The following is a 144,179-nucleotide window of genomic DNA, read 5'->3' on the forward strand; positions in this document are numbered from 1 at the left end:
TATATTGTGAAAAGACGCTTGAGGATGGCATTAACATTTAAGCTCTTGGAGGCACAGGGACCATAAATTTCTTTTAAGAGCAATTAGGTGTGGTTTTCCCCCTGGATAAATACATTAAGCCAAGCAGTTTTGCATATGATTTTACTGGTCTCACAGAGCCTTAGGAGTCATTCCATAAATGTCACATTAATTAGGATTCATATAATTTAAGCATTTCACAATGTACATCTATATCAGAACATGACATTTTACAATGCTTGTAAACTGTATCTTAATTAATTAATTTAATTTAATTTAATTTTTTTTTGAGACAGAGTCTCACTCTGTCTCCATGGCTGGAGTGCAGTGGCATGATCTCAGGTCACTGCAACCTTTACCTACTGGGTTTAAGCAATTCTCCTGCCTCAGCCTCCTGAGTAGTTGGGATTACAGGTGCACACCACCACGCCCAGCTAATTTTTGTGTTTTTAGTGGAGAGGAGGTTTTACCATGTTGGCCAGGCTGATCTCGAATCCTGGACCTCAGGTGATCTGCCCACCTCGGCCTCCTAAAGTGCTGGGATTACAGGAGTGAGCCACCGTGCCCAGCCTCTTGTATCTTAATTTTTTAAAAATGAATTCCTATAATGCAACCTGACCCTGAAAATACGACTACTAAAGCATTTATGGAACACTTACTTTATGCTTGCCACAAGGTACAGCTACTCATTCTATGAATTCTCGTTTGAGAATGGAGTGAGATGAGAGGTGATGATTTCAAAGTACATGCAAATCATTTTTTCTTTAATATATTTTCTTGTTTGAAAAGATGCAAATGGTGAAAATAGTGCTTTGGAAGATATTTTCTTTATTTGTCATTGGTAGTTCATTCTGGTACAGGTACAACCAACCTTTGGGCTCTTACTGGTGACATGTAGAAGTGAGCCAAAGGGCCCAAACCAAAACTGTTACTACAGTTTAAATAAGAAGGCCAGGGGTGGTGGCTCAAGCCTGTAATACCAGCAGTTTGAGAGGCTGAGGTAGGAGGGCTGCCTGAGGCTGGGAGTTTAAGACTGCCATAGCCAACATATTGAGACTGCATTTCAATTAAAAAAAAAAAAGCAGCTTTGTTTTTTTGTTTTTGTTTTGAAATTAGTCTCACTTTGACACCCAGGCTGGAGTGCAATGTCACCATCTCAGCTCTCTGCATCCTTGACCTCTTGGGCATGTAGTTGGGATTATAGGCACCATACTCATTTCTGTATTTTTTGTAGAGAGGGGTTTTTCCATGTTGCCCTGGGTGGTCTTGAAATCCTGAACTTGTGGATTTCAGGATCGTGGTGGACAGGAGGCAGGACTAGATTGCAGATCCGGATAGAGCAGCATGCGGGGGCTTGCATTGTAAATTTTAGCTCCAGATTGACTGCAAGAACAAACCAGCAATCCCGAGAGGAACCACAGACCCTCTGAAGGAAGAAGACTGCCCCTGTAGGACCCAGGAGACACCCCAAATACTGTGAGTGTCCTAACAGTGGAAGTGGGAAAGAGATACCCTCCTCTCCTGAACACACGCCCCCACTGGAGAAGCTGAAAGTCTGTTTGTGGGAGAGCAGTTTCTGACTTTACCTAGAGCTAAATCAAGTTAGAGAGCCAAGCCAAGCAAAATACAGGGATAGAGGAAGCAGCAGAAAGTCCATGGGAGCTCACTGGGTCCCCAAGCAACAAGTAGAAGAAAGAAATTCAGAGCTTGAAGACAAGGACTTCAAATTAACCCAATCCAACAAAGACAAAGAAAAAAGGAGAAGAAAATATGAGCAAAGCCTCCAAGAAGTCTGGGATTATGTTAAACGGCCTAAGAACAATCAGTGTTCTTGAGGAAGAAGACAATTCTTTTTTTTTTTTTTTTTTTTTTGAGACGGAGTCTCGCTGTCGCCCAGGTTGGAGTGCAGTGGCGCGATCTCGGCTCACTGCAGGCTCCGCCCCCCGGGGTTCACGCCATTCTCCTGCCTCAGCCTCCCGAGTAGCTGGGACTACAGGCGCCCGCCACCTCGCCCGGCTAATTTTTTGTATTTTTAGTAGAGACGGGGTTTCACCGTGTTAGCCAGGATGGTCTCGATCTCCTGACCTCGTGATCCACCCGCCTCGGCCTCCCAAAGTGCTGGGATTACAGGCGTGAGCCACCGCGCCCGGCCGGAAGAAGACAATTCTAAAAGCTTGGAAAACACATTTCGGGGAATAATCGAGGAAAACTTCCCCAGCCTTGCTAGAGACCTACACATGCAAATAAAAGAAGCACAAGGAACACTTGGAAAATTCATCACAAAAAAAGTCTTCACCTAATCACATTGCATCAGGTTATCCAAAGTTAAAATGAATGAAAGAATCTTAAAAGCTGTGAGACAGAAGCACCAGCTAACCTACAAGGGAAAAACTGTCAGATTAACAGCAGAATTCTCCACAGAAACCCTACAAGTTAGAAGGGCTTATAGGGTTTCTGCCTCCAATCTTCAGCCTCTTCAAACAAAACAATTATCAGCCAAGAACTTTGTATCCAGTGAAACTAAGCAACATATATGAAGGAAAGGTACAATCTTTTTCAGACAAACAAATATGGAGCTAATTAGCCATTACCAAGCCATTTCAATAATAACATTGAATGTAAATGGCCTAAATGCACCACTTAAAAGATACAGAACTGCAGAATGGATATGAGCTCACCAATCATCTGCTGCCTTCAGGAGGATCATCTAACACATAAGGACTCACATAAACTTAAAGGGGTGGAAAAAGTAATTTCATGCAAATGGACAACAAAAGTGACCAGGGGTAGCTATTCTTATATTAGACAAAACAAACTTCAAAGCAACAGTGGTTAAAAGAGACAAAGAAGGGCCGGGCATGGTGGCTCATGCCTGTACTCCCAGCACTTCGGGAGGCCGAGGCAGGCTGATCACGAGGTCAGGAGTTTGAGACCGGCCTGGCCAACATAGTGAAACCCCATCTCTACTAAAAATACAAAAAAAAAAAAAATCAGCTGGGCGTAGTGGTGGGTGCCTGTAATTCCAGCTGCTAGAGGCTGAGGCAGGAGAATCTCTTGAACCCGGGAGGCAGAGGCTGCAGTGAGCGGAGATCACGCCACTGCACTCCAGCCCGGGCAACAGTGCGAGACTCTGTCTCAAAGAAAAAAAAAGAGAAAGAAACAAAGAGAGACATTATGTAATGGTAAAAAGCCTTGTCCAACAAGAAAATGTCGCAATCCTAAACATATATGCACTGAACACTGGAGCTCTCAAATTTATAAAACAATTACTAATAGATCTAAGAAATGAGATAGCAACACAATAGTAGTGGGGAACTTCAATACTCCACTGACAGCACCAGACAGGTCATCAAGACAGAAAATCAACACAGAAACAATGGATTTAACTATGCCTTGGAATAAATGGACTTAATATATTTCATCCAACAGCTACTGAATACACATTCTATTCAAAAGTACATGGAACTTTCTCCAAGATTAGACCATATGATAGACCATAAAAAGAGCCTTAATAAATTTAAGAAAATTGAAATTATATCAAGCACTCTTTCAAACTATGGTGGAATAAAACTGGAAATCAGCTCCAAAAGGAAGCTTCAAACAATGCAAATACATGGACACTAAATAACCTGTTCCTGAATGAACATTGGGTCAAAAAAAATGAAGGTGGAAATTAAAAAATTCTTCGAACTGAATGACAGTAATGACAAAATCTATCAAAACCTCTGAGATATAGCTAAGGTGGTGTTAAGAGGAAAGTTGATAGCTCTAAATGCTGACATCAAAAAGTCTGAAAGAGCACAAATTGACATTCTAAGGTCACATCCAAAGGAACTAGAGAAACAAGAACCAACCAAACAGAAACCCAGCAGAAGAAAGGAAATAACCAAGATAAGAGCAGAAATAAACTGAAACAAAGAAAAAAAGATACAAAAGATAAATAAAACAAAAAGCGGGATCTTTGAAAAGATAAGTAAAATTGATAGACCATAAGCAAGATTAATCAAGAAAAGAATAGACAAAATCCAAATAACCTCACTGTGAAACAAAACATGAGATATTACAACTGACACCACTGAAATACAAAAGATCATTCAAGGCTATTATGAACACCCTTACACATATAAACTAGAAAACCTAAAAGAGACACATAAATTCCTGGAAAAATATAACCCTCCTAGCTTAAATCAGGATGCTTAAATTTGATACCCTGAACAGACCAACAACCAGCAAGGTTGAAACAGTAATTTAAAAATTACCAACCAAAAAAAGTCCAAGACCAGACAAATTCATAGCAGAATTCTACCAGACATTCAAAGAAGAATCTGTACCATTCCTTTTGACACTATTCCACAAGATAGAGAAAGAAGAAACCCTCCCCAATTCATTATTTGAAGCCAGCATCATCCTAATACCAAAATCAGAAAAGGATACAACCAAAAAAAAAAAAACTACAGACTGATATCCTCGATGAACACAGATGCCAAAATCCTTAACAAAATACTAGCTAACTGAAACCAACAACATAGCAAAAAATAATCCACCATGATCAAGTGGGTTTCATACCAGGGATGCAGAGATGGTTTTAACATACACAAGTGAGTAAGTGTGATACTGAGGCAAGATATTAAAGAAAAATAAAATTAAAAAGAAAGGGAAGTAAGTTTTCCTGCATTAGGCTGATTTGTCCCAGAGGCAGCAACAGGCACAGCCCAGACCCAGGAAAAGTCTTGATAATATTACCTAATGTGCTCTGGAGACTCTCCAACACTTCCTCAACATAGGGAGAAGAAAAACAAATTTTCCTTTGTTTTATGGAATGAGTTTATAGATCCTTGTTCTCTGTAACTAGTGACTTCAGGTATTCTGTTTATCTAAAAAGTACAACAAAGGTCATGAGAAGCCTGAGTAGGCCTGAACTACAGCTGCCTGGGCACCACAGTGAAGGTTATAGGATAAGCCCATGCCCAGACAAACCTAGATAATGGACATCTGGGTTGCTTGGCAATGGTCATGTGCAGTCCTGTCTTTGTCCTGCCTCTGAACCCCTGCTTTTATGCCACTGTAAGCTTGCTTCAAGCTAGCCCGCCCCCTTTTCTGAAGTGTATATAAAAGTCAGATGCTGTCTTTGTGCTGGGCCCAGTCTTGGGACGTGAGTCAGCTGGACCTGAGTGCACTCAATAAAGATCCTGCTGTTTCAACCCGAGGTCTCTCTCATTCTCCTGAATCCTGCAACAATACACCACATAAACAGAATTAAAAACAAAAATCACATGATCATCTCAATGGGTGCAGAAAAAAGATTTGACAAAATCCAGCATCCCTCTATGATTAAAACCCTCTGCAACATTGACAAACAAGGGACATAGCTTAATGTAATAAAAGCTACCTATGACAAACCCACAACCAATATAATACCTAATGGGGAAAAGTTGAAAGTATTCCCTCTGAGAACAGGAACCCAAGACAAGGATGCCCACTCTCACCACTTCTCTTCAACATAGTACTGGAAGTCCTAGCCAGAGCAATCAGACAAGAGAAAGAAATAAAGGGCATCCAAATTGGTAAAGAGGAAGTCAAACTGTCCCTGTTTGCTGATGATATGATCATTTACCTTGAAAACCTTAAGGACTCCTCCAGAAAGCTCCTACAACTGATAAAATAATTCCACAAAGTTTCTGGATACAAGAGTAATGTACATAAATCAGTAGCTCTTCTATACACCAACAGCGAAGAAGCAGAGAATGAAATCAAGAACTCAACTCCTTTTACAATAGCTGCAAAAAAATTAAGATACTTAGGCTATACCTAACCAAGGATTCAAACCTAACCAAGGAAAACTACAAAACACTGCTAAAAGAAATCATAGACAACATAAATAAATGGAAATATATCCCATGCTTATGGATGGATAGAATTAATATTGTGAAAATGACCATACTGCCAAAAGCAATCTACAAATTCAACAAAATCCCCATCAAAATATGACCACCATTCTTCACAGAGTTAGAAAAAACAATTCTAAAACTCTTATGGAATTGAAAAAGAACCTGCATAGCCAAAGCAAGACTAAGCAAAAACAAAAAATCTAGAGGCATCACACTACCTGATTTCAAACTATACTATAAGGTCATAGTTGCCGGGCGTGGTAGCTCATGCCTGTAATCCCAGCACTTTGGGAGGCCAAGGCGGGTGGATCATGAGGTCAGGAGATTGAGATCATCCTGACTAACATGGTGAAACCCCATCTGTACTAAAAATACAATAAATTAGCCAAGCGTTGTGGCGGGCGCCTGTAGTCCCAGCTACCCGGGAGGCTGAGGCAGGAGAATGGCATGAACCCAGGAGGCGGAGCTTGCAGTGAGCTAAGATCACACCACTGCACTCCAGCCTGGGCAACAGAGTAAGACTCCATCTCAAAAAAAAAAAAAAAAAAAAAATGGGTCATAGTCACCAAAGCAGTGTGACATTGGTATAAAAATAGGCACATAGATGAATAGAATAGAGAACTCAGAAATAAACTCAAATACTTACAGCCAACTGATTTTCAACAAAGCAAACAAAACACAAAGTGGGGAATGGATACTCTTTTCAACAAATGGTTCTGGGATAATTGGCTAGCCACATGTAGGAGAATGAAACTGGATCCTCATCTCTCACCTTATACAAAAATCAACTGAAGATGGATTAAGAACTTAATTCTAAGACCTAAAACTATAAAATTTCTACAAGATAACATTGGAAAAACCTTCTAGACATTGGCTTAGGCAAGGATTTCATGGCCAAGAACCCAAAAGGAAATGCAATAAAAACACAGATAAATAGCTAAGACCTAATTAAACTAAACAGCTTTTGCACAGCAAAAGGAATAGTCAGAAAAGTAAACAGATAACTGACAGAGTGGGAGAAAATCATCACAATCTATACATCTGACAAAATACTAATATCCAAAATCTACCACAAACTTAAACAAATTAGTAAGAAAAAAACAATCCCATCAAAAAGTGGGTTAAGGACATGGATAGACAATTCTCAAAAGAAGATATACAAATGGCCAAAAAACATATGAAAAAATTCTCACCATCACTAATGATCAGGGAAATGCAAATCAAAACCACAATGCAATATCACCTTACTCCTGCAAGAATGGCTATAATCAAAAATGAAAAAAACTGTACTTGTCGTGGATGCAGTAATCAGGGAACACTTCTACCATGCTGGTGGGAATGTAAACTAGTACAGCAGCTATGGAAAACAGTGTGGACATTCATTAAAGAACTAAAAGGAGAACTACCATTTGATCCAGCAATCCCACTACTGAGAATCCACCCAGAGAAAAAGAAGTCATTATTTGTTTATTCAGAAAAGACAGTTACACATGCATGTTTGTAACAGCACAATTCACAACTGCAAAATCATGGTACCAATCCAAATATGCCCATTAATCAATGAGTGTATAAAGAAACTGTGGTATAGGCTGGGTGCAGTGGCTCACACCTGTAATCCTAGCACTTTGGGAGGGCTGAGGCAGGCAGTTTGCCTGAGCTCAGTAGTTTGAGACCAGCGTGCATAACATGGTCAAACCCCATCTCTACTAAAAAAACAAACAAAAAACTGTGGGACATGATGATGGGCACCTGCTACTCAGGAGGCTGAGGCAGAAGAATTGCTTGAACCTGGGAGATGGAAGTTACAGTGAGCAGAGATCGAGCCACTGCACTTCAGCCTGGGTGACACAGCGAGACTCCATCTCCAAAAAAAAAAAAAAGAAAAGGAAACTGTGGTAGATATGTATACACACAAAAAGGAATGAATTAACAGCATTTGCAGTGACCTGGATGAGATTCGAGACTATTACTCTAAGTGAAGTAACTCAGCAATGGAAAACCAAATACTGTATGTTCTCACTGATATGTGGAAGCTAAGCTATGAGGACACGAAGGCATAAGAATGATACAATGGACTTCGTAGGCTTGCGGGGAAGAGTGGGAGGGGAGTGAGGGATAAACACTACAAATAGGGTGGAGTCTGTACTGCTTGGGTGATGGGTGCACAAAATCTCATAAATCACCACTAAAGAACTCACTTATGTAACCAAATACCACCTATACCCCAATAACTTATGGAAAAATAAAACATTAAAACACAATCATCATAGCTCCTCATAGCTCCTTTGTGCCAATGTGAATCAATGCAATCAATTATTACATTGATTCTAACTTGTCCTGAAAAGCCAGAGCAACATGAGGATGTTAGTTGGGTCCCTTATGGCTTATGGAGGGGGAAATTTCTAAGCCATTTTACATACTCACAGATGGATTTCCAGGTACTTCCTAGATGACCAAAATAGTGCACAGGAATCTAGGCCAGCATTATGTGAGTTGGTGGAGTCATTGCTTGTTCTAAGCACTATGACAAATATTCATAGATGAACAAAGTTACAATTTGTAATAGGGATCTGATCCAGAAACTTACCTTTTCTGGTAACTAAGAAAGTAAACCCTTTTCCCTTTTTTCTCCTCCCCTCTCCTCCTTCTTATTTATTTATTTATTTTTTTAGACAGAGTCTCACTCTGTTGTCCAGGCTAAAGTGCAGTGGCGTGATCTTGGCTCACTGCCAGCTCTGCCTCCTGGGTTCACACCATTCTCCTGCCTCAGCCTCCCAAGTAGTTTGGACTACAGGTGCCTGCCACCACACTCAGCTAATTTTTTGTATTTTTAGTAGAGACGGGGTTTCACCGTGTTAGCCAGGATGGTCTTGATCTCCTGACCTCGTGATCCACCTGCCTTGGCCTCCCAAAGTACTGGGATTACAGGCGTGAGCCACCACACCCAGCCTCCTTCTCCTTATTTTTTCTTGACATGGTCTCACTCTGTTGCCCATCACTCTGTTGCAGTGGTGCCATCATGGCTCACTGCAGCCTCAACCTCCTGGGCTCAAGCCATCTTCCCACCTCAGCCTCCTGACTGACTGGGCCTGCAGGCAGGTGTGCCTAGGTGATTTTTTTTTTTTCTTCAAGATGGAGTTTCACTCTTGTTGCCCAGGTTGGAGTACAATGGTGTGATCTCGGCTCACTGCAACCTCTGCTTCCCAGGGTCAAGCAATTCTCCTGCCTCAGCTTCCCAAGTAGTTGGGATTATAGGCACACACCACCATGCTTAGCTAATTTTGTATTTTTAGTAGAGAGGGGTTTCACCATGCTGGTCAGGCTGGTCTTGAACTCCTGACCTGAGGTGAGCCGCCCACCTTGGCCTCCCAAAGTGCTAGAATTATAGGCATGAGCAACAGGCATGGAAGTTAAACAAAATTCCAGAATTTTCTTTAAATATTACCCAAATCTGTTATTATCATGAACTTGTTTACTTTCTTTTGGAATGCAAGTCTGAAATTTATTTCATTCTTGCTTTGGGAAGCTAAAGGAATAGCTCTTCTTAGCCAACTCTGTAGCTTTTTTTTCCATATGGTGCAGCAGATTCCAGCTTAAATCATCAGAAGAATTTTTCTGTCTTGCCATTTTTGCCCAATAATTTGCTCATCCTGACCCAAAAGCAGACGTATTAGCTGATATAAGTCAATATCCAGCAATATAACATGGGCCAACTGCTGTACATTCCTGGGCAAATTTATGGAGTCCTCATCAGTCACCCTGGCAAACTTTTTGGCTATTGCATGCAACTCAGTGGGACCAGAGAGTGTAAGAAGCCACTAATAGATTCTGTTTGTTATTGAGTGGTGTTGAAATGCATACGCAGGAATTGGAGGAAGGATGGGAAAGCCTTCTGCTCCCTTGTTTGGGGGCTTGTAGGCAAGTTTAGGTTCAGCTGTTTTAGGTGACTGTAAAGGGGAAAGAATTGTAATTTTAGAATTTACAGATGTTGGAGATGGACATTCCTGTTAAGATTTTTACTTTATTTTTCCATTTTTTTAAGAGATAAGGTCTTACTCTGTCACCCAGGCTGGAGTGCAGTGGTGCAGTCATAGCTCACTGCAGCCTCCAACTCCTGGGCTCAAGAGATTCTCTTGCTTTAGCCTCCTAAATAGTCAGGACTATAGGTACATGCCACCATGCCTAGCTAATGTTTTTATTCTTTTGTGGGGGTAAAGTCTCAGTATTTTATCCATGCTGGTCTTGATCTCTTGGCCTCAGACAATTCTTCCAACTCTGCCTCCCAAAGCACTGGGATTACATGCGTGAACCACCCATGGTGTAAATTTTTATTCTAATTTTATTTTTATTTTTTTTTTTTACTCTAGAAGGGTAGAGACATACTGTCTTGCAGAGAAGGTGTATTTGATTTAGTGGACTTTTTAAGGCTTCTGAGTGCTAATTAAATTACACTTCCATACCCCTTACTCATTCTGAGAAGTGCAACCCTTTTTATTTTCAAGGTGTTGTCTTCAAAAAATAGTTTGAAAAGGCCAAATGAGCCCCAAAGGGACTACTGCAACTCCAAACTATTGTTAGTCAAACAGAGCCTTTTAGATAAAGACACATAATTTAGATTAAAAACCCATAACACCTAAACCTATAACAATCTAGATTCCCTCTGGAGAGAGAGTAACTTTCAGTTTGCTTAAAACAAAGGCTTTTATCCTTTCCTTGTCTGAACTTAAAATGGAAACAAGCAAAAAAGACTGACAAGGAGCGATGCCAACAAATCCTGAACAAAAGAGATCTCAATCAATATGAAAGTTGTTTGGCATGCAAGAGAGCTTATCACTCCTGGTACCAAAGGACACTAAGATCCCAAAGTGCAACAAGGTTTCAGTAGGTACCTCATGGATGACCAAGACCCCTGGAACCATGAATGATAAAGTCACTTTGCAACCATGCTCCTGACACCAACTGTGAACCCTAAAAAGAAAGACAGAATCAACCAATCAAACACAAATAAGCATTTACTCTGAAATGGATGTTGCAACCTGGGTAGCAGTTAGAGACTGTACCACCTGAGAGGGTGTGGGGGCTTACATTTAAAGGAACTTATTTAGACTATGTAAATTGTGTCATTATTTTATTGGTGGATTCAACAATTAAGTCTGTAATCATTAGTAGAGTAAGTGCAGTTGTGTTAATCCAAAGAAAAGCACATATAGAATGTTTGTCAGTATTAGGACCAGTTTCTTTATATTGCATATGGTTGAAAATATGGTTGTTGTGAAAGAAGTGTGTTTCAGCGTTCCTTTCTGTTTTTCAGTATTCAAGTGTAGTTCAATATGGCATTGGTAGCCTAAGATGGAGTCACTGACGGAAAGTTGGAAGCACTTCTAAGCTCACAGTAGCATGCCAAGACTGGGCATGGAAGTCGAGTTGTAATAAGGCAGCAAACATGGGTATTTTTCTGGCTGCTCTTTTAGCCATTCCAGGGAATTATTGGACTTGAGGAGAGAATTATGGGAAACTAATATGTAGCCAGTCTGTCAGAAGTACAGATTTCTTGGGACTAAGAACTCATATATTAAATAGGCATAACTCTATTTAAATCTGTGGAGTGTTCTGAAACTCCAGTTATTTAGTGTTGGAAATAATTGATAGTTCACAATGGGTAGCTCCAGGAGTTAAAAAAAAAAAAAAAGGAGAGAGATAGAGACAGATACGAATTCAATGGTTGGACAATAGTTGGTGTTCAGAAAATTGAATAATTGGTAATTGATGTATTCAGATTTGTTTCTCTTAATTTTATTCTAATCATTTGTGTCTTTCAAGGTATTTGTTTCATTTAATTTTTCTCCTGGGTTGATAGTAATGTCCCTTCTGATATCTCTGATTCTAATGTTACAGGTGGTTCTTTGTTCTTAGAGCTACCAAGATGGTGGCTGGCTGCTCCCAAGATGGCAGCAAGCCTTTTGTTTTCTGACCTGGGGTTCTTGGCCTCATGGATTCCAAGGAATGGAACCTTGGGGCAGGTGGTGAGTTATAGCTCTACTAGAAGTCGTGGCTCACAGAAGAGAACTGTGGAACCCAGCAACGAGTGTTCAGCTCAATTAGGACGAACCTGGGCACTTAGCCGCACAGGAACAATGACAAGCCTCTAGGGAGATTGGGAGTGGCAATGGGTGCCTTGCTGGATCAGAAGCACAGTGGACACCCTGCTGGATCTGGAGGGGTGGAAGTCATTGGGTCTATAATGGCGGCGATCAGCAGTGGTGAACGGTGAGTGAAAGCTCAGCTTGTGCTGGACAAACACAGACCAGAAGAGTGTGGTGTTGCAAGATTTAATAGAGTGAAAACAGATCTCCCATATAATTGGAAGGGACCCAAAGGGGGTTGCCTGATCTGGCTTGAATGCCTGGATTTATATCCCGATCATTTTCCCTCCCCCTGTGCTCTTAGGCTATAGATGATTTGACTATTTCTTTACCTCCTGCTTTTAGCCTAATTAGTGTTTTAGTGAGCTCTCTTTATTACCTGATTGGTTGGATGTGAGCTGAGTTACAAGCCCCATGTTTATTGATGGATGCAGTCACCTTCCCCATAGAGGCTTAGGAATTCTTAGTCGGCCTAGGAAATCCAGCTAGTCCTGTTTCTCACTAGTTATATGAAACTTTTCATGTAAAATTTGTCAATTTTGTTATTTTTTATACAGCCAGCATTTTGTTTTATTGATTGTCTCTACTATTCTCAGTTTCACTGAATCCACCCTAATCGTTATTATTTTCTATCTTATGCTTGTTTGTGGTTTGGTTTTGCTTTTCTTTTGCAGTGTCACTAGATAGAAGGTTAGGTTATTGATCTGAGGTCTTCTCATTTAATGTAGGCATTTACTGCCATACTTTTTCTCTAAGTCATGCTTTAGATGCATTTTGTAAGTTTTGGTGTGTCAATTTTTTTCATTTATTTTTAAAGTATTTTCTGATTTCCCTTTTGATTTTCTTCTCATAATGTCAAGTAAAAATCATAGGATGTTATTGAACTATGCTTCTGCAGTAGGTCCCAAAAGACCAGACCAAAAATTAAACTGGGGTCACACGTGCTAATGTTCCGCATCCCCAAATGTGAATTAAGTTATCTGACCTTCCAACAAATAAAAAGAGAAATGACAGTCAATTTCCCAAACAAGCCAGTTTTAAATTTTCAGGGTCTAGCTCGAAAACGATGGTGTAAAATCAAGCTGACTTACAGACATACAGCACCAAGTTGATCATCAGCAACATCCCAGAACTCAAACGTGAGGACAAGACAGATGCAAGGATCACAGAAAAGTGAAAGACAAGGGAGACATATCCATGAGGATAGGCAGAAACAAAGAGGAGCAGTGAGATTACCATCCCTATCCCTGGAAAATGTGCTCTGTAACTTGGCCAAAGAGATGCCAAATCAGAGTGGCTTGTCAGGAGCACTGTGATGCAGGAAGTGCATTTCATAGGTACCCTGGCCAAAAATGCCTAGGTAGCATTCCCACTCTGCTGGGATATCCCCTTTGGAACCTCCCTCATTCAAACTCGGCAGTACTCGAATTATTTAATACACCCAAGCAAACTTGGGCTTAAGATACAAACTAGAGTTAAAAAGAGGCAGCAACTTAGCAGTAAAGAATTTAAGCAAATATATCCAATAAAAAGCAAAAGAAGCCAGACAGGTAAAACTGCAATACGTAACCTATCCTTCAATGCAAAGACATGCATAAGAAACAACAGCAAAGAGGAAACTATGACCTTTCCAAACAGAGAAAACAAGAAAAAAGTGACTGACTCTAACAAGACGCCAATATGTGAGCTCTCTAACCAATAATTCAAAGTAGAAATTTTAAGGAAACTCAATAATCTTCAACACAATACAGAAAAGCCATCAAAAACTTATCAGAGAAATTTAATGGACATTCAAATATATAACTTTAAAAGCATGCAAATCTTGAAACTAATAAATACTTTTGATAAGCTGAAAAATTTGTTAGAGGTTCTTAACAGCAGGATGGATTCAGCAGAATAAGGAATTAGCTCGTAAACAGGCTATTTGAAAACACACAGAGGGAAATTTAAAAAAAAAAAGGATAAAAAGGAATAGAAAATTACCTCAGAAAAAACAAACTTCAGAATTATTGGTGTTCAAGACAAAGTTGAGCAACAGCAAGGGGTGGGGGACTTATTCAAATAAATAGTAATAAAAAAGTTTCCAAAATTTAACAAGATGTATTCATGTACGAGAAGTTCAGAGAACAACAAACAGATTCAATTCAAAGAAGTCTACCCCAAGGCATATAACAATAAAACTCTAAAAGATCAAAGACAAAGAGGGGACCCTAAAAGCAGCAAGAGAAAAGCAAATAACATCAAGGAGCTCAGAATTTTCTGGGAACAGACTTCTCAGCAGAGACCATACAGACCAGGAGAGAGCAGACAATATTTTCAAAGGGCTAAAAACAGGGGAAACACACACACACACACACACACACACACACACACACACACCCCTACCATCCAAGAATACTGTGTTCAAAAAGCTAGTCTTTACATATGAAGGAGAGATAAATTCTTATTCAGAGTGACAAATCAGAGAAGTCAACACCATCAGAACTACTTTACAAGACATGCTAAAAATAACTCTTCTTCTTTGGCGAGGGTACCTGTGAAATAATAAAGCACCATGCAAAAAGAAAGAATTTGACTGTATAAAAGCCACTGGTTAAATTTAGTACACAGACAAACTGAGAAATGTAATTGTAATATGCAATTCACTTCTAATTGTAGTAGGAAGTCCAAATGTTGATAGCTACAATAACATGTTGAGGTGAGTAATATAAAAATATATAAATTGATACAAATAAAAGTCAAAATGTAGAGGTGATTGAATTAATGTCCAGAATTTTTCTTTCTTTATGCCTTTGTTTCTGTATAATCTAAAATTAGTCATCTTCACTTAAAATAACTTACTGTAAGATTTTTTTTTTGTAAGCCTCATGGTAACCACAATGCAAACATCTTTAAGAGACAATCTGAAAAGCAATGAATTAAGCCACAGTACCAGAGACAATCACTTAACCACAAAGAAAGACAGTGAGAAAGGGAAAACAGTTTAAAAAGAATGTGAAAACTTGCCACAAAATGGCAGTAGTAAGTGCTTTTTTTAAAAAAAATATTTTTTTGAGACAGGATCTTCTTCTGTCACCCAGCAGAGGGCAGTGGCAAAATCATGACTCATTGCAGCTTCACCAAACCCAGTGTAAGTCCTTCATAACAGTGGATGTAATTGGAATCAATTGATCAGTTAAAAGGCATAGAGTGGCTGAATGGATTCAGAAATGAGACCCAATTTTATGCTACCTACAAGAAACCCACTTTACCTATAGAGACACAGAGACTGAAAACAAACAAGTGGGAGAAAATATCCCATGCAATTGGAAAGCAAAAATGAGTAGAAGTAGTTATGATTATGTCAGATTAAATAAATGACTAATCAAACACAAAAAGAAACAAAAAAGGTCACTATATAATGATTCAGCAAGAGGATATAACAGTTACAAATACATTTGCACACAACACCAGAGCTTCCAAGTATATACAGCAAATAATGGATCTCAAGGGAGAGACAGAATGCAAATAATAATAGTAGGTGACTATGAATCCATTCTCAGTAATGATGGATTCACACAGAAAATCAACAAAGAAATATCAGAGTTAAACAGTGTACTAGACATAATAGGCTTAAATGACATTTACAGAACATTTTATCCAACTGCTGCACAGAATTTTATCAGCACGTGAAATATTCTGCAGAAGAGATTATATCTTAGGCCACTTAACAAGTCTGAAAAAACTAAAAAAAATAAAAATAATATCAGGTATCTTGTCTGACCACAGTGGAATATCACTAGAAATCTGTAACAAGAAGAATCTTGGGAAATACACAAATACGTGGAAGCTAAACTCTATGTTCCTGAATGACCAGTTGGTCAGCGTAGAAATTAAGGAAACATTTATTTATTTTTTTCTTTTATTGAAGTCAAAAGACAGTGAAGAAATTTAATTTTTTTGAAGCAAAGGAATATGGAACTACAACACACCAAATTCTGTGTTTAGCAAAAACAGTACTAAGCTGTACTAAATGGGAAGTTTTTAGCAATGAACAACTATATTGAAAAAGTAAGAAGACATCAAAATAACAACCTAATGGTTCACCTCAAGGAACTAGGAAAGTAAGAACAAACCAAACCCAAGTAGAAAGAAGAAATAATAAAGATCACAGCATATATAAATAAAATTGAGAAAATACAAAATATTAATGAAATAATTGTTTTTAAAGATAAATTGACAAAACCATATCAGACTAAGAAAAGAGGAGATTGAATAAAATCAGAAATAAAAAAGATGTAACAACTGAGACCACCGAATACAGACCCTGGATACGTACAAGTTCCAAGGTGAACCATGATGATATGGAAAACCTCAACACACCAGTAATGAGTAATGTTATTAAAGCCATAAGAAAAAGTCATCCGTGAAAGAAAAGCACAAAATTGATGGCTTCACTGCTAAATTCTATGAAACATCTAAGGAAGAACAAACATCAGTTCTAGTCAAACTCTTTAAAAGTAAATGGAAGAGGAGGGAATACTTCCAAACTCATTCTGTAGGGTTAGCATTACCCTGATACTGAAACCAGACGGGAACACAACAAAAAGAGAAAAACTACATGCCAGTAGCACTGATAAACTTAGATGCAAAACATCCTCAATAAATTACTAAGAAGCCAAATTTGACATTAAGAATATTATTTACCATGATCAAATGTCCTATATCCCAGGGATGAAATAATGGTTCAACATACACAAATCGGTAAATGTGATATATTAACAAAAGAAAGAACAAAAACCACATGATTATTTCAACGGATGCAAAATAAAAGCTCTTAAATAAAATTTAACAACACTTTATGACAAAAGACTTAAACTGGCCTTAGAAGTAATGATATACCTCAAAATAATACAGAACATGTTTACATCTAAACAGTAACTTTATGGACAAATTTACAGCTAAAATCATATTTTACAGAAAAAAAATTGGAGGTCTTTTTTGTAAAATCTGTAACAAGAGAAGATGCTCACTTTTACCACTTTACTATAATAGTAGAAGTCCTGGCCAGAGGAGTCAGGCTTGAAAAAGAAATAAAGGGGTTGGGCGCGGTGGCTCACGCCTGTAATCCCAGCACTTTGGGAGGCCGAGAGGGGCGCATCGCGAGATCAGGAGATCGAGACCATCCTGGCTAACACAGTGAAACCCCATCTCTACTAAATATAAAAAAAATTAGCCGGGCTTGGCAGCGTGGGCTTGTAGTCCCAGCTACTTGGGAGGCTCAGGCAGGAGAATGGCGTGAACCCAGGAGGTGGAGCTTGCAGTGAGCTGAAATCAGTGCCACTGCACTCCAGCCTGGGCAACTAAGCGAGACTCTGTCTCAGAAAAAAAAAAAAAAAAAAAAAAAGATTGATATTCATAATGTGTAAAATGTGTCTACAAAAAAAGGGGAAGGAAGAGCAACTCAAAAAAAAAAACAGCAACAAGAACAACAACAACAAAGCAACAGGTTGTTCCAAGGAAATTTTAGGAAAAGAAAAATTGTATAGCTAATATACCACAAAGAAATTATAAAATTAAAACAATGTTAGCATTTCACAGTTCCTGGGTTGACAGACATAAACAGTATCAAGAGTTGGTTGGCTAAGGAGCAGGGAATGGAGAACACTCTTCTTGCTTGAGAGAATGACTCCTGGTATACTGGGCATATTATGGTAAAATAATGTAAAAACCATTAGTAAATGGTTTTTACTAACGTAAACCCATTAGTTTTATGGCTTAATGAAACAGGACAAATTATTTTATAAAACTGATATATATAATCATATTTTAATAAATATAGACATAGACCCTACAAGCTTTGAAATTTGAGAAAGTTTAATTTGTCTTATCTGAATTCCTTTCTCAGAAAACTAACCATCTGGCCTCCCAGGTTTCAGACACATAGTTTGTGAAGATTTTTCTCCCACTCTGTGTGTTGTCTGTTTTCTCTGTTGATTATTTCTTTTGCATTGCAGAGGAGCTTTTTAGTTTAATTAGGTTCCATCTATTTATTTTTGTTTTTTTAAATTATTTGTATTGAGTTTGCTTTTGTGTTCTTGGTCATGAACTCTTTGCCTAAGCCAATGTCTAGAAGGGTTTTTCCAATGTTATCTTCTAGAATTTTTATGGTTTTGTGTTTTAGATTTAAGGCTTTGACTCATCTTCAGTTGACTTTTGTGTAAGGGGAGAGTTGAGGATCCAGTTTCTTTCTTCCACATGTGGCTTACCAGTTATCCCAGCACCATTTATTTAATATGGTGTCTTTTTCCCTCCTATGTTTTTGTTTCCTTTGTGGAAGATCGGTTGGCTGAAAATATTTGGCTTTATTTCTGGGTTCTCTATTTTTTCCATTGGTCTTTGTGCCTGTATTTATACCAATACCAGACAGCCAGGGGGTAGGGAGTCCCTGGAGAAACTCCAACCAGTCTGCCCACTGAAGTGGGGGGAGGCTCTGGGAGCTCACCACGTTTACAGCTGGGAGGAACCTGGCTCCTCGTCTTCTAGCAGGGGAATCTGGCCTTGTGAAAGATCACTGTTTCCCTTTATTTTCCCCTTTCACCCAATAAAACCCTCCATTACTCACCCTTTAAACCACCTGTCAACCTAAATTTCTGTGGCTGTGGGATGGACAGGAACCCAGTCTTTAGCTGAACTAATGAAAAGTCCTGCAACAATACCATAGCTGTTTTGGTAATTATAGCCTTGTAGTATAGTTCGAAGTGGGGTACTGTGACACCTGCAGATTTGTTCTTTTTGCTTAGTGTTGCTTTAGCTATGAGGGCTCTTTTTTTGTTTCCATATGAATTTTAGGATTGTTTTTTCTAGTTCTGTGAGGAAACATAGTGGTATTTTGATGGGAATTGCATCAAAAATTTGTACATTGCTTTGATACTATACTCATTTTCACAATATTGATTCTACCCATCCATGAGCATGGCATGTGTTTCCATTTGTTTGTGTTATCATGTGTGATTTCTATCAGCAGTGTATTGTAGTTTTCCTTGTAGAGATCTTTCACATCCTTGGTTAGGTATATTTCTAAGTATTTTAACTTATTTTTTGGCAGCTGTCATAAAAGTGATTGAGTTCTTCATTTGAATCTTAGCTTGGTCATTGTTGGTATGTGCACTGTGTGCATTGATTTTGTATCATGAAACTTTACTGAATTCATTTATTGGATCTAGGAGCCTTTTGGATGAGTCTTTAGGGTTTTCTAGGTATACAATCATATCATCACTGAACAGTGACAGTTTGACTTTCTATGTATTGATTTGGATGCCCTTTTTTTCTGTTGTTTGGTTGGCTAGTACCTATTCACTTTCCCTCAGTAGTTTGAAATGCTGGAGGCAGCAACTACTAAACATCAAATTACAGTGTTTTAACTTGTTAAATGCTAGAGAGAACTGCAGTAGACATTCTGCATTGTAAATATTCTATTCACTAATATTCGTGCTGTTAAGTTACAGAGTTTTGACTTCTGGGTCTGAAAAAGGCAGCTACTTCCTTTTATTATTATTATTATTATTATTATTATACTTTAAGTTTTAGGGTACATGTGCACAATGTGCAGGTTAGTTACATATGTATACATGTGCCATGCTGGTGTGCTGCACCCATTAACTCGTCATCTAGCATTAGGTATATCTCCTAATGCTATCCCTCCCCCCTCCCCCCACCCCACAACAGTCCCCAGAGTGTGATGTTCCCCTTCCTGTGTCCATGTGTTCTCATTGTTCAGTTCCCATCTGTGAGTGAGAACATGTGGTGTTTGGTTTTTTGTCCTTGCGATAGTTTACTGAGAATGATGATTTCCAGTTTCATCCATGTCCCTACAAAGGACATGAACTCATCATTTTTTATGGCTGCATAATATTCCATGGTGTATATGTGCCACATTTTCTTAATCCAGTCTATCATTGTTGGACATTTCGGTTGGTTCCAAGTCTTTGCTATTGTGAATAGTGCCACAATAAACATACGTGTGCATGTGTCTTTATAGCAGCATGATTTATAGTCGTTTGGGTATATACCCAGTAATGGGATGGCTGGGTCAAATGGTATTTCTAGTTCTAGATCCCTGAGGAATCACCACACTGACTTCCACAATCGTTGAACTGGTTTACAGTCCCACCAACAGTGTAAAATTGTTCCTATTTCTCCACATCCTCTCCAGCACCTGTTGTTTCCTGACGTTTTGATGATTGCCATTCTAACTGGTGTGAGATGGTATCTCATTGTGGTTTTGATTTGCATTTCTCTGATGGCCCATGAAGATGAGCATTTTTTCATGTGTCTTGTGGCTGCATAAATGTCTTCTTTTGAGAAGTGTCTGTTCATATCCTTTGCCTACTTTTTGATGGGGTTGTTTGTTTTTTTCTTGTAAATTTGTTTGAGTTCATTGTAGATTCTGGATATTAGCCCTTTGTCAGATGAGTAGGTTGCAAAAATTTTCTCTCATTTTGTAGGTTGCCTGTTCACTCTGACGGTAGTTTCTTTTGCTGTGCAGAAGCTCTTTAGTTTAATTAGATCCCATTTGTCAATTTTGACGTTTGTTGCCATTGCTTTTTGTGTTTTAGACATGAAGTCCTTGCCCATGCCTATGTCCTGAGTGGTAATGCTTAGGTTTTCTTCTAGGGTTTTTATGGTTGTAGGTCTAACATTTAAGTCTTTAATCCATCTTGGATTAATTTTTGTATAAGGTGTAAGGAAGGGATCCAGTTTCAGCTTTCTACATATGGCTAGCCAGTTTTCCTAGCACCATTTATTAAATAGGGAATCCTTTCCCCATTGCTTGTTTTTCTCAGGTTTGTCAAAGATCAGGTAGTTGTAGATATGCGGCGTTATTTCTGAGGGCTCTGTTCTGTTCCATTGATCTATATCTCTGTTTTGGTACCAGTACCATGCTGTTTTGGTTACTGTAGCCTTGTAGTATCCTTTGAAGTCAGGTAGCGTGATGCCTCCAGCTTTGTTCTTTTTGCTTAGGATTGACTTGGCAATGCGGGCTCTTTTTTGGTTCCATATGAACTTTAAAGTAGTTTTTTCCAATTCTGTGAAGAAAGTCATTGGTAGCTTGATGGGGATGGCATTGAATCTATAAGTTACCTTGGGCAGTATGGCCATTTTCACAATATTGATTCTTCCTACCCATGAGCACGGAAGGTTCTTCCATTTGTTTGTGTCCTCTACTTCTCTTAAATCTTGAATGTTGAAACCAATTAAAGCCTCATCTTCAGACCCATCTTCATTTGATGGGTCTTGATCTGGCCTTGTGAAAGATCCCTGTTTCCCTTTATTTTCCCCTTTCACCCAGTAAAACCCTGCATTACTCACCTTTTAAGCCATCTGTGAACCTAAATTTCTGTGGCTGTGGAATGGACAGGAGCCCAGTCTTTAGCTGAACTAATGAAAAGTCCTGCAACAATACCATAGCTGTTTTGGTAATTAAAGCCTTGTAGTATAGTTTGAAGTTGGGTACTGTGACACCTCCAGATTTGTTCTTTTTGCTTAGTGTTGCTTTAGCTATGAGGTCTCTTTTTTGTTTCCATACTAATCAATCAAAATGCACAGTTCTTGTGAAACAGAGGTCCAGAAATTAAAACTATTCAATCCATATAGGCCCAGGGACTATTGTGGAAGATGGATGATTCTGATTCTTTGAATTATCTGAAAATTAGTTGAGAGATTTTCTATATATTAAACATTAATGTCAAAAGCACACTGATGTAAGGCCAGGACCTGGTCCTCTGTGTCAGAATAACAGGGTTTTCTTGGAGCATTGATCTGCTCTTTAATAAAAAATTGTAAATGGTTCTGGTACGTTGTGTCTTTGTTCTATTGGTGTCAAAGAACATCTTTATTTCTGCTTTTATTTTGTTATTTACCTAGTAGTCATTCAGGGTTCAGTTTCCACGTAGTTGTGTGGTTTGAGTGAGTTTCTAAATCCTGAGTTCTAATTTCATTGCACTGTGATCTGACAGACTGTTATGATTTCCATTCTTTTGCATTTCCTGAGGAGTGTTTTACTTCCAATTATGTGATCAATTTTAGAATAAGTGTGATGTGGTGCTGAGAAAAATTTATATTTTGCTGATTTGGGGTGGAGAGTTCTGTAGATGTTTATTAGGCCTGCTTGGTCCAGAGTGAGTTCAAGTCCTCGATATCCTTGTTAATTTTCTGCCTCATTGATCTGTCTAATATTGACAGTGGGATGTTCAAGTCTACCACTATTATTGTGTGGGAGCCTAAGTCTCTTTGTAGGTCTTAAGAACTTGCTTTATGAATCTGGGTGTTCCTATATTGGGTGCATAAATGTTTAGAATACTTAGCTCTTCTTGTAGCATGGATTCCTTTACCATGATGCAATGCCCTTCTTTGTCTTTTTTGATCTTTGTTGGCTTAAAGTCTGTTTTATCAGAGACTAGGATTGGAACCCCTGCTTTTTTTTGCTGTCCATTTGTTTGGTAAATATTCCTCCATCCCTTTATTTTGAGCCTATGTGTGTCTTTGCATGTGAGATGGGTCTCCTGAATACAGCACACTGATGGGTCTTGACTCTTTATTCAATTTGCCAGTCTGTGTCTTTTAATTGGGGCCTTTGCCAATTTACATTTAAGGTTAATATTGTCATGTGTGAATTTGATCCTGTCATTATGATGCCAGCTGGCTATTTTGCCTGTTAGTTGATGCAGCTTCTTCATAGTGTTGATGGTCTTTACAATTTGGCATGTTTTTGCAGTGGCTGGTACCGATTGTTCCTTTCCATGTTTAGCGTTTCCTTCAGGAGCTTGTTTAAGGCAGGCCTGGTGGTGACAAAATCTCTCAGCATTTGCTTGTCTGTAAAGGATTTTATTTCTCCTTCATGTATGAAGCTTAGTTTGGCTGGATATGAAATTCTGGGTTGAAAATTATTTTCTTCAAGAATGTTCAATATTGGCCTCCCCTGTCTTTTGGCTTGTAGGGTTTCTGCCAAGAGATCCACTGTTAGCCTGATGGGCTTCCCTTTGTGGGTAACCCAACCTTTCTCTCTGACTGCCCTTAACATTTTTTCCTTCATTTCAACCTTGGTGAATCTGACAATTGTGTGTCTTGGGGTTGCTCTTCTCGAGGAATATCTTTATGATGTTCTCTGTGTTTCCTGAATTTGAATGTTGGCCTGTCTTGCTCGGTGGGGGGAGTTTTCCTGGATCATATCCTGAAGAGTGTTTTCCAGCTTGGTTCCATTCTCCCTGTCACTTTTAGGTACATCAATCAAATGTAGGTTTGGTTTTTTAACATAGTCCCATATTTCTTGGAGGCTTTGTGTGTTTCATTTCACTCTTTTTTCTCTAATCTTGTCCTTTCGCTTTATTTCATTAAATTGATCTACAATTTCTGATATCTATTCTTCTGCTTGTTTGATTTGGCTCTTGGTACTTGCGTATGCTTCACGAAATTCTTGTGCTGTGTTTTTCAGCTTCATCAGGTCATTTATGTTCTTCTCTAAACTGGCTATTCTAAAGCTAGCAGAAGACAAGAAATAACTAAGATCCGAGCAGAACTGAAGGAGATAGAGACATGAAAAACCCTTCAAAAAATCAATGAATCCAGGAGCTGTTTTTTTTTTTTTAAAGATCAACAAATTAGATAGACTGCTAGCCAGTCTAAAGAAGAAAAGGGAGAAGAATCAAATAGATGCAATAAAAAATGATACAGGGGATACCACCTCAATCCCACAGAAATACAATCTACCATCAGATAATAATACTATAAACATCTCTATGCAAATAAACTAGCAAATCTAGAAGAAAGGGATAAATTCCTAGACACATATGCCCTCCCAAGATTATATCAGGAAGAAGTTGAACCTCTGAATAGACCAATAACACGTTTTGAAATTGAGGCAGTAATTAATAGCCTACCAACTAAAGAAACTCCAGGTCCAGACAGATCCACAGGCGAATTCTGCCAGAGGTATAAAGAGGAGCTGGTACCGTTCCTTTTTTTTTTTTTGAGACAGAGTCTCACTCTGTCACCAGGCTAGAGTACAATGGCATGATCTTGGCTCACTGCAGCCTCCACTCAAGTGATTCTCCTGCCTCAGCCTCCCAAGTAGCTGGGACTACAGTCACGTGCCACCATGCCCAGCTAATTTTTTAAATTTTTTTAGTAGAGGTGGGGTTTCACCATGTTGACCAGGATGGTCTCGATCTCCTGACCTGGTGATCCACCCACCTCAGCCTTCCATAGTGCTGGGATTACAAGCATGAGCCACCATGCGTGGCCAGTACCATTCTTTTACAAATTATTTCAAACGGTAGAAAAAGAGGGAATTTTCCCTATCTCATTTTATGAGGCCAGCATCATCCTGATACCAAAACCTGGCAGAGACACAACAAAAAAAGAAAATTTCAGGCCAATATTGCTGATGAACATTGACGTGAAAATCCTCAATAAAATACTGACAAACCCAATCCAGCAGCACATTAGAAAGCTTATCCACAACAATTAAGTCAGCTTCATCCCTGAGATGCAAGGCTGATCCAACATATGCTAATCAATAAATATAATTCATCACATAAACATAACCAATGACAAAATCCACATGATTATCTCAGTAGATGTAGAAAAGGCCTTTGACAAAATTCAACAGCCTTTCATGCTAAAAACTCTCAATAAACTAGGGACTGATGGAATGTATCTCAAAACACTTAGAGTTATTATGACAGACCCATAGCCAATATCATACTGAATGGGCAAAAACTGGAAGCATTCCCTTTGAAAACCAGCACAAGACAAGGATGCCCTCTCTCACCACTCCTATTCAACATAGTATTGGAATTCCTGGCCAGGGCAATCAGGCAGGAGAAACAAATAAAGTGTATTCAATTAGGAAAAGAGGAACTCAGATTGTCTCTGTCTGCAGATGACTTACTATATATTTAGAAAACTCCATCATCTCAGCCCAAAATCTCCTTAAGCTGATAAGCAACTTCAGCAAAGTCTCAGGATACAATGTCAAAGGGCAAAAATCACAAGTATTCCTATACATCAATAACAGACAAAAAGAGAGCCAAATCATGAGTGAACTCCCAATCACAATTGCTACAAAGAGAATAAAATACCTAGGAATCCAACTCACAAGGGATGTGAAGGACCTCTTCAAGGAGAACTACAAACCACTGCTCAAGGAAATAAGAGAGGACACAAACACACGTCAAAACATTCCATACTCATGGATAGAAAGAATCAATATCGTGAAAATGGCCATACTGTCCAAAGTAATTTACAGATTTAATGCTATTTCCATCAAGCTACCATTGACTTTCTTCACAGAATTGGAAAAAAGCTACCTTAAATTTTATATGGAACCAAAAAAGAGCCTGCATAGCCAAGACAATCCTAAGCAAAAAGAACAAAGCTGGAGGCATCACACTAGCTGACTTCAAACTATACTACAAGGCTATAGTAACCCAAACAGCATGATACTGGTACCAAAACAGATATATAGCCAATGGAACAGAACAGAGGCCTCAGAAATAATACCACACATCTACAACCATCTGATCTTTGACAAACCTGACAAAAAGAAGAAATGGGGAAAGGATTCTCTATTTAATAAATGGTGCTGGGAAAACTGGCTAGCCATATGCAGAAAGCTAAAACTGGATTCCCTCCTTACACCTTATACAAAAATTAACTCAAGATGGATTAAAGACTTAAACATAAGACCTAAAACCATAAAAGCCCTAGAAGAAAATCTAGGCAATACCATTCAGGACATAGGCATGGGCAAAGACTTCATGACTAAAACACCAAAAGCAATGGCAAGAAAAGCCAAAATTGACAAATGGGATCTAATTAAACTAAAGAGCTTCTGCACAGCAAAAGAAACTATCATCAGAATGAACAGGCAGCCTACAGAATGGGAGAAAACTTTTGCAATCTATCCATCTAACAAAGGGCTAATATCCAGAAACTACAAAGAAAAACAAATCTACAAGAAAAAAACAAACAACCCCATCAAAAAGTGGGCGAAGGATATGAATAGACACTTCTGAAAAGAATGCATTTATGCAGCCAACAAACATATGAAAAAAGGCTCATAACACTGGTCATTAGAGGAATGCAAATCAAAACCACAATGAGATACCATCTCACACCAGTTTGTACGGTGATCATTAAAAAGTCAGGAAACAACAGATGCTGGAGAGGATGTGGAGGAGTAGGAATGCTTTTACACTGTTGGTGGGAGTGTAAATTAGTTCAACCATTGTGGAAGATGGTGTGGCGATTCCTCAAGGATCTAGATCTAGAAATACCATTTGACCCAGAAATCCCATTACTGGGTATATACCCAAAGGATTATAATTATTCTATTATAAGTCACATGAACATGTATGTTTATTGTGGCACTGTTCCCAAGAGCAAAGACTTGGAAACACCCCAAATATACATCAGTGATAGACTGGATAAAGAAAATATGGCACATATATAGCATGGAGTACTCTGCAGCCATAGAAAAGGATGTGTTCATGTCCTTTGCAGGGACATGGATGAAGCTGGAAATCATTCTCAGCAAACTAACACAAGAACAGAAAACAAAGACCACATGTTCTCACTCATAAGTGGGAGTTGAACAATGAGAACACATGGACACAGGGAGGGGAACATCACACACTGGGGCCTGTTGGTGGGTTGGAGGCTAGGGGAGGGATTGCGTTAGGAGAAATACCTAATGTAGATGACGGGTTGATGGGTGCAGCAAACCACCATGGCATGTGTATACCTATGTAACAAACCTGCATGTTGTGCACATGTACCCCAGAACTTAAAGTATAATAATAAAAAAATTGTAAATGATTATTAAAGGCTTATGAAATATTTACCTTATAATAATCTAGTTTAAAAAAATACCATATCAGTCAATTCTAACTATTCACTATTTCCTTATAGCAATGGACTTGAGAGTTCCATTAAACCTCTTTTTCTTTATAAATTGCCCAGTCTCAGGTATGTCTTTATCAGCAGCAAGAAAATGGACTAATACAAAAACCATCAGATCTTGTGATACTCATTCATTTTCATGAAAACAGTATGGGGAACATCTCATGATCCAATCACTTTTCAGTGTGTCGCTCCCACAGCAGGTGGGGATTATAGGGATTACAATTTGAGGTTACAACGTGACACAGGGGACACAGCAAAATCATATCAAATAGATTTGTTTATAAGGGTTTATTAAAATAGTTTAATAATACAACAGAAAAAGGTAAAATTTGGTTTTCTCTTTTGAAATTATTTTTTCTTTTCCTTTTTTTTAGGATCTCAGTTTGGCTTTCAGGCTGTAGAGCATTGGTGTGATTGCAGGTTACTGCAGCCTCAACCTTCCAGGTTCAGATGATACCTCCATGTCAGCCCCCTGAGTAGCTGCGACTACAGGCATGAACCACCACACCCGGCTATTTTTTCTGTTTTTTGGTAGAGATAGGGTTTTCCTATGTTGCCCAGACTGGTCTCAAACTCCTGGGCTCAAGTGATCTGCCTGTTTCAATCTCCCAAAATGCTGAGATTATAAGCATGAGCCACTGTGCCTGGCCTGAACAGAATTTGTGTGTAATATTAATTACAAATGGTCCTGCTATTATGTATCTTTGGTGGAAGTAAGGGGCTGGAGAGAGAAAGATTGTGTTTCAGAAGAAAACTATAGTATTAATTTCACCTTTGATTCCCAGTTGGCCAAGAGGCCACCATCATATGGAGCTACCGAAAATGCCCCTTCTCAGCATTGTGAAAGGAAAATATCTTGGGTCCCTTCAAGGTAGTAACTACTCAGGGCAAATCTGCTTCCCATTATATTCAAAGTCATCCTTCTGATCACTGAGTTAGATGCATATCTGATTGCCTCCTTTGGATAGGCTTCTCAGAAACTCAAAAGAATACAACCATTTGTCTCTCACCTACCTGTAACATGGAAGCCCCCTCCCTGCTTTGAGTTGTCCCTGCCCTTCTGGATGGAACCAATGTACTTCTTACATATATTGACTGATGTCTTATTTCTCCCTGAAATGTATAAAACCAGGCTGTGCCCCAAACACCTTGGCCACATGTCATGAGGACATCCTGAGGCTATGTCATGGGTGTGTATCCTCAACTTTGGCAAATATACCTCCTTGAACTTGAAAAGTTTTAAAGTGTGTCTTATCAGAGTTCCTTTCTCAGGCAGCCCACCATTAGGCCTCCCATGTAGTATCAAAGAACTAAAACATAACTAGATTACTCCATTCGGATAATGAGATGCCAGACCCCCCACCCATTGCGATTGCATAACTGACCACTTGCTTCCTGTTGACCAAATCATCTTCTTTACATCTCCATAATTTCTGTTTTTCTGCATGTGTTTATATTTTTTCCCTGCTATATAAACCTTTGACTTTAGTTGGTTGGCACGATGGATTTGAGACTGAGCTCCTATCTTGTTGCCTGCAGCACCTGATTAAGCTTCTTCCCTGTAAATATTTGTTGTTTTAGTAAATGGTTTCCTTTTCAGTGAGCAGCAGGACCTAGACTGAACCCCTGGCATTTTGGTAACATTAATCATTGATATGGTTTAGCTATGTCCCCATCCAAATCTCATCTTGAATTATATAGTTCCCATAATCCCCACATGTTGTGGGAGTGACCTGGTGGGAGGTAACTGAATCATGGGAGCAGTTACCTGCTTGCTGCTTTTCTCATGATAGTGCATGAGTTCTCATGATAGTGCATGAGTTCTTATGAGATCTGATGGTTTTATATGGGGCTTTTCCCCCTTTTGCTTGGAACTTCTCACTGCTGCCATGTAAAGAATGATGTGTTTGCTTTCCCTTCCACCATGATTGTAAATTTCCTGAGGCCTCCCTAGCCATTTTGAAATGTGAGTCAGGAAAGCCTCTTTTCTTTATAAATTACCCAGTCTCAGGTGTGTCTTTATTAGCAACATGAGAATGGACTAATAACAATCCTCAGTGGAAAAGCTATTTTAGATCTGGTCAAAGAGGATTTTACAAGAGTGTGCTAATGTTTTTCAAAATGTGCTTGGTGTTGGGGAAAACTATTGATATGTGAGCCCTAAAATCAGTTCCTAGGAGTAGGGCCCAGAAATCTCCATTTTTTAAAAAAGATGTTTCTCTGGAAATTTAAGAACTATAGCTGTTTTCTGAAATATAAGTGGTCTGATTTTTATTTAGCTGTTCCTTGGTTATGCTAATTGGTTTCTTGTTTTGTTTTATTTCCGGTTTTTTTTTTTTTGAGATGGAGTCTTGCTCTGTTGCCCAGGTTGGAGTACAGTGGCATGATCTCAACTCACTGCAGCCTCCGCCTCCCAGGTTCAAGTGATTCTCCTGCCTCAGGCTCCTGAGTAACTTAAACTACAGGCACATACCACTATGCCTGGCTAATTTTTATATTTTTAGTAGAGTCAGGGTTTCTCCATGTTGGCCAAGGTGGTCTCAAACTCCTGACCTCAGGTGATCCACCTGCCTTGGCCTCCCAGCTAATTGTTTTTAAAATAAGTGGTATTGCATTGGTCCACATAAACATGAAGGAAGCAAGTAGTGTCTATAGAGCTTGTTCCTCAACAAAGATACTTGGGAATGTGAAGGTAAACTTTTCTTTTTGTATTTGTCTTTGTTTGTCTTTTAAACCTGTGAAGTATTTTGAATATACACACATGGAGAATTACTCCACATATCCATCAGTCAGCTTCTATAACTGTTACAACATAGACAAATCTTATTTCATGTATACCTTCCACCTATTTCATGATCCACTCATGATCCTTCCTTACCTTCACAGTTTTTTGAAGCAAATTTCTGAAATATCATTTCCTGTAAAAATACTTTGATGGCGTATCTTTAAAAGATAGGAATTCTTTTTTAAGGGTATAATTACATAATCATGTCAAAATAAACATTAACAAAAGCATTCAAATTCAACATATTAACAAGAATATGTATGTATATCATAATATATATATTTGTATTGTATCTGTATATCATAATAGATGTATATTCATGTATATCTGTATATATAGGCATATTAAGAGTTTATATATTTCAAAGTCATACTTTTTATAGTTATTTTTCTGGATCAGGATTAAAATAAATCTTATATAATTGTTTAATATGCCTTTTAAGCCTTTTCTAATTTATCAATTTTCCCCTCCATTTTTATCTCATATTTTTTATTTAATAAAGAAAAGTCATTTGTCCAGTAGAGTTTCTCGCCCTCTGAATTGTGTTAATCTATTCCTGTAAAACACTCCCCACCATCATGGCTTTACATGTTTCTCTAAGCCCCTAAATTTATTGTAAATTAGTGGTTAAATCTAGAGGATTGATTGTGTACAAGACTGCTTTGGGGGAGTTAGGAAACAAATTACTTTATAGATCTTATTGTGCATATTCTTCATAGGGCACATATCTAATTGTCTTCTAGTAGTCATTGATAATCATTGCTTTAGATTAATTTATGTACTAGGGCTTGCAAAATTGTGGTATTCTCCTATTGTCTATCCTTAATGAATTACTTGGTGTACACTTGTTTTTTGTATTTGACATTTTTATTTTAGGCTGTAAAAACAAAAACAAGCCAGCAAGCTAACAACAAGAAGAAAACAACAACAACACAAACCTTGAAATAGACTTGTCAGATGTAAATATTTCTTTTCTAGGGAAGTAGAAGGTAGGCCATCTTACTTTACTGATGCTTGCTGTCTGTGAGGTTTTGATCCTGCTTTGGATTTTTGTTTTGTTTTGTTTTGTTTTGTTTTGAGACAGGATCTTACTCTGTCAGACAAGGCTGAGTGCAGTGGCGTAATCATGGCTCACTGCAGCCTTAACCTCTTAGGCTCAGGTGATTGACCTTCCTTAGCCTCCCAAGTAGCTGAGACTTCAGGTGTGCACCACTATACCTGGCTAATTTTTGTATTTTTTGGTAGAGATGGGATTTCACCAGCGTGATCTTTGGTCAGGGTGGTCTCTAACTCCTGGCCTCAAGTGATATGCCTGTTTCAGCCTCCTAAAGTGTTGGATTACAGGTGTGAGCCACCATACCCAGCCTGGATAATTTTTCTCATCTGTTTTTGTTTCCTCCTTATCATCCATTTCTTCACTTTCTTCATCATAATCATCATCATCTTCAACAGTTGCTCCAGTAAAGTGTAACACTGATTTTGGGATTATACACCATTTTCACAGTCTGCAGCAAATACAGCTTCAGCAGCATCATCCAGAACTGCATTCTCAGAACTTCAGGCAGGCAGAAAAAAATTAAAGAAAGAGTCATCAGAAACTGTTTTATTCCCATTAGAAACTGTCCCACATTCCTTGTGTTTCTGCTTCTTAAAGGTTTTTATTCCTTTTTTCCCAGTCCATCTGGCACCCTGTAGAACCCATAATTTCTGGCCTATCAAAAGAAAAATGATGAGAGTCTTCTGATTTTGACTTCATACTATATGTCTTTGTCAACACTTCATTTGTGAAATATTCAGGGTTCAAAGTGAAATTCTAAGACAAAACTCACAGGTTGGCCAGCATCTGAGAACTTCACCTTAACATCTTTGAAGTGCTTCAGAATAGGTTCTTCATGTTCCTGAACTATATAATTGAGCAAGTCCAGAATTTAGGAATTCCTTTGGGGTCTTTGTTTTCTTCATCCATTTTTTCATTATCAACCTTGGCCTTTCTTTCAGCTTCGAATTTCAGCTGAAAGTTTGACTTCTTTATCTGCTTTCAATTCACATTTTTCTTCCATAGTTCATAAATTGCATTAATAACATCAAATCACGTATCAAATAGAGGCTGAGAGGGAGTAGCATACTTCCTTTCAGGATCATAAACTTCCTCATGGAATTTGGCCTCTGTCTGTGCACATTTAAGTTGCAGGTTTTTGAGAGCATTGACTTATCTTTAACTACCTTAGGCAATCATTCAATATATCTTGTTGATATTTCTACCAAACCATCAAGTCTTTCTCTAAAGCCTATAAGAATCTGAGGATTTTCCATCATCTGAACAAATCTGCTTTGATTTTTTTCTCTTCACCAGTTTCTTTTCTTTTCTTTCTTTTTTTGAAACGGAATCTCACTCTGTTGCCCAGGCTGGAATGCAGTGGCGCAATCTCAGCTCACTGCAACCTCCGCCTCCCAGGTTCAAGCAATTCTCTGCCTCAGCCCCCCAACTAGCTGGGACTACAGGCATGCACCACCACACCTCATTTTTATATTTTTAGTAGAGACAGGGTTTCACCATGTTGGCCAGGCTGGTCTTGAACTCATGATCCACCTGCCTTGGCCTCCCAAAGAGTTGGGATTACAGGCGTGAGCCACCATGCCTGCTCTTTTTCTACTTCTTAAATGCCAGTCAATTTTTTTTTTTTTTTGGCCAGGTCTCATTCTGCTGCCTAAGCTGCAATGCAGTGGCATCATCTTGGCAATTCTGCCTCAGCCTCCCAAGAGGCTGGGATTACAGGCACACATCATTGCACCCAGCTAATTTTTGTATTTTTAGTAGAAGTTGGGGTTTCACCATGTTGGCCAGGCTGGTCTTGAACTTCTGACCTCCGGTGATCCACCCACCTTGGCCTCCCAAAGTGCTGGGATTATAGGCATAAGCCACCATGCGCAACTAATTTTAGTATTTTTAGTAGATATGTAGTTTAGCCATGTTGGCCAGGCTGATCTCAAACTCTAGACCTTAGGTGATCCACCGTCTCAGCTTCTCAAAGTGCTGGGATTACAGGTGTGAGCAAACACACCCAGCCCCAAATCTTGTCCAAGATCAGATTCTTCCTTGTTGTCAATGTCTGCCATGTAAGAACTCTGAATATCTGAAATGCAATCCCTCATTTCTGTTATAGTTCTTTCGGTGGATGAAAATGGCATATTTGTGCATTCTCTGGACATGCTATAACAAGGACACTCCTTGTAACTATTGTTACATATTAACTCAAAAATTCTTTCTCAAAGTGTGGTCTGAGGATCCTCAGACCCTTTCAGGGGAATTTCGAAACTATTTCCAGGCCGGGCGCAGTGGCTCATGCCTGTAATCCCCGCACTTTGGGAGGCTGAGGCGGGTGGATCACGAGGTCAGGAAATCAAGACTATCCTGGCTAACACGGTGAAACCCCATCTCTACTAAAAATACACACACACAAAATTAGCACGGCGTGGTGGCAGGCACCTGTAGTTCCAGCTACTCGAGAGGCTGAGGCAGGAGAATGGCATGAACCCGGGAGGCGGAGCTTGCAGTGAGCCAAGATCGCGCCACGGCACTCCAGCCTGGGTGACAGAGTGAGACCCCGTCTAAAAACAAAAGCTAAAAAAAAGCAAAAACAACAACAACAAAAAACTATTTCCATATAACCATAAATACTGCCTCTTGCATTCTTATTTTTCCACAGGTATACCGTGGAGTTTTCTGGAGGCTACATGACATGTGATAAGAAAACAGACTGAAAAAGGGAATACATCTATAAAGAGAAAACTGCTATCACTGTTTTTGGTTGGGAAAAACATTTGTATGAGATAAACATGTTATTCTTTTCATAATCAGACATTCTTCTCACAAGTGTTGGTTCTCTACCATTCCTCAAAGGTGATAATTTTTTGAAATATCTTATTGTGGATTCATGATTTTGGATATATCCAATGGGTTTAAGTGCATTGCAATAAAATGGTATTTTGATACTCATAATTAGCCAGTACAAGCCTCTTCAAACTGGATCACAACGTTTTTTGACACACCTTAGTAATGATGTATTTTGCATGTGAGAAGTAAGATGCATTTTGAGCGACCAGAGGATAGAGTATTTTGGGCTGAAATGTGTCCTTCCCCAGATTATAACTCCAAGTACCTCCAACTGTGCCTGCATTGCAGAGAGGTAATTAAGGTAAAATGAGTCATATGGGTGAACTCTAATCCAATATGACTAGTGTCCTTACAAGAGAGTCAGACATAGACACAGAGCGAAGATCAGGTGAAGATAGTGATAAGGCTGCCATCACTAAAAGCCAAGTAGAAAGGCCTTGGAATAAATCAAACCTGTCAATACTTTGATCTTGGACTTGGGGCTCTGAAATTGTGAGAAAATGAATTTCTTTTGGTTAAACCACTCAGTGTGGTATTTTCTTATGGCCTCCATAGCAGCCTAATACACTTAGTTCTATAAAACTTTTTGAGATGTTTTAGATACGATGTCTTTAAATTTTGGTTCCATAAAGCTTTTTGAGACATTTTAGGTAACATGCTTTTACATTTTGGTGTATGAATTAATTCTATACTATTGAAGTGTCTCTGTTTTCTCAAAAACTAGTATAATCTTTTTTTTTGTAAATTCCTTCTTAGTGATGGGAAGTAAAATTCTTTTTTTTTTCTGCTTCATCTTCTTTTGGAAAAAGATATAAAGACCTTGTACTGTGTCTTGCTTATGCAATTGTAGCTACTTTACACAATTGTAGCTACTTTATTAAAACCTCGATCTTTGTGAGCTGGTTAGTTACTTTCAAAGCTGAGACACATTAGCAACTGTGAACAACAGGTACATTTTATCAGTAACAAAAGTTTTATTTGCTTTGCAGCCAGTTATTTTGCACTCACAATATACTTTTGAAATATTATCTCATCATTGTCCCTATATAAATTTTCTCTCTGTTGTGTTTCTTTGAGAAGGTAAAGAGATGTAAATATAGTTGACTTCATCTGTAGTCATTTATAATCTTTCTTGGACTGTAATAAAGACTTTTCTTATATGACAACTAAAATTAGACCATCATTTCCTTGTCTCTTACCAAAAGTTAACATTATGAATGAAAAGTAATGTCAAAAGCTGTTTAGTTTATCTGAACTACCTCTGATCTTTTAGATTAGGAAACATCTTTTTTCCTTTATATTCCTTAGCTGTTCTTTCTGAAGTGCTTTATATATTGGTAATTTTTTATAATAATACTAGGATTTTTGATAAGCATGTAAGTATTAATAATGTTTAGTTTTTTGTGTTCTGACCATGTTGCTTACAGTTGACATGAGACCTCATTCTTGACATACCATAACATTAAATGAAGGCCTTTGGAAAATATTTGATTTACAGCTGTAATCCCAGTGCTTTGGGAGGCAATGGCTGTTACACTGAACTGGAGAGTTCAAGGCTGAGTGAGCTACGAAGGTGCCACTGCACTCCAGCCTGCGTGGCAGAGCCAGGTACCATCTCTAAAAACTTGAACGTTATCAGTATTTTGAAATTATGTTAATTACGTATGAAATTAGGCTAGTTTTTTTACTGAAAAACATAATGTAAAAATACTTTTCTTTCCACAAAATACATTGTCTTAACTTGATGAAAATTTCTCAAACAAGAGTTATTTTATTTATTGAAATACAGGATCTTGCTCTGTCATAAAGGCTGGAGTGTGGTATCACAATCATAGCCCAAAACAAATGGGCTTAAGCCTCCCCATAGCTGGGACTACAGGCGTGTTCCACCACACCCAGCACTTTTCAATTTTTTTGTACAGATGGATCGCCCTGTTTTCCAGGCTTGTCTCCAACTGTCAGTTGAGCACAAGCTGATTTTATCTCAGCCTTCCAAAGTGTTTTGGAATTACAGGGATAAGCCGCCTCTCATTTATCATTTTTGAAACAAAAGGTAACGACTTGAGAAAACAAGGTCAAACCAATGGTTTGAAAAGAGAATTGCTATCCAGCACTTATCTCATTATATCAACTATGTACCATTGGTTTTCCTTTCGTAAAGCATTTTATGATTTTTAGGTGTCTCAGTTAAGGACAAGATGATTTCTGAGTTTTAAAAATAGGTATGCTAGAAAACTGAAATACCTGGCCTCTATATTTAGAGATTACCGGCTCCGGCCCGCAGGCTGCAGTGCAGTGGCTTGATCACAGCTGTCCGCCTGTATCTGCTGGCCTCAAGCGATACTCCAGCCTTGGCCTCCCAAAGCGCTCAGAGGTGAGCGACCGCGATAGGCATGTTTAACTTTTTAGTAGCAACTTTTAAACACAGTTTGGGTACCTAGTTTAATGGGAAATTAGAGTGCATAAAAACGTAAAGTAATGAAAACTCACAATACACGTTTTTGGAGTTCATCAGTACTATCTGTTTAATCAAATGCATTTTCCTCTCAGTCTCTAAAGCCTTTTTAAACTTTAAGAGGATAAATAATTTTGTAAGAAGACAATCCCAAAACCAATTGTTAGTTTACATTTATTAAAGGATGTGCATAATTCATTGTTCATGAGACAATTACACAAAACTGACATTTCAAGGATGCCAAAAGATGAAACACTGCCATAAAGAACATATACTAGACATTACAAATCTTGGTCAAAATACCTACGTTAACGCAAAAAAAAAATCAATTGGCTCAGTAACTGATCTAGGATAATCCTCCCCTCCTCTTGCCTGTACACTGTGGCAAGTCCATTTATTTTTTTTTTTAAAGCCACCAAAGGAGACAGTGGGGAATGCTATCTCTCTGTATCTGCTTTCCTCCTCAACCCTAGGAATAAAGTAAACACGTTTACTGCGGGCGGGGGTCTAAGGGCCTGCAACAATGAGATCTGTCGCCTTGGCTAGGACTGGCGCCAAGAGGCGATAGGTCTCGGGAGAGCCTGGCGCAGGGTGTGGGAGATTAGGAATCGGAGGTCCACCGGAGATGGCACGGGGTGGCCTGGCCCGGTGCAGGGCCGCTTGCCTGCACGCAACCAACTAAGGCGGTGGTGCGCGAGTAGTGGTGACGGCGGGCGCGCGGGAAAAGGAACATTGTGACGGAAACTCCAGCTGCCGGAGACCCCACCGCAGTGAGGTCACTGGACTCCCCGGACTCGGGACGTGACCGGCGCCGACCCGGGGCGCCGAGAGGCCCACCGGGCGGAGGGGGCCCAACTACCATTCCGCATTTTCCTGGGTCTCTCTCCCGGGCGGTGACGTGACGTGCTGACGGCGGGCCCGTGCCGGGGAGCTGGGCCGCTTTTTGTCAGCTCCGAACTCGGCCCCTCCTCCCTCCCTCCGCCCGCCCTACCAGCCGGAGCCCGGCCCAGTGCTCCAGAGAAAGGCCGGCCTGCAGCACCCGCCGCTGTTGCCGACCGCCCGCACATCCGTCGGGTGAGTCGCGCGTGCCCCCGCTGCCGCGGGGCCTAGTGCGCGCGCAGTAACCTGCTTGCGGCCTGGTTGGCGTCCCGTAGGGCGCCCTCACGCGCTAGGCCGGCCGGCGTGGCGCTCGGCGCCGAACAGGCCCCGAGGAGGCCGCAGTTAGGCCTAGGGATTATCCAGTTGCCCTGAGCGGCTGCGGAGGTGCGCTCCGTAAGCGGGCAGGGTGGGAAAAGTTCGCCTGCTTGTCCGGAAGGCAGTTGATGGACCTGGGGTCGACACCACTGCGGACGCAGGGCACGGCACGGGGGCGAGAAGGCGAAGGCTGCAGGCGTGAGGTGAAGGCCGGAGGCCTGCTGGGCCTATTTTCGCTATGTAAATGTCCGCGAAGGGGAGGAGGGACGGGGGGGCAAGATGGCGGCTGCTAGGCGCCTGCTGCTGGGGAGTATTGAGAGTGTTGTCGGGAGGCGGAGCCGCCATCTTGAAGGCGGTATCTGGAAAAAAATTCCGTTATGATCCTTGAGCCGGGGATGGGGAAAAAGACGGCGGCGGCGGCGGCAGCCCAGCCTCCGGCGCGACGGCGTGTCTGCGCAACGGGGCGTGCTCGTTCCCTGGCGGCCCTTGCCTTTGTCGCCATATGCGCGCGTACGTTCCAGACGCCTGCGGCAGCGCCACCTTTCGGCCTTCCCCTCACAGCCCATCCTTGGCTGGGTGCAGTGTTGGCTACGCTTTAGGTGACATGCCGCAGGCGTCCGTTCGGGCGCCGGGGTCATTTCGCCGCTCAGCGCTCTCGGCTCGGTGCCCTTCCGAGAGTCTACAGCCACCCGTTTCGGCAGGTGGCAATTCGGGCATCTGGGCTCACGAGAGCACATAAATTCCAGAAAACTTTATTTTCCCCTAATTAAAGTCATTATGTGGCTGTTCGGGGACCTTCGATGCGCTTATTTTTCAACCATCATTGCCTCTTCGAGGATCTGCAAAATAGAAGTGGAATTTATTATGAAAAAATTATTAGGCACTCGTCCAATAGACAGTACAGTACAAGTTATACAGCACGAGGGCAGAGGAATAAAATTTCCCCAAGGCGACTTTTCCCATTTATGTGGAAACACTTTTTTGATGAGCTGTATTTAAACGAGCTTTTTAGTCTGTGTACTTTTTTTGAGTAAGAGATGGAAAATAGGCAGAAGAGGTATTTTTCTTTTTGAAAGACAATTCATGCATTACTTGTAGGTTCATATGATGACATTGAGATTTTATTTGAAATTTCTTATACAGTTTAATCTTCTAAATACTTTTGTTAGCATTTTGTACAACTTTGCTGGCAAATTGGAGCACAGTAGTGTGAGCGTTGGACAGTGCTAGGTGCTAGGAAAGATTTAAAAGGCTCTTAATGCAGAACGTGACTGCAAAAAGTTTGCTGCGGGTATTTCACAGGAAGGCGAGGTTTCAGTTTGCAAAATTGGGAATCCTGAAGTAGATGGGGTTTAGCTAGGGTGAGGAATGGGAGTAGGAGAGGTCATTACAAGAATGAAATGTCTGTAGAAAATGCAAATATTTACGGTTTGGCTGGAGTGGATAATATAGATAGGAAAGGGATTCAAATTTAGGCTGTAAAAAGTACATTTTGAAATACATTGGTGGCACACCTCAGTTTATGCTGAGCTCTGGCTGCAGCTGTTACAAAAGTTTAAAGGTTGAGAAGCATTGAGAGCTAGTAGTAAATTGATAAGTGTTTTCGTTACTGGATAGATGATCAAGAATGTAGCTGTTTTTTGGCCAGGTGCGGTGACTCACGCCTGTAATCCCACCACTTTGGGAGGCCGAAGTGCGCGGATCACCCGAGGTCAGGAGTTCGAATCCAGCTCGAGACCAGCTGGAGACCGACATGGCGAAACCCCGTCTCTACTAAAAATACAAAAAAACTAGCAAGGCATGATGGCGCGCGCCTGTAATCCCAGATACTTGGAAGGCGGAGGTTGCAGTGAGTCGATGTTGCGCCACTGCACTCCAGCCTGGGGAACAAGAGCGAGAGTCTGTCTCAAAAAAAAAAAAAAAAAAAAGAATGTGGCTATTTTTTGAATTAGTCTCTACTAGACTGCTGCTTCATTTTTGCATCGAAAGTTTACCAAATAATCTTTTGCTCCTATTTAAAATTGTAAGCAAAATTGTATTTACTGTGGTTGAAAATTACAAAAATACAGGAAATCAGTTTGAGAGGTATGTTTAGAAAAGCAGTTTTCAGAAATGCAGTAGCTTTCAGGTGGCTTTATGAAACTTTGCCCTTCTTCTTGGTGAAGGTAAGCAAGCTTTAAAATTCGGTGTTCACTTTATATGTGAGGGTCCTAGATGCAGTAGTTTCAGAGAACATGTATAGCAGCACTTGCTTCCTAGACTTTTACTAAATAAAACGCAGGTTTTGAGTCTTCCCAGACTGCAGCAGATCACAACGCTGATGATTCAAAGAAGTCTGAAGGGAACTAGAGATTGCTGTTTTACAAAAGTGTGTGGCAGTATATTGCAGGAGGTAGTCAAAGCAACATTTTTTTTTTTTTTTTGAGGCAGAGTCTCGCTCTGTCGCCCAGGCTGGAGTGCAGTGGTGCGATCTCGGCTCACTGCAAGCTCCGCCTCCCGGCTTCACGCCTTGCTCCTGCCTCAGCCTTCCAAGTAGCTGGGACTACAGGCGCCCGCCACCACGCCGGGCTTATTTTTTTTATTTTTTTTTTTTAAGTAGAAACGGGGTTTCACGGTGTTAGCCAGGATGGTCTCCATCTCCTGACCTTGTGATGTACCCGCCTCGGCCTACCAAAGTGCTGGGATTACAGGCGTGAGCCACCGCGCCCGGCCGTCAAAACAAATTTTTAATGCAATCTAGTTGTCGACTTGCTAAGGGTCAGCATAAACTGTAGAAGTAGTTGCCTTATATCTTGACAGCTGAAGAGCTGTAAAGAAGATAGAACTGTGTCTTGTACAGTACAGCAGCTGTAGATGTTCCAGTACATCAGCAGTGGATGTGCAAAAAGAACATAGGCAAGTGTATAGTTTTAAAGGATTTATAAGGAAATTGTTAAGTATAAAATATTTTTTTGCCTGATGGGATAGACCTTGATGATCTGCTAGCCAATTTCTTTTTTTTGAGACGGAGTCTTGTTCTGTCACCCGACTGGTGTGCGTTGTTGCTGTCAGCTCGCTGCCACCTCCGCCTCCTGGGTTCAAGCGATTCTCCTGCCTCAGCCTTCCAAGTAGCTGGGACTACAGGTGTGTGCCACCATACCCAGGTAATTTTTGTAGTTTTCGTAGAAATGGGGTTTCACCATGTTGGTCAGGCTGGTCTCGACCTCCTGATCTCAGATGATCCACCCGCCTTGGCCTCCTAAAGTGCTGGGATTACAGGCGTGAACCACCGTGCCCGACCTCTGGTAGCCAATTATCTTGGATGAATGAGTTGTTAGTTTTTAATTTATGTGTATTTTTCAAATAGATGCCCCTTAACTTTCTTTTAAAAAGCATACAGTGCTTATATATATATATATATATATATATATATATATAAATAACTGTTTACATTTGTATTGTCACTAATTGATATCCTTTGAATTGTTGCATTTATGCATTCTGGCAATTGCAAACCTTTTTAGAGTCTTCAATTCTTCAACCCCTGAATATTACTTTGTTACTTAATTGAGAAAGATAGATGACTATATGATACATATGTTTGATCTCATTCATTTCATGCCTTTTATTTCTTCCTACACTTTCTTTTGCCGATGGAAGAAGTGCTGCTTTCAACGTCCATTTTCTCTGCTTACCCTTTTCCCTGCTCTCTGCCTGCCCCTTTCTATAAATATTCATAGGTATGCTCGTTTTACAAAAACCTTATCTGTCTTCTCTGTAGTTTCACTAGGACTTCTATTTCTGTTCTTCCCGCTTCTAAATCTGGTATTTCTCAACGTGTGAAACGGTTCCACAGCAGGTAATTGGTGTGTCACATGAAAGTGTACTGCATTTCAGAAACTCTCTGTGCTTTCTTTGTCTGCTCTGGTCGTTTTCCTAACCTAAATGTGGAATTTAACTTGAGATTAATTACTTGTTTTCTCCAAACTTCTTCCCTGCATCACTGTCTCTTATTCTCACTCATCAAATTTGTCATCTAGCATTTACAGTTACCTACTGAACATCTCCATCCTGACCTCTTATTAACAGTCCATATTCAATATTGCTGAAACCAAATTTATCTGGCACATAGTAGGTGCCCAGTAATGTGCAGTGAACCTCTTTTACTCTAGAGTCCCTAAAATAATTCTGATTTTGCTTTCTTTCTTTTCCAAACACTACTGTTTTACCAGGCTTTCTTTCACCCCGGTCACTTAGAGCAGTGTAGATATCTTTAATTAACATTTAATCTGTTGTATTCTAAATGTAGGTTTATACTTTTTGTTTTCATCCGTAACTTTTGAAGCCCTTAATTATAGTAGATAGTTTTTTATCTTGATTTGCTCCCCTAACAGAATGATTTGGCAGGTAAACATTATTCCAAAAAAAATTATTTGAATAATTTAATGCAGAGATTTATATGGTGTTGAATGGCCCTCCAATTGAAATTAAGGAGCCAAATAGTGTTCTTGAATTGTGTAAGTGTTAAGGCATACAGTGTTCATTTTTTGAAGGCAGCAGATGAAAACAGGATTCTCAGGAACATGTTTCCACCATTGCTTTCACAATCTACCTTGACTGAGAGCCCATTCTTTTTCTTACTAAATTGTTTCAAACGTATTTTCATAAATACGGCTTTCTTATTTAGCTATAAAATGAAATAAAGGAGAGTTACTAGATTATGACCAAATCCTGCTTTATTGAAAGAGGAATTTGAATCTAGGCGAGGCACAAAGGAATCTACGTCAATGGCTTTAAAAAATTAACATAGTTAATATATTAAACATGTAAATTATAAAATCTTCTGTCCTTAGTAAGCAAGTACAAATCTGTTGTAACAGATTCTAACCTGTTGTAACAGATTGTAAGAAATGTTACAGTCTTTCATACTTGTTTCATGTCTTTTTCTGTTTAAAGAAATGGAATTCTGCAGGTCATTTTTAAGAGTTGCCTTCAGTGCTCCCCAATCCTGCTTCTTTTTCCCCAGACTGGTTTCCTTGTATATGTTTTAAATTTAGAAAGGTATCTTATAGTATGTGTCATTTTGTGTATTTTTTATCACTCAACAGTGAGTTTTTGAGTTTCTTTCATATTACCTGTGGATCTGATATTTTAGTTAGCAAAAGTTGGTCTAGGAACCCATGGGGATCTTTGACACCTTTTCAGATGTCTGTGAGGGGAAAACAATTTTAAAAAAAACACCGAGAAGTTATTTACCTTTTTTTACTCTTATTATCCCATGAATGTAGTGTATGGTAGAGTTTTCACGAGTTTCAGATGTTTCAGAAAGTTGAATGCAGAAGCAGAGGAATCCACCTGTTTTATTTAAGCCAGGTATTAAAAAGATTAACATAAAAAATTTGTATTGTGGAAAGTGCTTTTAATACAGTGTTATTTATCTTAATATTAATGGTTTATTAGTTGTAAGTGAATAAGCATAAACTTTTCATAAAATTACTAGGCATTAACTTTTAAAATGGCATATATTGATAATAAAACCTGCTTAAACAAAAGCTCATTGAGGACTCTCAAATTTTTTAATTGTAAAGGAGTCCTAAGGTGAAAACGTTTGGGAAATCATTAATCTGAATTTATTTATATTCTATTATAGTTTATAAATATACTGTGGCCTGTTTATTCATTACTAGGAACCAATTAGATTTTCAGTCTTTTGCAATTTTGAAACAATGTGGCTGTGAACATCTTTGTACATGATTAACTTCTCTTGGGTTTAAGTGGAATTGGTAATCTGAAGTGTATGTGCATTGTCAACTTTACTGGAATTACCAAATTCTTTCCACATTGGTTGTATCTAGTTGATACTAAGTTTTCTATTAGACTGTTTCTCCATATCATTACCAAATTTTTTTTTTTTTTTTTTAGACAAGAGTCTCATTCTGTTGCCCAGACTGGAGTGCAGTGGTGCAGTCTTGGCTCGCTGCAGCCTTTGCCTCCTGGGTTCAAGCAGTTCTTGTGCATCAGCCTCTGGAATAGCTGGGACTACAGGCACATGCCACCACACCTGGCTTATTTATTTATTTATTTATTTATTTAGCAAAGGCAGGGTTTTGTCATGCTGGCCAGGCTGGTCTCGAACTCTTGACTTCGGGTGAGCTGTCCATCTTGGCCTCACAAAGTGCTGGCATTTCAGGCGTGAGCCACCATACCTGGCCCCAAAGATTTGACAATTTAATTTCTGTCAGGGTTTTGGAGATGGAATAATACCCAGTTGTTTTAATTTTGCGTTTATCATATTTTTAGTGAGGTTGAGCTTCCCTGCTTGCCCACCCTCCGCCAATATAAACTATGTGTGTGTGTGTGTGTGTCTGTATATCTCTGTTTCCTGTGCTGGAGTGTGGTGGAGTGGTCACAATTCATTGCAGCCTTGACCTCTTGAGTTCAAGCAAACCCTTTGCCTCAGCCTCCTGAATAGCTGGGCCCAGGTGTGCACCCCACCACACTGGTAAATTTTTTGTTTGTTATTTTTCATAGACACAGGGTCTTGCCATGTTGTCCAGCCTGGTCTTGAACTCCTGGGCTGAAGCAGTCTTCCTGCCTTAGCTTCTCAGTGTTGGAACTACAGGTGTGAGCCATCGTGCCTGGCCTGGGGCTTCTTTTAACGTTGTTTTGGGTATATTTTGTTGAGTAGGATGCAGTTTGAGGTAATCCTTTTAGTGTTTTCATATACAGGTTGGAATTTTTGTGTCTGCAATACATTTTCCTATTAAAAAGGGCATAAAGATGCTGTCTTCTATTTGTTTTTAAAACTGATTTGAAGTTTTGTGTTTTACAAAAATATATAGGGCATGAATCCTTCTGGATATCTTTTGTATTTTTTACAGGATTGCAGTTTATCTATTTTCATATGGCTTTATTTCATTTAGCTTTTCTCTCCATTGATATGTAATGCAATTTATGTGGTATGTCAGATTCCTTTATGTATTTATGCGTTTTTAGTTTCTCTATTTTGTTTTGAGTGTTTTGTTTGCTGTCTTTTAAAACTGACTTTATAATCAAATGTTAATATGTATATTTTCTTTAGAATTGTTTTAGCTTTCTTTTCTTTTTTTTAAAATTGAGACGGAGTCTTGCTCTGTCACTAGGCTGCAGTGTAGTGGCACTATCTAAACTCACTTCAGTCTCCACTTCGCAGGCTCAAGTGATCCTCCCATGTCAGCCTCCTGATTGTTTTAGTTGTTTTTCTTCTACTCATTTTAGGGTTTTTCAGTTTTCATAGGCAGGGCACAGTGGCTCATGCTTGTAATCCCAGCAGTTTGGGAGGCTGAGGTTGGCAGGTCACCTGAGGTCTGGAGTTTGAGACCCTGGCCAACATAGTAAAACACAATCTCTACTTAACCAGATGTGGTGGAAGGTGCCTGTAATCTCAGCTATGGGAGAGGCTGAGGCAGGAGAATTGCTTGAACCTAGTATGCAGAGAGGTTGCAGTGAGCTGAGATCGTGTCACTGCACTCCAGTCTGGGTGACAGGGAGACTCCATCTCAAAAAAAAAAAAAAAAATTCATGGTAAAACTTTTAGGTTTTATATATGTATCACATTTATAGAATACATACATACACAGAGACACACACGGTTTTGGTGAATTTAGTACATAATCATAAATACTTCTTGTGTGCTAGCACTATTTTTTTTTTTTTTTTTTGAGATGGAATCTCACTCTATCACCCAGGCTGGAGTGCCATGGCCCAATTTCAGGTCATTGCAACCTCCCGGGTTCAAACGATTCTTCTGCCCCACCCTCCAAAGTAGCTGGGATTACAGGCACCTGCCATCATGCCTGGCTAATTTTTGTATTTTTATAGAGATGGGGTTTTACCATGTTGGCTAGGCTGGTCTTTGAACTCTTGACCTCAGGTGATCCGCCTGCCTTGGTCTCCCAAAGTGCTGGGGTTACGGGTGTGAGGCACTGCACCCGGCCACTAGCACTGTTCTTGAGGTTTATTAATATATTAGCCCATTTAATCTATCACTCCCTAAGGTAAAATATTTTATACCTTTTTTTTTTTAATATGAGATGGGGGGTCTTGCTCTGTTACCAAGCTGGAGTGCACTGATGCATAATTATGGCTCACTTCACTCTTGGACTTCTGGGCTCAAGTGATCCTCTTACTTCAGCCTCCCAAGTGGTTGGAACTACAGGCACAAACCACCGTGCACACCCAGCTAGTTTTTTATTTTTTATGGAAATGGGGACTCACTGTGTTGCCCAGGCAGGCTTTGAACTCCTGGGTTCCAGTGATCCTCCCATCTCTGCCTTCTAAAGTGCTAGGATTACAAGTGTGAGTGATCCACCTTCCCTAGCTTTATACTGCATTTCTGATAAGAAAGTCTATAGGCCATGATATTATATATACATGTAATTAAGTGCTGGAGTAGGTTTTGAATTTGACCATCTAGGTCCACTGTCCATATATACACAATATGTGTGTGTGTGGAAATGTATGGGGTACAAGTACATACACAGATTGCATGGCATATACATAGATGCATTTGTTACATACATAGAAATGTATGCATAGAGATGGTAGAGTAGCTGTCTTCTAAGTAACATACATTATACCCATTAAGTAATCTCTCATTATCCAACTCCCTTCCACCCCTTTACCCTTCTGAGTCTCTAGTGTCAAGTCCATGTGTACACATTAGTTAGCTCCCACTTATGAGATAACATGGCATTTGTCTTTCTGTACCTGGTGTATTTCACTTAAGATAATAGCCTTCAGTTCCACCCATGTTGCTGCAAAAGACATGATTTCATTTTTATTTTAATAGCTGAATAGTATTCTGTTGAGTATATATACCACTGTTTTTTTTTTTCTTTTGAAACAGAGTCCCACTGTGTTGCACAGGCTGGAGTCCTGTGGCATGATCATAGCTCACTACAGCCTTGAATTCCTGGGCTCAAGTGATCCTTCCACCTCAGCCTTCTGTGTAGCTTAGAGAATAGGTGCACACTACCATGTCCAGATAATTTTTATGTATTTTTGTAGAGATGGGGTCTCACTATGTTGCTCATACTGGTCTTGAATTCCTGAACTTAAGTGATCCTCCCACCTCAGCCTCCTTTGTAGCAGGGAGTATAGGACACTCACCGTGACTGGCTAATTTTTTTTTTCTTTTTTGAGACAGGGTCTCACTCTCACCCCGGCTGGAATGCAGTGTTGCTCATTGCAACCTCCACCTCTCAGGTTCAAGCGATTCTCATGCCTCAGCCTCCCAGGTGTAGTCCCAGCACCTGTAGCTGGGACTACAGGTGCATCTCACCATGCCTAGTTAATTTTTGTATTTTTGGTAGAGACGAGTTTTCATCATGTTGGCAAGGCTGGTCCTGAACTCTTGGCCTCAAATGACCAGGGTATGTCAGCCTCCCAAAGTGCTAGGATTACAGGTATAAGCCACCGTGCCTGAGCCTAATTTTTGTATTTTTTGTAGAGATAGGGGTGTCACTATGTTGCTCAGGCTGGTCTTGAAATCCTGAGCTCAAGCGATCCTCCCACCTTGGCCTCCAAAATTTTTGGGATTACTGGTGTGAGCCAATGTGCCTGGCTAATTTTTCTTTCCTTTTTTTTTGGTTATTTTTATTCTTTAAATATGGAACGTTTCACAAATTTGCAATTTGCATTTTTTTTTTTTTTTTTTTTTTGAGACAGGGCCTCTCTCCTGTTATCTAGGCTGTAGTGCCAGGGCTATTTTTTTTTTTTTAATTTTTTTTTGAGACAGGGTCTCGCTTCTGTTACCCAGGCTGGAGTGCAGTGCCTGATCATGGCTCCATGCAGCCTTGACTTCCTGGGCTCACATGATCCTTCCACCTCGGCCTCCCCAGTAGCTGGGGCTACAGGTGCACACCACCATTCCTGCGTAAATTTTTTTTTTTTGTTTACTTTTTGGTAGAGGCAGTTTTTCACTATGTTACCCAAGCTGGCCTTGAACTCTTGGGTCCAGGTGATCCTCCTGTCTCAGCCTCCAAAAGTCTTGGGATTACAGACATGAGCCATGGCCCCCAGCTGTGCCACATTTTCTTTCTCCATTCATTTATTGATGGACACATAGGTTGTCTCCATATCTTTGCGACAGTGAATAGCTCTATGATAATTATAGTTCTTTGAGAAATCTCTTTACAGTTTTCCACTGGGGTTGTATTAACATACTATACCTACAATATATTATATTGCTTTTTATAGAGATCTTGGAAAATTTTGGATAACTATACCAAGATGTTGTGTGACTTTTGTTGCCATTATGAATAACAATTTCAAAAAGTTATACTTACCAGTTGTTGTAATTTATAATAGAAATCCTATTGACTTTGAGCAACCTTGCTGAAAATTCCGTGATCATATTTCATAGATTCTGAGATGTATAAATCTTCATATTTTAGCACTTCTAAAATCTGAATGTATTTTACCATGGATAGAGTCGTACAATCAGTTTTCCAATTTATAAATTGTTCATTTTTTTAATCACTTCAAATGAATTGCATCCATTTTTGGCACTAATCAGGTTGCTGATACATGCCAAACAATGTAACTGTAAATAAAATAAATTTCCTTTGGATAAATTGAAGCAATTTTTATTTATTTATTTATTTATCTATCTATTTATTTATTTATTTATTTATTTATTTATTTATTTAAAGAAGCAGTCTCGCTCTGTTGCCCAGGCTGGAGTACAGTGGCGTGATCTCAGCTCACTGCAATGTCTGCTTCCTGGATTCAAGCAATTCTCCTGCCTCAGCTTCCTGAGTGGTTGAGATTACAGGCGTGTACTACCATGCTTGGCTAATTATATATATTTTATATATTTTTAGTAGAGATGGCGTTTCACCAGGCTGGTTTCGAACTCCTGACCTCATGATCTGCCTGCCTCAGCCTCTCAAAGGCTCAGCCGGGATTACAGGCATGAGCCACTGTGCCTGGCTGAAGGAAATGGCCAGAGGCAGGTTTGATTGGCCCTTGGTTCAGTCAGAGGTTAATTGGTCATACGTTGAGTACAAATGTGTTGTAATGTGTTTATTATATATTTTCTAATTTTGGAGAGCAGTTCCTTACCATAAATTAGCGTGGTTCAATTGAGGGGAAAAGATGAAACAGACTTGTCAAATGGTAAAGTACTAGCATCAGAACTTGGAAAGTAGATGTCTTTGACTTGAAAGAATATTCTAGAGATGATAATTTAGTATGCTTCATCATTGGCACTGTTGTTATCAAGATGACTCTATTGTTAGAAAGATAAGGACATTGAACAACAGTGAATAGAAAAGTGAGTAAAAGTAGCACTCTGAATTCAAATAAATTTTATCAATACCCTGAGCCAATTTCCTTTGGATGTTATTTTTCTTTCTATGTATGCATAAGAGTGATGTATGATTTTTAAAACTGTGTGAATAAATCTAAAAGAACTCCAGTATATCAATTTACTTGGCAATGTTTTTTCTTAGTGGTATATAAAGGCTCATGCTACAATTGTGAGCATGTAGACATAGTGAGATTTAGCAGTAATAACGATGATTTTTTTTGCATTTTTTGTACAATTATATTATCTGTGAAGAGTGATGTTAGATTTCTTTTCCGGTGGTCTAGATTTTTTAAAAGAAGTGCTTCCAGTGTTTTATCCTTAAATACTGATGTTAAAATGTTCTCTTGGGAAGATATTCTTTAAGCTTCCTTCCATTCACAATTTTAGAGTTTTTTTTTTAATATAAAGGAGGAGTTGAATTTTTAAGATAACTTTGGTTACGTCTGTTGATTTTTCTCCTTTAAGTTATTAATGTGCTTAATTGTGTTAACAGAGTTTCTAACTTTAAACGTTCTTTGAATCACCTGGATGTTTAATATTTACATTGCCTTATTGTAGTCCTATCTGCACAGTCTCATAGATGCTAATAAAATAGAAACAAAATTACAGTCCTGTAATTTTTTTTTTCCACAGTTTGATAAGGTTATGTTAAACTCATGTAATGAGGGTTTCTCTCTTTCTGGACACAGGTTGCCTATTAAAAAGGGATTCATTGTTTCTTTGAACTTAGAATTTCTTTGTATATTTACTTGGAGTCTTTTTTTTTTTTTTTTTTTTTTTGAGACGGAGTCTCGTTCTGTTGCCCAGGTTGCAGTCAGTAGTGCAATCTTGGCTCACTGCAACCTTCGCCTCCCGGGTTCAAGTGATTCTCCTGCCTCAGCCTCCTGAGTTGCCGGGATTACAGTCATGGGCCACAATGCCCAGCTAATTTTGTCTACTAGACATGGGGTTTCTCCACGTTGGTCATGCTGGTCTCGAACTCCTGACGTCAGGTGATCTGTCCGCCTTGGTCTCCCAAAGTGCTGGATTACAGATGTGAGCCACCATGCCTGGCCATGAATATTTTTTTGACATTTGATCTATTGAAAGTTTCTTTCATGGTGATATGTCTTTGGCTTTTCTTGAGTATGTTCTTGTTGCTTATACAGAATTTTTAATGTCCTAGAAATATGTTTATAAATAGGATATAAATATTTATAGTTTTATCTTATGACTTATAAAACATGTATAATTCTGTCAGTTTGCTTTTTTCTGATAACCTTTTTACATTTTGCCATTTTTCCTTGCCAAATAGGAATTTGATTATATTTTTTAAGCGATTTTTTTGTTGATGCTTTTTGTCCATATCTTTTGTTCCCTTTTGCTTGAGTTCATTATGCCTTTCTTTTTTCAGTTTTCTGTGTGTGCATATGTAGGAGGCTTACCACATTTGTATTTAATTTCACTTTTTACAGTATGTTCAATTAAAGCCGCTCCCCTCCCCTCCCCTCTTTTGACTCAGCATTTCACTGTGTTGCCCAGGCTGGAGTGGAGTAGTACGATGTAGGCTTACTGCAACCTGTGCCTCCAGGTCCAAGCAATTCTTGTGCCTGAGCTTCCCAAGTAGTTGCATGCCATCACACCTGGCTAATTTTTTGTGTGTTTTTAGTAGAGATGAGGCTTAACCATATTGGCCAGGACCATGTTGGCCAGGCTGGTCTCAAACGCCTGACCTCAAGTGATCCTCCCACCTTAGCTTCCCAAAGAGCTGGGATTAGAGGCATGAGCCACTGCACCCAGCCTCTGTAGATATTTTACTTGTTACCCCTGAATTATTTAAGTTTTTCCCTGTGTTTTCAAATGTATGTATTTATTTATTGGGCTGTATTGTTAGGTGCCTGTGTTTAGGACTATTGCATATTATGTCACTATTTTCTTTTTAACATTAAGACATGATGTATTTCAACACTGACGATGATTCTTGTCTTAAAATCTGTTTTGGCTAATTTCTGGCTTTTTTGTTTGTTAAAATGCCTTTTTAAAAAATCTTTTTCTACCTCTTATAAAAATTGTATACTTTTTTAAAAAACTGGAATATGTAATGGTTTTAATTTTAATCTCCTATTAACAAAGGCATGCAAGAAGGATTTTTTTTTTTTAAGAGATGGGATCTCACTATGTTGCCCAGGCTGGTCTTGAACTCCTGGGCTCAAGCAGTCCAATCACCTTGGCCTCCCAAAGTTCTGGGATTATAGACATGAGCCACCCTGGCTGGCCACAAGGAGGATTTTAAACATAACCCATTGAGTGAGTATCATTTCCAGGTGTGTTTAATCTCTTATTTACGAAATATTTTTAAATCTCTTTCCATTGTATTTTATGTTGTCTGTTTGCCAATATTTCATATGAGTTCCCATCTCTTTTCTGATTTTTTATTGAACTGAATGATTTTATCTCACCATCTTTTTAAACAACAGCTTATAAATAGATTGCTTCTACTTATGTCTTTTCAGTTATTTTGTTTTAATGTTAAACCCAGTTACTTGATTTCAGGCAGTAGAAAATCAGTGTGTTTATTTTCTATTTAAACTTCTACTTGAAGATAGGGTTTGGTGGCCAGGAAAAAAGGGAAGTTTAAGATTTGCTTTATCTTGAAAAGATTGTCGAGTGGAGCAGCAGATAAGAAAAAAAAGATGAAGTTTTAAGATAAATAGGATATATTAAATTAAAAATATTTGGGCCAGGCGCAGTGGCTTTCCGCCTGTAATGCCAGCACTTTGGGAGGCTGAAACGGGTGGATCACCTGAGGTCAGGAGTTTGAAACCACCCTGGCCAAACATGCTGAAACCCCATCTCTACTAAAAAAAAAAAAAAAATACAAAAAAAATTAGCTGGGCTTGGTGACGGGCAGCTGTAATCCCAGCTACTCAGGAGGCTGAGGCAAGAGAATTGCTTGGAACCTGGAAAGTGGAGGTTGCAGTGAGCCAAGATTGCGCCTGTGCCAGTGCACTCCAGCCTGGGCAAAAAGAGTGAGAGACTCCGTCTCAAAAAAAAAAAAAAATTTGAGGAAAGCTAAATAGAAGTTAAAAGCATTACAGTGATGTCAAAGAAATGTGTATAACACGCCATATTAATGTTTTCTGCGTATTTTGATATGGAAGAAAGTTGGACTATGGAAAATCAGGATAAAAGTTTTATAATATGGTGCAAAGTAGCTTGAGATTTTATTTCTATAGATGAAATAAAAATTATGAATTTGTTTCATCTTTCAAAAATCAGATGTAATTGTAATCCTGTGTACTAATTATTTGAATGAACAGAATGAATTAAATGGTGGATTCTGTTTTGGCTGACAGAATTGTGTGATAGTATAGTAATGGTATTTTCATTGAAATGCACTGCATGATAATAAAGAAAATATATTCAAGGGCTTTGTCAGTTTTCTAAGAGGTGTTGCAGGTCTTAATATTCACATAATTCTCCTTTGGAAAAAAATAGCTTCTGAGCTTACGGTTGTGTTTTTCTTTCTACAGTTATAAAGGGAGATCTGTGTTTAAGCCAATGGCCGTGACTGTGATTGAACATTTTTTTTTCACATTCACCAGTTTTTTATACGTATATTGTAGGATTTGCATTTTTCATCTTACAACATAATTGCTTTGTAATTACTTTGTATTGTCATCATGTTGCTGTATTTGCCATTCAGACTGATTAACAAAGACAGTGTGTTGAGTGGGAAGCAGTTACAGTTTATAAAGGGAGGAGTATTTGCATTTTTTAGTTGAGTAATCTCCAGTTTTTCTTATTCACGTATCTTGTTAAACTATTACTTATTTTTAAACATGCAAGGTAGACATTTAAAGGATGAGATTTTACAATATATAAAAACAAAAGTTTTGATTTTTGTCTTTTTACATCCATTCCCTAAATGTGTGCAAGTACTACTTTAGAGACTAGTAAGTAACATGCTAAATATGTTCATTCTTAGGACTTTTGTTTTCCTCTGCAACCATAAAACTCTTGAGACTAAGATAATGAACATTCAGATAACTTAAAGTAGACTAAATGAAGATATTGTGAAACAACTGAAACTAGAGAATAAGGAATTAAAAGATTAAAAAATAAGTAGTTGAAATTTATATGAGAAATAAAACAGAATGAAGTCACAGATTATGATACAGAGTACTGAGACAAACAATAGACTTGGTGGTTTGACATCATAAATGAAAGATCTTCTTTTGCCATAGTGTGTCATTGAGCAGCCTTCTTAGCATTTTAAGCTTCAGTTTCCTTAATTGGAAAATAGGGTTGGTCATATCTACTACTTACGGTGAATTAAATAGATGGTTTATACCAAGGGCTTAACAGATTTTTGCATCTAACAAATTATGCCACCTTTTAAAAATGGGTGAAGTTAGAATAAATTAAAACAAACATGGATACAAGTTAAAAAGACTAACATTTGACTTTTATTTCTGACTTTATTAAAGAAGCCTATAGCAGGCTAACATCCAGTGCTTTGAAGTAAATGTAATGAAACAATCTTTCTCATATATTCATATATTAAATCTAAGAGGACCTAAATTAAAGAATAGATATGGAGTAGAAAAGTTAATATTTTAAAGATGCTATTTCTTTTCAGATTGATCAGTGTAGATTGATGCAGTTCCAATCAAAATCTGATGGGGTTGCTTAAAAAATTTAAATATATGATGGATAAATAGAAGTATAACAATAGATCACATAACATTATAAACATGCATAACATCACATCAGTGAGATGAAACTTGATAGAGAGATGTATGAAATGCACAAGCAGACTTTCCAGAAAAAACACATTGGATATAAATGTTTGTTTTCAGTAAGGGGGTTAGAAGTTATTATTATTTTCTTTTTTTGAGACAGGGTATTAAAAAGCTTCATAGCTTACTGCAAGCTCAAACTCCTAGGCTCAAGCCATCCTCTCTCCTCATCCTTCTTGATGGCTGGGACTACAGGGGCGTGCCACCACACCCAACTAATTTTTTTTTTTTTTAGTAGAGAAAGAGTTTCACTCTGTTGCCCGAGCTGGTATTGAACTCCTGGCCTCAAACGATCCTCTTGCCTTTGCTATTTCAAGTGTGAGCCACCATGCACAGTCACATTTTTTTTTTTCGTTTTTTTGAGACAGTTTAGTTCTGTTGCCCAGGCTGGAGTACAGTGACAAGATTATGGCTCACTGCAGCCTCAACCTCCTGGGCTCAAGCAGTTCTCCCTCCTCAAACCCCAGATAACTGACTACAGGTACCCACTATCATGATTGGCTAATTTTTGTATTGTTTGTAAAGATGGGGTTTCTCCATGTTGGCCAGGCTGGGTTTAAATTCCTGGGTTCAAGCATTCTACCTGCCTTAGCCTCCCAGAGTGCTAGCATTACTGGGGTGAGCCACGGCACCCAACCTGGCCAAAAAATTAAAGTCTGTGATGCTTATTAGTTTTTGGGAAATAGGCACTCTCACATTACTTGTGAAAGCTAATAAATTTTTGGGAAATAGGCACTCTCACATTACTTGTGAAAGCTAATAAATTTTCAAGAGCCTTTATCGAGATTATTTTAGCAATATTGCTGGCTGTGATGGCTTACATTTATAATCCCAGCACTTTGGAGGCAGAGGCAGGCAGTTACCTTGAGGCCAGGAGTGAAAGACCAGATTGGTCAATCTACTGAGACCCTCGTGTCTACAAAAAAAAAAAAAAAAAATTAGCCAGGCACGTTGGTAAGTGCCTGTAGTCTCAGCTACTCTGGAGACTGAGATGAGAGGATCGCTTGAGCGTGGGAGGTCGAGGCGGTAGTGAGTCATGGTCACACCACTGCACTCCATCCTGGGTGACAGAGGAAGACCCTGTCTCAAAAAAAAAAAAAAAACCCATATATATACACATACACACACAAACACACACATATATATGTTTGTAGAATGGTTTTCTACTTTACATTGCTTTATTTCTCCTTTTTTGGTTTACTAGCTATTAGTTGTTTTCTCATCTTCATACCACTGTAGCTAGGACTGAAGGCATGCACCACCACATCTGGCTAATTTTGCAGTTTTTTATAGAGACATTGTCTTGCTCTGTCACCCAGGCTGGAGTGCAGTGGTGTAATCATAGCTCACTACATGACCTCTCAGGCTCAAATGATCCTTCCTGCCTCAGCTTCCCAAGTAGCTGGGACCACAGGTGTACCACGACGTCCAGCTAATTTTTAAATTTTTTTGTAGAGAAGGGATCCAACTATTTGCCTAGACTTGTCTAGAACTCCTGGACTCCAGTGATCCCCCTCCCGTGGTCTCTCAAAATGCTGGGATTACAGGATTAAGCCACCACACCTGGCCTAAATTATTTTTCAGAGTGGATCCTCTGGATCATTCTGCTTATTTCTTCCAGATGAGCTGATGTCTAAGCTTGGTTCTTACTACAAAGGCATGGGAAATTACTGTTAAATCATGGGAACTTATTTTTCACCTTATCAAAATTGTGATAATATTATTACCATTAAGAGCATAGTTTTGTTCTGGTTGTAGGAGGAAATTGGCAGTTGTAACCCAAGAAAGCTTACTAATGTAAAGGTGTGGTCATCTTCACAGTGAAGTGCAAAAGAACCTCTTGTACCTCTGTCAGTTTTCGCCATGATAAAATAGGACAATGATCAGTCAAATGTGTTGTTGAAGAATGATTGCTCACTATAGTGAAGATTGGATTGGTGGGCAGCCCTTATCATAGGCTCAAGTACATAGTAGGGATATCTATATGACGTAAAATTATACTTAACCCTCTCATTCAAGATTTTGAGTTTGTAGGTGTTGTGCTGAATAGAGTCCTAGAATGTAGCAGTTCGTGGTTGGTTTCTCACTTGTTTGAGCTCTTTTCTCTTTATTGCCTGTTTCAGAATGATTAAACCAGAATTTAGCTATCTGTGGCACAGATGTCTGGTTACATACATGAGACACTAGCAGTACGTCCTTAGGTCACTGATAGCGACATTTTCCTGCATTTATAAATATTTGTAAATATTAGCAGTTATTGACCCTGCTAATGACAGTTGACTAGGTATAGCTCCACTTTTTCAAGACCTCACCTCCTAAAAAATTCTAGGATGTTGAGTGCAAGGGTAAAAACATAAAGATTGTTTGAAGAATGACATGCTGTCCAGCTAGGTTGCAAAGTTGAGTAATAACAGTAAATAAGTCATGTGGTAGCTTGGGTTAATAATGTGGAGGTCACTGAATATTGGAGACTGCATCTTGGTAAGGGAGTGATCAAAGCAGTGCTTCAAGAAGATTCATCTGGCTACAGATTGTAGGAATGCCTTGTTAGTTGGCATTACAAGACCCCCTTCTTATAACAGGTTTCCTAGTCATTTGTTTTGGAAGTGTTACAAAGGCCATTTCAGAAGCTATTTTCATTTCTAGGGATCAGAAAATAGGAAGCTTAGAGTGGTTGGTGATAATGGGAATACAAGCAGGGCAAACATGACAGAGAAATTGTGGAGAAGAAATTGACAAGATCTGAGAAACCAACTGTCAGGGAAGGAGGAAAAGGCCATAGTGATTGTGCCAGGAGAAATATGGGTTTTAATTTTTGAAGATGTTCAGCAAACGGTCTGATGGAAATTTTAGGTCCTTCTCAGTGTGTGGATTTTGGGGATCATCTTCATGTAAGTCGTCATTAAAAACTGTGGAAATAAATGAGAAAGTAGTAGAGAGGAAAGCTGAATGCGAAACCTTGGACAAGACTATAGTAGCCATCAGTTAAGAAGGTGAGAAGAGAACTAAGATATATAAACAAAGAGGTAGGAGGGAGTTTCAAAATTAAAGAAACTGATCATCTATCAGACTCTAACAGACAGGCTAAGGAAGATGAATACCTGAAACAGGAAAATTACGCTACAAGTTGATCTTTTTTTTTATTTTTTTGGAGATGGAGTCTCGCTCTGTCGCCCAGGCTGGAGTGCAGTGGCACGATCTTGGCCCACTGCAAGCTCTGTCTCCCGGGTTCACGCCATTCTCCTGCCTCAGCCTTCCAAGTAGCTGGGACTACAGATGCTCATCACAATACCTGGCTAATTTTTTGTATTTTTAGTAGAGACAGGGTTTCATTGTCTCTACTGTCAAGACACCAGATGGTCTTGATCTCCTGACCTTGTGATCCACCCGCCTCAGCCTCCTAAAGTCGTGGGATTACAGGTGTTAGCCACCATGCCCGGCCCACAAGTTGATCTTTTATTAGAACTAATGAAATTGCTGTTTTTAGGAAAATTGGAAGGTCACTTCAATAATCCAACAAATCACATTTATTACATCATTCATTGCCTTAATTTCATGTGGTTTTCTTTAATTATGCAGAGAAGATTAGTTTGCATTTATAGTTTTATAATTAGATTTTTTTAAGAGGGGAAAAATTAATGAAGCCAGAGATTGTTTGGGTAGAGGGAGCAGTGACAGCTTATTTAGAGCAGGTGCCCTTTTTCTTTTTCTGTGGTTGACAAAATATTAGTGTAGTCATCATGGCCTTTTTATTTGAAGCAGTTTGAATGTCATAAAACACACTTTCTTTAAATTGAGTAGATCTGTTTCAGAGAAACACTTTGGAAATCCATTTGTTTCTCACTTGCATATTGCCTTATCATATAGTTTAATATTTGAAAATTGACACACATAAGTGACCATAACATGCTAAAAATACAGGGAGCTGGACATAGTGGCATGTGCCATTAGTCCTAGCTGATTGGGAGGCTGAAGTAAGAGGATTACTTGAGCCTAGGAGTTGGAGGCTGCAGTGAGCTATGATCATGCCACTGCACTCCAGTCTGGGTGACAGGGTGAGACCCTGTCTCTAAGGGGAGAGAATGGGGAGGGCTTTTGATCTACACAGAAATCTGAGGAGTGCTTATAATTATTAGGAATTTTGAGTTTTTTACCATTTTGTTAATTTACTGTAGAAAGACTGGAGACTATGTTAAATATAGAGATGTAATACAGTCTTGCAGCAAAAACCTACAGAATGTGTTAAAGTTGAGAGTTAATCATGGGTGCCAGACACAATAAGATTCCTGTAATCCCAGTACTTTGTGAGGCTGAGGTGGGAGGATTGCTCAAGCTCAGGACTTTGACACCAGCCTGGGCAACATAGTTAGACCTTGTCTATACAAAAAGATATTTTAAAAATTAGCCAGGTTTGGTGGCACACACTTGTAGTCCCAAGTAGTTGGGCTGAGGGGTGAGCATTGCTTGAGCCTGGGAAGTTGAGGCTGCAGTGAACTGTGCCACTTACAGTTTAGCCTGTGTGACAGAGCCAGAGGCCCTGTTTACAAAAAAAAAAAAAAAAAAATAATCATGGGGGTTACTGATAGAAGGCAAGAGGGAGTCATCTGGTGTGTAAGAAATGTTCTGTATCTTAATATAAATAATGCAAGTACCAGTTAACACTTATGTACTTAACATAAATAATGCAAGTTCCAGTCAACACTTTTGTAAAAATTTGTTATGCTAAATACTTAAGCATTGTGAATTTTATATAAGATGATAATTGAACTTTTTAAAAAATCTAAAAAAGCCAGATATGGCGGCCTGTAGTCCCACCCACTCAGTAGGCTGAGGGAGGAAGAATTACTTGAGCCCTGGAATACTAAGCTAGTGTGAGGAACATAGCAAGACCCAGAATCTTTAAAAAACAAAAAAACAGAAACACTGTCAATCTGATTTGATCTACCTGCCCTTTTCTGTCTTGTTGCAGCCCATATATCACTGGAAATCAATTTGTTCCCTTTAATTTTACATTGATAGCTTAGTAAAAAATAATTTGAGCATTTCAGAAATGTGAATATCATGACATTTTAATATGTGATATAAAAATTAATGTTTGGTATACTTTATTCCCTGGTTTAGGAGCTGTGACTAATGAGAATTAAAGGCCATGGATGAAGATGAATTTGAATTGCAGCCACAAGAGCCAAACTCATTTTTTGATGGAATAGGTATTACTGTTTATTGGGTTGTTTCACTTCCCATCTGCCGGATTTTGAATTACTTACCAAAATTGCAGAATCTGATGTTAATTCATATTTAAGTACTTAGGTCCATACTTAGGTCCTGTCAGAATCTCATAGCCAACTCATAATCTTGTTAGTTAAGCCATCAATATCAAAATCTTACTGTTACCCTTCAGTTATTCCAGTTTTTCCAGTTATGCAACTAAATCCTGCTAGTTCTCCCTTTGAAATGTTTTCTGTTTGTGCTAGTTTTCTATTTTTCTGTTGGTACATTTCAGCAAATTTACTAATCTAAAACAGGACAAATTTATCTCAGAGTTCTATAGGTCAGAAATGTGGCTCAACTGAGTTCTGCGTGTAGAATTATACAAGGTTAAAATTAAGATGTTGGCCAGGTGTGGTGGCTCACATCTGTAATCTCATTGCTTTGGAAGGCTCAATTGTGAGGATTGCTTGAGATCAGGAATTGGAGACCATCCTGGGTGGTGGACAACCCAATGGAAACCTGTGTCTATAGAAAAAAAAAATTTTTTTTTTAATTAGCTGAGCATGGTGGTGCATATCTCTAGTTCTAGCTGCTCTGGAGGCTGAGGTAGGAGGATTGTTTTACCAGAAGTTAAAGGCTGTGGTGAGCTATAATGGTACAGCTGTACCCCAGCCTGGGTAACAGAACAAGACAGTGTCTCAAAAAAATAAATAAATAAATAAATAAAATAAGCTATCTGCAGGGCTGGAGGCTCTTGACTTCGAAGAATATCCATACTTTTAGCCAAATTTAGTTTCTTTTTGTTGCACAATGGAGGTACTGTTGTTCCCTACAGTTCATCATCCAGGGCCATTTTTTGCTTCCAGAGCCTGCCCACATTTCTTCTCATGCTTTGCATGGTGGTTTCCTGAAGCAACAGTGAGTGGAGTCCATCTTATGTTTTTAGTCTCTCTGATCTTCCCTTCCATCACATCCATCTTCTTGAATCTAGCCAGAAAACTATTCAGTTTAAGAGCTCACATGATTAGATTTGATGCACCAGGGTTATCCAAGATAATTGCCCAATTTTAAGTTCATAATCTTAATTATACCTGAAAAATTTCTTTTGCCATATCATGTAACAGATTTTCAAGATTTATAAGGATTAGGTTATGGACATCTTTGTGAAAGGACCATTCTCCCTGCCACCATCTTCACCCCGGTTCTCAAATATGTCTCTGGCAAATGTAAAATAACATCCACCCTCTCTTAAAGTTCCCAGTCCAAAAAAAAAAAAAAAATCTTATCTGAAATTAATCAGCTCAGAAGTCCTAAGTATCATTTAAATCAGATGCTTATTCTCTGGGTATCAGTCATTGAGTGCAACTCCTGGGACATAATTCCTCTTTATCTGCTTCCCAAAGTATAGTGGTAGGACAGTTTGGGATATTCTGGTTCAAACAGGGTGACATGAAAGGTAAGAGAAATTTGTCTAAAGAAATTTTGAGATGCAGCTGGACAAACTCCCATTAGGTTTCAAGACCTGGGAATAATCCTCTTTGGCCTGTGGCTCCGCCCTTTGAGTCTTCCTTGCCATTTTTTTCAAAGATAGCAGGTATTTGCAGCTGAATAGTTTTATTTCCTGCTTCCTGCCTCTGGAATTCTGTCAGTCCAACTGTCTTCATTATATTAATTTTGTGTCCCTTTCCGTTTCAGCTAGCAGTGCTTCTTTTGAAAAAAAATGTGTGTGTGTCATGGGGATTTATTGTATTAGGCAAGAGGCTAATATATTTTTTTTTCTGAGATTATCCCATGTCCGTTTTTGACTTCTGCTAAAATGCTTGAAGTCCAATATCCTTAGATTTCTTAGAAGTGCTGGGTATGTGTAAGTCACACTTTTACTTGCTTGAAAAAGACTTAATTCTCTGGCCTTTTGATCTTTCCCTTTCCTTTCCCTCCACTTCCTTTCCTTTTTCTTTTTACCTTACCTTACCTTACTTTACTTTACCTTACCTTACCTTTCCTTACCCCTTGCCTTTTCTTTTCCTTTCCTCTTTCTTTTTCTTTCACCTTGGCTTTTCCCTTTCTTTCCTTTTTCCTTAACTTTTACTTTTCTTGTTTAATGATCGGGTGCCTGAAGGAATCTTTTGTTTTTTTCTGAGGTTTCATGGAATAGTTGAGAATCACATACTGTTTTTTTCTCTCTCTCTAAATCAGCGTTCCCCACCCTTTGGAGTACCAGGGACTGGTTTCATGGAAGACAGTTTTTCCAGAGACCTGGGAGTAGTGGGGTTTGGGGAATAGGTACTAGATGAATCAAGTGCATTACATTTATTGTGCACTTCATTTGTATTATTATTATGTGTAATATATAATGAAACAATTATACAGTTCACCATAATTTAGAATCAGTGGGAGCCCTGAGCTTGTTTTCCTGAAACTATGCCATCCCATTTGGGGGTGATAGGAGACAGTGACAGATCATCAGGCATTAGATTCTTATAAGGAACATGCAACCTAGATCCCTCACGTGTGCAGTTTACAGTATGGTTTGCATTCCTATGAGAATGTAATGTTGCGTCTGACCTGACAGGAGGCAAGAGCTCAGGCAGTGATGCTGGTGATGGGAAGTGGCTGTAAATACAGATGAGGCTTTGCTCTGACAAGGAATCTCCTTAATTTAACCTCCCCTTTCACCGCCCCTCCCCGCCCCGATGGACAGAAAACTTCTGATTTTATCATGTTTTGCTATCTTTTTGTTTAATAAATCTTCCAACTATTCATTTTTCTCACCGAATTTTACTCTAAGCAGTAAGTAGAAACAAGACCACTTGTCCAACAGTTTGCTGAAATCTTCTGAGCTAAAGAGTTGATTTTTACAAGTTGTTTTTTCCACATAACCAAGGGAGACAATTTTGCTAAGTCGTCTGTCTTCAAGTTGTGCTTTCCACATAACCCAGGGAGACAATTTTGCTGAGTGGTCTGTCTTTTTATGTAACAAAGCTCTTCCTTCCTTCAGTTAGAAACTCACTTTTAAGCCCTTACAAGCAGTGTTACAAAACTCTAGATTTCTACTAGCAGTCATACATGACTTAGGTATTCTCTGAGTCCATGTAGGATTTCTCTACCTTGATCCCTTCTCCCTCTGGATTCTCACTGGCAGAGTTGTTACTGGTTTTCTGTTGTTGTTTTTGAGATAGGGTCTCACTGCGTCACCAGGGCTGAAGGGCAGTGGCATGATTATGGCTCCTCACTGCAGCCTCAACCTTCTGGGCTCAAGTGATCCACCCGCCTCAGCCTCCTGAGTAGCTGGAACTACAGGCACACACCACCATGCCTGGGGAATTTTTTTTAATAGAGATGAGGTTTTGCTGTGCTGCTCAGGCTGAGCTTGAATTCCTGAGCTCAGGCCATCCTCCCACCTCAGCCTCCCAAAGTGTTGTGATTACAGGCATGAGCCACTGTGCCCGGCCTGTTATTTTTAACATTCATGTTTTTACCTATTGGTTTATTTAAGGAAATCTAGGCTTTTTTCCACTGAACAGAATCTAAGCTTTTCATTCTGTAAAAAAAATTTTTTTTTTTCATTTTCCTAAGAGCTGGAATTTCTCTTTATTCTTGTAAGAAATTTTACAGCCTGCACCTATCCAACTGCAAAGCCACTTTACATTTTTAGGTATTTGTATAAGCAGCTCTCCACTTCTCGACACCAAAATCTGAAATTATTTCTGTTACTGCAATGAAAATTACCACAAACTCAGCAGTTCAAAACAAATTTTATTGTTTCACAGTTTCTGTAGGTCAGAATTCTATCATGGTGCGGCTAGTTTCATAAGGTATTGCCAGAGTTTTGTTCCTTTCTGGTGAATCCAGTTTCATTGTTCTCTGGATGCATCCAATTTGAGGTTATTCAGGTCATTGATTGAATGCAGTTCGTTGTAGCTATAGGACTGAAGTCCCCATTTCTGTGCTGGTTGTGAGCTAACAGGCTAGTCTTTGCTCCTTTTGACAAAATCTATGTTGTTTCTTATGCTTTCCATGTGGCCACTGTAGGCAAGGCTAATTTGATCTCTCTCATACATAAAATCTTTCCAATTTATTATTCTGCTTCAACTTTCCAACTCCAGACATAAAAAGCCCTCTGCTTTAAGTTTTATCTGAGCAGATTGGGCTTAACAAATTATTCTTAAAGTTCATGACCTTAATTTTACCTGCACTGCCCATGTGGTATATAAGTCATAACATAATATATTCATAAGTTCTAGTGATTAGAGAATAAACATCTTGAGGATTTGGTTGGTGGGGCATATGGTAGGGTGTAGATTGTCTGGGGTGCTGAGAGAAGTCTGCTTATGACACAGCTTTTTCTTCATGCTAGTTCCTAGGGCCATATAGGCCCTATTATCTCATTCTTAACTGATAATATTAAGACTCTTTTTTCACTCTTGGTTTCTTTCTTTCACCTACCCCAGTGGTAGAATATTCAATCCCGAAAAACATGTGGATCATACCTTTCCACTGCCAGGAAATAAAGTATAAATCCCAGGTCCTCTGGAATTGATTCTGTTCTAACTTTTGTAACCCTTTCACATATTCACAAAAGGAGCCTCTATATCACGCAGATGCATCCTTACCTCATTTCCAAAACTGCAAAAAGAAAATTATACCTAAACAAGAGGGGGGAAAAAGTATTCTCAACTTCAGATTGGTCATGGTTCTAAATACATAATGCTATAATTAAACTAGATTTTATTTTTCTGTTTCATACTCTTTAAGTTAAAATTTTAATGATTGTATTAAGTGAATTTTAAATGAACATTGCCATATATTAGCAATAGTAATTAACTTTACCAAGAAATGTAAGGAATTTTAAATATACCTTCTAAATTTTGTGTGTGTGCGTATATTTGCTAAGCAATTTAGGATATTCTTTTGACTCACCGTTAGGTACTTTCAGGTTGTTAATGGTAAATGCAGACCTATAATTCTTTCTTTCTCTGGAACATAGTGAAATATAATTATTTTGGGAGGCCACAGCAAGAGGGTTGCTTGTGGCCAGTTTTTTAACAACAGTCTGCACCACCCTTTCAGATTTTTTGTTTGAAAGAGAGAGACTAAGTTCTTAGGGAAAACTCAGTATTTTTTAGTGTAATCTTGCCACAATCAAGCCTGAGTCACGGCTAAATGGTAGGTTGAAGGGCTATTGCATTTTAGCCTTGATTGTTAACACTTGAAATGTTATTTTTTTTTAATTTGAGGAAGTTGTGTAATCTGCCCAAGCTCCCATTTTCATATGCATAATAATAATGAAACATCTGATTACATTTTTTTCAGGACACATACCATGCATTCGCATTTGGTCACTATAGTCCTGTGAGGTGAGCATGACGGATACTACTGACCCCATTTTACTGTTGAGGAAACTGAACTCAGAGGTTAGATGACTTGGTCCAAGGTCACAAAACTATTAAGTATCTACACTTTGCCCTCTGATTTAGACCATTATAACCAGTGCTGTTGCCACTAAATGCTATCAAATTTATATCTGTGCAATGGGGATTACATTGTTCTATTGCTGTCTATTATTGTGAACACAGAAGACAAATGAGTAGAAAACATTTTGTAGAAGATGTATAAAAATAAAAGCAAACATTCTTTCAACATATAAGTTAAGTAGGTTTTAACTACTTTAAAGACTTCCTACAACATCTGTTGTTGGTTTACCCTTGGTGATCATTTTTGTTGAAGAAGCTGTGTGTTTATGTGGCTTTGCCACAGGTACACAATCACTGAGTTGTGCACCCACTTGGACTCAGCTTACTCTGAGTTACAATCAGAAACACTAATCAGATAAATAGCCTTTTTTTCCTTTCCTTTTCTTTTTTTTTTTTTTAAGAAAAATCCGGTGAGGTAGTGAGAGTGCAGAAGGAAAAAGAGAAATCTTAACTGCTTGTGATACGTGAATAGCTTTTAATTAGTCATCCATGTTTGCTTTTCTCTATGCACTAGTAGCCATAATGCCTGATTTGTTTCATATTAGGTTATATTTTTGTTAAAGTTGTATGAATTCTTTTCCTATTTGTGGTGTTCATTTAGAATAATATTTACTGAGCATGATGTGCTGTGCAAGTTGTGTGATCGTGGTTAAGTCATTTGATCTCAGTGGGCTTTAACTGGCTCTCACCCTTCTACCTTCATTGCTTAACTGCACCCAGCACTAGAAAATGCTTTTATATATTCTGAGGAACTACCTTGGGATTTGGGGTTAGTGGGAACAGGAGGAGGATAGATGGAGGTGGGATACCCTGGCAAAATTAGGGCAGGCCCCACTCCGACCACCCCCACCCTTCACCACCCAGCCCAGCCCTTTTTTTTTTTTTTTTTTTTTTTTTTTTTGAGACGGAGTCTGGCTCTGTCGCCCAGGCTGGAGTGCAGTGGTGCAATCTCAGCTCACTGCAAGCTCCGCCTGCCCGGTTCACGCCGTTCTCCTGCCTCAGCCTCCCGAGTAGCTGGGACTACACAGCCCAGCCCATTTTATCTATCTATAGAAACCTCTAAACCTAATGTCTTTCCTCTTTTTATTCCTCTTTTAATTTCTACCCTGATTCTTTTGTCTTAGATTCAAAGAATGACTTTCTAATTACCAAAGTTATAGTGGATATTGATGGGATATTGCACCAGGACAAAGTGGGAAGATTATAAGGGCTGAAAGAGAAAAAAGAAAGGGTAAAAACGAAATATGTAGGTATGATGAAAAAAAAAAGTAATGTGTTAAGAAAGGAGATGATGAAAGAAGGAAGAGGAATGAAACATGTAATGAAGAAATAGTATATTTGTTTTCTGAATTTGTTGCTTAACTTATATAAAAATCTCTTAAGATTTTATTTTAGTGGGGTGAGAAATTTTTTATCTTGATGTTTTAAAAGTATTTCATGAATAGTTTTTTTCTGTCATTGCCCCAAGGTTTTTTTTTATTTTTCTTTTCTTGTTAGTTGATTTTATATTTCTTTTTTACTTTTGTATTTCTTTTCTTGTTAGTTGATTAGGGTTGAGTAAAATAAATTTTTATGTTAAAAATTTCTGTTTGTTAAGTGAATCAAAAGTGGATTCATTCTCTTGTTTATTGTCTCAATGTTTGAGGAACACCAAGGACATAGTCTGTTTTCCCAGAAGAAATTAAATAAAAACTATATTTAGTCATGTATACTTACCTGAGATTTGTCATTTTAATTTTTATTTTTTAAGGAGCTGATGCTACACACATGGATGGTGATCAGATTGTTGTGGAAATACAAGAAGCAGTTTTTGTTTCTAATATTGTGGATTCAGACATAACTGTGCATAACTTTGTTCCTGATGACCCAGACTCAGTTGTAATCCAAGATGTTATTGAAGATGTTGTCATAGAGGAGGATGTTCAGTGCTCAGATATCTTAGAAGAGGCAGATGTATCTGAAAATGTCATCATTCCTGAGCAAGTGCTGGAGTCAGATGTAACTGAAGAAGTTTCTTTACCACACTGCACAGTCCCAGATGATGTTTTAGCTTCTGACATCACTTCAACCTCAACGTCAATGCCAGAACATGTTTTAACGAGTGAATCCATGCATGTGTGTGACATTGGACATGTTGAACATATGGTGCATGATAGTGTAGTGGAAGCAGAAATCATTACTGATCCTCTGACGAGTGACATAGTTTCAGAAGAAGTATTGGTAGCAGACTGTGCCCCTGAAGCAATCATAGATGCCAGCGGGATCTCAGTGGACCAGCAAGATAATGACAAAGCCAGCTGTGAGGACTACCTAATGATTTCGTGTAAGTCATGGGCTACAGTGATTTTAAGCAATGTTTTTGAAACCTGTGTTTTCTAACATAAATAATGGTGAAATTTTATTGAGTTTAACTTCCGTAAAGTTAAAGTAGAAATGATAAACCTACATGCATTGTTGCTTAGTTTGCATCCCAGAAGATAAACTATAATTAAGTGACATGGTGCAGAAGAGAGTTATTTCTGTATTAGGATAGAACATAAGGATGAAAGAATAAGAAATGAAAATAACAGAATTGAGTCTTATGAAATCATACAAAGTATGATTGGTCTGTTACTCACCTTCAGATTTATCCCTGAGACTTGTAATCAGTTTTTTTTAAAGTCTTTTTATTAGGTAGTCATTTCACTTTCCCCTTTTTTTCTACCTTATTGTCCGTTTTCTCTTTAAAGTAATGATTTTTTGTTGTTGTTTAATTCAGTACTGGCTTTGGAGTTAAATCTAGTGAATTCCCTGAAATACAGTGGTCTCACCAAGACCATCAACCACTAATTTATTTAGGTTTGAAATTGATTTCAAATTTTACATCGTACTAGTTTTATGTTTTGCTCACTAATCCTCATGGGATGCTGGCTTTGTTGATTGTGTTTATAACTTTGTCAACCAGAACATGACTGGACATACTTTTGCTTATGCAGCAGCTGCTATAGTCATTCGGTTACTAGAATCCCTGACTCTGTGTCTCTAATATTTTTAACTTCAATATCTAGGTATATTTTCTACGTTAATATGGTTACAACCTACGGAATCATTGTGTCATTTACCTGCTGATTTAAATAATTTAGTTATCCTAATTGACCAGTTCATTACTACGGTCTTTGGAATGAAGTTTTATAGTGTAGATTTAGTTTAGAGCATTCCCATTAATATTAAATACTGCCTACACTCCTCTTCCTGTGTCTTTGAGCATAGCACAGCAAAAGAGTTGTGCAGGCATTTTCGTGGGCACAGGGAGAGTAGGCATTTACCTCTTATATGATCAAGTGTACCATTATGGCCTAGTTTTCTGATAATGATGATTTTCTACCTCCCTCTGAAGCTGCTTAATGATTTTAAACAGCCTCATTCAACTGATTTAATAAACATCTATTTCTGTGTGTAAAAACTTATTCTATGAAGTGTTTAAATATTTAAGATTAATAATTTACACTTTTTGACCTTCGGTTTATAACCTGGTGTGCCAAAAAAAGGGGGAGTAAGGTGGTGTTTAGCTCTTTGAACATGTAATAATAAATATTTTTATATGCTGAATTTATCTAGCTATTTCAATTTTTTTTTGCTAGCTCTTGTTTCTTCCAGAAAAAATATCTACTCTCATGCTGCATTTGTAATTAAAAATCCTGTAGGGCTGGGGGTAAGGGGACATATTTAGGGTTGACAGGTTTTTCTTAAAGTGTAGAAAGGAAGTATGGTCTGATTTTATATTAATATAGAGAATACTGAGATGCTGTCATTGACAGTAAGCTTTAATGCGTTCCATAATGTTATGAGAGATGGTAATATCTTTTAAATTCTTTAATATAGTTATTTAATACATAGATTAAATGTTTTAAAACATTGTTTAAGTACACTTTACAATTAAAAATATGTTACTGAATTTAAGAGCTTATTAATTTTTCTGTCTTTAGTGGCAGGTTTTTTCTCCTCTGAATATCTCATTTAAAATGATGAGAGAGTCCTCTATGGTATCACAGTAGTATATCTGCACAAAAGTGCTCACTGTTACACCCTAAGTGCTATTGAGATCAACATGACCTCTTTATATACTCTTTACAGTATAGATGCTACCACTGGCTTTTAAGTTGATTATATCATCTTTAAGGACAGGTCCCCCTCAAACCTGTGCATATTTGGTATAAAATATTTGTTGAGTGAACACTTAGGTGAACTTTATAGCTGAACATTTGTGCATATCATGTCTCATCCAAAGGGCATCTAGTTAGTTGTTTTAGCAATCTACCTGGTGTTTCTAATAAATTATGACTTTGGTCATAGTGAACATTCAGTAAAAATGTTCAGTGATTAAATGAATAAATGAAGCCCAATCCTCATATCTAAAGCAGAAAGCCTATGGATCAATACAGTTTGATGATTTGTTTAATGATTCTAGTGGCTATTAGAGCAGAATAGGGCAGGTAAAATAGTTGTTTATTGTAATTATTTTATGTTTTTTGTATATACACATCGCATATATTAATTTTGCATATCCTTCTGTTCTATAACTCATTATTAGATGTATATATCTAAATATATATATATATATATATATATATATATATTAAGCTACCTACTAGTTTTGCTTTGTTTTGTAAAACCGTTTGGCAAAATGGTACCAAATGCAAGAATTTTAAAAATGTATATCTACAAGGGATGATTTCTGAAAAGTGAATAAAGATATTTTAGGGGGAGATAGGTTGTTTTAAGTTTTGATAAATTTCTGAAACAGGTGTTTTTTCATAAGACTTTCAAAAACTAATGATTTTTATGTAGGAACTCTAAAATGTATTTAGAAAATCTTAAAGCACATGTGCAGTGTTTCAAAGGAGATAAGCTAATCAAAGGAGATAGAAATCAAACTGTTGGAATTTAGGAAAGAAGCTGAACAGAGAAATAACATTATCAAGGTAAAAGAGACTATAAAAGCAGCAATTAAAATAAATGTGGATTAGTATTAATATGACTGGAGACCTTCTGATTGGGCTTTAGAAAATTGCCAAAGTGAAATGGTGAAAAAACAGACGTAAAAGTGATTATGGACAAGATTAGCAGACATGAGAAACAGAAGGCAAAACTTAGATACAGAAAAGAAGAAAACAATTAATATGACAGAAATTTATGGAAGAAAGCTTTCCTGAAATTAGGAATGATTAGAGTACAGCAATGAAAATGGCAGAGTAAAGAACACTGAAAAGCTTCTCTTTTATAAAAATAATGAGAACAATGGTTAAAAAATTATCAGAGTAACATTTTTCAGCACTCTGAAAACTAAATGATTGTAGCAATAGAGGGCGTACTGGATATTGGTGAGATTGTGCCCTTTTAATTTGCTGTTTACATGCACTCCTCCCAAGCTGTACGTTAGCCTTAAAAACTGACATCTGACAAATATAAAAAAAGGAGCAGTCACGGAAGATACAGCGGCTGATGCCTGTAATCCTAGTGGTTTGGGAGGCTTGGCCAGGAGGATCACTTGGGGCCAGGAGTTTGAGACCATCCTGGTCAACATAGTGAGACCCTATCTCTAAAAAAGTAAAAAATTATGTGAGCATGGTGGTATGCACCTGTAGTCCCAACTACTTGAGGCTGAGGTGGGAGGATCCTTTGAACTCAGGAGATCACGATTGCAGTGAGTTATGATTATGCTACTGCACTTCAACCAAGAGCAACACTCTGACTCAAAATTTTTTTTTTCTTTTAAACAGTAGTCTGGCAGTTACTGGAGGAGGAAGAAAGGCCCATTTTTAGAGAACTGATATTATTTGACCTGTTGGTGGTGACCTGCAAGACCCACCCTTTTTTTTTTTTTTTTTTGAGACAGAGTCTAGCCCTTTTACCCAGGCTGGACCCCAGTGCTGTGATCTCAGCTCACCGCAGCTGCCAACTCCTGGGTTCAAGCGATTCTTGTGCCTCAGCCTCCTGAATAGCTGGGACTACAGGTGCTGCGCCACCACACCTTTTTTAATTTTTTTTAATTTTTGGTAGAGATGGGGTTTCTCCATGTTGGCCTGTCTGGTCTGTAACTCCTAGCCTCAAGTGATATACCCACCTTGGCCTCCCAAAGTGTTGGAATTACAGGTGTAAGCCACTGCACCCAAGACCTCACTTAGACTATCTTTATTGACTTAGACTCTGAACTTCTGTAGTATGATCAGCTTTCTCCTTTGGGTTGTTGGTTGAAAATTGTACGGACAGCTGTTGAACATACTGGTTTTTAAGGCAGTTGTTACAGTTGGGGCAAACAATAGATACACTAAAGCTTAAAAGGAAAGAAAAGTCCAGTAGTGGAATGAAAAGTCCAGAGGGCTTTGAAAAGCGGGGACATATTCCTGATAATCTTGAATGTGATAATGCCAGGTCTGTGGCCCTGCTAAGGAAAGGCTTGGCAAGGCCTTAGGCTCACACTTCGGGTAATCTTCAAGGGCTGCCCAAATAAATAAAAGCCAATGTAGAACTATAAACAGCCTGAATGAATATTTCAACATGCATGTGGAGCCAAAAACTGCTGGTTCTACACATCTCTGTCAAGTCATAAGCTGAATATGTATTTTATGTAATTAGATAGACTTTTAAATTGCTACATATGACAAAACACACACACACTTTATAGGATTAGTTTAGGAAAGTCACAGTACTGTTGTTTACTAAGCAACAGTAACCAATCATAACACACATTAGGAAAATGAAGAATCTGATTTTCACAGTTGCCAAATTGTATTATTTTAAGTGTTCAGTTTTCAACAACAACAAAAAATGAGACAGGCACAAAACCAAAAAAAAAGTACAGCCTATACGCAAGAAAAAGCACAGCCAACAGAAATTCATTCTAAGGAAGTCCAGACACAGTAACTAGAGTGGCTTATAAATCAGTTATATTACATTGTTCAAAGGCCTAATTAGGAAGTCATGTGTAAAGAAATAAAGGAAAGTAGGAGAATGATGTCGCATTAAGTGGAGAATATCAATAATCAGAAATTAAAAAGAACTAAATAGAATCTGGGGTGGAAAATTATGACAACTGAAATGAAGATTTCACCAGATGAACTCAAAAGTAGATTTAAACAGGCAGAAGAAAGAATCAGCAAACTTGTAGGAACTTCAATTAAGATTATCTCGTCTGAGGAGAAAGAAAAATAAGACAAATTAATATAGTCTTATATAATCTATGGAATGCCATGAAGTAAGCATACCAACATATACTGTACCAGGAGTGAGAGGGAAGAAAGAAATTGGCTTAAAGAATAGTTTAATAATAGCTGAAAACTTCACAAGTTTGATGAAAAACTGTAATCTTCACTTGTAAGAAGTTGCGTGAATTACAAGGGATCCATGTTTAGACACAAGACATTTTATGTTGTCAAAAGACAGATACATTTTTTAAAGCAGTAAGGTAGAAGTCACTTCTCACATACAAGTCCTCCCTCCTTCCCTCCCTTTTCTCCTTTCTTCCTTTCCTTCTCTTCCATCCATCCTTTTTTTTTTTTTTTTGAGATGGAGTCTTTCTCTGTCGTCCGGGCTGTAATGCAGTGGTATGACTTCGGCTCACTGATGTTGTACAGCCACTGTGACAAAGTTTGGCAATTCCTGGAAAAGTTAAATTTACATAGGATTACCATATGACCTAGCAGCTCTCTTCTGGATATACCCAAGAGAACTGAAAACATATGTCCACAAAACAGTTTATATATTATACAAATGTTCATAGCATCATTATTCATAGTAGCCAAACAGTAGCAACAACTTTAATATCTATCAGTTGAACTGATAAAATGTAGTATATCTGTCTAATGAAATATTATTTGATCATAAAAAGTAATGAAGAACTGATGAATGCCATAGCATGGATGAACTTTGAAAACATTGTGTTAAAGTGCAAGAAGTGGGTGCAGTATCTAGAATAGGTATATATATAAAGTCAAAAAGTATATCGTTGCCTAGTGTTCGTGGATAGTGTTGTGTGGAATAGGGAGTAGTAGCTAAATGGTACAGCGATTTCTTGTGAGGGTGATAGAAATTTTCTGCAATTAGTGGTGTTGCTTGCACAGCTCTGTGAATTTGCACAGCTCTCTGAAAACCCACTGGTTTGTATGCTTTACATACTATGCAACAGTAACTCATATTATGTGAATTTCCTCTCAGTGCCAAAAAAAAAAAAAATTGGGATCTTTTAAGGCAATTCATTTTCTGCTAAGAAATTGAGAGACGAATAAAACTTTTTTTTTTTTTTTTGAGATGGAGTCTTGCTTCATCACCCAGGCTGGAGTGCAGTGGCTCAATCTCGGCTCGCTGTAACCTCCGCCTCCTGGGTTCAAGAAATTATCCTGTCTCAGCCTCGCAAGTAGCTGGGACTACAGGTGCCTGCCACCATACTTGGCTGATTTTTGTATTTTCAGTAGAGATGGGGTTTCACCTTGTTGGTCAGGCTGGTCTTGAACTCCTGACCTTAGGTGATCTACCCACCTCGGCCTCCCAAAGTGCTGGGATGACAGGCATTAGCCACCACACCCAGTAAAAACTATTAATAATCATCATTATATTAGTGAACTTAAGGATCAAGAATTATATAGTCACCCACATCAAAATACTCAATGCTATATACACAGTGCAACAAAGCCTAAAGTTTCTGAGGAAAGTATAGCTTAAGAATTTTATACGCAGACAACTTATTCAAGTCAAAATTACAGGTAGACATTTTCAAACATCCAGGATTTCAGAAATTTTAGCACCCATGTGTGATGGACTTGCTGCTTGGTACCGTAAACCAAAAGATGAATTAGTAGAAAAAGACTCAAGAATGGAGAACTGACAAAATAATGAGTAGTGATTTTTGAATTAATTTAATGTAAAATTGGAGTAAACATTTATACAAATTAAGGTTATGTAACATGGTAAATGTCTACAAAATATTAATGAAAATATTTGCCGTGGCACGATGTGCAAATATGTTCATGTTTTCACTTTTTTTTTTTTTTGAGATGGAGTCTTGCTCTGTCACCCAGGCGGGAGTGCAGTGGCAGGATCTCAGCTCACTGCAAGCTCCGCCTGCTGGGTTCACGCCATTCTCCTGCCTCAGAATCCCAAGTAGCTGAGACTACAGGCGCCTGCCACCACGCCTGGGTAATCTCTTTTTTGTATTTTTAGTAGAGACGGGTTTCACCGTGTTAGCCAGGATAGTCTCAATCTCCTGACCTCGTGAACCGCCCGCCTCTGCCTCCCAAAGTGCTGGGATTACAGGCGTGAGCCACTGCACCCGGTTGTTTTCATCTTTTATAGCAGGTGACAGTAGATAATATCTTTACAATATGATTCCTACCTATTATTTTTATCATATTTTTCTTAGAGTATTTTAAAATCTTCTCTTGAATTAATAGACATTTAATTGATCATCGTTCATATATATAACAAATTGAATGTTAGATAGTTACTAAGGCTAGACAGTATTGTCAAGTCTTGAGATAAATCAATGCACAAAATAGAGATTCCTTTCTCTCATCATTGTGGACTTCTAGTATGGCTGTACCTATATCAAATTATTTAAATGTATATTAGAATGTGTCTTGGGAAAGTAGAAGAGTTTAATCAAAATGATTTTGAGTTTCAGAGATGGTCAAGGATGCCTTGCTGGAAGGATGACAGTTTGTCATAGACTTCAGTTTGAGTTGTATCATAGACTTCAAAAAAGAAATGCATGTATTAATCTTAGTAGAGAGGACAGTGACAGTTTGCGTCAAATGCAGCAACTCAGGCAAGTCAGATGAGGACTCAGAATTTGGTCATGTATGTCTTTGGTGAACAGATTCAGTGAAATCATGGACAAAAGCTTGATGGAAGTATTAAATAAGTTTAGAGAAAGAATGTGCAATGAGAATCACGGGAGATATGAAACAGTTGCTTGCAGGAGAAGTGGGATCAAGAGGAGATGGAATTTTTGTTTGTTTTAGTGTTGTTTCAAGAGAAAAAGCTTATTTGTTTCCTGATGGGAGTGTTCCTTTACTGGGTGATAGATAAATTGATGGTTTAAGGGATAACTGCAAAAAAACAGAAAAGAGAAGGTATAATTTAGTGCTTATGTGGAGGGATTGTTTTTAAGTGGAAAGGAGCACTGCTTGTCTGCGGCAATGTGCAGGATATACAAAGTTTGTGAATTAGTTGTTGGCAGTAGGACAGATGTGGCAGACAGCAGATCATCTTTTCTGTTTTGGGTTCTTGGTAAGGTGGGAAATAAGATCAACAGGCAGGCAGTATTGGAATTTTAAGAAAAATATGGCAAATAGCATCTACTCAAGATTCATATTTGTATATTTAAAGATGATGCTATCTACATCATGCTTTTTTTTTTTTCTATCTGGAGTTAGCTGCATAGATGTAGATGCAGACATAAAATTATATCAGGCAGGTTTGTGGTTTTGCCAGCCAAGTATTATGAAATCAGTCAGGGGCATAGGAGTTGAAAAAATATGCAAGAGAACAGTTAGAATGACCAGCCATGGAATTAAGCTGTTTTACTTGTTCAAATTGCTACAAAATTTTTGTTTAAAAGTAACATTTCAATTTTAATTTTAAACTCGTATTTGTCCTTTCTGTTCTTTTACTTATATATATGCATTGAGAAATATCCGAATAATATTATTGTAAATTCTATTGGTATTTCAGATGGTTTGTTTTTGAGCACTCTAACTTTTTTAAAGTAGTTTCTTAAATATTAAAGTGGATCATCTCAAGAAAAAGCTATCTTTTAGGGCAAAGTTGAAGAAGCATAAGGGAATAAATAATAAAATAGTATTGCTTAAATTTGGGGCCCATGAGATATTGGGGACAATAATACTGTAAAGACCAAAGCAGTTTGGGCAGATTTTGGTTGCTAGACTGTGCGGTTTGTATTTTACTTGGTAGGAAAAGGAGTGCTAGAGACTAGGGCTGGAGGGTAAAGTAACTGGATCTTTCTTTTAAGAAGACAGAAAATTGATACCAATTTTCTTGATACCATTGATACCAATGTCAGGGTGTTTGGTTGGAAACCTTAGGAGAGAGAAATCAGGTAAACTGTTTGTTTCTGAGGTTGGTGATAAATGAACTTTAACAACCTAGTTTTGAAAGATGAGACAATTTGAATGGAGAGGGCACAAGCCATGTTTTTGCATTGTAAGACTGCAAAGCAAAAGAATAGCAACGTTTTTATGATATTAATTTAGACAAAATGCAGTCCAGTGGAAATCCAATATCCAATTTTTCTTGTCAGCAAAACTGTAATTCTTTTTCTGAGGAAAACAAAGAGAAGTGAGATAACATGACTAGCTAAAAATTAAGCTGTGAGTTATAAAGACAGACATCCTTCTCATTTCCTCACCTCTCCCTTTCATAGCTGATTGGCTTGTGTTATTACAGCAGGTTTTACTAGCATTATTGGAATCTTTAACTCCCTAGCTTGTTTCATGCCCTTCCAATTACCTCTCCAGCTTTTACTACTTAGGTTAATTTGTGAATTCTTTCTTGCCCCTTCCTTAAATTGTAATCTCACTGGGACTGTGATTTTCTTTACACTCATGATTTCTTTACAGCTCATGATTTTCTTTACACTGCAGTTTGCTGATGGCTTCCAAATTGGTGTTGATCTTCAGCTTTCAGAGTTGAATATTCTGTAGGTGGCTTCATATGTCATTCATTCCGTCTTCTCAGTTTATTCTTAAATATGACCCAACTCCAGCCTTTATCCCAATTTATACTACCTCTGTCCTGATTCAAGGCTTCATTATCTGTCACCTAAATGTACTTGAAGCTGTAGTGCCCTGCTTCATTTCTTGATCTCTTCAAATCTGCTTTTTTATAAGGCCAGCAGGATGCTTTGGCAAAAATACTGATCTTAGTGACTGGTCTTTTTAAAAGCAGAAATTATCAGATCTCTGATAAGAATCCCCAAGAGTAGGATACCTTGAAGTCTATTTTGTATACAAGTTCATTCCATACCTGCAGATCTGGTTTTAATCAGATTGAGAAACTTGCAGTCTACCAGAATTAAGTTTGAGCCCCTCTGCCTGGTGCATAAAGTCCTCCATGACCTGGTTTTGGTTTACCTGTAGTTCACATTTCCCACTATGGCCTCATTTGCAGCAGTATTGAAGAACACACTCTCTTAACTGTCCTATCCCCCTACCTGCTGTATCCTTTGCATAGAATAAGTGCCATTCTCTTTCAGTCTACATAACATACCTTCACTTTTTTTTGTGGCAGCTGTTATTGCACTTTGCAACATTTGCCAAAACATTTCTGACTCCCCAGCCTGTTTTATAGTAATACTCGTATGGACACCTTGAAAATTTATAAAATATTATTTCATTGGATGAGAAAATGAATCAATTTTAATAAAAATAATTTACACCAATGTTAACATTAAAGATTGCACTAGAGAGTTCAAAATTAGTATATTTTTATGTTTAAAGAAATTTTAGGCCAAGTGCAGTGGCCTGAGCCTGTAATCCCAGCATTTTGGGAGACTGAGGCAAGTGGATCACTTGAGGTCAGGAAGTTCAAGACCAGCCTGGCCAATATGGCAAAACGCCATCTCTACTAAAAATGCAAAAATTAACAATGCGTGATGGCAATGCCTGTAATCGCCGTTATTTGGGAGGCAGAGGCGGGAGAGTCACTTGAACTTGGAAGTTGCCGTGAGCTGAGATAGCGCCAGTGCACTCCAGCCTGAGTAACTGAGACTCCTATCTCAAAAAAAAAAAAAAAAAAGAGATTTTAACTTTTTCTTCTAAGTAATCTTTTAAATTTACTTTAAGAAATCAGCTAGTGTCTAAGTGACATTTTGTTTTGAAGACAAGTGTATATTAAAATGTGATTTGCCAATGTTACTGTATCCAAAATAGACAAAAAACTCTTTTCCCCATTGTTTTGGGTTCTTACATCTTGTGTTTAAGTAGTTAAGTTTTAGTTGCTTTTAGTAGCCCAGTGTTTCAAGTTCTCATATTGTAGGTTAAGTAGTTAGATTTTATAATATCCGTGTTTGTAACAAGGAGATGCTATTTGAAAGTAGTCCGTAATTTCTAGTAAGAAACTAAATTATATCGTCATTGTATTTTTGTTTTTTTAATGTTGGCTTTAGATAATTTTGATTAGACAAATATAGTTTTGGATCTTTTGAAGAACAAGATGGGGAATTTGAAAAGTATGCAGAGATTTCAAAATCTAAATTCTGTGTTTATAAGCCACTGCTGAAAGTTAAGACTAAGAATTTAAAACCTAAAATAGTCAAAACTATTACCATTGCCTTTTGTAAGTAATGCTTATTGTAGTTCAGTTGTGAATACATTTATCTGCTCTACACTAATGGAAAACATCTTTTGTTATACTGTTTTTTATTTCTTATAAAAAATTATTATTGCCTCTAACAATTTAAACTTAACAGCATTCTTCAAACACCAGAGGTTGATGGTGGTTTCTTGTAAATTACATGGATCAAGATTTGAATTCTGGTTTTGCCAGTTACTAGATGTGTGACCTTAGATAAATCATTCAAGTTATCTAAACTTCAGTTTGCTTTACTGTAAAATATCAACAGTATTATAGCACTTCCTCATGGAGTTATGAGTATTAAGTAATGCTTTCAGTAATCACTTAATAAAAAGTAACTACATTATTATGATCACATTTTAAAATAATCATCTGTTCACCTGTCTGCTTTTTCACTGAATTACAAATTTCTTGGGTCCATTACTTTTTTTTTTTTTTTTTTTTTTGGAGACAGTCTTTCTCTGTTGCCCATGCTTGCGTGCAGTGGTGAGATCTTAGCTCACTGCAGCCTCTGCCTCCTGGGTTTAAACGATTCTTGTGCCTCGGACTCCCAAGAAGCTGGGAGTACAGGCACGTGTCATTATGCCCAGCTAATTTTTGTATTTTCAGTAGAAAACATGTTTTGCCATGTTGGCCAGGCTGGCCTCAAGCAATCCACTCAACGTCCACCTCCCAAAGCCCTGGGATTACAGGTGTGAGTCACCATGCCTGGCCTTGGGTCAGTTTCTTTTAAAGTTTGCACCTCTAATACTTGCCCAGAGTCTGATTGATAGTTGTGAATCATTGTTTAATTGACTTAAACATAAACATTTAGCCAAAAGGATAATGAAATATATTCAGCAGAGGACTACAAAAACAAAACTAAAATGGGAAAGGGGAAATGAAAAAACTTCTTGGGGTCCTGCTCCTCTGTGGTTGGTCTCTTGCTGTGTCATACTGACCAGGTGGGCCCAGAACAGAGAGAACATTACTTAGTGTTTCTCTAATGGACCAAACATTGAAAAATCCAATTTTTGTGATAAATTAAATTGTACTGTGTGCTATGTGTTCATTAGTCTGTGCCACACTTTCTGTTATGCTAAAGATAGTAGTCAGTGCCCACAGTGGTGTGTAGTGTAAGGTTACATTATATGGGGGTTGTATTTTTGGTATTTACTGCAATCCAGAATGTATTTTTTAAGACATTATTTTTTACTTTTGTTAATTTTGAAGTCCCAAGCATAACACCACACTTGATTCCCTTACCATGTAACACTTAAAAGTTTGTCGTAGATTCCCTGAGCCCACTGTTGGAAATCATATGTTCACTTTATCGGTAAGTAAGGATTCTTTTTTTTTTTTTTAATACATAAACATGAAACAGGCTGCCTTAAGTATTTAAGAAGATACTTAAGTATACATCTTAACTGTATTTGCCAGCAGTAGACCCAGACTCATTAGAACTCATATATATGTTTTGTGTGTGTGGTTTTTTTTTAAAATGCATGTGTGTGTAGTGTTAGGTTTGAACAGGTTAATATCAGAATTTACAGCTATTTTTATATTTATTTATTTATTTATTTTTTGAGACAGTTTCACTCTGTCATCCAGACTGGAGTACAGTGGTGCAATCTTGACTCACTGCAACCTCTGCCTCCTGGGTTCAAGCGATTTTCCTGCCTCAGCCTCCCGAGTAGCTGGGACTACAGGCTCCTGCCACCATGCCCAACTCATTTTTTTGCATTTTTAGTGGAGACAGAGGTTTCACTATGTTGGCCAGGCTGGTCTCAAACTCCTGACCTCAGGTGATCTGCTGCGTCGGCCTCCCAGAGTGCTGGGATTACAGACATGTGCCACCATGGCCAGCCAGAATTTATGTTTCTGACAACCATATTTTGATTTTTAAAAAGTTTATGATTCTCATAGAACAGATAAGACAATTGTATTCAGAAGTACTGAATGTTAAGTAATGCTCATAAAATATATTAGGACTAGTGTGTACTGAATTTACTAGTAGGACATTATTTTTCAGATCTTCAAGAACATTGGTAAGCTGGATGCAGTGGCTCAAGCTTGTAATCCCAGCATTTTGTGAGGCTGAGGTGGGAGGATTGCTTGAGCCCAAGAGTTGGAGATAAGCCAGAGAAAAACAGTGAGACCTTGTTTGTACAAAAAAATAAATAATTAGCTAAGCATGATGGCATACGCCTTTTGTCCCAGCTACTCAAGTAGGCTGAGGCAGGAGGATCATTTGAGTTCTGGAGGTCAAAGGTGCAGTGAACTATAATTGTGCCACTGTACTCTAGCCTGAATGACAGAAAAAGAAAAGACCCCATCTCAAAAAATAAAACAGAATACTTGTAATATTGTATGCTTTTACTTTATGATAAACAAAGATGACATATGTCCTTTCATTAGTTTTCTTAAGTTTTAAAGAATCTGCTGTTATTGTTGATGATATATTTTCTGCCTTTTCAGTGGATGATGCTGGCAAAATAGAACATGATGGTTCCACTGGAGTGACCATCGATGCAGAATCAGAAATGGATCCTTGTAAAGTGGATAGTACTTGTCCTGAAGTCATCAAGGTATACATTTTTAAAGCTGACCCTGGAGAAGATGACTTAGGTAAGAGGAAGCTGTCAGCATTTTATACATTGTCATCCAAATGTTTCAACCAAATGGTGTCAAAAAAAGTAAACAGGTTACTTTTTTTCATTGATACTTAACATTTAGTTTAGGTTATTTAGGTTGGAAAATTTGAACTCTTTTCCAAAGACAACTTTTAAGACATATTTTTGATTTAGTAATATAAAAATACACTAAAACGTGTAAGCAAAATATGTGAAAATGAACTCTGAAATAATTTTTGGAGCTTTCATATTCTCTGATAGGTGGAACTGTAGACATTGTGGAGAGTGAACCTGAAAATGATCATGGAGTTGAACTACTTGATCAGAACAGCAGTATTCGTGTTCCCAGGGAAAAGATGGTTTATATGACTGTCAATGACTCTCAACAAGAAGATGAAGATTTAAGTATGTGGCTTTTTAGAAAAAATTTTTTACTTTAAGTTCTGGGATACATGTGCTGAACGTGCAGATTTGTTACATAGATATACATGTGCCATGGTGGTTTGCTGCACGCATCAACCCATCATCTAGGCTTTTAAGCCCCCCATCCATTAGGTATTTGTCCTAATGCTCTCCCTCCCCTTGCACCCCACCCCACAGTGGGCCCCAGTGTGTGATGTTCCCCTCCCTGTGTCCATGTGTCCTCATTGTTCAGCTCCCACTTATGAGTGAGAACATGTGATGTTTGGTTTTCTGTTCTTGTGTTAGTTTGCTGAGGATGATGGTTTCCAGCTTCATCCATGTCCCTGCAAAGGACATGAGCTTATTCTTTTTTATGGCTGCAAAGTATTCCATGATGTGTATGTGCCAGTATGTGGCTTTTTTTGTGGGAGAGGGTTTTATGTTTCTACAAGGTGTGTTTTTTTTTTTTTTTGAGACAGAGTCTTATTCTGTTGCCAGGCTGGATGGAGTGCAGTGGAGCAGTCTCCGCTCACTGCAGCTTCCACCTCCTGGGTTCAGGCAGTTCTCCTGCCTCAGCCTCCCAAGTAGCTGAGACTACAGGCACGTGCCACCACACCCAGCTAATTTTTGTATTTTTAGTAGAGATGAGGGTTTCACCATGTTGGCCAGGATGGTCTCGATCTCTTGACCTTGTGATCCGCCCACCTTGGTCTCCCAAAGTGCTGGGATTACAGGTGTGAGCCACTGTGCCCTGCCCAAGCTGTTGTCTTTTTTTTTAATGTAACCAAAATTTGAAAAAAAATAAGCAGCACTGTTGTAGAGATTACTATGTTGCCGTATTCCAAGAAAAGATATCAGTGACTATGTATGTTTTGATAGTTGCTTTATAAACTAATTATGGTGAAAGCCAAGAAATGAATAATTCAACCAATGTTTATTTTTTCCTAGTAATGAATTTTTTCTGTGGATCTCTGTAAACCTAGTCACAAAAAATTTTTTATTTATTTTGTGCTTAGATGTTGCTGAAATTGCTGATGAAGTTTATATGGAAGTGATCGTAGGAGAGGAGGATGCTGCTGTTGCAGCAGCAGCAGCTGCTGTGCATGAGCAGCAAATTGATGAGGATGAAATGAAAACCTTCGTACCAATTGCATGGGCAGCAGCTTATGGTAACTTACATAGAAGCCAGAAGGATTGAGTAGTTTTTGAACATTAATTCACTGTTGAAAGTGGTTTCTGTTGGCCAGGCGTGGTGGCTCATGTCTGTAATCCCAGCACTTTGGGAGGCTGAGGCAGGTGGATCACGAGGTCAGGAGATTGAGACCATCCTGGCTAACATGGTGAAACCCCGTCTCTACTAAAAAATATTTTTAAAAAATTAGCCAGACGTGGTGGCAGGCGCCTGTAATCCCAGCTACTGAGGAGGCTGAGGCAGGAGAATGGCGTGAACCTGGGAGGTGGAGCTTGCAGTGAGCCGAGATTGCGCCACTGCACTCCAGCCTGGGCAGCAGAGCAAGACTCTGTCTTAAAAAAAAAAAAAAAAAAAAGAAAAGAAACAGGTTTCTATGGTCTTAGGGTTTCATGATTTAAGCAAAAGTAGAGGAAGATTAAATAGTCTCCCTGTTGCCTTTAATTTTAACATGAACTTCTTTTATTATGTAAGAAGTGTGGGAGCTTTCAGTCTAACATTTTAAATCTTGGTTTATAGGTGACACATAACTTTACAATTTTTGGGAGATAGCAGGGGAGTCCAGTAGAGCAGCATGCTGCTAGATACGGAAGCTAGGCACTTCCCCTGGTCTTGCCATAAATATGCCCATAAAACACATGGTCTACAATTGCGGGCCAGGTGTAGTGGCTCATGCCTGTAATCCCAGCACTTTGGGAGTTTGAGGCAGGTGGATGACCTGAGGTCAGGGGTTCAAGATCAGCCTGGCCAATATGGTGAAACCTCCTCTCTACTAAAAATACAAAAAAATGAGATGGCTGTGACGGCGTTGTTCCTGTAATCCCAGCTATTCAGGATGCTGAGGCAGGATAATCGCTTGAACCTGAGAGGAGGAGGTTGCAGTGAGCCAAGATTACACCTCTCTACTCCAGCCTGGGTGACAGAGCAAGACTCTGTTTCAAAAAAAAAAAAAAAAAAGAATAAAAATAAATAAAGTAAGGACTTTCTGTCATTCATGAGTGTCAGGACTTCTTGTTGTTAATAAAGAATTCCTAATTCTTTAGAATTTATAATGTTGTGTAATTCTGTGTTTTAATGCACATTGTTAGGTAATAATTCTGATGGAATTGAAAACCGGAATGGCACTGCAAGTGCCCTCTTGCACATAGATGAGTCTGCTGGCCTTGGCAGACTGGCTAAACAGAAACCAAAGAAAAAGAGAAGACCTGATTCCAGGCAGTACCAAACAGGTGAGTTCCACAGGGGTGTTATGTTGGAGTTTTAGCTAGTAGGCCACATGTATTTTTATGTGTTGAATTTGAAAGAAAAAATTTCAAAATTCAGTGATATTCATGAATGATTTTCTTGGATAAGAAGAAACAGTTGTGCATCAACCATTCAGGAAAAAGAATTAAAATCCTCTGGTGATTTTAGTGAAAAGGAAAATAAATTTCTAAAATGTTACCTAACTTTAAGTGAACGAAATTACATGGATCTACTTATACCAGCATAAAGCAGGTATAATTTACAGAGAAGTGGAAGAAGTACCTAGGTTATTTGTAGGACTGATTACTATCCTATGTTGTTTTGAATGCTGCTTTGCATATTAAAATTTATTTATAGGTGCAGTTAAGCTTTACTGTTTGCATATATTTGGCTTGGAGTCAGTCACCAAAGCAGAAATGCTGGACTTGATTTTTATGAGTTATTTGCTACACATTTCTAAATTCATGTTCTTTTGTCACTGCTTGATTGATTTTTTTTTTTTAACTGGAAGGGGTGAGATTGGTTCATACTTAACCAAACCAGTTCTCTCGATTAGGACATTATTATAACTCTTAACACTGAAAAGCAGTAAAAGGAATATTAATAATTTCAAAGTATTTGCCCACTAATGTTCAGAACACAAGCTTTAAATTCATGAGGAAACCAGAAGTTTGATTAAGCACTCATACTGCTTTCTTTTCCTTTCTTAGCAATAATTATTGGCCCTGATGGTCATCCTTTGACTGTCTATCCTTGCATGATTTGTGGGAAGAAGTTTAAGTCGAGGGGTTTTTTGAAAAGACACATGAAAAACCATCCTGAACACCTTGCCAAGAAGAAGTACCACTGTACTGACTGTGATTACACTACCAATAAGAAAATAAGTTTACATAACCACCTGGAGAGCCACAAGCTGACCAGCAAGGCAGAGAAGGCCATTGAATGTGATGAGTGTGGGAAGCATTTTTCTCATGCAGGGGCTTTGTTTACTCACAAAATGGTGCACAAGGAAAAAGGGGCCAACAAAATGCACAAGTGTAAATTCTGTGAATATGAGACAGCTGAACAGGGGTTATTGAATCGCCACCTCTTGGCAGTCCACAGCAAGAACTTTCCTCATATTTGTGTGGAGTGTGGTAAAGGTTTCCGACACCCGTCGGAACTCAAAAAGCACATGCGAATCCATACCGGCGAGAAGCCATACCAATGCCAGTACTGTGAATATAGGTCTGCAGACTCTTCTAACTTGAAAACACATATAAAAACAAAGCATAGTAAAGAGATGCCATTCAAGTGTGACATTTGTCTTCTGACTTTCTCAGATACCAAAGAAGTGCAGCAACATACTCTTGTCCACCAAGAAAGCAAAACACATCAGTGTTTGCATTGCGACCACAAGAGTTCAAACTCAAGTGATTTGAAACGACATGTAATTTCAGTTCATACGAAAGACTATCCTCATAAGTGTGAGATGTGTGAGAAAGGCTTTCACAGGCCTTCAGAACTCAAGAAACATGTGGCTGTCCACAAAGGTAAAAAAATGCACCAATGTAGACATTGTGACTTTAAGATTGCAGACCCATTTGTTCTAAGTCGCCATATTCTCTCAGTTCACACAAAGGATCTTCCATTTAGATGTAAGAGATGTAGAAAGGGATTTAGGCAACAAAATGAGCTTAAAAAGCATATGAAGACACACAGTGGCAGGAAAGTATATCAGTGTGAGTACTGTGAGTATAGCACTACAGATGCCTCAGGCTTTAAACGGCACGTTATTTCCATTCATACAAAAGACTATCCTCATCGGTGTGAGTACTGCAAGAAAGGCTTCCGAAGACCTTCAGAAAAGAACCAGCACATAATGAGACACCATAAAGAAGTTGGTCTGCCCTAACAGTGTGTCTACAAGCTTGTAAAGATGTTGGCCTTGAAGCAGAAAATTCATTTTTTAAAGCCAGTCTTGTTCACATCCATTACTATACATTGAATTATGCTGTGTAAAAATAGAATTATTGCTTCTAGTCCACTTTTCTTTACATTTTATTCAATATGCTGTCCTGAATCCTATTCAGTTTCTTTAATAGATGAGGAAAAATAGCAACAAGCAAGTTGCTTATAATAAAATAATTTGTGATTCTATACTGAATTTTCAGTCATAAAAGCTTTACTATTTATTTACATATTTATTCATGTTGATGGTACTCTTCTAAGACAAAATCAGATTGATAACTATGAAAGTAACATTTTTGACCCATTTCTTCCTACACAAATGTTTCACATTGGAGACATCTGCTAATACAAATGGGAGGTTTTACTGTCAAGTCCAATTAGCAAAACGTGGTAATAATTTTTTTGTCAACATTTTCAGATTACATGATAAAATTTTACATTTGAGCTTCTAGCATTGATTAATATAGGATATTGACCACGTTTATGTTTAAATTTCATTTTGTTCAGCAGACAAAATGTACTTCCCTTAACTTTCATTAATAGTGTTTACATTTTTTGTCAGCACAGCAAACTTCTAGAAAGTATTATTGAAAAGTTTTACTTATTTTTATCTTCTGTTTTCTCTTTGTACTGCTTTGTCTTGCATTGTGTTCCAACACATGAGACTTACTGCACACTGAATTTTGGAGTCTTTTAGAGGTAAATTGTGGACTCAGGATTTTTTGAAACTTGGTGTGTAACTCTAAATCTTGTATATGCATCTTTGTTGCTTATTACATATTTACACACACAACCACAAATTTTAAACTTATGATGAAAATTTACAGTAACCTGAAAGATCCAGGGATGTATGAGAGGATTTTGTAACTTGTTATTCAGTTACTAAATTTGAGGTGAATAATTAAAAAGAAAGGACATTAGGAGAGTGAAAATCTTCTCTTGAAATAATCTTTGATAGATAAAAATGGAAGGTAAGATGTTTCTAGATAGAATGTTTTCATACAATTTCAGCTTCATATCATAAATTTTTCTGGAAAGCTATTTCAGACATAGATTTCTTAGTATTTTTCTGAGAATCCTGTGAAGGAACTCTGTCTCTTTGCAAAGTAAGGAGGACTAAGGGAAAATGATGGTACCATGTAACAGAATGAGAGCTAATTCCAAATTAGCAACTTCATCCTGCTTTCTATTTTACATTGAGTAAAGTTTTAAAAAGACAACAGTCAAGTTGATTTTGATTAGAAGATAAAAGTACATAATGAAAATCCATGGCCTTATTTGGAATATATATCACTTTCCAAATTTTATTGTTTATTTGAGAGTTAATAAGTTAATGTTATTAAGCAGTTAATAATTTATATGTATGGATATAATATAAAATGAATTCATATAATTAAAAAGAATTTGGTTAATAAGAATTTGGAGAATGGAAAATACATTTTTAGGTTCCTTAATTTGGCTGTTGGTACCTGTGTATTTGGAATATTTTAGGGGATTCGAATTTTTTTTAACCCACATTACAGCTACCTTCTAGCTTTAGTATGGTGGTGCTTCATTCAACTTTTGCTGTCAGGTTTTTATTTTCACCCTTTTCTGTGCCACCAATTCAAAAGTTACAGGATTAGGAAATATAAATTTATATTTGGTGATTGGCAGCCTCTGAAATGTTAGATTAATTTGATCTAGTTCTAAAGTGCTTTAGTCATATATGAATTTAAACCTAGTACCAACCAAAACCATGTAATGGATTTTAAGAACCTGTTAGGCCTTCTTAGCCCTTATACATGTCCCTACCTGATTTTTACTGTCCTTCATGATCCTGTTCTTGAAAACTTCAGTTTGTATTTGAAAATCCTTTAAATCTCCTTCCAATTTGTTTTCTCCCTGAAGTAATATAAAAGGAAGTATTTAAGTGAAAGTGTAAGAGTTTTAAAACATTTTTTAAAATTAATACAGATAGTTAGCTATTTATCTTTTAAAAATAAACTAAAAGGTAAAAAACGTTAACACTTTACATATTTCATATTTTTCATATAGTCTGGAGTTATACACAGTTGTTTTGTTTTTAACCACGGTATTGAAACCTTTAAAAGGTAATTAAGCATTTGGTCAAGTAAATATAGAACATTTGTATAAAGAAAGAAATGAAATTGTGCTTAATGTCATATACTGTTATTATTTGCAGGCTGGTTTTAATTCTTAATTTGATTAGCAAAGCTAAAAAAGTGAATGTTGAAGTTGAAAGTTTTAAAGAGGTCCAAAATCTTACAAGGACATAAATTATTATTTGGTTGAAAAATAGTCTATTAGATATTGTATGTCCCTTCCTCTGTACAAATTGTAAAATACTTAAAATAACTATGAAGAATTCATATAGGAAGTGTGATACTATTGTAAATGTGTATTTGAGAATATGCAAAAATGAAAATAATATTTTACTGTTAATAAATGTTTACTTGTATATGATACCAATACTAAGTTAACTCTTTCTTTAAAACACGCAGTTTTAAGTCTTAATAAACATAAAACATAGTGGACTATTTTTATTTCCCCACTTAGTTCATTCTGTACATCAGTGGAATACAAAATGCTTTTTATGTAAATATTGGTAACCTTATGAATTTACAAGTAGTATTTCAGAGTACCTGTGCTAGTTGATGAGGCCTTTGCTTAATGTGTTCTTGAAAGTCAATTTTTTGTTTTATCTTAATGAAAGATGGTTTGGTTAGCATCTGCACTTGCTGAAATAAATTTTCCTTGCATAAAGCTTTTTTTTCTTTTTTTTTTTTTTTTTTTTGGTTTTTGTTTTTGTTTTAACAACAAAGTCTCACTGATTTGCCCGGGCTCAAGTACAGTGGTGTGTGATCTCAGCTTACCTCAGCCTTGAACTCCTGGGCTCAAGCAATCCTCCTACCTCAGCCTACGCAGTAGTTGGGACTATGGACATGTACTGTCATGCCTGGCTAATTTTTTATTTTTTATAGAGATGGGGTTGGGTCTCATCATGTTGCGCAGGGTGGTCTCAAACCCCTGGGCTCAAGGAGTCCTTCCGCCTCAGCCTTCCAAAATGGTGCTATTACAGGCATAAACCACTGCACCAGCCCTTAAGTGGTTTTTGAGGGCACTAAGTCCATAGCAGAAGAACCTGCACTAGTTACACATTTGTGTGTTACCTCTTTGTATTCAGTTTGGAGATCTTTAGTGCACACATAATACTGTGGGATGGGTATTATGACAAAAATTAGAAGCTTGGTAGAAGTTAACCAGGAGTCAAACAGATTACAACAAAGAAGACTGAGACTCATAAATTTTTGTGGACGTAAAATTCACATGATAAAAGTCACTATCTTAAAATGTGTTAAGTGGCATTTAGCACATTCACATGTTACATTTCCATCACCTCTCTTCAGTTGCAAAACACCTTTGGTAAAGATTCTGCAGTTCTTCAACTCTGTAGGAATGTGTTTGTCTAATGGTTCAAACAGTAAATAATTAAAGCCATTAAAATGTTAAAAAAAATATGGTGAATGTCACTGGCCAGAGTTGTAAGCCAGATAAGATCATGAATAACTTAGTTGTGTTAGAAAATCTAAATAAACGTACCAATCAGGCCTGTGATTTCACCTAAGATAATTTACTGACTGGTTTTCTGGCAATGTCAATGTCAATTTGATTTTTTAAAAATTTTTATTATTTTTTAACTTCTCAGGAATTCTAGGGTTTTTGTAAAGAAAAGCGTTAAGCATTATGACCAATATCTTAAAGCTATGATATTTCGGAGCACTGGTTTTTGAAGCTGGGCCAGGTCAACATCAGCATTACTTGAATCTTGTTAGATACATAAAATCTTGGGCTCATCCTAGACCTACTACATAAAAAAATTGTGCATAGGCACCAGCAGTCAGTTGGTTTCATTGTGAAAAAAAAAATACAATTTCCCATTTAAACCATTTTAAGTGTATATCATTAGTAGTACTAAGAATATTTACATTGTTGTGAATGTTTCTTAACTTTCGTATTTGAAACTCAACGTCCGTTAAACAACTTTCCTTTCTCCACTGATGCCCAGGCCCTGGTAATGTTTCTATGAATTTGACTACTTTATTAGAATCATACAGCATTTTTTTTGTGACTGGCTTATTTCACTTCGCAGCCTTGCCTCCTTAATTTTAGAGAAAAGTTTTCAGCCTTTCACCATCAAATAAGGTGTTACCTGTGGGCTTTTAAAAATAATTGCTGGCTGGGAGTGGTGGCTCACACCTGTAATCCCAGCACTTTGGGAGGCTGAGGCGGGTAGATCACCTGAGGTCAGCAGTTCGAAACCAGCCTGGCCAACATGGTGAAAACCCGTCTCTACTAAAAATACAAAAACAACTGGGTGTGGTGGCAGGTGCTTATAACTCCAGTTAGTCGGGAGGCCGAGGCAGGAGAATCGCTTGAACCCAGGGAGCAGAGGTTACAGTGAGCCAAGATCGTGCCACTTCCCTCCAGCCTGGGTGAAAGAGGGAGACTTCGTCTCAAGAATAAATAAAATTGCCCCGGGTAGTCATGGTGGCTCATACCTATAATGCTAGCACTCTTAAGAGGCTGAGACAGGTGGTTGGCTTGAGGTCAGGAATTTGAGACTAGCCTGGCCAACATAATGAAACTATGTCTCTACTAAAAATACAAAAATTAGCTGGGCGTTCTGGCACATGTCTGTAATCCCAGCTGCTCAAGAGGCTGAAGCATGAGAATGACTTGAACCTGGGAGGAGGTTGTTGCAGTAAGGTGAGGTCGCACCGCTGCACTCCAGCCTGGGTGACAGAGCAAGACTCCATCTCAAAATAAATAAATAAATAAAAATAACTGCCATCATTATGTTGAGGGTTCTCCCTTCTTCCCTAAGTGTACTTTATAATGAAAAGGTGTGGAATCTTGTCACATGCTTTTTTTATGTAAATTGAAATTAGCCTTTGTCCTTTATTTTTGTTAACATGATGTATTAAAAGGTTTTGCTGAACCATTCTTAAAATCCAGTGAAATCTTACTGGTAATGGTATATAATTATTTTTGTTTTTGTTTTTGTTTTGAGACCGATTTTTTTCCGTGTTGCCCAGGCTTGAGTGCAATGGCGTGATCTTAGCTCACTGCAACTTCCACCTCCTGGGTTGAAGAGATAGTCCTGCCTTACTCAGCCTCCCGAGTAGCTGGGATTACAGACATCTGCTACCACTCCCAGCTAATTTTTGTATTTTTAATAGAGATAAGGTTTCACCATGTTGTCCAGGCTGGTGTTGAACTCTTGACTTCAGGTGATCTATCCGCCTCGGCCTCCCAAAGTGCTAGGATTACAGGTGTGAGCCACTGCACCTGGCTTATGTAATTGTTTATTTTTTTATTTTTTGGAGATGGAGTCTTGCTCTGCTGCCCAGGCTGGAGTGCAGTGGTGTGATCTCGGTTCACTGCAACCTCCACCTCCCAAGGTCAAGTGATTCCCCTGACTCAGCCTCTCAAGTAGCTGGGATTACTGGCGCATGCCACTGCACCTGGGCTACCACATCTGGCTAATTTTTGTGTTTTTAGTGGAGGCAGGGTTTTACCACGTTGGCCAGGCTGGTCTCGAACTCCTGACCTGAAGTGATCCACCCACCTTGGCCTCCAAAATGCTGGGATTACAGGCTTGAGCCACCACGCCCAGTCTATAATCCTTATAATGTGCTGTTAAATTCAACCTGCTTGTATTTTACTGAGAATTTTTGCATAGATTTTTGTTAGTGATACTGGTCTGTGATTTTCTTTTTATGTGTTTAAAAAAAATTACTTTTTGGACACAGGGTCTTGCTCTGTTGCCCAGCCAACAGAGCACTGCACTGCACTGTAGTGCAGTGGTGTGATTGCAGCTGACTGTAACCTTGAACCCCTAGGTTCAACTATCCTGCCATCTGAATAGCTAGGACTGCCAGTGCTATCGTGCCTAACTAACTTTTTACAATTTTTTTGTAGAGACAGGGTTTCCCTAAATTGCCCAGACTTGTCACAAACTTCTGGACTCAAGCAATCCCCATCTTAATCTCCCAAGATGCTGAGAATATAGGCATAAGCCACCATACCTAGCCTTGTTTATGTCTTTATCTGGTTTTGATAGCAATGTAATACTGGCATCTTTATATGAATTTCAGAGTGCTTCCTCCTTTAGGATTATTGTTAATTTCTTTTTTTTAAAAAAAATTCATTTTTATCTTAGATTCAGGTGTCTTTGTACAGGTTTGCTATAAGGGTGTATGTGTAGTGTTGAGATTTGGGCTTCTATTGATCCCATCAGCCACATAGTGAAGATAGTACCCAGTAGGAAGTTTCTCAGCCCTTGCCCCACTCCTTTACTCCCTTCTTTTGGAGACCTCAGTATGTGTTACTTCTATCTTTATGTTCATATTAACCTATGATTTAGTTCCCACTATAAGTCAGAACATGTGACATTTGGTTTTCTGTTTCTGCATTAGTTTCCTTATGATAATGGCCTCTAGCTGCAACCCTGTTGCCACAAGGACATGATTGCATTCTTTATTGTGGCTGCATAAAATTATTTTTAAATGTTTGATAGAATTCTCCAGTGAAGCCATCTCACTGTGGGCTGTTCTTTGTTCAGATTTTTATTTCTGATTCAATCTTACTAGTTACTGGTATTTCTTTCTATTTACTCATGGAAGGTTGTGTGTTTCTAGCAATGTATTTTTTTTTTTTTTTTAAAGACAGAATCTCACTCTGCCGCCCAGGCTGGAGTACAGTGGCACTATGTCTGCTTACTGCAACCTCTGGCTCCTGGACTCAAGCAATTCTTCTACCTCAGCCTCCCGAGTAACTGGGATTACAGGTGTGCGTCACCACCCCTGAGTAAATTTTTTGTATTTTTAGTAGAGATGGGGTTTCACCATGTTGGCCAGGCTGGTCTCAAACTGACCTCAGGTAATACCTGCTTTGGCCTCCCAAAGTGCTGGGATTCCAGGCATGGGCCACCACACCCAGCCTATTCCTTCTGATTTATCCAATTCCTTGGTGTAATTTCTATTCATTGTGTTCTCTTTACTCCTTTTCATTTCTGTGGCATCACTTGAATTACCCTTCTTTCATTTCTAACTTCAGTTATTTGAGTCTTTTTCTTAATGTAGGCAAAATTTGCCAATGTTATTCATCTTTTCAAAAAATGAATTCAGTTTTGTTGATTTTTCTACGATTAAGCTTTTTTTTTTTTTTAAATGGAGTCTCGCTCTGTCACCCAGGCTGGAGTGCAGTGGTGTGATTTTTGGCTCACTGCAAGATCTGCCTCCTAGGTTCACACCATTCTCCTGCCTAAACCTCTCCAGTAGGGGGCCTACAGGTGCCCGCCACCACGCTGGCTAATTTTTTTTTTTTTTTGTATTTTTTTTGTATTTTTAGTAGAGACAGGGTTTCACCATGTTAGCCAGGATTGTCTTGATCTCCTGACCTTATGATCCGCCTGCCTTGGCCTCCCAAAGTGCTGAGATTACAGGCATGAGCCATCGCACCCGGCCCCTTATTTTTAAATAACGTATAATAGTTATACATATTTTGGAGTACATGTGATATTGTTTGTACACATTTTGGAGTACATGTGATATTGTTAGGTAGTTGGTTTGAGGTCTTTTTTCTTTTTTGATAGATGTATTTACAGCTGTAAATTTACCTCTCTGCAACTACTTTGATTGTATCTCATGTTGTGTGTCCCATATATTGTGCTTTCATTTTAGTGTGTGTCAAGGTAATTTTTCTTGTAACTTCTTTTGCCTCATTGGTTGTGTGGTTTTGTTTTTGACACTGGCTTTTGCTCTGTTGTCTAGGCTGGCCTTCAGCTCCAGGGCTTGAGAACTCTTACTTCCAACTCAGCCTCCCAAGTAGCTGGGACTACAAGTGAGTGCTATTGTGCCAGGCTTTCCATTGGTTAACAGTTTGTTGCTTGGTTTCCACACATTTGTGAATTTTCCAGTTTTCCCATTGCTCTTGATTTTTAGTGCATCATATTGTGCTCAGAAAACACACTTTGTATAATTTGCTTTTAAAATTTGTTAAACTTGTTTTGTGACCAAATATATGGTCTATTCTAGAGAATGTTCAATGTGCACTTTAGAATACTGTATATTCTGCTGTGGTTGTGTGGCATGTTCTCTATATATCTGGTATGTCCAATTGGTGTACAGCATTTTACCAGTCCTGTTTCCCCATTGATTTTCTGTTTGATTTTTCTACCCATTATTGAAAATGGTCTAATGATGCCTCCTATATTATTGTCTTTGTTTCTTGTTTTTATTTCTGTCAACATTTTTATCACATAGTTAAGAGCTCTGATATTTAGTGCAGATATAATTGTTATATCTTCTTTTAATTTTTATTTTAAGTTCATGTGCAGGTTTATCACATAGGTACACTTGTTTCATGGGGGTTTGTTGTACAGATTATTTCATCACCCAGGCATTAAGTTGAGTACCTATTACTTGTTTTTCCTGATCCTTTCCCCGCTCCCATCCTCCATCGCTCTGGTAGGCCCCAATATGTATTGTTCTCCTCTATGTGCCCATGTGCTCTCATCATTTAGCTCCCACTTATAAGTGAGGACATGGCAGTATTTCGTTTTCTGTTCCTATATTAGTTAGCTAAGTATGATGGCCTCCAGCTCCATCCATGATCCTGTTCTTTTTTTTTTTTTTTTTTTTTTGAGACAGAGTCTCACTCTGTTGCCCAGGCTGGAGTGCAGTGGCACAACCTCTGCCTGCTGGGTTCAGGCGATTCTCCTGGCTCAGTCTCCCAAGTAGCTGGGACTACAGGTGCACACAATCATGCCTGGCTAATTTTTGTATTTTTAGTAGAGACAGGATTTTACCATGTTGTCCAGGCTGGTCTTGAACTCCTAACCTTGTGATCCACCCACCTTGGCCTCCCAAAGTGCTGGGATTATAGGCATGAGCCACTGAGGCCAGCCTGATCCTGTTCTTTTTATATGGCTGCATAGCATTCCATGGTGTATATGTACCACATTTTCTTTATTCAGTCTACTATTGGTGGACATTTAGGTTGATTCCATGTGTTTGCTATTGTGAAAAGTGCTGCAATGAACATACACATGCATGTGTCTTTATGATAGAAGGATTTATAATTCTTTGGGTATATACCCAGTAATGAGATTGCTGGGTCGAATGGTAGTTCTATTTTTCCTTTTATGAGGAATCACCACACTGTTTTCCACAATGGCTGACTTAATTTACACTCACACCAACAGTGTATGGGCCTGTCATTTTCTCCACAACCTTGCCAACATCTGTTGACTTCTTAATCATAGCCACTCTGACTGGTGTGACTGGTTTCTCACTGTGGTTTTGATTTGCATTTCTCTAATGATTAGTGATGTTGAGCTTTTTCTCACGTTTGTTGGCTGAATGTATGTCTTCTTTAGAAAAACATCTGTTCATGTCCTTTGCTTTTTTTTTTTTTTTTTTTTTTTTTTTTTTGAGACAGAGTCTTGCTCTGTCGCCCAGGCTGGAGTGCAGTAGCGCTATTTCAGTTCACTGCAAGTTCCACCTCCTGGGTTCACGCCATTCTCCTGCCTCAGCCTCCTGAGTAGCTGGGACTACAGGTGCCCGTCACCATGCCTGGCTAATTTTTTCGTATTTTTAGTAGAGACGGGGTTTCACCATGTTAGTCAGTATGGTTTTGATCTCCTGACCTCATGATCCACCCACCTCAGCCTCCCAAAGTGCTGGGATTACAGGCATGAGCCACCATGCCTGACCCTTTGCTCACTTTTTAATAGGGTTGTTTTCTTGTTTTAAGTTCCTTATAGAGCTGGATATTACACCTTTGTCAGACATATAGTTTGCAAAAATTTTCTCCCATTCTGTAGGTTGTCTGTTTACTTAATTGACAGTTTCTTTTGCCGTGGAGAAACTATTTAATTAGATCCCATTTGTCAATTTTTGGTTTTGCTGCATTTGCTTTTGATGTCTTTTTCATGAAATCTTTGCCCATTCCTATGTCCAGAATGGTATTGCCTAGGCTGTCTTCCAGGGTTTTTACAGTTTTGGGTTTTATATGTAAACCTTTAATTCATCTTGACTTGAGTTTTGTGTATGGTGTAAAGAAAGAGTTTCCATCTATATGGCTAATCAGTTGTCCCAGCACCATTTATTGAATAGGGAGTACTTTTCCCATTCCTTGTTTTTGTCAGCTTTGTTGAAGATCAGATAGTTGTAGGTGTGTGGCCTTATTTCTGGGATATCTGTTATGTTCCATTGATCTATGTGTCTGTTTTTATAGAATTACCATGCTGTTTTAGTTACTGTAGCCCTGTAGTATAGTTTGAAGTCAGGTAATGTGATGCCTCCAGCTTTGTTCTTTTTGCTTAGGATTGCCTTGGCTGTTCAGGCTCTGTTGTGGTTTCATATGAATTTTAAAATATTTTTTTCAAGTCTGTGAAGAATGTCATTGGTAGTTTGATAGGAATAGCATTGAATCTATAAATTGCTTTGGACATTATGGCCATTTTAACAATATTCATCTTTATCCATGAGCATGGATTGTTCTTCCATTTATGTAATCTCTGATTTCTTTGAGCACTGGTTTGTAGTTATCCTTGTAGAGATCTTTCACCTCCATGATTAGCTGTATTCCTAGGTATTTCATTCTTTTCATGGCAGTTGTGAATGGAATCATGTTCCTGATTTGGATGTTGGCCTGACTGTTATTGGTGTATAGGAATGCTAGCAGTTTCTATATGTTGACCCTGTATCCTAAGATTTTGCTGAAGCTGTTTATCAGCTTTTGGGCCAAGACTATGAGGTTTTCTAGATTTAGGATTATGTTGTCTGCAAACAGGGATAGTTTGACTTCCTCTCTTCCTATTTGGAGTCCCTTTATTTCTTTCTCTTGCCCTACTGCCCTGGCCGGAACTTCCAATACTATGTTGAATAAGAGTGATGAGAGAGAGCCTCCTTGTCTTGTGCCAGTTTTCAAGAGAAATGCTTTCAGCTTTTGTCCATTCAGTATGACGTTGGCTGTGGGTTAGTCATAGATGGCTCTTGTTATTTTGGGTTGTGTTTCTTTAATACCTAGTTTATTAGGAGCTTTTATCGTGAAGTGGTGTTGAATTTTATAGCAGCCTTTTCTGCATCTATTGAGATGATCTTGTAGTTTTGGTCTCTAGTTCTGTTTATGGGATAATTTACATTTTTTAATTTGTATTTGTTGAACCAAACTTGCATCCCAGAAGATAAACTCTACTTGAGTATAGTTGATTAATCAGCTTTTTTATCTAATGCTGGATTCGGTTTGCCAGTATTTTGTTAAGGATTTTTCCATTGATGTTCATCAAGGATATTAGCCTGAAATTTTTTTTGTTAGTTGTGTCTCTGCCAGGTTTTGGTATCAGGATGATGATGGCTTCATAGAAAGAGCTAGGGAGGATTCCCTCTTCCTCAATTTTTTGGGACTAGTTTCAGCAGGAATGGTACCAGCTCCTCTTTCTTACATCCACTAGAATTCAGCTGTGAATCCATCTCATCCTGGGCGTTTTTTTTGGTTGATGGCTATTTATTACTGATTCAATTTTGAAATTTTTAAATATTTTCTTGTTGAATTGACCCTTTTATTATTATATAACATTTTTTTGCCTCTTTGAATAGCTTTTTGCATGAAGTCTATTTTATCTGTTATTGTAGTCATTCCTGCTCTTTTTGGTTACTGTTGCCTGAATTATCTTTTTTCATCATTTCACCTTCAGTATGTATGTCATTAGATCTAAGATAGATGACATATAGTTAGATTCTGTTTTCTTTTGTTGTTTTATAGCCAGTCATTAATAGTCTCCAATGTTACAATGTTATTTTCTTTCTTCTTCTTCTTTTTTTTTGAGACAGAGTCTCTCTTTTTTTTTTTTTTTTTGAGATGGAGTCTTGCTCTATCACCCCACCTTGAGTGCAGTGGCACAATCTCTGCTCACTGTAATCTCCTACTCCTGGGTTCAAGTGATTCTTGTGCCTCAGCCTCCTGAGGGGCTGGGATTACAGTTGTGTGCCACCACACCCAGCTAATTTTTATATTTTTAGTAGAGATTGGGTTTTGCTACTTTGGCCAGGCTAGTCTCCTGGCCTCAAATGATCCATCGGCCTCGACCTCCTAAAGTGCTAGGATTACAGGCCTGAGCCCCTGCACCTGGACACTCCAATGTTATTTTTAGATTTCAATCTATTTACATTTAAATTAGATTATAATAGGGGAAGGACTTACTATTGCCATTTTGTTAATTATTTTCTGTTTAGCTTTTTTGTTCCTGCTTACGTCTTAGTGCCTTCCTTTGTGTTTAGTTTTTTTTTTTTTGGTAGTGATTCCTTGCTCATTTCTTTTGTGTATATTCTGGATATATTATGTTTACAATATTATCATTGCAATTAAATATCTTAAAGTTTATAACATTCTATTTTAAATTGATACAAACTTAACTTCAATCACATATATGTGCCTCTTTAGCTGTAACCTCCATACTTGGTTATGTTTATTCATTAGCATAAATTTATCATTACTTTTTCTTTTTTTTATTTAAGAATTATGTGGGAAACTTTTATTTTTTACTCATTTTTGAAGGATAGTTTGCCAGTACAGTTTATTTGGTTGGCAGTTTTAAAATGTCAGCACTTTAAATGTATCATCACACTGCCTTCTGGCCTGCAATGTTTCTGTTGAGAAATTACTGATAATCTGATAAGTCTTCCTGTCCCTTCTTGATTTTACTTGGCATGGGTGCTGTAGTTTCTCAGCTGATCTTGAGAGCTCTCATAAAGATATTCTGGTCTGCAGTTTATTCTTAACTTGGTGTCTCAGTGGTGGAATGAGGGCCTGGAGAGTTCTAGTATACCATCTTATGGACATCATTCTTTGCTGTTACTTGAGATTTTAGGCAGGCATAATTCATTTGCCAATATTTTTCCTACCAATAAGCCCAGCGATCTGATTTAACAAGTCCTTAAAGTTAAGGACTTTATTCTGATGCACTCTCAAGTTTGTGAATCTTTGCTAAAGAGCGCTTGAAGGAAGTTACAAAATAATTATGCAACATATTGTGTTTTATGTGAAAAATTACAGAACTAAACCAAACCAGAAACTCACAGGTCGGATGTGGTGGCTCATGCCGGTAATCCCAGCACTTTGGGAGGCCAAGGTGGGCAGATCACCTGAGGTCGGGAGTTTGAGATCAGCCTGGCCAACATAGTGAAACCCTGTCTCTATTAAAAATACAAAAAAGTAGCCAGGTATGGTGATGTGCACCTGTAGTCCCAGCTACTCCAGAGGCTGAGGCAGGAGAATCCCTTGAAACCAGGAGGTGGAGGTTGCAGTGAGTGGAGATTGAGCCACTGCACTCCAGCCTTGGCCACAAAGTGAGACTGTATCTCAAAAAAAAAAAAAAAAAAAAAGTGCAGGTAAAGCAGGGCCTAAATAGTTCATATTTATACATTTATGTATAGTTCATATTCATACTTTTATGTAAGCTTTTTACAGGGCAGGTTTTCATTCAATAAGTATACTTTTTAATGCACATGTAAATAATGTGCATTTCATAAATCTTGTATGGTCTCCCATGAGTTAAATTCTTCAAAGGTAAATAAAATTCAGAAGCAGAGTCAGCAAGCAAAACTCAAAAGGTTGGAAAAGGTGTGGTGTGAGTAACTGCATGAGTATTTTGTTTTTTAAAATTAACTGCCCCAGGGGTAGTTAATGTAAATCATGTTAGAAATACAGTTTTTCCATACTCAGTAGCTATTAGGTAGTCAAAATGAAGTTGGCCTCATGGATTTTGTTTTATTATACATATATATTTTTGCTCATAAAATTTTGTTTAATATATTATTCCTGTTTTGTTTTGATATCTGCTTTTATTTCTAAATAAATTTCTACCTTATTTTAAGGTACGTGTTTGAATATTGGTAGATGATAGATGACATGACATGTATATATATGTTTCTGAGTATGTATGTCCATATATATATGTTTGGGGATTCATGTATTCATGCATGGATATACACAAGAAATACATACAGACAAAAGCTGCTTAATCCCCAGTATACTACCAGCTGGAAATGTTGCAGCTCTTTGAGTAGCTTGGCATTTCTGCTACCAGTGAAGTACTATCACTGTTGCCTGGAGGTATGACATCTATACCTACTCAGATTTTAAAACCACTTTTGTATCCTATGAGGTTGAAATACTGTGTAAATTATTGAAGTTTGAGGTCACATCAATAACTGCTTTTTTGTTCTGTTTTGTTTTGTTTTGTTTTGTTTTGAGATAGGACCTTGCTCTGTCACACAGGCTGGAGTGCAGTGGAGTGATCACAGCTCACTGCAGCCTTGACCTCCCAGGCTCAAGAGATCCTCTCACCTCAGCCTAGCTGCTTATGTTGGCTAATTTATTATTATTTTTAAGAAGCTTTTTTGTAGAAATGGGGGTCTCACTATGTTTCTCAGGCTGGTCTCAAGCTATGCTCCTGCCTCTGCCTTGCAAAGTGGTGGGATTACAGATGTGAGCCACCACAAAAGCTGTTTTCCTTATTTTTATTTATTTTTTCCTGTCAGCTGAAAGTCAGCTTATGGTAAATACATAGGTTTTTATTCTGTTCCCTTGGTCAGTGTGTCTGTTTATATGCTGTGTCATGCTGCTTTGATTAATATAGTTTGTAATATATTTTGGGTTCTTTTTTTGGTGTTTTCTCATTAAACTTTGTTTTAATGGTTCTCAAAATGCTGTGACAGATTTTTATTCAAGTTGTTTCAATTAAATAGTACTGGTTTTTAAACCCAGTAACTGAAAACTGCCATATGCAAAAAAAAAAAAAAAAAAAAAAAAAAAAAATTCAGTGACGAACAAACAACACTCTCCCTACCAGTGACCCATAATACACTCTACTTTCCTTCTCAAGTTTTATGATGCATTATTTTCATTAATGATTCTTTCATTATTAAACTTAAATGGCCAATTGAAACAAACAGTTCTGAGACTATTCTTCCACCACTGATTAAAACTGGGGTAGCAGGTATTAAGGATAACATTCATTTAGCCTTCTGAGACTTTTGGGAAGAACTGAGGACCTTGCCAGCTCCAGCAGCCCTCTTGTCCACTGCTTTGATGATATACACAGCAACTGTCTGTCTCATATCATGAACAGCAAAATGGCCCAGAGGATAGTTAGAAAAAGTCCACATTCACAGGGGCTTGTCAGGAACCCTATCAAAAATGGCAGCATCGCCAGACTTCAATATATATAAGATCATATCATCAGTGAATAGAGATAGTTTCACTTATTTCTTTCCAATTTAGATGACATTTATTTATTTTTACCTGATTGCTCTGGCTATCACTTCCCGTACTGTAGTGAATAAGAGTGGTGAGAGTAGACGTCCTTGTCTCATTCCTGATCTTTGGGGAAAAGCTTCTGAGTATAATGTGGCTGCAAGTTAGTAATATATATGGCCTTTATTGTGTTGAGTTACATTCCTAATTTGTTGAGATTTTTATTATAAAAAGATGTGGAATTTTGTCAAAGCCTGTCTGCATCTATTGAGATGATCATATGGTTTTGCCCTTCATTCTGTTAATGTTATATATTACATATATTCATGTGTATATATGAAATCATTCTTGCATCCCAGGGATAAATCTCAATTGATCATGGCAAATGTCCTTTTAACATGCTGTCTTTTAGTCTGCTAGCATTTGTTTGAGACAGTTTGCATCTATGTTTATCAGGAATATTGGCCTATATTTTCTTTCCTTGTGATATTCTTGTTTGGCTTGGGTTTAGGGTAATTCTAGCCTTAGAAAATAAGTTTGAAAGTATTGCATCTTCTTTAACTTTTTGGAAGGGGTTGGCAAGGGATTGGCGTTAGTTTTCCTTAAATTATGTGGTAGAATTCACACAGAAGCCATCAAATCTTGGGATTTGCTTTGATGAAAGACTTTTCTTGTTTTTTGAGACAGGGTCTTGCTCTGTCACCCACATTGGAGTGAAGTGGTGAGATCACTGCTCACCACAACCTTGATGATGGGAAAGTGTTTATTACTGATTCAGTTTCCTTACTAATAATTTGGTTTGTTCATTTTTTATTTCTTCATGTTCATCTTTGATAGGTTTTATATTTCTATGAATTTATTCATTTCTTCTATGTTACCTCATTGTTTGGTATAAAATTTTTGGTTTGTAATAGTTTCATAATCTTTGTACCTTTGTGATATAAGATGTAATGTCCCCTCTTATTTCTGGTTTTATTTATTTTAGTCTTCTTTCATTTTTTTCTTAGTGTAAAGATTTATCAAATTTGCTTATTTTTCAGTAAGTTAAATCTCAGTTTTGTTAATCTTTTAAAATGTTTTTCTAGTCCTATTTTATTTCTTTTCTCATCTTTCTGCTAACTTTTGGCTTAGATTGTTCTTACTTTTCTAATTTCTTGAGGTAAAACAGTAGGTTCTTATTTGAGATCTTCCTTCTTTTATGATGCAGGTTATCCTTCCTTACACATGATCTAACAATTCCAGTTCTGGGTATTTATCCAAGGAAATTGAAATCAGCATGTGGAAGAGTTATGTGCACTTCCATGTTCACCGCAGTCATTATTCATAATAGCCAAGATATAAAATCAACTTAAATATCCATTAACAAATAAAGGAATACAGAAAATGTGGTGTATCTACACAAGAAAATACGATTAAGCCTTTAACAAAACGAACTTCTGGCATTTGTGACAGCATAAATAAACCTACTAGCTATTATATTAAGAGAAATAAGGTAGGTACAGAAAGACAAATACTGCATATATTCACTTATATGTGGAAATATTAAAAATTGAACTTATCAAAGCAGAGAATATAATGGCCTTGGGGTAGGAGCATATAGGCAATGGGCAGACATTGGTCAAGGGCACAAAGTATTACTTAGATAAGAGAAATAAGTAATACATTTTATACTATAACTGTAGTTAATAATAATGTATACCTTAAAATTGCTAAAAGTAGGTTTTAAATGTTCTCATAAAAAGAGTAAGTGTATGAAGTAATGGATATGTTAATAAGCTTCATTTAATTTTTCTACAACATACACATGTATGAAAGCATCATTTTGTACCCCATTAATATATACATTTATAACTTGTCAAGAAAAGCTTTATAGATCTACTGCACAACAGTGTGACTATCTACTGCACAACAGTGTGAATACAGTTAACACTAGTGAACTGTATACTTAGAAATTAGTAAAATGTTAAATTGTTTCCCACAATTAAAAATACTACAAAGAATTTAATTTTTCTTTAATTATTCAGTGAGTGAAAACTTTCCTCAATTGGACTAGAAAGGTGGAAGTATTTCTATGAAGTAGTTTTAGGTCCAATAATGTTTAATTTTTCTCACCAATAATGTTCTGGTGTGTCCAGAATTGGTGGGTTCTTGGTCTCACTGACTTCAAGAATGAAGCCGTGGACCCTCACAGTTAGTGTTACAGCTCTTAAGGTGGCGCATCTGGAGTCTGTCCCTTCTGATGTTGAGATGTGTTCGGAGTTTCTTCTTTCTGGTGGGTTCGTGGTTTCGCTGGCTCAGGAGTGAAGCTGCAGACCTTTGCGGCGAGTGTTACAGCTCTTAAGGTAGAGCGTCTGGAGTTGTTCGTTCCTCCTGGTTGGTTCTTGGTCTCGCTGGGCTCAGGAGTGAAGCTGCAGATCTTCGCGGTGAGTGTTACAGCTCATAAACACAGTGTGGAGCCGAAGAGTGAGCAGTAGCAACATTTATTGTAAAGAGCAAAAGAACAAAGCTTCCACAGTGTGGAAGGGCACCTGAGCGGGTTGCCAATGCTGGCTCCGGCATCCTGCTTTTATTCTCTTATCTGGCCCCACCCACATCCTGCTGATTGGTAGAGCCAAGTGGCCTGTTTTGTTAGGGCGCTGATTGGTGCGTTTACAATCCTTGAGCTAGATACAGAGTGCCAATTGGTGTATTTATAATCCCTGAGCTAGACATAAAGGTTCTCCAAGGCCCCACCAGAGCAGCTAGATAGTGTGGATTAGTGCACTCACAAACCTTGAGCTAAACACAGGGTGCTGATTGGTGTGTTTACAAACCTTGAGCTAGATACAGAGTGCTGATTGGTGTATTTACAATCCTTGAGCTAGACATAAAAGTTCTTCCACGTCCTCACCAGAGCAGCTACAGAGTGTCGATTGGTGCACTCACAAACCTTGAGCTAAACACAGGGTGCTGATTGGTGTATTTACAATCCCTGAGCTAGATATAAAGGTTTTCCATGTCCCCACCAGACTCAGGAGCCCAGCTGGCTTCACGCAGTGGATCCCACACTGAGGCTGCAGGTGGAACTGCCTGCCAGTCCTGCGCCTTGTGCTCGCATTCCTCAGCCCTTGGGTGGTCGATGGGAGTGGGCACCGTGGAGCAGGGGGTGGCGCTCGTCGGGGCTCGGGCTGCACAGGAGCCCACGGAGGGGGTGGGAGGCTCAGGCATGGCGGGCTGCAGGTCCAGAGCCCTGTCCCGTGGGAAGGCAGCCAAGGCCCGGTGAGAAATCCAGCGCAGCGCCGGTGGGCCGGCACTGCTGAGGGACCCAGTACACCCTCCGCAGCCACTGGCCCGGGTGCTAAGTCCGCCATTGCCCGAGGCCAGCAGGGCTGGCTGGCTGCTCCGAGTGCGGGGCCCACCAAGCCCACGCCCACCCGGAACTCCAGCTGGCCCGCAAGTGCCGCACACAGCCCCGGTTCCTGCTCGTGTCTCTCCCTCCACACCTCCCTGCAAGCTGAGGGAGTGGGCTCTGGCCTTGGCCAGCCCAGAAATGGGCTCCCACAGTGCAGTGGGGGGACTGAAGGACTCCTCAAATGCCACCAAAGTGGGAGCCCAGGCAGGGGAGGTGCGGAGAGCAAGCGAGGGCTCTGAGGACTGCCAGCGTGCTGTCACCTCTCACTGGCACACAGGATTCTGCAGAGGTAGTTTAAACAGGGTTCAGTACAATGAAACCGTAAGGTGGTCGTGGATAGTTAATAGCATGATGGGAGAAAATAATCCTACATGTGCACACCTAGCCATATCAGCTGCCTTTTTTTTCTTGGTTTATTATTTTTTATACGCTTTTTTTTAGTTAGCAGCAGGCTTTTGATCACTTTGGCATATTAGATTTGTGGATAGTATTCATTTGAAAATGTATAATGTGGGAAAAAGGTATTAACATGAATACTTTTCAGTATGTTGTTTTATAAATATGAGAATTGAGGCTGCCAGTTAAAGTCACATAGTTAGTGGTTGATACTGTAGTAAAGCCACATTCTTTATTTCCCCCAACTTTGGACCTTCTCACTGATTATTTTTATCTGACACTTAGAAGCAAATTACTTTACGTTGACAATATTACACATGTATACCGTGAAAGCTGTTAGATTAAAAATGGAGTCCCTAACGTTAAAAAAAAAATTCCTAACAAATGGAGCCAGGAAAGGCCAGGAATATAGGTTTCTCATACTTGTATGCGTGATAGCAAAGAAGACTCTACAAAACTACAACCTTGCACAATGTCCATCACAAACTATTAGTCCATTTAAGTGGTCTTATTTAAACTAATTTCAAGCCCGTTTAAACTACTATGCAGAATTCTGGATACCAGGATTTAAAGGTTACTGGACCAAGTGATTGTTAGTATCACTATTAGTCTGTTCTCATATTGCTCTAAAGAAATGCCTGAGACTGGGTAATTTATAACGAACAGAGGTTTAATTGGTTCACAGTTCTGCAGGCTGCACAGGAAGCATGGAAGCATGTGCTTCTGGGGAGGCCTCAGGGAGCTTTAACTCATGGCAGAAGGCAAAGCAGATACAAGTGTCTCACATGGCTGGAGCAGGATCCAGAGAGAGAGGGGAAAGTGGCACACACTTTTAAACAACCATATCACAGGAGAGCTCACTATCAGAATGACAGCACCAAAGGGGGATTGTGAGCAACTGCCCCCATGATCCAATCACCCCCAAAAAGGGCCCTTGCTTCAATACTGAAGATTTCAATTCGGTGTGAGATTTGGGTGGGAACACAGATCGGAACCATATCACAAACTTATAAAAAAAATTTCCACAAAAAAATTTCCACAAGACATCTGCCAACAACTGCCTATTCAACCTCAGACTAGCATTATGTTTGTTACTTTTCTTTTTGACTTACCCAGACACCTGTGTTACTGATCTTTGTAGCCAGGGATAGTTATTTCATAACAGTTATGTAATCCTCCTCATTTACTACTTTAAAGCTCCTTTGTCTTCCTTTACTGCTCTCAATGTGCACCTAGTTTACTATAGCTTGTGCATTGCTTGCAATTTTCCTTTTCCAAATAAACACCTTTTCTTTTAAAGAGTCTCTCTGTTTGTTTTTTTAGGTTTACACTACAATATGTTGCATTTTAGATCATTGGTAAATAGTACACAGAAATTCTGCAAAAAAGGAAAAGTTGAATTTGAACTCCTGGCCTCAAGTGATCCATCTGCCTTGGCCTCCGAAAGTGCTGGGATTACAGTGTGAGCCACTGTGCCAGAGGTGCCTATCTAAATTACTGCTATTTAACAGTGTACTGGAAATTTAAGGCACGTCAATTGGCAAGGAAAAAAAAACAGGCATCTAAATTGTAAAAGATTAATGAAATCATCTTAATTTGCTAATGGCGTAAACCTTTATGTTGAAAACATAAAGATTACACAAAAAAATACACAAACTGTTAGACATTCAATACATACAAATAAGTCATATTTTCATATATTGGCACTGAATAATCTGAAAAGGAAATTAAGAAAATAATCCTATTTAAAATAGAATCCAAAATAATAAAATACTTCAGAATATCTTTTTTTTGAAATGGAGTTTTGCTGTTGTTGCCCAGGCTGGCGTGCAATAGCACAATCTTGGCTCACTGCAACCTCTGCCTCCTGGGTTCAAGCAATTCTCCTCCCTCGAGAGAATCTGGGATTAGCTGGGATTATAGGCATGTGCCACCACGACCAGCTAATTTTGCTTTTTAGTAAAGACAGAGTTTCTCCATGTTGGTGACTCCAGTCTCAAGCTCCCAACCTCAGGTCATCTGCCCACCTCGACCTCCCGAAGTGCTGGGATTACAGGTTTAAGCCACTACACCCGGCAAAATAAAAAATATGTAAGCTGGACAAAATTAGAAACTTCTGAATACCTAAAAACACTACCAACAGAGTGAAAAGGCAATCCATAAATAGGGAAAATATCTGTCAATCATTCATCTGATAAGAAACTAATATCCAGAATATATAAATAACTCCTACAACTCAACAAGAAAAACCAATTAAAAATAGGCTAAGGGTTTGAATGGACATTTCTCACCAAAGAAGATATACAAATCATCAATAAGCACATGAAAAGATTCTCAACATCATTGTCCATTAGGGAAATGCAGATTAAAGCTACAATGAGATACCATTTCATACAAATTAATACTTACTTTTAAGAGCAAATAAGTGTTGGGAAAAATGTGGAGAAAATGGACATTATGAATTGCTAGTGAAAGTACAAAATGGTGCAGCTGATGTGGAAAATGATTCAGCAATTCCAAGATTACATATATACCCCAAATAATTGAAAGCCTGGCTCACAGATATTTGGACATAAATATTTATGGCATGAATATGCACAACTGCAAAAGGTGGAAACAATTCACATTTCCATTAAGAGATGAATGGATAAACAAAATATGAAATATACTTAAAATGGAATATTATTCAGCCTTAAAATAGCATATAATTCTGACATATGCTACAACTGGACTTACAGTAAAAACAGTGTTAAGTAAAATAAGCCAGACATAAAAGAACAAATACAGCATGATTCCGTCTATATGAAGTCCCTGGAATAGTCAAATTCAGGGAGACAGTATGTAGGTGATGGTTGACAGGACTGTGGGGAGGGGAAAATAGGGAGAAGTTGTTTTAATAGGTATAGCGTTTCTGTTTTACAAGATAAAGTTCTAGAAACAGGTTACGTCAACAATGTGAAGGCATTTAAAAGTACTGAATTGTACACTTAAAAATGATTATGGTGGAAAATTTTATGTTATGAGCACTTCATCATAATAATAATTTAAAAAGGCCCAATTTTCTTTCTAAGTAGATTAATGATGAAAAATACCAGGCAATGGAATTATTTAGGAGAACTCTGCTGCTATAAGAGTTTCTTGTTACTTTGTTTCTGTTTCCTAGTACTGGCTGTTAGCTTTGAGACTGACTTTTGCACTCCAACAGTTAGAATTAGTCATAATGACTTTCTAGTATCAGCTAGACACTCACCTTTAGCCTCACTTAGGGTTTCCAAGATGAATCTGTCCATAGGTTTAGATTCGCTCCCTCTGCTTCCATCTTTATTCTGCTGGACTCTTCTACTGTGAAGGTAAAGCTTGTTGTTTCTTGCTCATGAAGCAGGAAATATAAGAAAAACAAGTAAAGAGAAAAACAAGTCCTTCGCTGACCAGGCTGACTCACTCCAAAGTCCAGCTGCAGCTGTGATAACATTACCTGCAAGGCCAGGTAGGGGCCCTGAAGAAATGGGTTCCAAAAACAGGGACAAGAGAAACAAGTTCTTATCAGTGTCTTCCTGAAATTCTCTCCCCATGCCATCATTCTTTGTTCTGCTTGTATAACTATTTTTGTAACTATTTCTGCAAGTTTGCAAGGATTTTGTAAGGTCCTGTTTTTCCCATCTGTGCAGGATGGCAAAGGTCACAAGACATGCCTGAGTTACAAGACCTGTCACAGTTTGATTAACTGTGTTTGTTCTGCTTCTGTAAGCTTGCTTTCCCCACCCCACAAGTTTCACACCACGGGCTAGCCACCCCCCTTTGGTCGCATGAATAAAAGTCAAGCCCTTTCTTTGTTCATTGCTCGGCCTCTGGGTATTAATCTGCTGAGCTGGTGGCCACCTAAATACAATTGTCCTGTTACCCTCACTGGTCTCTCCAGTGTCCTGATTCCCACAACAGTGTCCTGATTCCCACAACACTGACAATCAAGGCAACATAATGCTGTTGACTGAAGGCATGTCCTAATTATAAACCTTTACTGTCAGGGTATCCAACTATAAACCTTTATTGTCAGAGTATCCAACTGTTAAAAAACTTAAAAAATCCCAGGCAAACCAGGAAGAGCTGGCTTTCTTAGCCAGCTTGCACCATCTTATCCAAGTATCTGTTGCAATATGCTAGGAATTAATGAAAGTTTTTATGAAAATTTCTACATCTCCTTGGCCTGATATAAGATATCCCATTGATCCCTATTTCCCTCTGGATCATGACTTTTCTCTAATTGGCCACTTATTGGGATGGGCAGGTGGTGGCCATTGGTCACTTAGTTTGGCTGCTCAGAATCTAAAATTCCCTGTATTTCAGGAATTCCTCAAGTTATATGGCAGAGTGTATCACCTTTCTTTGTAGAACCTCAGCATACTAGCTTCCCTTACAATTGGAGTGGTGGTACCTACCCAGGCTCTGCCAATCAGTGCTTGTACTGGAGGCTGAATTGGAAATAAGGGATACAGAGTCTGGAATTTTGAGAAAGTTGTGCTGGTGAGGATAGAGACAGCCAGCAGGCCTATTAGAGTTAGAGGGAACAGTGTGCCCAAAAGTTCTAGAGGCAGTATCAGAACTCAGTGTCAGTGTTTGTAACATTGTGTGTCTGTAATGAGAGCAGGGACCACTAAACTAACTCTCTACAATTATTTTGGACATTGTTCCTGGTTACTTCACTTCCAGTCTTCATTCCCTCATCCTTCCAAAAGCTTATATTTTGTTACAGCCCCTGTGCTAAATCAAATAGAGTTGGTTTTTGTTATTTAGAAATGTATTCAATATATCCCCTTGACTAAGATATGGTCTCTACCTGCATCCATGTGACATAGAAAAACTGGGTAATTTAAGAATTTAATAAATGGACTATTTACAAAAATGAGCAGATTTGTGGGAAACTAATGAGATATAATGCAACATCCAATGTTAGGAACATTGGGGAGTACTCATCAGTTCAGACTAGGGTGAAAGTGTTGGGAGGCTTTTTTGCTTCATTTCTCAGCATTCCCTCATGGTCCACAAACAATCCACCTTGACAGCTAGAGACGAAAGATAGGAAATGCCATTCTCTCCTTAGAAGCATGCCAACATCCTAAAGCCTTCCCCTTTCTGTCACAGGAGACATTGGCTTACTTTCCAGTGTTACCAACCTGGAGACCCTTTCCCCTCAACACTTAAGGAGTTTTGCTAGCATTTCAGTGAAAAAGTTCTCTCTCTGGAGGGGAGGATGGGAAGATCATTAGTAGCCTTGATAAAAAAAAACCAGTCCCCTAACTGAGGGTTTCTCTCCTATAATGCAACCCACCACAAGCTAGGTGAATACTTGGGCCTCAGCATGATATGTGTGAATGGAGGTATTTTGTATGAGCTTAAGAGATTGCTCAGGCTGCTGCTTTTTGCTGTAAATAGTAAACAATCTTTGTCTTTGACCAGGTCTCTAGTCTCTTTGGTCAGGATATGAATATAATCACCTTATCTGTTGTCAGGAAGGCAAAATCTCTGTTCCTCCACAGTTCCTGACTTCTCAGGATAAGCATAGCCAAGGAAGAAAACTGTACTGACAGGAGCTTACTCCCTTCACAAGAGAGGAGCCAAGGCAATAAATACCACCTGCCTTTTATCACCCTTCTAAACTGCTCATTGGCTGACTCCACCTGGAAACCAAAGGGAATGGGAGCACCTTAGACAGTCCATAGAGGTCACTTTCTCAGGCACACAGCAAGGTAGAGATAGGAGGAGAATTGATGATGAGGAGCACAGTAAAGGCATTGAGCACAGTGAATAGTTTTATGGTTTGTACATTGCTTCTCTTGAACTGGTGCTCATGTTTCCCTTCATAAATATGGTCGTTAAATATTAATGTTTTTGTGTTTGTTGAGATTTTCCTTGCATACTTTACCTGGTCCATTATTTGCCAGTGTTCTATAAATGTATTGACTAACGGTTTACTGGTTTGTTTATATGTCTCAAAACAACTATAACAGTGGGTAATGAGAACAGGGTGGGGGCACTGAGTAAAAGCATGATGGAACCAAAATACTACACAATAACAATATACAGGAGAATTGGCATTGTTATTGCCACAGGATTCTTAGGGTGTCACTTTACCAACCAGAAACCTCTGTGACTGGTGATGCATCTGGCTTGGGTTTTTCTTGGGCCTGCTGGGCCCAAGTGGGCTTGTTCCACTCGCTTGGTGAAGCAACCAGCTTGGATTCCATGTCTGCCAAGGGCAAGCCAGATGTGCAGCAATGAGAGGTGTGCAAGTGAGATCTGGCCACTGTGCACTGCCAGGCATGCCAGCTGTGGTGAGGTGGGCAACTCCAAGTGCTAACACAGGTGCTAGCTCTGTGTGAGGCTGCAGCTGGACCAGGCATACTGCAAGTGACTTCCACTATGGGTACCGGGTAATGCAGTTGTGCCCAGAAGCTTGGAAATGCTAGGAACCATAGAGCCTCAAAGAAGGTGTCACAACCCTGGCTTGGGGAGGTCCTAGGTGTGGGCTCCCTGAAAGTCAACAACTCTTTTCTTCTTCTTGTCACTCACAAGGTGTCAAGTGGAGGGTATGTTTCAGCCTTGTTTGTGTTACAGCTCTTTCAGTCCCACCATTCTGTGGTCCTGAGCTCTGGTCCTGCATCCAGGAAGAATGACGTACGTGGAAAACTGGAGCATGAGCAAGGCAAAGAGGGGGTTCATTGAGCAACAGAGCAGCTCTCAGGAGACCTGCAGTGGGTAGCTCCTTTCTGCAGGCTGGTTGTCCCAATGAGTGTCCACCTTTCAGCAGAAAGGAGACCTGCAATGGGTAGCTCCTTTCTGCAAGCGGGTTGTCCTGACAAGTCAAGGAGACCTGAATTGGGTCACTGCTTCCCACAGCTGGTAGTCCCACAGTCTGTGTAAGTCTGGCTGTCTGAGGTTTTTACAGACTTCAGAAGGCAGGAAGTGTGTGCTGACTCGTCCAAGGGCAGCCATGTGCAGGCCTGGAAAAAGCACCATAAGTTTTCACTCAGGGCCAAGGACTTCACCTGGAACTGACAGCCTTCAGGATGGCTTGAAGCAGGGCCTCTCCAGGGAACCAACCCTTTATGCCCAGGAGCCCATCTGCCTATTGTTGCCATCAACTTGGCATCCATAGTGCCCAGGCTGTTCATGCCAAGCAGTGCTGGCAGGCCTGTGCCAAATGACCCTCAGCACCCCCTCAGCTCCACTCCTGTGGTCATGGGCGCCCAAAGTCTGGAGGGGGATGAGGCGGCAGGGGGCTGGTGTGTCAGCACCACCCTGAGCACGTGCAACCTCCTGGCTGGGTTGTGATAGCACCTGGGCTTGGCCGCAATGTTGCTCCACACTCGGAGCAACCAGGAGTCGAGAAAGGCCAGGCAGTGGCACCAAGCTCTTTCAAGCCTGCAGAGGCAAGGGGGCTTCCTGGGCTTCAAAAAGCATAGGGATACCAAGTCTGCAGCCACTGCTGGGCAGCTGCAGCTAAGCATGGGACTCCCGCCCCACCAACTTGGAAGGGGACAGGGCTCCTGCCTGTTCCCAGCTCCTGACGGCTCCTGAACATACAGCCCTGGCCATGCCTCCCCTGCTGCAGCTGGTGTCCCCACAGTGGCTGCTCCAAACAGGTTGCCACCATCATTATAAGTCAGAATGCTCTTGGCTGCAAGTACTACGGATCATAACTTGGCTGGGTGTGGTGCCTCATATCTATAATCTGCTTTGGGAGGCCAATGCAAGAGGACTGCTTGAGGCCAGGAGCTTGAAACCAGCCTGGGCAACATATAATAGTAATACCCTGAGTCTATACACATATGAAAAATAAAAGCACACTTTCACACTCAAAATGGAAGACATGGCTCAACAGACCAAACAATAAGAAAACTTTTAATAGGAACTCCAGATGTAGTTATCTTCAAGGTTAGTTGCATATTTGATGTTTGTTGAATCAACATATTGGGAACAATACATTTATAGCAGTTCCACATGTCTCATCCAAATTTGGCAATTGGAAGAAAAAAGATAAATAACATTTTCCTATGGCTTTCTCTTAAAGAAGAAGAAACTTTTTTTCACAGTCCTTCTGTAAGGCTGCTTATCGTGTATCAATGGCTAGTGTTGGATCACACAGCTTTTCCTGGAAATACTGTTAACATAACTAACCATTACCAACCCCAACAAATTAATGACATTACGCATAACTAGGTTGACTCCCATAACAAAAGATGGAGTTAGCTTTTCCTTCAAAAAAGCAAAGCAAAACAAAATATACACACATGATATGCAGTGAAGGTGTTGGTACTTCAACAAATTTAAAGTATCTTTGGTACAAGGGATAAGTATGTAGTGGGTAGGCAACCACTATCCTTCACTGCAGAGATTACTAGACTAAAACAGTGCTAAAGTATTATAATGAAAAAGGTTTGATTGCTTTTTTGTCTTTAAATTACATATAGGTGTTAAAGTATTAAGGGTAATCACTACAGGAATAGAGAGAGAATGCAAAATGTTCAAACAAGTAGAAGGGAAATGTGGTACCAAAAAAACCCAAAACAAAATAAACGAACTTTCAAAACAAATTAAATAGCTGTTAGTAAAGCTGTCATAAAGGAAATAAAGAAATAGCATGATGAAAAGAAAATATGAAATAAAATATATAACATATTTTAATTATTTTAGCCAAATATTTTAATAATTGCAATGAATATAAGTAGACTACCTATTAAAGGCCAAAAATTATAAAATTAGATAAAATTCTAGCTATTCAATATTGGCAAGAAAAACACATAAATTAATGATACAAAAAAGAAGAAAGTAAAAAGATAGAAAATATACAGTAAAAATATATTGGGCAGCCACTGCCAAAATATTTTGAATGAAAGACTTTAATGCAAATAATTATTACATAATGACTAAAACAACAACTTCCAGTGTCATAAATGGTAGCATGCTTATGTACATAGCTGTACTTTGATTTGTCATAGAAAATGTTTTAGATGTTCAGTGTCATTATTGATTAGGAAAATAAAATTGTCTTATAAGTATTACAATTTTTTTTCAGTTTGTTTGTATGAACCTGGATCCAAATATGACTGGCACTATGTATGTTATATTTCTTAAGTTGCTCCTTCATCTTGTTTCTTCTTCACCTCTCTCCTGCTCCTTCCTTCTAGCTGGAGTTTATATGTTGAAAAAACAAAATAACTTGATGGGTATACTTTCCACAGTCTGGATTCTACCGATTTTATCCCCAATGTGATGTTGAACTTTTTTCTCTGGTATTGGTATTTCCAAACAGCTATAATAGAATCTGAAGGCTTTGATCAGATTCAGATTTGACTTCATGGCAAACACTATATCTTAAGTGGTAATATGCTTTTTTATGGAGGCACATTATATACCTAGCCGTCTTGCTTGTGATTGTGGCAACTATTGATGCTCAAAGCTAAGATTCAGTCAATTCTTCAAGGCTTGAAAACAGCGATATAGAATTTTATGATTCTTTATGATTTGCAATTCTTAATATTTTTTGAATGAGGATTCTTGAATTCTCATTTTGTCATGGGCCCCACAAATTAAGTAGCTGGTCCTGGGTATGGACATCATATAGGAGATATGCGGAAAACAAAGACAGAAATGTAGATTTGTTTACAGTGTGGTTGGCCTAATGTTGGTTCCCACCAAAGGAATACAAACTAATATGAAAATTTCAGAACAATTCCTTAGTTTCTTCCTCTACATATCTGGATTTGTTATATTGTTAAGTTTTTACTAGATGTTTTTCTGTCACCTTAACAGTGTTTTTAAAATCTTCATGTTAGTTTCCTGATATAAAATCCTTAAGTCAAGGATATTTATTAGTTTAGTATTTTATGGCTGCAACAAAATACCAGACACTCCCATAAGTCACCCGGTCACCCAGGAGTGCCTTTTGGTGGGAGGAGCAAATGCCTTTTCTTGTCAGATAAAAAACTCAGTCTCTCATTTATCTATGAAAACAGCAGTTCAGTTCGTCACACAAATGCACACAGAAAAACCAAATCAAGATAAATTTTAGGAGAAAAAGCAATAGAGAATTCCCTTTAGAATGCATCTCTGAACTAGAATTAGGATCCTTAGACAACAACTTCCTAGCAGAAAATCAGCTCAGAATAAATCAAGCACCATCAACCAAAGGGAGGTGGGACTCAGGAGACTTATCAGTTCCACCAAAGGAGAACTGGAAATCAGGTAGTTTTCAGTGGGCCCCGCTAGTACCTTAGCTCCAAGTTCAGATAACTCCTTCTGGGCCCTGAGTCTTCTCTGGGGCTCCTGTATTTAAGCACCAAATTATTGTTGATGAAAAGAGTTAAACTGTGTAAAATATTTCAAGACATTTATTTTGAGCGAAATGTGAGTGACCATAACCTGTCACACAGCCCTCAAGAGGTTCTGAGAACATGTGCCCAAGGTGAGCAGGGTACAGTCTGGTTTTATATATTTAGAAGAGGCATGAGATATCAATCAAATTCATTTAAGAAATGCATTGGTTTAGTTAAGAAAGGCAGGACAACTGAGAGCAGGGGGGTTACAGGTAAATTTAAACGTTTTCTGGTTGACAATTGGTTATGTTTGTCTAAAGACCTGGTAGAAAGGAATGCTCAGGTTAAAATAAAGGATTGTGGAGATGAGGTTTTAGTGTACAGAGGAAGCTCTCAGATAGCAGACTTCAGAGACAGCAGGTTGTAAGGTGTTTGTTATCAGATTTAAAAGAATGCCTGGCTCTTAGTTGATTCTCTCCTGGATCTGGAAAGGAAGGAAGAAGAAAAAAGGTGAAAGTGGATTCTCTATAGAATGTGGATTTTTCCCACAAGAGACTTTTGCAGGGAAATTTCAAGGTATGGCTTGGGAGGCCAAAGTGCGCAGATCATGAGGTCAGGAGATTGAGATCATCCTGGCTAACACAGTGAAACCCCGATCTCTACTAAAATACAAAAAATTAGCTGGGCATAGTGGCGCCTCTGTAGTCCCAGCTCTTTGTGAGGCTGTGGCAGGAGAATTGCTTGATCCTGGGAGGTGGAGTTTGCACTGAGCCAAGATGGTGCCATTGCACTCCAGTTTGGGCAACAGAGCTAGATTCCATCTAAAAAAAGAAAAAAGTATGGCAAGCAAATATATTCTGGGATAAAACATTTTGATTTTCTTCCTTGTTATGCCAGAATCACATTGGAGAGTAAGTCACTGTATAGTGTTAAATAAAATCCATCTGATGATAATTTATGGTTTGTAGGGCAATGACTCCTTAGACCCATCGGATAGGAATTTAGGCAAGATAAAAAAAATTAGAGCTTAGTTCTTACTTAGAAGACAAAAGGAGGCATAGTCTGGGCTGGATGGTCTCTGAGTCGTGCAAGGAACAGTCTTTGAGTCTTCAGCAGCATATGCCAGATTCTTATAATGAGTGACTGCAGGATGGTGTCAGCTACGACAGCTGTTTTAAGCTGCTGAAGTTCTGTTCTTTTATAGTCACAGCGTCGTCTGTGGAGGACTGACAGTGGAAGAGTGTGCTTATTTATGTCCCCACATTTGGATGGATGCAAACCTAAAAAAAAACCTTTGTTTATTAAACAAAACATCTTTGTTGAGAGAGTACCATATGAAATAGAAAATAAAGTCTTTTTTAAAAGGTGGAGTAAGTTATGTCAAGGGTGCTATACACAACCATGTAACTTAGATTCCCACAGTTTTCACACTAGAAGAGCTAGAATCATTTTGTTCAAATTTCTCTTTTTGCATTTGACTGCCAGGCCAAGAGATGTGTTGAACAGGCATTTTAATAGGCAAGAACTTCAGTTGAATTTTCTGACTACTGATCCAGTGCTTTTTCCAGAATGCTACTCATCTGCCAAAACTGTATCCATTTTTCGTATTTTTTTTTTCTTGAGAGGCAGTCTCGCTCTGTTGCCCAGGCTGGAGTGCAGTGGCGCAATCTTGGCTCATTGACAGCTCTGCCTCCAGGGTTCACACCATTCTCCTGCCTCAGCCTCCCAAATAGCTGGGACTGCCTGTAGTCCCAGGTGCTTAAAAATAGATAGCTTTGGCCGGGAACAGTGGCTCACGCTAACACTCCTGAACTCATGATGGCAGGCACCTTGCCTCTGTTCATTTGCTTATTCATTCCTCCATTCATTCATTTGTTCGTTCCTTCAATACCTATTAGTTTGTTGACGTTTTCTGGGTCTGGTAGTTTAGAGAATGCTTGCTTTCCTCAGCTAAAAGTTTTTTCTTTTTTTTTTCTTCCTCATTTTTCTCTTTTAGTCACAAGATTTTTTCCTTGAAAGCATCAATGATAAACATCTGCATGTCAGAGAGTTTCTCAATAAGACTTGTAATCCAAAAACAATCTGAGAAACGTCTTAATTAATTTAGAAGTTTATTTTGCCAAGGTTAAGGACATGCCTGTGACACCACCTTCAAATGTCCTGATGACATGTGCCAAAGGTAGTTGAGATACAATTTGCTTTTATCCATTTAGGAAGAAACGAGACATTAATCAATACATGTAATATATATACTGGTTTGGTTCAGAAAAGTAGGACCATTAGAAATGTGGGTTCCAGATTTTAGGTGGATTGAAAGATTTTCTTATTGTCAGTCATTTGAGTAAATATCTGCAATCAACAGAAAGACATGTCTGGGAGATAATAAGGGATTGTGGATACCAAGGTTTGTCATGCAAATAGCCTCCAGGTATCAGAGAGGCTTCAGAGAAAATAGATTGTAAATGTTTCCTGTCAAACTTAAAAGATCTGTTCTATCAGTACCAAGGTCTGTGTTGATGTTAATGGTAATGAGGCATGTCTAACTCCCCCTTCTCATTATGGCCTGAACTAGTTTTTCAGGTTATCTTTGGAATGTTTTTGGCTGAGAGGACGTGTATATTCAGATGGTTTGAGGCTTTATATTTTATTTTGTCTTACAAGCTCATTTCTGGATAGTCCTGTGCCATGTGTAGGTAGTGGTGTGTGTGTGTGTGTGGGGGACAGGGGGCTGTTGCTAGAGGGTCAAAGAGAAGTTGTCTCAGTGAGGAATTTTAAGAACACCAAAAAGCCAATTGGGATGATGATGTTACAAATTGGTTAAATGAAACCCTGTCAAGTCATTGATTTACATACCTGCTGTCACTTTTTAATCATTTGTAGCTTTAGTTATTGTACATTAGTTAGAATTTTAACTACTACTATCCTTAACCCATAGAGAAAACCTAAGAAACACAGTTTTTAACTATGTGAACCCTGAATATCTGAGACAGGGCTCAGTTAATTTGGAAAACTTATTTTGCCAAGATTGTTCTGTTCCATTGGTCTATGTATCTGTTTTGGTACCAGTACCATGATGTTTTGCTTACTGTAGCCTTGTGGTATAGTTTGAAGTCAGGTAGTGTGATGCCTCTAGCTTTGTTCTTTTTGGTTAGGATTGTCTTGGCCATGTAGGCTCTTTTTTGGTTCCATATAAAATTTAAAGTAGTTTTTTCTAATTCTGTGAAGAAAGTCAATGGTAGTTTGACGACAACATTGAATCTATAAATTACTTTGGGCAGTAGGACCATTTTCTGCATCTATTGAGATAATCATGTGTTTTCTGTCATTGGTTCTGTTTATGTGATGGATTACATTTATTGATTTGCATATGTTGAACCAGCCTTGCATCCCAGGGATGAAGCCGACTTGATTGTGGTGCATAAGCTTTTTCATGTGCTGCTGAATTTGGTTTGCCAGTATTTTATTGAGAATTTTCACATCAATGTTCATCATTCCATGGTCATAGATATTGGCCTGAAATTTTCCTTTTTTGTTGTGTCTCTGCCAGATTTTGGCATCAGGATGATGCTGGCCTCATAAAATAATTTTTCCATTGTTCGTGTCCTCTCATTTTCTTGAGCAGTGGTTTGTAGTTTTCCCTGAAGAGATTCTTCACATCCCTTATAAGTTGAATTCCCAGGTATTTTATTCCCTTTGCAGCCATTGTAAATGGGAGTTCACTCATGATTTTGTTCTCTGTTTGTCTATTATTGGTGTACAGGATCGGTTGTGATTTTTGCACTTTGGTTTTGTATTCTGAGACTTTGCTGAAGTTGCTTACAGCTTAAAGAGATTTTGGGCTGAGATGATGGAGTTTCTAAATAAACAGTATGTCATCTGCAAACAGACACAGTTTGACTTCCTTTTTTCCTAGCTGAGTACACTTTCTTTCTTTCTCTCGCCTGATTGCCCTGGCCAGAACTTCCAATACTATGTTGAAGAGGAGTGGTGAGAGAAGGCCTCCTTGTCTTGTGCCAGTTTTCAAAGGGAATGCTTCCAGTTTTTGCCCATTCATGGCTATGGATATGTGATAAATAGCTCTTATTATTTTGAGATACGTTCCATCAATACCTAGTTTATTGAGAGTTTTTTTTTTTAGCATGAAGGAGATTGTGTTTTTCAAAAGGTCAATGAAGTGTTATATTATCCTTGGCAAAAATTTTGTCAATAAGAGGAGAAACAGAGGGAACACATATAGTTGGCAGGGATTTTAAGAACAGAGAAATTCAGTAGATGGAGTAGCTATTATTGAGAGAATAGAGGCCTCACAAAAATAAACATATATAGCCTAAATATTAACTTTTTGTTCATTTGTTTTTGAGGTGGAGTTTCACTCCATCGCCCAGGCTGGAGCGCAGTGGTGTGATCTTGTCTCGTAGCCTTGCCTCTTGGGCTCAAGCGATTATCCTGCCTCAGCCTCCTGAGTAGCTGGGATGAGTACAGGGATGAGCCATCATGCTCAACTAATTTTTGTATTTTTTACTAGAGGTGGGGTTTTGTCACTTTTGTCAGGCTGATCTTCAACTTTTAATCTCAAGGGATCTACCTGCCTTGGCCTCCCAAAGTGCTGGGTTATAGACATGAGCCACCAAACTGGGCCTAACTATCAATTTTTAAGTTGACTTTTGACTATAGAGCTCTTTTTTTTGTCTGTTTTGAGATGAAGTCTTACTCTTGTCACCCACGCTGGAGGGCAATTGTGCAATCTCGGCTCACTGCAATCTCTGTGTCCCAGGTTCAACCCATTCTCCTGACTCAGCCTCCCGAGTAGCTAGGATTACAGGTGCCCACCAGCAAACCTGGCTAATTTTTGTAGTTTTAGTAGAGACGGGGTTTCACCATGTTGGCCAGGCTGGTCTAAAACTCCTGACCTCAGGTAATCCTCCTGGACCTTTCCAAGTGCTGGGATTACAGGTGTGAGCCACTGCGCCCAGCATTTTGTTTTCTTTTTAAATAGACTTCATGAAAAGTCTTTTTATCAGATTTTGGTTGAGCAAGTACCAAACATTCCTATTCGTTGGCTTGTTGTTTCTCAAGTTTACAGCAAGAAAGATTTTGGAGATGGAGGCAAATTTATTTGTTACAGGTCTAGGATGATTACTTTTTAAAGGTGCTGGTAGTTGAAATGTTTTAATGAAATATTTTCTTCTTTCTGGGTATATGTTTCTAAATAACTTAACAAGAAACGGTGTAAACAAATAACAATAAAAGTCTCCTATTACATTCTAAATATAAAGAAGAATTTTAAATCAAAGATATTAATGAATAAAATGACTCAAAAGCAACACGAATAAACATACATGAGGCCAAAACCCAAAAGCCCTTTATAGCATCAAAGAGGAAGCAAAAATTTTGCAGCCTTTCCAAGATCTATACCCCTACCACAGACTACTTAAAGGAAACTTTCACTAGCTGCCAATAGTTGAAACCCACAACTATCTGGCAATTTTCTTGCAGGGTTTCAGCTTCTAAGCTGATCATGTACATAAAAATATTTGCCCAGCATTTCTGGTGCCGTACAGATGGAAAGTTAAAAGAGACAGTAGGTAAAATGAAAACAAAAGGTGTTCATGTAGATGGCAAGCATAACACACAATACCCCCTCAAAATCAAGAATTACATAAATAATCCAAAATAAATAGTTCAAATCAGAATAAGTAGTTCTAACAGAAATGTTTTGCTCCTAAGCTAGCAGTATGCACTGGGGAAAGGAATTTTGTGGTTGATCTAAAGAACTTTAACTCTGCCTCAAACCGGATCTTAGCTGAAATGTTGCTTGGCCGCTTGGATATAACATTTGGATATATCTCTGGATATAACATCTCCCAGACATAAGATTTACATCTCCAAGGAACTGCAAAAGGTCAGGGAAAGGGTGGAGTGCCTTTTATAAATCCTGTAGGGAAGTTAAGCACGCAGTTTGAACATAAAAATGTTCTGGAGGACTTAAACGGGAAGTTTCCAAAAACAAAATAAAACTTATAGCCTATATAGTGACAAGACAAAGAAAAGACCATCTTTAGGCTCCAAAAGGCCTGAAAATGTGGAAAGGTAAGTTTATGGGAAGAGTAAATCTGTCCCTCTATCCTCGATGCTTTTGTCTCTGAGCTGACAAGGAACATTAAGAGGCCTATCTTTAGATGGGAAGGCAGCCAGGAGGACAGTAAGACCTTGTCTTTGTAAATTGCTGTCCTACTATCAGGTAGGCAGAGTGAGTGGAAGAATATCCTCCTACATATTTTTTGAGACGGAGTCTCGCTGTGTCTGTCGCCCAGGCTGGAGGGCAGTGGCGCGATCTCGTTTCACTGCAAGCTTCGCCTCCCGGGTTCATGCCATTCTCCTGCCTCAGCCTCCCGAGTAGCTGGGATCACAGGTGCCCGCCACCACGCCCTAAAAAATTAGCCATTTTTTGTGTTTTTAGTAGATCTTCCTACTTTTTAACCTCCTCCAGCTCTGCACTCTTTAGGATTTTGATAAAGCTCCGATGAGTGGAGGAACACCAGGGTTCTTGCCTTACTTAGAATTAGGTAAGACAACACGGACACATGTGGAGTGATTTTAAGGAGTAGGGAGTTTAACAGGGAAGAAAGAAAGGGGAAGAAAAAAAGAAGCAGCTCCCTTGTACAGAGAGAGAGGTAGGGGGATCCAAAGCTGAGAGAGGAAACCCCGCTTTCAGGTAATGTTAGCCAGCTAAATTAGATGGCTGGAGGAGGCGGTGTCTGATTCGCACAAGGCTCAGGGTATTGGTTTGACCAGGCATGTCTTTCACGTAGCCCGAGAGAAAACTGGCCACCCTAGCCTTTTAAATGTGCAAATGCAGGGTGCCCTCGTGTTCCACACACCTGGAGAAATGTGGGGGTGGCTATGCTGCCAGGCACGTGTTGGGGAAAGAGCAAGAGGACAAAGGTGGGAATCGCCATGTTGAGTGAACCCAGTTTCTAACGCTGGCATTTGCATATTAAAGGTTGACAGCCTAGGTCTAAGACCCAGGGTTTTCATGCTAGACAAGAGCTGCGAAAAATCTTCCAAGGACCCCGTTTTTTCCTCTCTGCCTAAAATAATTTCTTAATAACGCTTACCACAATTTTAGACAGGAACATTTTTGTTTTCTTCACAGGCATCTTCCTAAATTAAGGGTGATGTAAATTTGAACTCAGCCTTGCTCAGTTGTTGTCATTAATTTTTTCACTTAGGCTTGGTATAGATATACAGATTTTCTCATTAATTTGGTTTGTTGGAAGGCAGATTTTTTTTTTTTTTTTTACCACAGGCCATCATTTTATAGAAAATGTTGCTCCTAACTATAAGGAGCATTGGTTCCAGGTGTTAGGTTCAGTCCTTTCCCATTGCAAAAAATCAAGGCCAACTCTCTCATTTATTTTTTTTTCTGGTTTTAAAACAAACTTTTTCCAATTGTGCATGCAAATAAATTACTTTGAGCATTTCAAAAGACCTTCATTTAGGCTGTAGCTGCTTATGACCATCCCAGGTTACGTGGGCTTATTTTTCCAGATATTATTGACGACACCCCGTTTTTGTTGTACATAAAACCAGCTGCTTTTATAAAAGAAGATTGCCCATCAAAAGAATACACAGATCTGGCCGAGTGCAGTGGCTCATACCTGTATCCCAGCACTTTGGGAGGCCAAGGAGGGCGGATCACAAGGTCAGGAGGTAGAGACCATCCTGGCTAACACAGTGAAACCCCATCTCAACTAAAAATACAAAAAAAAAAAAAAAAAAAAAAATTAGCCGGGTGTGGTGGAGGGCGCCTGTAGTCCCAGCTACTGGGGAGGCTGAGGCAGGAGAATGGCGTGAACCCGGGAGGCAGAGCTTGCAGTAATTGGAGATGGTGCCACTGCACTCCAGCCTGGGTGACAGAGTGGGACTCCGTCTCAAAAAAAAAAAAAAAAAAAAAAAAAAAAAAAAAAAAAGAATGCACAGAGCTTGATTTCCCATAACTTAGGAAGCTTTTGAAAGTGACCTAGGGCAGAAATGTGTTTGGGGTTGAACTGTGCTGCTTATGCAAGTCACTCAGCCAAGGTGTTACCCAAGAGTCATTAATTTGTCTTATACATCTTGGAATTTCTCATCCCCTTGCAGTGGCTGTGTTGCTAAGTTGCCAGGTGACCAACCCTAATATACACCTTCTGGCTATGCTGAAAGTCTCTGAAAGTCCTTTTTTTGCAAGGTCTCTGAGACTGCTACATATCATGGACAGCTGTCCAAACACCTCTGTAATACGTCTAGTCACTTAGAGCACCCAGTTGGATTTGGAGGGAGCAAGTGTCTCTTAACTCTGGAGTGAGAGAACTCATCTTCATGTACCTTTTGATTTGAAACTATCAGTAATTGGTTACAGATGAAAATGCAAGTCCACATTACAAACAGTAGGTCGCAGCTGCAATTTTAAATACAGACAATGTAATTTTGGGCCAAAAGAAGTGAAACCATTGGTGGTACACTGCCAATAGCCTGACACAGATTTCTTCCTGAAGACAATGGCAGAGAAGGCAGTTCTCTGTAGAGTTGTTTTCCTGCTGTGACCTGCGCTTCTGTTCTTGAGGCAGAGAAGGCTGTTTTGATTTCTGTTTTTGTTTTTTTTCTCCTGAAACTTGAAACTCCTATGCATGGCCAGAGATAGGCTAGATGAATTCTGCAAAGGGAGAGTTGGAAAGAACAGCTCAAACAGTTTAATCTCAACCAAGGGTACGGAGATTTGAATTGTGGAGGACTAACCCCTTACATTAGCAGAAGAATGTAAGGTCTTTTGCCTGCCTAGATGTTGGGTCCACAGTGCTGACTCCTGTATGAGTGTTGGATGGTCAGAGGAGTGGACTCTGAACCCTGCTTACTGTACTCTAAATATCAAACTAAAGGAAAAAGCTGAGGGATGAAACATACTTTGAAAATGTCTATTTGATACAAGATGTGGAAAAGTTGCTGGAAAACACAGAACATAGTAAACTTAGATAGGAGCACCAAAGTTTTGTTAACGTGGGTATGTGATAAGCAAATTTGTAAAGGCAAAAAGTGGACAGCAAGTGGCCTATAACAAAGTTGTTTGTTATGAATTGTCATTGGATTACAGAAATAGCATTGATTAGCAATTGGCTACATATTGTTAAGCTGTAGTTCATTGGTTGTAGTGTCCAATATGTGGCATTGGTTGATGGTTTTTTAGCTAATGTGTGGCCGTAATACTTGTAGCATCTATACAGCAAGCAGCTTCAAGAGATGACTACTTATCTTAAGGCGGGAAGTGGGATATGGGTGCTACCTATGGGAGGCTTGCATTCCTTAGATAAAAGTTTATTTTCTTAGTTTCTTGCATAGTTTCTCAGTCTAAGGTGGTCTTCCAGAGTTTGGGACTCCAGCGTTAAACACCAGACAGCCCCTGCCATGGGTCTTACCCTGTGCTTGTTTCCTCTCCATGAGGCCTTACCATGCTGTTTTTGCCTGTGGGTTTCTCCCTATTAGCGTTCATTGACTCTGTGATTGAGGTGTTCAAATGCTAGGTGCTCTAAGCACTTATGTAGATGTTTCATTGAGAGCCTACAAAGGCTGCACTAGCTGTACAGTATCATATGATGAAACTGACGCCAAGGGAGGTTGACTTAGTTGCCTCATTTCCCATAGCCAATGAGGGACAGCATGTCTTTGACTCCAGTGTTGAGCAGTGGTCCCTGCCTGTTCTTGATTCTACATTGGCTTGGTTTTCCAAGTTGCTTACACTCTACTTGACTCTTTCAGAGACACTAATGTGTCATACATTTGGTCTCTTTACATAATCTCATATTTCTTAGAGGTTTTGTTAATTTCTTTCTTTCTTTTTTTTCTCTGTTATTCTCTGACTGTCTTATTTCAGAAAAATACACTTCAAGCACTGAGAGTCTTTTCTCATCTTGGCCAGTTCTGCTGTTAATACGTGCAGTTGAATGATGAAATTCTTGTAAACGGTTTTTCAGCCCTATCAGGTTGGTTACGTTTTTTCGTATGCTAAGTATTTTGTCTGTCAGCTCCTGTTATCATTTATTTGTGATTCTTAGCTTCCTTTAATTGAGTTATGCATAGTCCTGCATCTCAATGATTTTGGTCTTTGTCTCTATTAGGAATTCTGTTCCTGTCATTTTAGTTATCTCCGCCTGGTTCAGATCCCTTGCTGGTTCCCAGCTTCCTCCCCACTTCAGCTCAGCTTCTGTGTTTTCCCTCCATGCACTCTCAGTGCCTTCCTCTGAAGACCTGGTAGGAGTGTGCCAGGCATCCTGGTACCAGACCAAACTAAGTGTTGGGCTGCTTATTCTCACAGTCCAATAAACAGATACAAATGAACTGGGAAAGGAGGGAGTTTATTTCTGTAATTGGGTACAGAGAGGAGGCCTGGAAAATATTGCCAGATCAACTCAAAATTAAGTTTTCCGGAGCTTATATACCTTCTCAGCTATATGTGTTTGTGTAAGTGTACATTCATCTAAAGACATAAGTGATTAATTTCTTCTAATCTGTAACTAAAGTCCAAACTTTGAAGACCCTTCTCAGGAGCTTCAGATTAAATTTATTCAATCTAGATGGATCCAGGTGCTGAGGTGATTACCCTTATCTTGTCTCCTGATAAATCATGGAGGCTTGGGGAGTTTTTTCAGATCTCCAATAAAACTTGTTTACTGAGGGCTGGGGAGTTTCTTCACACCAACAGTAAAAAGTGTTTAATTCTAAACTGGTCCCATTAAGAATTCCTTTGTTATCTTATCATGCTTCAAGGCCTAGGAAAAGCCTGGGCAAAACTCTTAGTGGGCTTTTGTTACATTCTAGGCTTTGGATAAGAGCACTTGCTCTTATTATTTAGCTTAACCACTCAGTGCTGAAACAGTTGTTACAGGGGCCTGTCTGTTCAGCTGTTAGTGACCTACTCTGCTAGCACTTGCTCTTATTATTTAGCTTAACCACTCAGTGCTGAAACAGTTGTTACAGGGGCCTGTCTGTTCAGCTGTTAGTGACCTACTCTGCTGCAATCTTGGTCCCTCAGTGGCAGCTGTTTCACTTGACTGCCTCTGTTTGTCCATCTTGCTTGAATCTTGCAGTAACTTTTGAAATCTAGAATTGTGAGTCTTCTTACTTCCCTCTCCTGTAGTGTTACATGTAATTTCACATCAATTATAAAATCAGATTACCAATTTATTGAAAGTAACTCTTGAAGTCTAGAATTGTGAATCTGTTAATAATGTTTGGTAATTTTCATACATTTTAAAATTTTTGTTTGATTTATTTCTAAATTTTTTATTCTTTTAATGGTGTTGTAAGGTGGATTGTTTCAGTTTCACTTTAGGATCTTTCATTGCATGTATATAGAAACACAATTGCTTTTTGTTTTTGAATTTTTATCCTACAATGTTGATGAACTGATTAATTTGCTCTAGTGATTGTTTGAGTACTTAGGATTTTCCATATGCAATATAATATTATTTGTAAACAGAAGAAGTTTTGCTGTTTTCTTTGCTGTCTGAAAGCCTTTTACTTCTTTTCTTGCCTTTTCCCTCTGCCGCCCAGAACTTACAGTACAATGTTGAATAGAAGCTGTGTAAGCAGTATTCCTGCCTTGTTCTTTATCTTTTGGAAAAGTATGCAGGCTTTCACTGTTAAGTGTGATGTTACTTGTGGGTTTTTGCAGATGTCTTTTATCAGTTTGAAGAAGTTTACTTCCATTCATATTTTTATCACAAATATTATTGGACTTTATCAGATCTTTTTCTCTCCTATCCTTGAGATAATCATGTGATTTTTGTGTTTTGTTCTATTGATGTGATGTGTAACATTAATATTTTTTGAATGTTTAGCCAAACTTGCTTGCCCAAGATAAATCTCTGTTTGTCATGGTGCTTAATATGTATGTTGCTGCATTCAGTTTGCTGATATTTTGTTGAATTTTTTTGTTTTTCATTCCATAGTTAACACACTGTACTGTAGTTTTCTTATGATTTTTTTTTTTTTTTTTTTGAGATGGAGTCTCCCTCTGTCACCAGGCTGGAGTGCACTGGCGCGATCTCGACTCACTGCAACCTCTCTGCCTCCTGGGTTCAAGCGATTTTCCTGCCTCAGCCTCCCAAGTGACTGGGACTACAGGCATGTGCCACCAAGACCGGCTAATTTGTTGTATTTTTTTTTTAGTAGAGATGGGGTTTCACTGTATTAGCCAGGACGGTCTTGATCTCCTGACCTCGTGATCTGCCCACCTTGGCCTCCCAAAGTGCTGGGATTACAGGCATGAGCCGCTGCGCCCAGCCCCTTTTATATTTTTGTATGGTTTTGACATCAGGGTAAATAAAAGGAATTGGAAAATGTTTCTTTTCTTTTTGCAGAGTTTATGCATAAGTTATTATTATCATCATTATTTACAGAGTGTTGCTCTGTTGCCCATGCTAGAGTGCAGTGGCATGATCTCGGCTCCCGGCAATATTCACCTCCTAGATTCAAGCAATTCTCCTGCCTCAGCCTCCTAAGTAGCTGGGATTAAAGGTGCTCACGACCACGCCTGGCAAATTTTTGTATTTTTAATAGAGATGGGGTTTTACCATGTTGGTAGGCTGGTCTCAAACTGCTGGCCTCAAGTGATCTGCTGCCTAGGCCTCTCAAAGTCTGGGATTACAGGCGTGAGCCGCTGCACTTGGCCAAATTCATATTAGTTCTTCATTGAAGATTCAGTAACATTCATGGATAAAACTTTCTGACCTTAGGATTTTTTCTTGTGGGCATTGAATCACTGTCCTCACTTGTTATAGGTCTAGTGAGATTCCTGTTTATTCTTGAATTAGTTTCAGTAGTTTGTTTCTAAGAATTCATCCACTTCATCTAAATAATCTAAACTTTTGATATACCCACAATGTTCATATTATTCGTTTATGTAAGGTTAGTAGTAATTCTTTTTCTTTTATTTCAGATTCTAGTAATTTTAGTGTTCTCTTTTTTTTAGTTAAACTAGCTAATGGCTTACCAATTTTGTTCCTCTTTTGAAAGAACCAGCTTTTGGTTTCATTAGGTTTCTTTATTGGTTTTCATTATCTATTTCCTCAATTTCCACTCTAATTTTTATTACTTCCTTTCTTCTGCATGCTTTTAGTTTATTCTGTTCCTTCTCCCCCCACTATCTTATAGTAGTAAATTCAATTGAATTGATTTTTTTCTTCTTTCTTAACAAAGGCAGTTACAAGTATAAATTTATATCTTTTATCATTACTTTTGCTGCATTGCATGAATCTGTGGTATGTTTTGTGTTTGTTTTAATTTATTTCAAAGTACTTTCTGATTTCTCTTTTGACTTCTTTTTGGAAGTCAATCCTGCAAACTTTTGGATTGTGTTTTAAATTTCTATATATTTGTGAATTTCCCCCAACTTTTCCCGTTACTGATTTCATTTCATTGTGTTTGGAGAACTCACGTTATGTTATTTCCATTTAACCTTACTTATGATTGCTTTGTGGCCTAGCTGTCATCTATCCCAGAGAATGCTTAAGGTATACATGCGAAGGATATATATTTAGTTGTTTTTTAGGATGGCATATGTGTGAATATAGTACAGTTGACTTACAGTGTTGTACCAGTCTTCTGTTTTCTTGTTGGTCCTATCTGTTATTGAAAGAGTGGTTTTGAAGTCTCCCATTATTATTGTTTAATTGTATAGTTCTGTCTTAAATTTTGCATTTTTACCTTATTTATTTTTGTGCTGTGTTAAGTGCATACGTGTTTATAATTATTATATTTTTCTTTGGGCTTCTCCAATTTCTTAACAATTTCGCCTGTTATATATAATGATGTTTTTGTTTTAGATGCCTTTTTTTGTCTCATATTAGTTATAGCCAGTTCATCTTTATTGTGGTTGCTATTTGCATGATACATATTTTTTTCATTATTTTACTTGAAGTATATATGTTTTTGAATTTAAATTGTGTCTCCTCTCTCATGTCTTTTGTTCATCTATTTTTGCTATTTTATTTTGTATTGAAATAATATTTTCTAATAAAGCATTTTAATTGTATTATTTTTCTTTCCTTTTTTTTGATTGCTTTGAAAGGCAGCATTTATTTATGTGGCTATGTTCTGAGAACTATGAAACAAATAATTTCATTATATTGTATCACAATTCATACCATTTGTCCTGTATTTATGATAGGAAAATATGACATGAAGCATGGTGTATACTTAATGTCTCATTTGTTTTACAAACTAAGAAGTGACAACGGAAATTAACCCCCAAAATTACAGACATTAGAGGTCTACTCTGCTGCTTATTGTCACATGGTAACTACTTGCGTAGAATCATATGGAGTTTTAAAATCTTTTATTTGTTTATTTATTATTATAGGGTACATGTGCACAACATGCAGGTTTGATACATAGGTATACATGTGCCATGTTGGTTTGTTGTACCCATGAACTCATCATTTATGTTAGGTATTTCTCCTAATGCTGTACCTTCCCCAGCCTCTGACCCTTGACAGGCCCCAGTGTGTGATGTTCTCTGCCCTGTGTCCAAGTGTTCTCATTGTTCAATTCCCACCTTTGAGTGAGAACATGCAGTGTTTGGCTTTCTGTCCTTGTGATAGTTTGCTGAGAATGATGGTTTCCAGCTTCATCCATGTCCCTGCAAAGGACATGAACTCATCCTTTTTAATGACTGCATAGTATTTCAGAGTGTGTGTGCCACATTTTCTTAATCCAGTCTATCATTGATGGACATTTGTGTTGGTTCCAAATCTTTGCTATTGTGAATAGTGCCACAATAAACATACGAGTACATGTGTCTTTATAGTAGCATGATTTATAATCATTTGGGTACATACACAGTAATGGGATTGCTGGGGCAAATGGTAATTCTAGTTCTAGATCCTTGAGGAATCACCACACTGTCTTCCACAGTGGTTGAACCAATTTACACTTCCACCAACTGCGTAAAAGCATTCCTGTTTCTCCACATCCTCTCCAGCATTAAAAAGTTTCCTGACTTTTTAATGACTGCCCTTCTAACTGGCATCAGATGGTATCTCATTGTGGTTTTGATTTGCATTTCTCTGATGACCAGTGATGATGAGCATTTTCTCATGTGTCTGTTGGCTGCATAAATGTCTTCTTCTGAGAAGTGTCTGTTCATATTCTTAACCCACTTTTTGATGGGGTTGTTTGCTTTTTCCTTGTAAATTTGTTTGGGTTCTTTGCAGATTCTGGGTATTAGTCCTTTGTCAGATGGGTGGATTGTAAAAATTTTCTCCCATTCTGTAGGTTGCCTGTTCACTCTGATGGTAGTTTCTTTTGCTGTGCAGAAGCTCTTTAGTTCAATTAGATCCCATTTGTCAATTTTGGCTTTTGTTGCCATTGCTTTTGCTGTTTTAGACATGAAGTTCTTGCCCAAGCCTATGTCCTGAATGGTATTGCCTAGGTTTTCTTCTAGGGTTTTTATGGTTTTAGGTCTAACATTTAAGTCTTTAATCCATCTTGAATTAATTTTTGTATAAGGTGGAAGGAAGGGATACAGTTTCAGTTTTCTACATATGGCTAGTCAGTTTTCTCAGCACCATTTATTAAATAGGGAATCCTTTCCCCATTGCTTGTTTTTCTCAGGTTTGTCAAAGATCAGATGGTTGTAGATATGTGGCATTATTTCTGAGGGCTCTGTTCTGTTCCATTGGTCTATATCTCTGTTTTGGTACCAGTACCATGCTGTTTTGGTTACTGCAGCCCTGTAGTATAGTTTGAAGTCAGGTAGCGTGATGCCTCTAGCTTTGTTCTTTTTGCTTAGGATTGACTTGGCAATGCGGGCTCTTTTTTGGTTCCATATGAACTTTAAAGTAGTTTTTTCCAATTCTGTGAAGAAAGTCATTGGTAGCTTGATGGGGATGGCATTGAATCTATAAATTACCTTGGGCAGTATGGCCATTTTCACAATATTGATTCTTCCTACCCATGAGCACAGAATATTCTTCCATTTGTTTGTGTCCTGTTTTATTTCATTGAGCAGTGGTTTGTAGTTCTCCTTGAATAGGTCCTTCACATCCCTTGTAAATTGGATTCCTAGGTATTTGATTCTCTTTGAAGCGATTATGAATGGGAGTTCACTCATGATTTGGCTCTCTGTCTGTTATTGGTGTATAAGAATGCTTGTGATTTTTGCACATTGATTTTGTATCCTGAGACTTTGCTGAAGTTGCTTATCAGCTTTAGGAGATTTTGGGCTGAGATGATGGGGTTTTCTAGAGATACAATCATGTCATCTGCAAACAGGGACAATTTGACTTCCTCTTTTCCTAATTGAATACCCTTTATTTCCTTCTGCTGCCTGATTGCCCTGGCCAGAACTTCCAACACTATGTTGAATAGGAGTGGTGAGAGAGGACAACCCTGTCTTGTGCCAGTTTTCAAAGGGAATGCTTCCAGTTTTTGCCCATTCAGTATGATATTGACTGTGGGTTTGTCATAGATAGCTCTTCCTATTTTGAGATATGTCCCATCAATACCTAATTTATTGAGATTTTTTATCATGAAGCGTTGTTGAATTTTGTGAAAGGCCTTTTCTGCATCTATTGAGAAAATCATGCGTTTTTGTCGTTGGTTCTGTTTATATGATGGATTATGTTTATTGATTTGCATATGTTGAACCAGCCTTGCATCCCAGGGGTGAAGCCCACTTGATCATGGTGGATAAGCTTTTGGATGTGCTGCTGGATTGCTTTGCCAGTATGTTATTGAGGATTTTTGCATTGATGTTCATCAGGGATATTGGTCTAAAATTCTCTTTTTTTTTGTTGCGTCTGTGCCAGGCTTTGGTATCAGGATGATGCTGGCCTTATAAAATGAGTTAGGGAGTATTCCTTCTTTTTCTATTGATTGGAATACTTTCAGAAGGAATGGTACCAGCTCCTCCTTTTACTTCTGGTAGAATTCGGCTGTGAATCCGTCTGGTCCTGGACTTGTTTTTGTTGGCAAGCTATTAATTATTGCCTCAATTTCAGAGCCTGTTATTGGTCTATTCAGAGATTCAATTTCATCCTGGTTTAGTCTTGGGAGGGTGTATTTGTGGAGGAATTTATCCGTTTCTTCTAGATTTTCTAGTTTATTTGCATAGACGTGTTTATAGTATTCTCTGATGGTAGTTTGTATTTCTGTGGAATCAGTGGTGGTATCCCCTTTATGATTTTTTATTGCATCCATTTGATTCTTCTCTCTTTTCTTCTTTACTAATCTTGCTAGCAGTCTATCAATTGTGTTGATCTTTTCAAAAAATCAGCTCCTGGGTTCATTGATTTTTTGAAGGGTTTTTTGTGTCTCTATCTCCTTCAGTTCTGCTCTGATCTTAGTTATTTCTTGCCTTCTGCCAGCTTTTGAATGTGTTTGCTCTTGCTTCTCTAGTTCTTTTAATTGTGATGTTAGGGTGTCAGTTTTAGATCTTTCCTGCTTTCTCTTGTGGGCATTTAGTGCTATAAATTTCCCTCTACATACTGCTTTAAATGTGTCCCAGAGATTCTTGTATGTTGTGTCTTTTTTCTCGTTGGTTTCAAAGAACATCTTTGTTTCTGCTTTCATTTCATTATGTACCCAGTAGTCATTCAGGAGCAGGTTGTTCAGTTTCCATGTAGTTGAGCAGTTTTGAGTGTTTCTTAGTCCTGAGTTCTAATTTGATTGCACTGTGGTCTGAGAGACAGTTTGCTGTAATTTGAGTTCTTTTACATTTGCTGAGGAGTGCTTTACTTCCAACTATGTGGTCAATTTTGGAATAGGTGTGGTGTGGTGCTGAGAAGAATGTATATTCTGTTGATTTGGGGTGAAGAGTTCTGTAGATAGATGTCTATTAGGTCTGCTTGGTGCAGAGCTGAGTTCAATTCCTGGATATCCTTGTTAACTTTCTGTCTCATTGATCTGTCTAATGTTGACAGTGGGGTGTTAAAAAGTCTCCCATTATTATTGTGTGGGAGTCTAAGTCTCTTTGTAGGTCTCTAAGGACTTGCTTTATGAATCTGGGTGCTCCTGTATTGGGTGCTTATATATTTAGGATAATTTGCTCTTTTTGTTTAATTGATCCCTTTCCCATTATGTAATGGCCTTCTTTGTCTCTTTAGATCTTTGTTGGTTTAAAGTCTGTTTTATCAGAGACTAGGATTGCAACCCCTGCCTTTTTTGTTTTCCATTTGCTTGGTAGATCGTCCTCCATCCTTTTATTTTGAGCCCATGTGTGTCTCTGCACGTGAGATGGGTTTCCTGAATACAGCACACTGATAGGTCTTGACACTTTGTCGAATTTGCCAGTCTGTGTCTTTTAATTGGAGCATTTAGCCCATTTACATTTAAGGTTAATATTGTATGTGTGAATTTGATCCTGTCATTATGATGTTAGCTGGTTATTTTGCTCATTAGTTAATGCAGTTTCTTCCTAGCCTCGATGGTCTTTACAGTTTGGCATGTTTTTGCAGTGGCTGGTACCAGTTGTTCCTTTCCATGTTTAGTGCTTCCTTCAGGAGCTCTTTTGGGGCAGGCCTGCTGGTGACAAAATCTCTCAGCATTTGCTTGTGTGTAAAGGGTTTTATTTCTCTTTCACTTATGAAGCTTAGTTTGGCTGGATATGAAATTCTGGGTTGAAAATTCCTTTCTTTAAGAACGTCGAATATTGGCCCCCACTCTCTTCTGGCTTGTAGAGTTTCTGCTGAGAGATCTGCTGTTAGTCTGATGGGCTTCCCTTTGTGGGTAACCTGATCTTTCTCTCTGGCTGCCCTAACATTATTTCCTTCATTTCAACTTTGGTAAATCTGACAATTATGTGCCTTGGAGTTGCTCTTCTCGAGGAGTATCTTTGTGGCATTCTCTGTATTTCCTGAATTTGAATGTTGGCCTGCCTTGCTAGATTGGGGAAGTTCTCCTGGATAATATCCTGCAGAGTGTTTTCCAACTTGGTTCCATTCTCCCTGTCACTTTCAGATACACCAATCAGACATAGATTTGGTCTTTTCACATAGTCCCATATTTCTTGGAGGCTTTGTTTGTTTCTTTTTATTCTGTTTTCTCTAAACTTCTCTTCTTTCTTCATTTCATTCATTTGATTTTCCATTACTGATACCTTTTCTTCCAGTTGATCAAATCAGCTACTGAGGCTTGTGCTTTCATCACGTAGATCTTGTGCCATGGGTTTCAGCTCCCTCAGGTCCTTTAAGGACTTCTCTGCATTGGTTATTCTAGTTAGCCATTCATCTAATGTTTTTTCAAGGTTTTTAACTTCTTTGCCATGGGTTTGAACTTCCTCCTTTAGCTCAGAGAAGTTTGATTATCTGAAGCCTTCTTCTGTTAACTCGTTAAAGTCATTCTCCATCCAGCTTTGTTCCGTTGCTGGTGAGGAGCTGTGTTCCTTTGGAGGAGGAGTGGTGCTCTGATTTTTAGAATTTTCAGTTTTTCTGTTCTGTTTTTTCCCCATCTTTGCGGTTTTATTTACCTTTGGTCTTTGATGATGGTGATGTACAGATGCCGTTTTGGTGTGGATGTCCTTTCATTTTGTTAGTTTTCCTTCTAACAGTCAGGACCCTTAGCCACTGGTCTGTTGGAGTTTGCCAGAGGTCCACTCCAGACCCTGTTTGCCTGGGTATCAGCAGTGGAGGCTGCAGAACAGCGATTATTGGTGAACAGCAAATGTTGCTGCCTGATCATTCCTCCGGAAATTTTGTCTCAGTGGAGTACCTGGCCGTGTAAGGTGTCAGTCTGCCCCTACTGGGGGGTGCCTTCCAGTTAGGCTACTCAGGGATCAGGGACCCAGTTGAGAAGGCAGTCTGTCTGTTCTCATATCTCAAGCTGCGTGTTGGGAGAACCACTACTCTCTTCCAAGCTGTCAGACAGGGACATTTAAGTCTGCAGAGGTTTCTGCTGCCTTTTTTTGGCTATGCCCTGCCCCCAGAGGTGGAGTCTACAGAGGCAGGCAGGCCTCCTTGAGCTGTGGTGGGCTCCACACAGTTCAAGCTTCCCAGCCACTTTGTTTACCTGCTCAAGCCTCGGCAATGGTGGGCCCCCCTCCCCCAGCCTCGCTGCTGCCTTGCAGTTTGATCTCAGACTGCTGTGCTAGCAATGAGTGAGGCTCCGTGGGCATAGGACCCTCTGAGCAAGGTGCAGGATCTAATCTCCTGGTGTGCCATTTGCTTAGACCATCAGAAAAATGCAGTATTAGGGTGGGAGTGACCTGATTTTCCAGGTGCCGTCTGTTACCCCTTTCTTTGGCTAGAAAAGGGAATTCCCTGACCTCTTATGCTTCCTGGGTGAGGCGATGCCTTGCCCTTCTTCGGTTCACACTTGGTGCACTGCGCCCACTGTCCTGCACCCATTGTCCGACAATCCCCAGTGAGATGAACCCGGTACCTCAGTTGGAAATGCAGAAATCATTCATCTTTTGGGTCGCTCACACTGGGAGCTGTAGACTGGAGCTGTTCCCAATCGGCCATCTTGGCTAGACTCCTGTAACTCATTATTTTAAGCTAGGAAAAACTTAACCCTGTTTTTATAGACTAACTAATAAGCTAAAAGAAAATTCATAAAAATGCAACACTGTAACTTCATCTATCTGCTTCATAACTTGTTATTGTTTCTATTTATATCTTGGGCTAAGTCTTGAGAAATTGTTTTAGTTATAATTTTTGAATTATTTGTCTTTTAGTCTTTGTACTTTAAGTGTAGTTTACCCCCTGCAACTACAGCATTATACTATTCTGTGTTTTTCTTTGTACTTACTGTCTCCAATGAGCTTTGTTTCTGTAGATGACTTCTTATTGCTCTTTCGTGTCGTTTTGTTTCTGATTGAAGAACTGCTGTATTAGCATTTTTTATAGTCCAGGTCTGGTGTTGATGCACTCTGCCAGCTTTCATTAATCTGGTAATTTCTTTATTTCTTCTTCATGTTTGAAGGATACCTTTGTCTGATATCCTATTCTAGGATAAAAGTTTTTTTACTTGAACACATTAAATATCTCATGCGCCTCTCATGGCCTATAAGGTTTCCACTGAAAAGTCTGCTGCCAGAGGTATTGGAGCTACATTGTATGTTATTTGTTTCTGATCCCTTGTTGTTTTTAGGATCCTTTCTTTATCCTTGACCTTTGGGAATTTGGTTATTAAATGCCTACAAGTAGTCTTCTTTGCATTAAATTTGCTTGATGTTATATAACTTTCTTGTAGTTGGATATTAATATCTTTCTCTAGGTTTGCAAAGTTCTCTATTATTAACCTTTTGAATAAACTTTCCACTCCCTCTCTGTCTTCTCTTTTTAAGGCTAACAAGGCTTAGATTTGACTTTTTGAGATTGTTTTTTCCTAGATCTTGTTGGCATGCTTCATTATTTTTTATTCTTTTGTCTTCATTTACTGTGTATTTTCAAGTAGCCTGTCTTCAAGTTTATAATTTTTTCTTTCATTTGATCATTTCTCCTGGTAAGAGACTTTGATGCATCTTTCAGTATGTCAGTTATAGTTTCAACTTCATAGTTTCTGTTTGATGCTTTTTAATTATTTCAGTCTCTTTGTTAAATGTTACCTGATATAATTCTATATTTCTTTTCTGTTATCTTTAATTTCTTTAAATTTCCTCAAAATGGCTATGTTGAATTCCCTGTCTGAAAGGTCACATATCTCTGTTTTTTTCAGGTGTGATCCTTGTGGCCTTATATTATTAGTTCATTTGGTGAGTTCATATTTTCCTGGTTCATCTTGATTTGTCTGTGTCTGGGCATTGAAGAGTTAGGTATTTATTGCAGTCTGGACTTGTTTGTGTTTGTCCTTCTCGGGAAGGGTTTCCAGGTATTCAAAAGTTCTTTGGGTTTGGGATCTAAGCCATATTTGTGTTAGACACAACCTCGTGCTCAGTAATGCTGTTGTTGGTGCAGACTCACAGAGGTCCTACTACCTTGATGATGTTGGATAAGATCCAGAAAAATTATCTCAGTTACCAGCAGAAACTCTTGTGCTCTTTCTTTACTTTCTCCCAAATAAATGGAGTCCCTCTCTCTATGCTGAGCCACCTGTTGTTGGGGGTGGGGTGACACCACTTCTCTGTGGCCACTGCCACTGAGAGTGATCTGGGTCAGACCTGAAGCCAGCACAGCACTGAGTCTCACCCAAGTCCTGCTGTGACTGCTACTTTGTTTCTGTCTGTGTTCACTCAAGGCCCTAGGCCTCTACAATCTTTAGGTGGCAAAGCCAGTCATGCTTATATCCTTCCCTTAAGGGCAATGAATTCCTCCTGGCTCCTGGTGGGTCCAGAGATGCCATGCAGGAGCCAGGGACTGGAGTAAGAAAGCTTACATGCCAACTTTGCATTCTCCTCTACTGTAGCTGAACTGGCCCTCAAACCATAAGCACATTCCTTCTCACTCTTCCCTGTGCTTTCCACAGGCAGAGGTTCTTCATTCCATGGCTAACATCATCACAGCTCTTGGATCTCCAGTAAGCTTGTGATGAATGCTGCCAGGTCTGCAACTTACTTTTCAGGGAAGAGGGCTCCCTTGTGGCCCAGGGCAGGTCCAGAAATGCTAAGAGCCATGACCCAGAATTGGAAACACCAACAGCCCAGCTTGGTGCTCTACACCACTGTGCCAAGCTATTACCTAAGCTGCAAGAAAAAGTCCCCTTTACTTTTCCCTCCCCTCCCCTCCACTCACTTCCTTCCTTCCTTCCTTCCTTCCTTCCTTCCTTCCTTCCTTCCTTCCTTCCTTCCTTCCTCTTTCCCTCCCTCCCTCCTTTCTCTCTCTCTTTCTTTCCTTGTTTCTTCTTTCTCTCTCTCTCTTTCTTCCTTTCTTCTTTTCTTCTTTCTTGACAGAGGGTTGCTCTGTTGCCCAGGCTGGAATGCAGTGGCATCATCTCAGCTCACGGCAACTTCTGCATCTTGGGTTCAAGTGATTCTCCTGCCTCAGCCTCTCAGGTAGCTGATATTATAGGCATGCACCACCATATAGTATGATGTACGCTCGAACCATTGAGTGAATGGCTATTAATAACTCCTAAAGGAATGGGGAGAAATTATGTTTTCCCACTTTACATCACAATAGAATATAAATTATCCCATGTGATGGAAATGCAGACTTTGAAATCCAGCAAATATTTGGTAAGCTAGCACTAAATTTAGAGCTCAGATGCCAACAAAGACTCAGAAAATCCATGTATTTTATCAGTTGTTTTCCAAAAACTGATAGTGACACATACTTTTAACATAGCTAAATGATAATTGTGTAACAAAAAAACTCTATTAATAATTTTTAAATTACAATACTTCCAAAAGTACATATGTCTGAAACCCAAGGTGGACTTATAATATAGGAGTTGTTCAAACAGGATTTGTTGATTCTGGTGAAGGCAGTAGCACATAAAATACAAATACTACTGTCATTCTTTAGTAAGTGCATATAATTACAAGAAAGTATCCTAGATTATTCTTGCTATTTTTGTCAACATGACATTATACATTATAACGTTTTGGAAGTTTGTTATATAGGGAGGGGATGATTTGGTTTCTGGTGACTTGGCTTTTAATGGTGAAATTAATAAAACATCAATCTTGGATTAACCTTGTTTTAGTCCATTTATGTTGCTTCAACAAAATACCACAGAATGGGTAATCTATAAACAAAAATTGATTGTTCACAGTTTTAGAGGGTGGAAGTCCAAGGTCAAGGTGCTAGAAATTTGGTCTCTGTGTCAAAGATGGTATCTTGTTGCTGGATCATGGCCAAGAAGCCCCAAATCCCCCATTCCAAACCCTCAAAACTTTATTCAAGCCAGCTAATAAGCCTACCAATCTGTCTTAAAGTTATTGACACTTCCCCAAAAATAAATAAAACGAGACTCAGAGAAAAAAAGGCAAAAGATAATTTCAAAAAGCACATGGATATGTGTTTCCCAAGCAGTATGCAATAAAGTAGCTATTTGTTATAGTTTCCACATGGTAATTGCAGTCACACAACTGAGTATATACACATATTACCAAGATTGTCCCACTGTACTTAGTTGTCTCATCACCATTATCAAAAGGAATGCCCTTGAGACTCCGTATGTATCAATATGTCAAACTACTGTTAGTCAGAAACAAACTTGTCAAACCTACATAAAGTAAGACCAGTAAAATAAAAGAAAGCGGATGTAGCAGAAGGAGATGAGGAGGAAAAGTTTCTTAAGTTCATATCTATAGTAACATCCTGTTTTCCTATGCCTAATCTTTTTACTTACACTGTTGAAAAATTAACATATTCACATGGGTCAAAAATAAAAAGATAAAAGTCTGCCATTCCTATCCCTAACTTCACAGTCTCCATAACAATCTACAAACATTTTTTACCAGTTCCTTAACTGTCCTACTATACTTTATGCATCTGTAAGCAAGTCTGAGTGTGGTTTCTTATTTCCTGTTCATGCATTACACATAAGATTAGATTTATACTCCTAAATTAAGCAAGCAGGTCATATTATACACTTGCACATTACCTGACTGGCCCCCCACATTGGGCTTTCTTCTCTCTCTCCTCTTGACCAGTAGCCATCAGGCAAAGTTTGTGTTATGCATGCCAATAATAAAAATCATATTTAGCTGGCTTAAATATGGTTTGAATATGGTCAGTTCTTCCCACCAAAACTCTTGGAAATTTGATCCCCAGTGTTGGAGGTGGGACATAATGGGAAAGGTTTGGGTCGTGACAATAGATCCCTTATGAATGGTTTGGTCCTGTTCTTGCAGTTGTAAGTTCTTACCCTTGTTTCACAAGATTAGTTTTTTGTAGAAACAGATTAGTTAAGCTGAAACACTCCTTGGGATTTGCCTCTTTACACTCCCTGTTTGACCTCTACAATCTCGTAATGCTGCACAAAGCCCTCTTCTGAAGCTGAGATACCAGAGCAAGGCTTCATGAACAGCCTGCGGAACCATGAGCCAAAAAACCCCCACACCTATTTTCTTAACAAACTACCCAGTCTAGAGTATTCTTTTATGACAGTATTAAGTGGATGAAGACAGATGTGTAGAGTACACCTTACTTTGTTTAATCCTTAACACAACCCCTTAAGGCACTCAATTTTTATATGAATAAACTGAAAGTCAAAGAGTTTACAAAACTTGCCCAAGATGTGCTGCTAAATGAGGACCAGATTCTATCCCAGACATGTTCAGCTGGTCTATAGGACTGACAGCATGTTTGAAAATATAAAAAATATGAGTCTTTGTACAACTTGCAGGGAAATAGGTAATAAATGAATAAAGTTTATCAGTTTTAATGTTTCTTTTTCTTTTCTTTTTTTTTTTTTTTTAAGATGGAGTCTCGCTCTGTCACCCAGGCTGGAGTGCAGTGGCACAATCTCAGCTCATTGAAACATCCACCTCCCAGGTTCAAGTGATTCTTTTTGCTTCAGCCTCCTGAGTAGCTTGGATTATGGATGCCTGTCCCCATGCGTGGCTAATTTTTTTTGTATTTTTAGTAGATATGGTGTTTTACATGTTGGCCAGGCTGGTTTTTGAACTCCTGACTTCAAGTGATCCATCTGCCTCAGACTCTGAAAGTGCTGGGATTATAGGTGTGAGCCACCCCAACTGTCTAGTATTAGTTTCTAGCACCCGTTTTTTTTAACTTTAGCACCTCCAAAGTCACATTTCTGCTAGCCTTGGGTACAAAATGGTTCTCACTCTTGGTTATATATTGAAATCTCCAGGACAGCATAAGATACACAGACACTGGGGCCTACCTGAGAATGGAGGGTGAGAGGAGAGTGAGGGTAAAAAAACTGTCTATTGGGTCCTACACTGATTACCTAAATGATGAAAAAATCTGTACACCAAAACACTGAAACACTCAATTTACCTATTTAACAAACCTATACTTGTACCGATAAACCTAAAATAAAAGTGAAAAAAATGGCAAGCAACAGGCATATGAAAGGGTGCTCAACATCATTGATCACCAGAGAAATGCAAATCAAAACTACAGTGAGATATCATCTCACCCTGGTTAAAATATATCCAAAAGACAGGCAATAACAAAAACTGGCAAGGATGTGTAGAAAAGAGAATCCTTGTACACTGTTGGTGGGAATGTAAGTTAGTGCATCCACTATGGAGAACAGTTTGGAGGTTTCTCAGAAACCTAAAAATAGAGTACCATATACTACAGCAATCCTACTGCTGGGTATATACCCAAAGAATGGGAATCAGCATATTGAAGAGATATCTGCATCCCTGCATCCGTATGTTTTTCACAGCACTATTACAAAGGCCAAGATTTGGAAGCAACCTAAGAGTTCATCAGCAAATGAATGAATAAAGAAAAGCTGGTACATATACACAACGGAATATTATTCAGCTATTAAAGAGAATGAGATCCAGTCATTTGCAACAATGTCGATGGAACTGGAGATCATTCTGTTAAGTGAAATAAGCCAGGCACAGAAAGGCAAAATTTATATGTTCTTATTCATTTGTGGGAGCTAACAATCAAAACAATTCAACTCATGGAGGGAGTAAAATGATGGTTACCAGAGGCTGGGAGGGGTAGTGGGGGGCTGGTGGGATGGGGAGTTGTGGATGATTAATTGATTAAAAAATTTAGAAAGAATGAATAAGACCCAGAGCTTGCTGACACAAGGTGACTATAGTCAAAAATAATTTAATCATACATTTTGCAACAACCAAGAGTGTAATTGAATTGTTCTTAACAAATGGATAAATGCTTTAAGTAATGAATACTCCATTTATCCTGATTTGATAATTATGCTTTGCATGCCTGCATCAAACCATCTCATGTACTCCATAAATATATATATCTACTATGCACCCACAAAAATTAAAGGTAAAGATTTTTTAAAAAAGCATTTTTATTCCTACTTCATCACAAGGCAGCTTTACACTAAATTATGTTATTTAATAAATAAATAAATACGTATTTATTAGGCAATTTGTATTAACTTTTATGGTGACAGAGCAGAAGCATTGCCATCATGGACAAGCCTCTCATTCTAAAGTTCATCTTAATAAAAAACCGCCTAAATCCAAAGGGCATCAGCCTTATAGCTAAGGTCAACATGACCATAAACCACAAATAACATCTCCAACCAGAAACATTCCAAACTCCTCCCCATCCAGAGACATGTTAGCCCCTAGGTAAGCCTCCTCCATCCAGGAAGATGCCAGCCTCGAGTTAACCCCCTCTGGGCTGGTAAGATGTCTGCCCCAAGATAACCTCCCCTCCTCCCAGAGAGATTCCAACCCCACCATAAACTTCTCCACACACATAAACATTCCAAGCTTCTAAGCTCCCCCACCCTAAAACCAATATGTACCCTTAGTGTGTAACAGAAAGGGCTGCTGATTGAAATTGGCCAGGGGCACCTCTCAGGTTTTTTAACTAAAGAAAACGTGTCTTTGGGTGTTGCTCTGTTGCCCAGGCTGGAGTGCAGTGCACGATCACAATTCACTGCAGCCTTAACCTCCTGGGCTAAAGTGACCCTCCTGCATCAGCCTCCCAAGTAGCTGGGACTACAGTCATGGGGCACCACCATGACTGGCTAATTTTTCTTTTTTTAGCAATTTTTTGCAGAGATAGAATCTCATTATTTTGCCCAGGATGGTCTCACACTCCTGGCTTCAAGTGATCCTCCCACCTCTGCCTCCTAAATCCCAGTTTGTGCTGGGATTACAAACGTGAGCTTGTAATCAGACAATACTTGTGCTGAGACAATATAGGACCAGAAGGCCTGCACCTGATCTTCTGATCTTATATTCTCTTAGCACGACTATTGTTTGATTTCTGTGTTACAGGTAACTAACATGTTGATGTTGCCCTTTGCTGTTAGTTCAGCCGCTCTAGGAAGAAGATACTGCGATGGAATTAGGAGTACAAGAAATTTATTGGGGGCTAATGGCTGTGACAGAAGAAGGGAGACGAAACAGGACTGGGCAACGAAAGTCTTCACACCTCCATGCAGATTAGACACTTGTGAAAGGAAAGAAAGAGAAGCAGAACTGGGCAATGGGAGCTTCAGACCATGCTGTGGATCTGCATAAGTCTCTGCCAATGCAACAAGGAGCTCTGGAACAAAGACTACTCATTAGAGGAGTCTCATGCTGGGCAGACAGGGCCACACCCGAGCACTCCCAGCTTGTACAATATTGGCCTGGGGGCTACCCAGGAAGAGATGGGCCTCAGCTCAAACATATGGCATATCTAGAAGATGCTGCAGCTAGAGGCTGTCGGCCAACTATACTCCTTGCAGCTCAACAGTGAATTTCTCTCTTAAAGGGAGATCTTCGCAGCACACCTCTGCAGCTGTCATGTGATCCAAATCTCTTATTCCATGCTAGCTTTCACTATAGAATAGTGGCCAGAGAGTTTGATACCTGCTTTCTGAGCCTCCCTGACAACCGGAATGACTATGTGACACAGTTCTGGCTAGTGGGGATTCTGAGAAGCTAACTGGATAAAAAGACAAAGCCTTATGTGAAGAAAGCACACACTCACACACACACACCAGTTATTTGTTTTCTAATTTTGAATGTAGTCTTCATACCTGGAGGGGCAGCCATCTTGCAGGCAAGAGGCCATAAGCAAAAGTGCCGAAGGATATAGTTCCTTGATAACATTAATGAGACTGCTCTCTTCTTGGTAAATAAATAATATGTTATTAACAAAAAAAAAAAAAGAAAGAAAAGAAAACCTGTCTTTGACTGCCAAGCTGTGTTTTGTGTTTCTTTCCTCTTTCTTCAACTTTTACATATGTTTATTCTATTAATTATTTGGTTTTGGAAAAAACATTCTAATCACCTTTTTTTTCTCCTCACAATGGGCGGTTTTTGGAAGTAAAAATTAAAATATGGTCTAATACTAAATGAAAAGATAGAACCAAAGTGAAAACTCAGAAACAAGAGGAAGAAGATGCTAGAGAAAATGAAAATTGTAGCACACTATTTCTATTCAAGAATAAGTGGATACTATTGGAGTGATTTTTTTTTTTTTGAGGTGGAGTCTTGCTCCATCACCCAGGCTGGAGTGCATGGGACGATATGGGCTCATTACAACTTCTGCCTCCTGGGTTCAAGTGATTCTTCTGCCCTAGCTTCCTGAATAACTGGGATTACAGGTGGTGCCACCATGCCCAGCTAATTTTTAGAAGAGACAAGGTTTCACCATGTTGGCCAGGCTAGTCTTGAACTCCTGACCTCAAGTGATCCTCCCGCCTTGGTCACTTAAAGTGCTGGGATGACAGGTGTGAGCCACTGCTCCTGGCCTATAAGGGTGATTTTTAAAGTAACTATTGCTATGAAATTCTGTTGTAAGGCAATGTTGCATCATCTCCAATCAACGTTAATAATACAGAATTTCTAAAATACCTGTAAGTATTATCCAAAGCAAATGAATTGGAACATTATAGTCTTGAAATCACAGGTGTCATTGCTATTTCGAGGTTGGTCTTGATGCTGAGATTTCAGAGACTCAAAGAATTGGCCCATCAGCAGTCATATGGCTGACATCTCTGTTACCTTTCTTCTGTTCAGTGGCATTTCTAACCATGGACTATAAGCTAGATTAGAGTCAGATTTCTTGTTTTTTGTTGTTGTTGTTGTCGTTGGGCTGGCTGCACGTGCAACTTAAGTTTCACTTATCCTTTTAGTTTTGGTTGGTTCCACTATCCATTCAAATTTGCCTTATTTGGTGTTCATACTGAGCACACAGTGGTCTGTTGACTCTCAGCAACTGCTCTTCAGTATGTTTAAAGTGTCCATCCCTTCAAACAAAACTGTCTCCTACCCCTTCCATCATTCTGGAATATGTTTTAGAATTCTCTCATTATTCTGATTATATTGCTCTTGC

At 38.7% G+C, this 144,179-nt stretch overlaps 1 protein-coding gene, 1 long non-coding RNA gene and 1 pseudogene across 8 annotated transcripts; 1 reads left to right on the plus strand and 2 right to left on the minus strand.

Moving 5' to 3' along the window:
* Positions 1–30,784: 30,784 nt before the first annotated feature.
* LOC129530183 (nucleosome assembly protein 1-like 1) lies at positions 30,785–32,096 on the minus strand (annotated as a pseudogene).
* Positions 32,097–33,734: 1,638 nt separating this feature from the next.
* ZFY (zinc finger protein Y-linked) lies at positions 33,735–87,333 on the plus strand. 7 transcript variants are annotated; one of them, XM_055377242.2, is made up of 8 exons: positions 33,735–37,204; positions 58,559–58,647; positions 65,873–66,445; positions 79,927–80,076; positions 80,343–80,486; positions 81,500–81,652; positions 82,761–82,901; positions 83,628–87,333. In XM_055377242.2, the coding sequence occupies exons 2-8, from the start codon at positions 58,587–58,589 to the stop codon at positions 84,809–84,811; spliced, it is 2,406 nt and encodes an 801-aa protein (XP_055233217.1). In that variant the 5' UTR covers positions 33,735–37,204; positions 58,559–58,586; the 3' UTR covers positions 84,812–87,333. The 7 variants fall into 7 exon arrangements, with proteins under 7 accessions (XP_055233217.1, XP_055233218.1, XP_055233221.1 ...); XM_055377241.1 differs by having other exon boundaries at positions 36,623–37,527; XM_063703360.1 differs by lacking the exon at positions 33,735–37,204 and adding an exon at positions 39,749–40,467.
* Positions 71,639–107,545, minus strand: LOC134757954 (uncharacterized). The gene is made up of 3 exons (XR_010132637.1): positions 107,232–107,545; positions 86,662–86,751; positions 71,639–71,760 (listed from the first exon to the last, which is right to left on the minus strand). It is a non-coding gene; the product is annotated as an uncharacterized lncRNA (long non-coding RNA).
* Positions 107,546–144,179: the final 36,634 nt, after the last annotated feature.

This window comes from Gorilla gorilla, chromosome Y, assembly GCF_029281585.2.
Source record: "Gorilla gorilla gorilla isolate KB3781 chromosome Y, NHGRI_mGorGor1-v2.1_pri, whole genome shotgun sequence".
In the NCBI taxonomy this organism is placed as follows: Eukaryota; Metazoa; Chordata; class Mammalia; order Primates; family Hominidae; genus Gorilla; species Gorilla gorilla.

Coding starts and splice junctions, on each gene's coding strand:
- ZFY (XM_055377242.2), top strand. CDS start 58,587: ATGGATGAAGATGAATTTGAATTGCAGCCACAAGAGCCAAACTCATTT. Junction 80,487..81,499: donor ACAAGAAGATGAAGATTTAA/GTATGTGGCTTT, acceptor TTTTGTGCTTAG/ATGTTGCTGAAATTGCTGAT. Junction 81,653..82,760: donor TGCATGGGCAGCAGCTTATG/GTAACTTACATA, acceptor GCACATTGTTAG/GTAATAATTCTGATGGAATT.